The 134,271-nt window shown below is 46.5% G+C and overlaps 15 protein-coding genes, 1 non-coding gene and 2 pseudogenes across 21 annotated transcripts; 11 read left to right on the top strand and 7 right to left on the bottom strand.

The window, feature by feature from the left end:
- Positions 1–8,125: 8,125 nt before the first annotated feature.
- LOC117854171 (single-stranded DNA-binding protein WHY1, chloroplastic) lies at positions 8,126–10,917 on the bottom strand. The gene is made up of 6 exons (XM_034736473.2): positions 10,517–10,917; positions 10,323–10,415; positions 9,820–9,914; positions 9,194–9,267; positions 9,018–9,106; positions 8,126–8,476 (listed from the first exon to the last, which is right to left on the bottom strand). The coding sequence occupies exons 1-6, from the start codon at positions 10,856–10,858 to the stop codon at positions 8,363–8,365; spliced, it is 807 nt and encodes a 268-aa protein (XP_034592364.1). The 5' UTR covers positions 10,859–10,917; the 3' UTR covers positions 8,126–8,362.
- Positions 10,918–13,554: 2,637 nt separating this feature from the next.
- On the top strand, positions 13,555–15,865 carry LOC117852435 (uncharacterized). Its single transcript, XM_034734538.2, has 7 exons — positions 13,555–13,880; positions 13,987–14,069; positions 14,169–14,266; positions 14,683–14,756; positions 14,890–14,940; positions 15,053–15,347; positions 15,420–15,865. The coding sequence occupies exons 1-7, from the start codon at positions 13,555–13,557 to the stop codon at positions 15,822–15,824; spliced, it is 1,332 nt and encodes a 443-aa protein (XP_034590429.2). The 3' UTR covers positions 15,825–15,865.
- Positions 15,866–27,771: 11,906 nt separating this feature from the next.
- On the top strand, positions 27,772–29,874 carry LOC117851300 (anthocyanidin 3-O-glucoside 6''-O-acyltransferase). The gene is made up of 2 exons (XM_034733096.2): positions 27,772–28,907; positions 28,995–29,874. Exons 1-2 carry the CDS (start codon positions 28,167–28,169, stop codon positions 29,706–29,708), a joined length of 1,455 nt encoding a protein of 484 aa, XP_034588987.1. The 5' UTR covers positions 27,772–28,166; the 3' UTR covers positions 29,709–29,874.
- Positions 29,875–30,213: 339 nt separating this feature from the next.
- Positions 30,214–32,022, bottom strand: LOC117851302 (anthocyanin 5-aromatic acyltransferase). Its single transcript, XM_034733098.2, has 2 exons — positions 31,225–32,022; positions 30,214–31,083 (listed from the first exon to the last, which is right to left on the bottom strand). Exons 1-2 carry the CDS (start codon positions 31,930–31,932, stop codon positions 30,370–30,372), a joined length of 1,422 nt encoding a protein of 473 aa, XP_034588989.1. The 5' UTR covers positions 31,933–32,022; the 3' UTR covers positions 30,214–30,369.
- Positions 32,023–33,669: 1,647 nt separating this feature from the next.
- LOC117851301 (anthocyanin 5-aromatic acyltransferase) lies at positions 33,670–35,987 on the bottom strand. The gene is made up of 2 exons (XM_034733097.2): positions 35,119–35,987; positions 33,670–34,697 (listed from the first exon to the last, which is right to left on the bottom strand). The coding sequence occupies exons 1-2, from the start codon at positions 35,848–35,850 to the stop codon at positions 34,002–34,004; spliced, it is 1,428 nt and encodes a 475-aa protein (XP_034588988.1). The 5' UTR covers positions 35,851–35,987; the 3' UTR covers positions 33,670–34,001.
- Positions 35,988–39,474: 3,487 nt separating this feature from the next.
- On the top strand, positions 39,475–41,177 carry LOC117851303 (pectate lyase). Its single transcript, XM_034733099.2, has one exon. It carries the CDS (start codon positions 39,620–39,622, stop codon positions 40,937–40,939), a length of 1,320 nt encoding a protein of 439 aa, XP_034588990.1. The 5' UTR covers positions 39,475–39,619; the 3' UTR covers positions 40,940–41,177.
- Positions 41,178–45,185: 4,008 nt separating this feature from the next.
- Positions 45,186–46,756, bottom strand: LOC117854150 (pectate lyase-like; annotated as a pseudogene).
- A 1,278-nt stretch (positions 46,757–48,034) lies between these two features.
- LOC117853827 (translation factor GUF1 homolog, mitochondrial) lies at positions 48,035–53,421 on the top strand. Its single transcript, XM_034736114.2, has 12 exons — positions 48,035–48,423; positions 48,814–49,552; positions 49,732–49,888; positions 49,993–50,047; positions 50,457–50,524; positions 50,596–50,700; positions 50,800–50,871; positions 50,956–51,069; positions 51,553–51,693; positions 51,986–52,045; positions 52,675–52,951; positions 53,061–53,421. Exons 1-11 carry the CDS (start codon positions 48,112–48,114, stop codon positions 52,847–52,849), a joined length of 1,998 nt encoding a protein of 665 aa, XP_034592005.1. The 5' UTR covers positions 48,035–48,111; the 3' UTR covers positions 52,850–52,951; positions 53,061–53,421.
- Positions 53,422–53,584: 163 nt separating this feature from the next.
- Positions 53,585–53,655, bottom strand: TRNAG-GCC (transfer RNA glycine (anticodon GCC)). Its single transcript has one exon. It is a non-coding gene; the product is annotated as a tRNA-Gly (tRNA).
- Positions 53,656–53,752: 97 nt separating this feature from the next.
- On the top strand, positions 53,753–60,508 carry LOC117852365 (carboxypeptidase SOL1). Of its 4 annotated transcripts, XM_034734422.2 has the most exons (15): positions 53,754–53,935; positions 54,574–54,631; positions 54,745–54,840; positions 55,375–55,405; positions 55,487–55,543; positions 56,182–56,277; positions 56,661–56,783; positions 56,899–57,003; positions 57,094–57,140; positions 58,406–58,531; positions 58,626–58,728; positions 58,824–58,886; positions 59,438–59,521; positions 59,633–59,696; positions 60,040–60,508. In XM_034734422.2, the coding sequence occupies exons 1-15, from the start codon at positions 53,833–53,835 to the stop codon at positions 60,336–60,338; spliced, it is 1,455 nt and encodes a 484-aa protein (XP_034590313.1). In that variant the 5' UTR covers positions 53,754–53,832; the 3' UTR covers positions 60,339–60,508. The 4 variants fall into 4 exon arrangements, with proteins under 4 accessions (XP_034590312.1, XP_034590313.1, XP_034590314.1 ...); XM_034734421.2 differs by having other exon boundaries at positions 53,753–53,935; positions 59,633–60,259; XM_034734423.2 differs by lacking the exon at positions 55,375–55,405 and having other exon boundaries at positions 53,853–53,935; positions 55,506–55,543; positions 59,633–60,259.
- Positions 60,509–60,866: 358 nt separating this feature from the next.
- LOC117852366 (uncharacterized) lies at positions 60,867–64,148 on the top strand. Its single transcript, XM_034734427.2, has 7 exons — positions 60,867–61,094; positions 61,599–61,746; positions 61,850–61,903; positions 62,122–62,213; positions 62,678–62,904; positions 63,491–63,667; positions 63,773–64,148. The coding sequence occupies exons 1-7, from the start codon at positions 60,922–60,924 to the stop codon at positions 63,916–63,918; spliced, it is 1,017 nt and encodes a 338-aa protein (XP_034590318.1). The 5' UTR covers positions 60,867–60,921; the 3' UTR covers positions 63,919–64,148.
- A 3,643-nt stretch (positions 64,149–67,791) lies between these two features.
- LOC117853850 (uncharacterized) lies at positions 67,792–69,875 on the bottom strand. Its single transcript, XM_034736134.2, has 2 exons — positions 69,423–69,875; positions 67,792–68,510 (listed from the first exon to the last, which is right to left on the bottom strand). Exons 1-2 carry the CDS (start codon positions 69,757–69,759, stop codon positions 67,972–67,974), a joined length of 876 nt encoding a protein of 291 aa, XP_034592025.1. The 5' UTR covers positions 69,760–69,875; the 3' UTR covers positions 67,792–67,971.
- Positions 69,876–74,327: 4,452 nt separating this feature from the next.
- Positions 74,328–75,014, top strand: LOC140222479 (uncharacterized; annotated as a pseudogene).
- Positions 75,015–89,922: 14,908 nt separating this feature from the next.
- Positions 89,923–95,267, top strand: LOC117854063 (probable sulfate transporter 3.4). The gene is made up of 10 exons (XM_034736341.2): positions 89,923–90,545; positions 90,715–90,763; positions 90,895–91,102; positions 91,231–91,402; positions 91,537–91,602; positions 93,315–93,422; positions 93,557–93,673; positions 93,783–94,473; positions 94,564–94,640; positions 94,781–95,267. The coding sequence occupies exons 1-10, from the start codon at positions 90,132–90,134 to the stop codon at positions 94,916–94,918; spliced, it is 2,040 nt and encodes a 679-aa protein (XP_034592232.1). The 5' UTR covers positions 89,923–90,131; the 3' UTR covers positions 94,919–95,267.
- A 12,640-nt stretch (positions 95,268–107,907) lies between these two features.
- On the bottom strand, positions 107,908–117,044 carry LOC117853920 (coatomer subunit beta'-1). 2 transcript variants are annotated; one of them, XR_004640150.2, is made up of 25 exons: positions 116,867–117,044; positions 116,722–116,742; positions 116,548–116,609; positions 116,374–116,428; positions 115,440–115,476; positions 115,028–115,353; positions 114,806–114,937; positions 114,574–114,722; positions 114,280–114,348; positions 113,606–113,756; positions 113,462–113,527; positions 113,120–113,308; positions 112,023–112,163; positions 111,867–111,941; positions 111,585–111,761; positions 111,397–111,488; positions 111,198–111,314; positions 110,734–110,848; positions 110,530–110,601; positions 109,863–110,059; positions 109,685–109,778; positions 109,476–109,582; positions 109,160–109,304; positions 108,684–108,950; positions 107,908–108,390 (listed from the first exon to the last, which is right to left on the bottom strand). XR_004640150.2 is itself a non-coding variant. In XM_034736197.2 (25 exons), exons 1-24 carry the CDS (start codon positions 116,867–116,869, stop codon positions 108,810–108,812), a joined length of 2,733 nt encoding a protein of 910 aa, XP_034592088.1. In that variant the 5' UTR covers positions 116,870–117,043; the 3' UTR covers positions 107,908–108,390; positions 108,768–108,809. The 2 variants fall into 2 exon arrangements, 1 of the variants encoding a protein (XP_034592088.1); XM_034736197.2 differs by having other exon boundaries at positions 108,768–108,950; positions 116,867–117,043.
- Positions 117,045–117,841: 797 nt separating this feature from the next.
- LOC117853921 (DNA-repair protein XRCC1) lies at positions 117,842–121,814 on the top strand. The gene is given in 9 exon segments (XM_034736199.2): positions 117,842–118,058; positions 118,144–118,356; positions 118,451–118,639; positions 118,762–118,873; positions 119,925–120,004; positions 120,567–120,677; positions 120,814–120,900; positions 121,245–121,561; positions 121,563–121,814. Coding segments are annotated over 8 exon segments (1,050 nt in total). The 5' UTR covers positions 117,842–118,058; positions 118,144–118,230; the 3' UTR covers positions 121,591–121,814.
- A 1,487-nt stretch (positions 121,815–123,301) lies between these two features.
- Positions 123,302–126,775, top strand: LOC117853922 (cinnamoyl-CoA reductase 1). 2 transcript variants are annotated; one of them, XM_034736201.2, is made up of 6 exons: positions 123,302–123,552; positions 123,626–123,795; positions 124,643–124,828; positions 125,334–125,496; positions 125,858–126,054; positions 126,348–126,488. In XM_034736201.2, exons 1-5 carry the CDS (start codon positions 123,420–123,422, stop codon positions 126,049–126,051), a joined length of 846 nt encoding a protein of 281 aa, XP_034592092.1. In that variant the 5' UTR covers positions 123,302–123,419; the 3' UTR covers positions 126,052–126,054; positions 126,348–126,488. The 2 variants fall into 2 exon arrangements, with proteins under 2 accessions (XP_034592092.1, XP_034592091.1); XM_034736200.2 differs by having other exon boundaries at positions 123,309–123,552; positions 125,858–126,047; positions 126,348–126,775.
- Positions 126,776–132,174: 5,399 nt separating this feature from the next.
- On the top strand, positions 132,175–133,505 carry LOC117853941 (protein neprosin). Its single transcript, XM_072293504.1, has 2 exons — positions 132,175–132,875; positions 133,023–133,505. Exons 1-2 carry the CDS (start codon positions 132,720–132,722, stop codon positions 133,410–133,412), a joined length of 546 nt encoding a protein of 181 aa, XP_072149605.1. The 5' UTR covers positions 132,175–132,719; the 3' UTR covers positions 133,413–133,505.
- The last annotated feature ends 766 nt before the right edge of the window (positions 133,506–134,271 follow it).

Below are 134,271 nucleotides of genomic sequence, written 5' to 3'. Positions count from 1 at the left end.
TGAAGGAATATCACATTTGTTTCCAAGTCTTTGGTGTATCTATATGCTCAGAACATGCAGAACACAAAGAGTGACCAAGTATATAGCAACTTCTGCCAAAAGAAAACAAAGGGGATATTATTGATAAAATGGTATACAATCTAAGACTCATCTGAATGAAAAATTCGTGGTTCAAGAAAAGTAATGATTTGTTGCTAGCTAGATCTATCAAGGATTGGGCTTCATCTACAAAGCTTGGACTGTGACTATATATATCTCCTAGATCCAAGGTTTCCACTTCCTCAGGCACATCAATGGTCCACTTGTATGGTATTCTTTGGGAAATCAACAAAGCTATACATTAATCAATCGCAAGACCATTGACCTTAATCATAACTAATTTTATAGAAATTAAGAACACGATGCAGTGCTGTGATCCAAAGCTAGCTGTACCATTTTTCTAGAATATCGTGTGGGTTCAGCTGGGGTGGTCTTTGAGATTCTGACTGCCTCTTCTGGTGACACCATTGGTGCTCTTTTAGAGGCTAAGTCCATGGATTTCGTTCTTTTTAGATCCCAATGCTTTGAAACTTCCATTTACTATTGTCCATTTGCCTTGCATTCATGCATGGTTCTGCTAGTCTTCCATTAGTAACAGAGATTATTGCCTTGCCAATCTAAAATCCTTATGAATAGTTGACTGTATAGGCAGCTAGAAAGAGCAGTATATTTATAAATCTTTTTTGAAATCAGTACATACCCAGCTAGAAAAGGACAATCTCTAAATTAATCTTTCTTTTCTTTGCCGTTTTGGACCTTCATAACTAGCTCATATATTACCAGAGAAAATTACATATATATCTATGCTACCCATAGCTGGCGTTGGAAACTTGTACTTCTCAGCTCGTAGCTGAGGTAATCAGCTATTATGCGCAGTGCCGTTCAAGCTTTCACTTTGAATTGGTGTACAAACCGGCTGGACTTTACATATTTATGTTAGATATAGCTCAGAGCTTGAAGTTTGCAGAAATTTAAGAAGTAGGTATAAAACCGTAGTTTTAAAATCCAGTCTGATTTCAACTCAACAGTACCATCATGTTAGTTCACTTCAAGTTTGCTTTACCTTCTGTCTCGCTATTTAACTTATGACAGTATCTGTTAATTTAGCTTATCAACTAATGTGGTATTTTCTTTACGATCAGAGTATCATTTTAGCTAATAATTGTGAGTACTGTTCTTTGATCTTTCTCAAAGTCACATGCTTACGCTTATTTGACTTGGAAGAAAGAAAAGCAACTTGCTTTCTAGCTCTTATAATTTGAGTCCTGTTGAAGTTACAAGATGAGCAGTGTGATAGCCATACATGCATATGCCCTTATTCCAGTGCTCACCTGTTTCTGATCTGGATTCATGGACCAGAAGTCAACTGAAGTATAGTATTTTTTGTTAAGAGGTAAACAAATGTTGCTAAGCTGTTACGATTTGTAAGGTGTTTTGACATGTTGATTATTTAGAAGTATATGTGTTTGTACGGTACAGGTACCATGTTCTGTTGAAATGCAGGTTCATCCTTACAGTTGACTATGGCTTGCCTTTTGCGTTTGTGTATGTATTTGTTGACCTCACTGAGTATCTTTTTATAGTTTACACAATGAGGCCATGTGTTTTGGTTAATTACCTCTAGAATCCATCAACCTATACATACAAATGAAGCAATGGTGCCGCTTGCATCTGCGGATCTAGCTCTTCAATAAGAAGATAAACATATGTAAAGCAATCATGACATGCATAAATGTAGCATGAATACTAAAAAAGAAGTGCCTGGTCAGATCTAATCAGTTGTATGTATATAAGTAAAGTCGACGGCTGATATCTTGTTCAGATGCAATAATGGTTGCAACTAGAGTGCAAAAATGCACTGTTTTCCTTGGATATTTAAACTCTAAATAAAGTGAAATGAAGAGTTGGCTGCAAATTAAAATAGAGTCCAGAGGTTTGGGTAATAGCACAGTACATAACAGACAGTGGGTAGTTTGACATGCTGGAATAATCAGTGGCCACTGGATATTATGGAAATAACCTAGTTGGTGATCATGTAATTAGGAGCTAGCTTAAGTGGTTGCTAGAAATATTAGGTTTTGGTCACCAAGAGTTTTGACAGGTATATCACATAGGGTTGTTAGATCGATCACACGAGCACAACGACAAGACTGGAAGTACGTCTCTTTAGTTAATTGAAAATATTAAGGATAGAAGGAAGCATCAACTTGACGTCTGACTTGTGTCATGCTTATGTGTCATGATCCAAATGCAGTCAAGCTTAGCTGTGTCTTTGTGAATTGGTAACATTTTTGGAGTAGGAATTTGTCCTGTTGTTTTGTCTTGCTATTTTTTAACTAGAAAGCCGTAGTTCTGAGAAGAAGTCAAGTTCCACGGGTCTGTGTATGCACAAAAGAAAAAGGGATAACCTTTGCATCCTTCATATATTTCCATCAAACAAACCTATACCATATAATCTGTAGTGGTCATCATGAAGCAGCATATGAGGCTGAGCTTTTCAACGATCCCGTCAAAGCGGTGCCTAATATTGTCGCCATCCACATGGAGAGGCCACTCATTGCCATTGGTTGAAAGTTGAAACTGCACGGGAACCAATTAGAAATCCTGAAAAATCGAATTTCAAACTGGTTGCTTGAGAGAAGTGAATTCCCACGCATGTTTTTGTATTGCTCCGTCAACTTTCGTGGTCTATTCAGAATTGGGACTTGAGAGTCCTCACCTAGCTTGTGCCCACTATTATTCTCCTATATATCGGTTGAGCTTTTCCATTGAACTGTGAGCATGCAAGTGGTATCCGGGGGGGTCAAGATCACCAGTTCAGAATTTCCTATTCCTGATATTAGAATTCTTGACGATGGGATTATGGAAGTCTAAGTACGGTGCACTGTTGTATTTATGAAAGGCTTGAATTGCTGTTGAACTAGGTGCAAGTGGTGTCGCATGGTTGTAGACTTGTAGTCGCACATGACAACATTTTCAAGTTGAGAAAGTTCCCCAGTTCATTTTGCTAAGCAAATCAATATTACTGAAAATTGTCTACCTCAATTTGATAGGATTATGTTGACATATAATTGGGCCTACATGCATAGAGCCAACCTGAAAACCTTGACATGCATGAAGACAGAGCATGTCGTCTGAACTTTGAGTTCTGATTGGGCAGGGAAACCGCTGCATACTTTTCTACGGTCCGTACGCACCTCGTTGTGCCACCACTTTTTCCATGGCGTCAAACATGGGGCTCTACCTTTTTCATGTTGTGCTTCAGGTAAGGTCATACACGAGCCCTTTTCAAACATGCTCTTCTTTTGGTGTTACACAGCTTCTAGTTCAGTTGGCTGTGCATTTGTGCTCGTGATAAAGATGGTCCATTGACTTGTAGCCACAAGTGACACAATTTCATAGTAATTGGTCTGAAACATGAATGTTCTTTTTCTCTCGAATAGAAGGGTGAATGTTCTACTTTTTCAAGTTTAGATATTTCTCCAGTTGATTATGAAAACTTTCTACACCAAATCTGTAGGGCTATGTTAGCTATATGACACTATTTGGCGCTGCATAGAGCCATTTGGTTAGTCTGAAAACCTTGAGCTGCAGTAAGAGAGAGAATCTGAGTCTGATCTCTGAATTCTGATTGGGCAGCAGACCTCTTGCATACTTTCGTCAAGCTAGCTTTGGCTCTTCCGATGGCGTACTTCCGGTGAGGTCAGTACACGAGCCCTTTTCAAACATGCTCTTCTTTTGGTGTTACAACTTTTTTTGGTTCCGTTACGTTCCTGACAGAGACTATTCATTTCTATTGGCTTGGTTCTTTCAAATGCCACGTGGGCCGGTACGACTTGGTAGTCCGTAGATTGTATGTAGAATTTGGTTGGCAAAAAAAGATTACAAGTTGAATTTGAAGCTCTGGTACTGGGTTACCAGCTGGAGACTATCCAAACCTTGTATTTGACCATCTACAACGCACAAGTACACGGAAATTGTTTGTCCTAGACAGACTAGGATCTGGCGTCCGTAATCATCTCAGGACGTGGACCAAACGTGCTGGTTATACAGAACCTATCCGTTTCCATCTATTTTTTTCTTTAAAAAATTCAATGAAGCATCATTGTCAGTCATCAATCAACTTGTTGACCTTAAGAGAATTTAGTACTTTCTATTTGAGCATATTTTTCTAAAAAAGATTTGAGACTTACATCAAGGAGAGGAATGGTCAAGCTGCCTATGCTAGCATTGCAACCACGTAGTTTAGTAAGCATCAAACAAATTGGTAGCTGATGCTAGCCTCCCAGCTGCATCTGACCTCTAACTACAGCACATAGCCACACAGGGCTTCCTTCAAAAGTGGATAACATTTGCATGAATAAACTAGGTCCACCAAAATTTGGCTGGATTCACATTCCAACAGAACTCACACTCGTAGAAGAAAATGGAGAGAGCAACTGGTTGTTCAGAATACAAAACAAGACTTTAAAATCACGTACACGGTGGTCAATTGCTCTCAGTAGAGTTATCTCATCAATATTAGCAGATTAGATTGCGAACATGACCAAACAATAGTTTATACGGTCTCTGGTGTACAACAGAGGAATAGGTAAGAGGCCTTTTAGCTGCTGGTTTCTAGGTGACAGGATATCTCTCCATGTGCTTTTAAGACATGATTTTCAACGCTTTTGCCTTTGAGGTACCATTGCCTCAACAATTAACAGGACTCATCCTATGTCATCTTTTACTTAATCAGAAGCAGAGGCTCTCATTTTGTTTGCAGCTCGTAGTTTGTACAACACTGTTTACCTAGCAAGTAAATAGTCAATGATGTAAAGTCAAGAAGCTGCTTGATCCTCTTTTTTTCTAAAGCTGCTTGATCCTTGCCGCCAACTGAAACTTCTTTAAACTTGCCACATTGAATAAAAGATTTCCGGCTGCAAGTGCAGTAAAATACATCTCCACAGATGAATTTGGGAATGAAGCAAGGGAATGGAATATAAACCTTCAAGCAAGAGAAGGGCACTTTCCCCACAAACATATAGAACGATCCAATCATTCAATGTCAGAAGATGGGAAAATTTGCAGGAGAAGTGAGATCAAATTGAAAAATAAAAATATAAAGAAATGAGTATTTACATCTAAATTTAGCATCTATCCTAAATAACTTCAGAAAAAAAATGCAGCAATGCTGTTGCAGAAAAAAATCAACATCTGAAACATGTCAACTAGAACTGTTTTGCTTTCAAGAATTTTGACTTTGAGGGATTATATGTAAGGGACAAGAGGTGCATTGTCGCATTGTACTTGGAATGCTACTGCAGCATTTCATTTTCGTAATTCAACCGCGATCAAATTAAACAAACGCCAACATGCAATTGAAACTCGGGAGTAACAAGTCCAAGCTTTGAAAAATTGAATTTGTTAGCATATCATCACAGTAGTTTGCGCAGCCATATAACTTTAAAATAATGATGCAGGTCAATGCTTTCATCAAGCATTGGATCGTGCATGCCAAGAACACAAAACTTCTTTATTCCCCTTTACGACGCATTGCATAAGACCTAGAAGTAAAATTTGGTTCCTTGCAGTTAAATTATTAAAGATCAGATCTCATTGGCTCTTTAGTATTGACATGGAATATTTATATGCAGGCGATAATGACAATTGGGTGTTAAACATTTGAGGAATCGACTTATAACCATGGCAGCAAGCATAAAACAGCTAAGATCTCATTGAACCTATTTCTTGGAAGCCTCTCTATTGTTCTTCAATAATGCAAAAAAGTCAAATCATCTTCATACAGTCCATGTGCTTATCTAAAAGCCGCCATTGAAATGATAAAAAAGGAAAGGATTGTTTCATTTCAGGGATATGCACAACACTTAAATGAGTCATCCTTACTGTCCATCTACAAAGTAAAAAAGAAAAGAGAATGTAACAGGTTTCGTAGAGGGAGACGACACAAACTAAATAGAATCAGTCAGAGCACACAACAATGAAGCTAAAAATGCATGTTCACTGTTCAAGTATTGCTGGAAGGGAATCACTAAACTTAAATTTCCGCACTTTGAACTGGGAAAAGCAAACAAGAAAAATGCAAAAGAAAACCAAAGAAATGTAAATGTCCTAAATGACCTGGTCCCTTTTTCATCCTCTTATGGAGTTTCTTGTTTTTGCCTTTATCTTCAAGTTGACTCAGTAATTTTTCTCACGTGTTTACACTTATCCATAAGTTTGGGAAAGAGTGTTGGCCAAAATGGTCCAATTAATTCGTCAGTATTACCTTTCATGCTCATCTATGCAAACAAAATGTCTCTGTTTCTGAAGGATTCTGATTGCTGTCGTATTATTGTATCAGTAATGTGATGTAAATGATGAGCTCAACCAATCAAATCACAAAATCTCACCTCAGTCCAAGAAAATCACAAGTCATGCATATGGTGAACTGATTCTAAATCCCACTAAATGAAATACAAAGGCATAACTTGCAGAAAACTTAGTACACGAGGGCAGAGAAAAATAAACTTTATGTCCCTCTAACATAATTGCAAAAAAGGAAAAGATTTTCCTAGTTGACTAACTCATGGATCCTCCTTCAGACGATTTCTAAGAGTGTTTGGAACATTGAGATTAAATTTTTAGCACAATTAGCTGTCCTCACAAGTCACAAGAAAGCGCAGCGGATACAAGATGTCAATGATATTGTCATTTTCATGTCCACCCTAGGGATTACCTTTTGTCTTGGGTCAGTTTTTCCTCAACCACCCAACTCGTCCCAACACCAAGGAAAGCAAAGTACGGCATGGATGACGAAATAAGATTGCAAGTTGTGTTTTTTGAAGTCAGAGAGCCACACTCACCAACATAGGACTATTTGATTTGCCTACCTCTGGCAGGACCCTGTCAACATTGAACTCTACATGGCAATGCAAATGGACTGGAGCTTGTCCCTGCAACTGTAAGCCCTACCCCTCGCTCAAACTGCTGCTACTCAACACAGCAGAGCGGCCAAAGCGGCTGAATTTTGCTGTCTGCCCATGAGGCCATGACCATGGAATCGTCATGGCCTCGCCTCGTGGTAGCACGTACGCTACCTCGGTTCTCAAGGGAGGCCTTGGGTTCCTTCAGTACAAGACTACAAGGGAGCTGAAAGCTGAACAACCAAGAAGAAAACTCCGGAAGGAATCTTAGCAGGTGACACGACCGATCGGTGAAAAGAGAACAGCCTAATTCTACTGCACTGCGGGTGTACGTCCACACTGACGACGGTGAAATGGTCCATCTGTAAGCAAAGGAAGGGGGCACCGCCTTTGGGGAGGTGAGGAGACTGACCTGACCAACCAGATGGTCTGCGCCGGCGCGCTGCGAGATGGGGATGCGCGGCCGACGGCGGCGGGGGAGAGGACTCGGGCACTCGGCTGTCGCCTGTCGGCTGATCAAATCAGGCGGCGCTGTGGCGGTGGAAAGGAAAGTTGCAGGAGGTTTCTAGCAGGTTCTCGTCGCACTGGCCCGCTGGAAAGGATAGTATGGGCAGGATAGTATGGGCAGCCCACGGGCCACGGGATTCGATTCTCTTGTGGGCCGAGCCGAATTTAAGGCCCAGGCGTGGAAGGTAATTGATTTTTATTTTTTTGAGCACACAATTTGAAGAAAACTAGGCAAAATAGCCAGGTTTGGACCGGAAGCGCACAGCACAATTTGAAAAAGGAAAACATCCATCAAGGAACGAGGCAGTAGATTGCAGCAAACACTACATGTACAAATAACTTGAGGTGAGTATTTCAAGAATGGAAGGTCATTCCTTTTCTGGCAGTGGCAGGACAAGTCATTTCTCAGTTTGTACCACTAAGAACTGTGGGTTAGGGGCAGACTGACACGAAGCCTTCGCAGCTTTGGCGTGCTAAGCATCTCAACATCAAGGGGCCTGTTCGCTTCAGCTTATTCAGCCGGCTTATCAGCCACCAAACAATATTTTTCTCTCACAATAAATCAGCCGTTTCGGCTTTTCAGCTGGCTTATAAGCTGAAGCGAACAGGCCCAACAACGGGGTATCTGCTGCTGCGGCAGCCCCTAGTCAGAACTGAGCTTTGTTGCTCAAAAGTCAAAACAAGGCCCCCATCCCATGCGGCCATGCCATTGCCATGCCCCGTGAAACTTTTCTACATAGCTGAGAAATTCTGAATAGCTGGGGTGCTACCAAGTCCAGCTTTGCTAGAAAGGAAACAAAGCGAGTAAAACCCCAAAAGGCATTCTTCAGAGATTACCCAACCGAATTATGCACCAAATCAATCGATTCCACCCTTTGAGCTGTAGCCATCTCCCTCGTGCACATCATCGGTCACCTTCGCCACTCATACTCAGGCGTGGACTGTGGCCTGTTGTACGACCGTGAATCCTCGGGTTTGATAGAACTTGTAAATGTGCTCCAGCCCATCAGGTGTGGTATGATGTACTGCACATTTAATAATATGATTAGGTATCATTTTCATGAGTGCAACTTGTGCAAGTAGGTGTTGCATGCTACTAACACGGAAACTCAGAACATAAAAGGCAAAACGAATGCTCAGCTTATTTTTAATGTAGACCTAGACTGCTAGACACGACTTTTAAAATGACAGACCTGAAGTCATGAACATGATTTTAAAAATTGAATATCCATGGCAGAGTGGCACATCAACTTTAACCAAAAAGGTGGCAGGACTAACGGAGTATTGGACTACATGATGCAGCAGTCATACGCAATCGAATTCATGTGTTATAAGGAGTTCAGGACAATTCAACCATTACTGCATGCCAAAAACATAGTGGAGAATAGATTGACAGATCATTATAACATGATATAATATCCAGAACTGAAGTAGAATCAAGTGGAAAGTACTCAGCCAACTAGAAGTTTAGAACACATGTAATTATTCAAACTATAAAAACAAAAACTGCGAGTTATAAAGAAGCCCTGAAGGAGGATTGATCATTGAACAGGACATTCTACTTACATTGAAAGTTGATACAATGACAGCAAACTCTCCCTTAGTTATAGGGATGTAAATGCTCTCATCGACGTTGAGAAGACGATTCTGGACACCTAGCAGCAATAATGATCATCAGATCAATTTGTGAACATAGAGCCTGATGAAACCAAAATATGAACAATGAGTTGAAAACTACATACTGAGGTTGAAAAAGCGACCATTGCCATCTGGTGTTGGCTCAACCTTAAGAACCTTACGCACCTTACCTTCTTCACTGTTTTCATGAAAAGATGAAATGATAATAAGAACAAGGTTTTCTTGATGCACAGTACCAAGGTTGCACCCATATCAAAACAGTAAATAACAGAATAAAAATATGAGGAACCTAAGAATGTCAAGATGCTTAAAGTATAGATATACTATGCTATACACAATCTGATCAAGGAAAGCTGGAAGCCTCATTGAGCAACCTTTATTAGAGATGTACAATGAAACTGGGATTACATTAGCTAGCAAGATTTTTGTTGTCCTATTGTCATTCTTTTTAAGCATAAGATAGGGCAGATGGAATTCATAAGCAACAATGATAAGTCCTCAAACCATATTGGCACAGATAGTACTAAAGAAGTTTGATGCTGATACTATTGCCACTAGACAGATAACATAAGATACTAAGATATGTGTGATTGCTTGGAAAATAACAAAAATACAACAAAGTTTAAAATGATCCACATCCTGTCATCCTTTTCTTTTCTGAAAACTCTGGGTAAGGGAAGATTCAATAGCATAAGAACTCAGATAATACAATACATTGAATGAGACCAACCTCCGCCCCTTGAAAGGGTCATGAAAGAACTCGCATGAATCCGTCGGACCAAGTGTAAGCAGAGTTCCTATCTCCCACACAGATAATGAGAACACCTGTAAAGCAACGCATCAAACAATGTTCGTGTAAGCAACACTATATGTAGTCACCAGACCTATTATGAAATTTACAAAATCATACAGCACATTTTATAGTTTTATTAGAACATACAGCACATAAGCAATAGGAACCATAAAAGGTCACAAAGAAAGTGTATGATTGTTTAATAGACTAATGCAAGCTTTCATGGGTAAGCTTAGAAACCAGCAACTATCCAGGCAGCTCCAAAACTGAGCTTCTAACTTAGCTAGAAGTTGTAGATACACATACACTACAAGTACCAGAGGTCATCTCCTCACATCTAATGAAATGAGCAATACAGTAGCTTCTCAAATTGGTGACTTGGTATATACTAAAAAGAAGAAGATAACTTGAACGCAAAACCTGAACCAATTGGAGCGTACCTGCTTGCGCGTCCAGTCATACTGGCGCGTGGCCACGGCTGGCGCGAACTGCAGCAGCACGAACCCCTCCTTGGCTACCTTGTACGCTCCAGACTGCAAATTCGCACACGCACGGAATGTTCCATTAAAGCAACAGGAGTAAGAAAAAATGGCAATTGCACACAGACAGCACCAAAGATGCCCCTTCTACCTACATCGAGCGGCACGAACTGCGGCGGCCTGGGGTCGAAGGACAGCGCGGCCTTGCCCTTGTAGATGCTGTAGCTGGTGAACACCCTCCCCTCGTGCGCGCCGTTGGGCGGGCGCCCGTACCCGCCGTCCCCGCGCGGCGGCGGAGGCGGCGGCGGGGCCCGCGGGTCGAAGTAGTCCGAGTGGCGCGAGGAGGCGACGGGGCACGCGGGGAGGGCGGCCTTCCTGGAGGAGGCGAGCGGCGGGGCTAGGGAAAGGGCTTGCGGGGCCTTGGGGTGGTGGTGGACGGGCAGGAGCGGCGGGGGAGGCGAGGGGAGCGAGAGGAAGAGCGGCGCCGGCGGCGGCATATCGCCGAACGGGTTGCGGACGAGGTGACGACGGCGCGGACGGGTGGGGTGCCAACCGGCGAAGGGGTTTATCCTGTGGTGGTGGTCAGTGACCGGTGAGGCTTCGGCAAGTCGGGCTCCCGGGCCGTTACGTTATCGGCCTTGGGCCTATTCTTACATGGCCCACCCCAGTGAGTGAGCGTGGTGCCGCCATCGCACTCGCTGCATTCGGCCTGTCTGTCTGTCTGTCCATCAGCCATCTTCTCTTAAAAACTGGTTTATTTTTTTTTAGAAAAAGGTGATGAGTGACACTGTACTCTGCATGGAGTAAAAATCGGGTGCTGGACGTAGCCGAAATAACGCTCGAGTGTTGGTTAGCTTTTCCCTAAAATAAGGTGGAGTCAAGGATTCGTGCGACGCGCGCTCGGCAGGAACGAAGCCCTGCGAAGAACCCAAGGCCGCCGATGCTCTCCCCAGTTTTGTCGCCGCCCCCCTCCTTGCCTCTGCCTGCTGCCGACTTCACTGCAGGTGCAGGTCAAATTAGGATTACCAGTTGCAATTCTTCAGAGATCAGAATTCCAACCTGTGTCTGCCAGCCTGCTATACCTGGTCTTTGCATATACTCTATCCTACTGTACATAATGAGGAAGAAAGACAGATTCCAGTAGACGCCTTCAGTTTCAGGCTTTCAGCAGCGACGAAAATGGAGCTGCATATGCTAGCTAATTGTTAATAATTTGGTGTGTCTAATAAAAACTAAGGTTAGTTTGTCGTCTGTCGGATATGCGTCCCTAGGCGCTGCTAGCTCAATGTTCATTAGAAGATGGGTTACGTCCTGATTTGTCCAGCTCAAGGTGTTCCCTGAGATTTGAGTGCATGCCACAGAATACGCCAGAGATGGAGAATGTTCTTTTTCAGTCCTTTTTAACGGTTTGGGGGATGTTCATGCTAGTCTGGTGAGCACACGCATACCGTATGAGAATTGAGAAGTATGTTGCCATCGTTTTCATGTGGTCATGTTCAGCGCCTGCCGGGAGCAATTTATATTCTGAAAGAGAGAATGTCATTGTCTTTGAAATCCGGTGGGTTTGTGAAACTGGATTTTACTGAACTTTCGTACAATGGATTATCATCATGCTATGTCGGATGGCCAGGCAAAATACATCTGATCCCTAATTTGAGTTTATCTATCTTCCTAATTATTATGTTCAACGGATTTCAGTGAGGCAAAATAATGCACTGCATAACAAAAAAAATTGTAATTAATACATCTGGTGTATACAACAAAGATTGAATAATCATGAAAACTTAAGGATCTCAAATGTGTCAACAAAATTGGTGAGATGTCAAAATTAAAGCCACTCATTGTTCTACCACCGATGTGAAAAACAAAAAAAAAACTGAAATATAACCACTAGCTATCGGTTGCTTTCATAAAAAGGAAAATTAGACGAAGAACACAACTTCTCCAATCCAGAGCACACACCAATGGGCTGCAACACGCGTATAACGGGCATAGTCGTCGGTGCACACACGGGGTTTGATGTGTACAGCATGCATACGCGCTGAAAAGGGCAGGGAGATGCGGTGAAAGTTTCTGCGAAAACGTATGGTAGCAGTGCAACAAGTACAGTATTCCTTCACAAGGACAAGTAATGAGACAATATAAAGAATATACGAGTGCCTTGATCTTATCATGGTCTTGAAAGAGATGGTATATTTCTGAGTGGGCGAGGCCAATCATGCAAGTCCCTCTCTTTTACAGCTTGCGGTTCTCATCTTCAGATGTTGCTCGTCCTCAACTATGCTTGCAGAATTTTAATATGATTTACTATGTCTGGTCAAGCATTAACTATTTATGAAGGGCTTGCATATTGAATAATAATGAACTTTCTAGAACTAAATATAGTTACTATGTATGGTTAATTACTAATAGAGGCTTGCATTGCATTATAACAGTAATGACCATTATAGAACTAACCAGTTCGATTCCATTGGCACAACTAAAAAAAGAATCTAACTCTCATCCAGAATGTAGCATATGCTCTGCATTGTTAATGCTTTGGTAATTTATGCCTGGCTGGTAAATGAAAATACAGCTTCTGTTTAATATGTATGTAAATATAATTACATTATGCAGCCCTAAATAAACAACTTTACACTATGCATGCATTCAATTGAGTTTCCCCAAATCCCAATATAAGTGTTGGCTGTATCATCAAAATGAATTTACCAACACTTTTTTTGAAGAGAAATCCACAGGTCATTTATTAGTTTTCCACAAGATATATAGTGCAGGTTGTACCTGCAAGGAGGTTTTCTGGCCAATATTATATATTAGTCATGCATATCATCCAAATGGACTTACCAACAGTTCTTTAGTTTGAAGGGAAAACCATCATATGTCATTGATTATTTCTTCCACAAGAAACCACATACCATGTGTGTACTTTTGCATTATTCTAGAGATGGATTAATTTTCGCCGGCCAATAAAGCTGTGCCATGTATGCAGTGGCAACACAATGCACGGGTGTGTAAGCTGCTGTCAAGACCAGAACGGGACAAGGCGCCTGGCACCGAGAACTTCGCCGCCCTCCTGTCTTTTTCATCGCATAGATGGAAACAAGGGCGAACGCCAGCCCTGCCATCTGTTCCCTGGCTGCATATAAACGTTCACACGATCGTCGTAGTTACCTCCCTTTGGTTCCAAAGCCAAATGCCCAGCTTCGCTGCAGCTGCGAAACTAGAGCCAAATCCTTCTTGTTGTCTCATCGGCATGGAAACCTACAGCGGCCTAGTGAAGGATGAGCTCCACGGCATAGGAGGAGGGCAGGGACTGTACTGCGGTGCTACCCCGAGGGCGGCACCGGCGATGATGACCGGCGGCGCCAGAGATGGTGTTGTGAAGAGCGTGAAGAGGAGGAAGAGGGAGCCGTCGTCGGTGGTGACGGTGAGCAACGGCAAGGAGGAGGCCGCCGGTGGCGACAAGGCGGCGGGTAGCAATGCGGCCAAGAGGAGCTCAAGGTTCAGAGGCGTAAGCAGGTAAACGGCTAAACTCCCTGTGCTCATTTACACATCTGACTACAACTACACAAGCTGTAGGTTTCCATGTCGATCTGAACGTGTGTTGGAACGTTGTTGCAATCAGGCATCGTTGGACGGGCAGATTCGAAGCTCACCTATGGGACAAAGGGACGTGGAACCCTACGCAGAAGAAGAAAGGAAAGCAAGGTACGTCGTACAGGGTACCCACCCAATGAGCTAGAGCATGAACAAGCTGCCTATGTGTTTCTCACGTTGTATGTGTGTGCATGACACGATGTTGAACAGTTTACCTTGGAGCGTACAACGAGGAAGAGGCTGCAGCAAGGGCATATGATCTGGCAGCACTGAAGTACTGGGGACCTAGCACCTACACCAACTTTCCGGTATGTTTGTTGATGCAGTTTGGAGCACAAAGTTACTAGTATAATACGTGTTAGCCCTCCATGAAACACATAAGAAGAAGAGTAACTGTGTTAAAATTTTAGATAATTACCATATTGTCCTAGATCACCAATGCAAGATCTGTACTCTAACTGTTGGACTCAATGACTGGTAGACTGTTTGTTGACTGTTGTTGCGCCTGTGCGCCGTAGTGATGCAAGCGCCGTGTTGTGGTTCCCTGTCCAGCGCAGGAACTGTTGCATATCCGACAACGTCTTTTTACAGAACTTTTTTTTGCATGGTCATATGAATCATTTCATGTGCAACTGTATGCGCCACACTTGATTGAATGAATAGATCATGAAATGAAATACTTTTAAGAGCATGATGAACTTATCCTTTTTCGTATATCCGTCAGGTAGTGGACTACGAGAAAGAGCTCAAAGTGATGCAGAACGTGTCCAAGGAAGAGTACCTGGCCTCAATAAGAAGGTGAGCATACAAAACCCTACGCACCAAGAATTTTCTTTTCTGGGAAATGTTTCGTCCTTTCAGAAACCAGTGAAATGAACAAAAATCCAAGACTGAATGATCCAATTTTTTTTTGCTGACCTGTTCCAAGCAGGAAGAGCAACGGCTTCTCTCGCGGAGTTTCCAAGTACAGAGGCGTCGCACGGTACGCACGGATCGATTATGGACAGCTTGTCTGATCTAGCCGCCGATGCAACTTCTGAATTCTGATCGTTGGCATGGCTAAAAACCTAGTGATTTTGGGTCGTCGGTCGCAGGCACCACCACAACGGCAGATGGGAGGCCCGGATCGGGCGGGTGTTCGGCAACAAGTACCTGTACCTGGGCACGTACAGCACGCAGGAGGAGGCGGCGCGGGCCTACGACATCGCCGCCATCGAGTACCGCGGCATCAACGCCGTCACCAACTTCGACCTCAGCACCTACATCCGCTGGCTCAAGCCCGCCGCTGCCGCCGGCGACGACGGCGGCACCCCGACGTCCGGCGTCAAGCCAAACATACCGCCGTCGCTGTGCCTCCAGGCCGCTGGCGGCCTCCTGCAGCACCCGCACGCCGGCGCCGCGGCGGGCATGCTGCAGGTCGACGTCGACCTCTACCGCGGCCACCTCGCGGCGGCGCAGCAGGGCGCGTCCTCGTTCTCCGGCCTCGACGACGTCGGCTCCGTCTACGCCGCCGGGCCCAGCCCGACGGCCGTGTGCGGGAGGCCGTCCCCGTCCTCGTCGACCACCGCGCTCAGCCTGCTGCTGCGGTCTTCGGTGTTTCAGGAGCTCGTGGCGCGGAACGCCGGCGCCGCGCAGCAGCAGCAGCACGTGCCCGGGGACCATGGCGCGGCGGTATCGGACGTCGTCCTCGACGCCAAAGTCGAGCACGAGGAGCCTCTCGGGCGGCCGGACGAGGAGGGCGAGATCGGAGAGGAGATGTACGGCGCGGCGGGGGCGGCGGAGGAAGCGTTCGCGTGCTCCATGTACGACATCGACGACAGCTTCGCGCGCATCGAGCAATCCTTCTGGAACTGCCTGTCACAGTGACCGTCTGACGGATCTGATCAAACGGCTGATGAGATCGATCGAATAACCACCGAGCGCGCCACAAGCGTAGTGGGTTTTGCGTAATTTCGTGTGCATCATTATACGAGATCAAAGGAGGTGTGTGGCTAATGGCTATGCATGGCTACAGGAACTCGAGCTCTGTAAGAAACGGGGAGAGAGAAGCACGGATTCCTGGAGATAGCCATGGGCGGCGGTGTGTATGCACGTCGCACATAGAGTAGTTAGATGGAGTAGCATGGTAGGAGATGTGTGAAAATGAAATTGTTGTGAGGGAGTGTGGAAAATGTGGCTCCACAAGCTTTCTTGCCCTTCATTCCTCTTACATAATATTCATCAAACTGTTGAATTTTTCATCTACATATATGATTCATCTCACCGTTGATCTCAAAATAAATGATACAGATAGTTCATGTGGCCACATGCATATGTGAAGAATTCATGTTCGAGCGAGTTTTGGTCAGCGCAAGTGTTAGTGTTCCCGTAGCTACACCGGGAGTGACTCAGATGCATGAGAAACACAATTGATTGATATACACAAACATGTATGGAAATAATGTTGCTAGCTACAAACCAAGCTAAAATTCCATCTTGCGCAACATGCCATGCTTTTAGTTCCATGGTGCGTGATGGGACGAACCTAGCTTGAAAATTAAGTGAGCGTGTGCCAAAGTATACGGCTTTGTAGCTTTTCTCGAAGTGAGATTTAAATCCTTAGAAATCCAAATTTTGAGTTGGGACATGTGCCCCACTTAGCTCTATAGAATTTTGTCACGGATGGTTGCGCCCCGTCGTGCAGCTGTTCTTAATTGGTCCTTCACTAACTATGTTGGGTCAAGTGGGCTAAGGGTCTATTTGGTTGAACTGTGACTAAAAAAAAAAGCTGCCGTGAGCTATGGGCCGTGGAAAAGCAGTTGTGGAAAGCAGTTGTAGAAAAATCACAAGGCCGTTTGGTTGATGTGCTGTGGCTTTTGAATAAACTGTCGAGTGGATCCTGCATGTCATCCACAGTCCACCCCACTCAACTCTCTCCCTCGCTCTCTCACTGACGAGCGGGTCCCCTTCTTCTTCCTCCCGCTGGCCAATCCACCTCACGGCGGAGCTCTCACCCACGGCGGCAGTCACGCCCGGCGGCGGAGCCCGTGCCCACAGCAGCGCCCGCGCTCGCGGTGGTGGTTGCGCCCAACGATCGCCGCGACGAAGCTTCCTCTGCTGGCTCGCGCTCACCAGCTTCCTCTGCTGCTGCTCGAGAGCCCACACACGACGGATGCAAATAGAAAACGAAGAAGAAAAAAAAGAACGAACCGATATCTTTTATAAGTAGTGGCAGGTGGGTAATTTTTTGCCCCAAAAGTAGCTGAAAGTAGGGGGAAGGTGCTTTTAGTTTTGTACTAGAACAAAAGTAGCTTTTGATCTAAAGCATATGTGGCTTTTAGATCCTTTAGTTAGCTTTTGTCTTTTGCAAAAATAAAAGCAGATTGGAAAACCCAACCAAAAGGAGCCTAAGCCAAGCAACATGCATGCTTGCCACTTGCCAGCAACAAGATGTCCATGTTGCGCTTGCTTCGATCCTTAACTCATTCTGTTTATTAGGCATCGTTTGTTACGGTCACAATGGCTTATGTTCATAACAAGGAACTGTTTCATCAAGTGTCATTGCACCATATGTTTTTGCGGCATCACAATGCTGCTCGGCGCAGGTGACCAAGGAGCTTTTTCACACGTAGGTGGCAGTCTAGTCGTCGAATTGAGTGACATTCGTGTGCCGGTTTCTTTGTGTCTCTTTTTGTAAGGCAATGTGCATCCTAGATATGCAGAGATTAGGAGTATTTCAAGAATTTTGTATCAAGTCGACGTAACAATCTTGAAATTAAAAAGGCTCTATTTGTTTGATATTATAATCCATCTATATTACATAAGCAGAATTATGGGTCATGGGTACTATGGTAAAAGATCAACTTGGGACCACATTGGACCAAAATAATCTCAAATAAGTTAGTGTTAGGTAGCTTATTTCATATTATATATGTTAGATTGTATTTACCTGTATGTACACTAGTGGGCCTACGGGCCCTGCTACGTGTATGAGCCAGCAGGCAGCTCGCCTGTGGGCGCCGCTGGCCCTAGCGAGTCAAGGAACCCTAGCTGCCCCTGCGTGGTCCCCCAGGCCTATATATGGTTGTAGCCTGTGCTCATGTATAATCAATCTAATCTAACCTTGTCGGCAACGGCACGTTACTTCCCGTCTCTCTCACTAGCACTGCACATCTTCCTAGTCCTTTTCGTCTTAACAATGTTTTGGTTTCCCCCCACATTATTAAGAATCTTATATCTGTTCACCAGTTCACTACTGACAATAATGTTTCTGTAGAGTTTGATCCTGCTAGCTGTTCTGTGAAGGATCTTCCATCCCGGAGAGAGATCGTTCGGTGTAATAGCTCCGGACCCCTGTACCCGTTGCACCTCCCTGCTGCCACCGCTCTCCAGATCAGGCCTCCCTCCGCGTCTGTCTGGCACCGGCGTCTTGGTCACCCTGGTGCCTGGTCACCCTGGTGCCGCCATACTCTCCAGACTTGCCCAGTCATCGATTGCTGCTACTCCCTCACCAAACGCCTCCTTATGTCATGCGTGTCAGTTAGGCAAACATGTTCGCCTACCTTTTGCTATGTCCACTTCTCGAGCGTCTCATAAGTTTGACATTATACATTGTGATTTATGGATATCTCCTGTTCTTAGAATCTCTGGTTACAAGTACTATCTTGTCATCCTCGATGATTGCTCACACTACTTGTGAACTTTTCCTTTGCGTCTTAAGTCTGACACGTTCTCCACGTTGTCTAACTTTTTCGCTTTTATCTCCACCTAGTTCGACACCACCATCAAGGTTGTTTAGTGCGACAACAGTCGTGAGTTCGATAACTCTAGCACGCGCACGTTTTTCCTCTCCCATGGAGTTCACCTTCGCATGTCGTGCCCCTACACCTCCTCCCAGAACGGCCACACTGAGCGTATGATCTGCTCCATCAACAACGTCATTCGGACCCTCCTCTTCCAGGCTAGTGCCCCTCCATCCTACTGGGTTGAGGCCCTCCACACCGCCACCCACCTCCTCAACATCCTACCCACTTCGACTCTTCGGTTTTGTACACTACACCTTGCACTTTTCGGTTCCGAACCCACGTACGACCACCTTAGTCTTCGGGTCAGCATGCTACCCCAACCTATCCGCCACAGCCACACACAAGCTCGCACCTCACTCCACACTGTGTGTCTTCCTCGGCTATTCGGCGCATCACAAGGGATACCGCTGCCTTGACCTCTCTTCGAATCGTCTCATCATCTCTCGGCACGTCGTCTTCGATGAGTTTGTTCGCTTCCGTGACCTCTACACCTTCACTTACGGCGTTCGACTTCCTAGATGATTCTACTGATCCGGTGCTGACTTCTGCTAGTCTGTCACCATTTTCTCCATGTGCAGGTTCCTCCCCATCCGGCACATCGCCGGCCCCTGGCGCCGCCACGTCGGCTTCTAGCGATGCCGCGCCGGCCCCTACCGCTCCCTGGGTGCCACCTGCGCGGGCCCATGCGCTAGTTCCCCGTCCTGCGCCGGTTTTTGGCGCTGCCCTGACCGTCCCAACCCCGACCGCGCCTGGTGCCCATGGATCGTCGCTGCATTAGGGGACGCTGGACGCCGCCCCGACCCCGACCGCGCCTGGCGCCCGTGGACCATCGACGCGTTGGGGGACACTGGACACCGCCCCGACCACCCTGACCCCGACCGTGCCTGGCGCCCGTGGACTATCAACGCGTTGGGGGACACTGGACGCCACCCCGACCGCCTCGACCCCGACCGCGCCTAGCACCCGTGGACTGTCGACGCGTTGGGGGCCGTTGGACGCCGCCCCGACCCCGACCGCGCCTGGCACCCCAACCCCGATCGCGCCGAACGTCCGTGGGCTGTCGCGTGCTCCAGCACCTACTCTCGTCAACCCACCCGCCCCTCTGCCCAAGGGTGTTGTCCCGTGCCCTCTAGCGGTAAATAAGCACCCTATGCAGACTCGGTCCAAGCTCGGCCATCACTTCCTGACTCTACTTCACACCGCCGCGTTGTCGCTGGTGCCCACCTCCTTTCGGAGCGCTCTTGTTGATCCTCATTGGTGGTCAACTATGCAGGAGGAGCACGATGCTTTGCTTCGGAATCACACCTGGGACTTGATGCCTCGTCCTCCTGGAGCTAACATTATCACAGGTAAATGGGTGTTCAAACACAAATTCCATGCCGATGGTTCACTGGAAAGGTACAAGGCACGTTGGGTACTTCGGGGTTTCACACAGCGTCCTAGCATCGACTACAATGAAACTTTCAGCCTGGTTGTAAAGCCAACCACCGTTCGCACCGTCCTATCTCTGGCCCTCTCCTAACAGTGGCCAATTCATCAGTTGGATGTTAAGAATACTTTTCTGTATGGGACTTTGTCTGAAATTGTGTACTGCACTCAGCCCTCTGGTTTTGAGGATCCAGCTCGTTTAGGTTTTGTTTGCAAGCTCAACAAATCCCTCTATGGCCTTAAACAGGCTCCGCGCGCTTGGAATAGTCAGTTTGCTTCCTATTTGCTGTCACTTGGGTTTCATGAGGCCAAGTCGGATACTTTGCTATTCATCTATCGCCGGGGCACAAACATCATTTATTTACTTTTATATGTTGATGATATTGTCCTCACTGCCTCTACTCCCAGTCTTCTTCAGCGCTCTATTGTAGCTTTACAACGGGAGTTTTCTATGTCAGATCTGGGTAATCTTCATCACTTTCTCGGTGTTCATGTTTAGCGCACCGCCAGCGGTATGTTTCTGTCTCAGCATCTGTACACCCTGGACATTTTGAAGCGTGCTAATATGTCTGATTGCAAGACTTGCGCTACCCCTATTGACACCTGCGCCAAGCTATAAGCTGATGTCGGACCTCCTGTCCAGGACGCCATTGCCTATCACAGTCTCGCTGGTGCACTGCAGTACCTGACTTTCACCCGACAGGATATCGCTTATGCCATTCAGCAGATCTGTTTGCATATGCACGATCCTCGGGAGCGCCACCTGGTTGCTCTCAAGCGCATCCTGCGCTATCTTCGTGGCACTGCTACTCTGTGTCTCCATATTCGGCCGTCCTCCTCCTCCGAGCTTGTGGTCTACTCCAACGCTGATTGGGCAGGTTGTTCAGACACTCGTCGATCCACCTCCGGCTACGCGGTTTTCTTCGCGACAATCTGGTGTCTTGGTCCTCCAAACGCCAGCACACTGTTTCTTGCTCCAGTGCTGAGGCCGAGTATCATGCTGTCGCCAACTCCATCGCTGAGGCTACCTGGCTCCGTCAACTCTTGCTCGAGTTGGGCGCCCCACCATCAGCTCAGCTTGGTGTACATGGAATCTAATCCGGTCCATCACTAGCGCACCAAGCATGTGGAGATTGATCTGCACTTCATTCAGGAACGCGTGTCTCTTGGAGACGCCCGCGTCCTTCACGTACCGACGTCCTCACAGTTCGCCGACATCTTCACCAAAGGACTGCCGTCTTCAGTGTTCACTGAGTTTAGGTCCAGTCTAAACGTTCGCTGCACCGACGTTCCGACTGGGGGTGTTAGATTGTATTTACCTGTATGTACACTAGTCGGCCTACGGGCCCTGCTACGTGTATGAGCTGGCAGGTAGCCCGTCTATGGGTGCCGCCGGCTCTAGCGCCCCTACGCCTAGTCCCCCAGGCCTATATATGGTTGTAGCCTGTGCTCCTATATAATCAATCTAATATTTCCTCGCCTAAATGTCTGTTTCAATATGTGGTCCCATGATGACTTTTTACCCTGCTATCTTTAGATCATAGTCCAGTTTATATAGGGGGTGTTTGGGAGGGGGGGGGATAAACTTTAGCCCCCCACCCCCATTTTAGCCAGATTTTAGCCCCTCCATGCCAAATAGGAGGGCTAAAATGGAGGGGCTAAAGTTTAGCCCCCCATAATCCATTAGCGCCTCCAAGGGGTGCTAAAATGGACTAAAGGGGGCTAAAAGTGGTCCCCCATGACCATTTTCCACCCCTACCCCCTTTCCTCTCTCCTCTCCACGCGACACCCTTCTCCCCCGCGACACCCCCGCCGCCTCCGCGACCTTCGCCGCCTCCGGCCGGCCCCCGCTGCCTCCGCCGGCTCCACCGCCTCCGGGCAGCCCCCGCCGCCTCGGGGCAGCCTTCGCCGATCCCGCCGCCTCCAGCCGGCCCCCGAGGCCTCCGTCGGCTCCACCACCTCCGGCCAGCCCCCGCTGCCGCATCCGTCAGGCCCCGCCGCACAAGCTGCCTCCGCCTGGATCCGCTTCCGCTCCAGCTGCCCCCACGCCCTTCTCCCTCCTCTGTCGCGGCGTAGCAGTAGCAGGGCGCGAGCCCCGTCTGCACCTCGGCACGCTCGGAGCGCGAGAATTAGCAAGCACCAGGACCACCAGTGGCAGATCTCGCGCACGGTGTAGAGGAGTTGAGAAGGAAGAGGAGGGGTAAAGGAGAGAGAGAAAGCAGGGTAAATGAGTCTTTTGTCAACATATGTGCTAAATTTTAGCCTCCTTCCCAAACATCCCAAAGGGCTAAAGTTTAGCACTGCATTTGAGGGGGTTAAAATTTAGCCCAGGCTAAAATTTAGCCCCTTCTTCCCAAACAGGACCATAATCTATAAGGAAACAAACACGCAATTAAAACTTCCTTTATCAAAAAGGAAAAAAATTCTTAACATAGCACCGTTTTAATGGGTGTCTTGGATCGGTTACATGTCAGACACATTATAATGGTGTCGCACTGCCAAAACATATGGCTTTGATTCGGGTCAATTTTTAGAATTTTTTTGTTAGGGATTCAAATTTAAAATACCTAAAAAGGGGATAATATGCGACAATTTTACGGGAAGAGCCACATGAGAATGCGGCTTGTCAGAAACTGTGCCGGTGGGCTAAGCTTGCCAGCCTGCTAGGAAGGTACACGCGGGCCACCTCTTAGCGAAACAGGCCGACCGTTGGCCCATGAATGAAAACAACTGGTGGCGGCGAACTGGGAATTTTTTTTATTTTTTATTTTACAATTTTGCATAAATAAATTGTGGATCGAAAAGTTTGTAGAAATATACCTATGCTATCGTACGAAATAGCGATAGCAGGATAACGCCGTCTCAAGCGGCGGTGAGGGTAGCTACTGCCATCTTACCACTCTCCCATCCGGCGGGCTGCACACAGAAACGAGGAGGCAGTTCCATCGGCTCATTTGGTGGTAGTCTGCCCCACCTTTTGAAATGGTGGAAGCGGGAAGCTTCCGCCAAATGAGGTGGCGGTGTCTTCCCCTATAAAACCAGGCGCACGGCCGCCCCGGGCACTTGCCCCTTCATTTGCGCCTGAGAGCGAGCAAGCCTGAGCGCCAGCGAGAAGAGGAAGGGAGGGAGGGAGAGAAGAAAGAAGGGAGGGAGAAGAAGGGAAAGAAAGGAAGGGAGGGAGGAGAAGGGAAAGAAATAAAGGGAGGAAGGAGGGGAGGGTTGAAGGCCCATTCCTCGTGTCGTTAGAGATATTTTTTCTAATCCCCTAGTTTAGTTAGTTTATTTAGTTTAGTGGATAGATCTAGTAGTAGATAGATCTAGCAGTTAGTTTAGTTAGTCTAGTAGATTTGAGACATAGAAAAATGTAGGTTAGTTAGTGTAGTGGATTTGAGACATAGGAAAATGTAGCTTAGTCGGTTTAGTGGATTTAGTTAGGTATTTAGTTGACAGTAAAATTAGTTTGTTGATTTATGTAGATTAATTTTAGATGAATATTATTTGCAATGCTAGGGTTATATTATGTATAGGTATTCAGAATGTAGTTGTTTCATGGCTAGTTGGAATTATTAGATTTAGTTAGTACATTTGTTCTTCTCGCGAATATTGACCTAGGGGAAAGAAGGGGTGTAGGTACTTCAAGTGTCCCGACATTGATGATGATTTCAAAGTCAGCCTATTCGTTCGTAAACATTTTACATATGTTTTCTACATGTACCGATTCCTTGAACTAATAATAAATGAATATGCAGGCATGCACATTCATGGAATGAATCGACGCTAGACCTATAGGGGGTGCCCATTTGGCTAGTGGTGCTGGAGACCAAAACCCGATACTATGAAAGGATGGAAGCAGCTCGAGATGCGGCACGTACTGCACAGCTCGAGGAAGAACGACGCGTCCGCCAATAACAAATCCATCTGAAGGGTAAGGAGGATCAACTGCAGAGACGGCGCAAGCAGTTAGGTGCTCGAGAGGTAGCACTAAAATGGCAGGAGGAAGAATTCGAAGCTCGTCAGGCGTAGCTAGGGGTGGTAATGGATCATGACCCTCATGCATCCTTCACAATCCAACTTAGCCCTATCTATTTTTAGTTCAAAATCATATAAATTTATGGCTCGGTCCTTATTGAGCCCGATCCTTAAATTTGCTAGGCTAAATTAGAGAGCCCTTTACCACCTCTAGGCGTAGCTCCTCCAGGAAGAAGAACGACAGAATAAGGTGAAGAAGCAGGAGGCAGAATGTTCCTCCAAAATAGCGAGGAAGGGGAAACTTCCCCGGTTCACCTAGTAGAACGTTACTTGTCCTCCACCGATTTACATTACTTAAGACATTTTATCCTAGCGACGGTGCTCTTTTAAGTTTGTCATGTTGGGCGCCTCGGATGTCATTGTACTGTTGCTTGTACTGTTATAACATTTCGTCTTCATACTGTAACATTTCGTCTTCATGCAGTGAGTACTGAGTTCCACACTATTCCCGTTACAATGCTCTGCGGCCAGTACAATACTGAAATAGTGGTTTCCACTTTCACGTGAACCCTCAATGAAAAACGTACAATATAGACTGTTGACGTGAACCCTGACTGAAAAGCGTACACTATAGACTGTTGACGTGAACTCTCACTGAAAAGCCTACACTATAAACTGTTGACGTGAACCATCACTGAAAAGCCTACACTATAGATGGCAAGGACCCTCAACGCGAAGCCTTCTCAGTGGATGGAACTCCACACTTACACCTACATCCCTGCATCTGCAAAGCCTATATGTACCATTTCTCAGGATGATTGAACACGACTGGGTACTGAGCACATGGGGCGCAATGCATCTCCATCCCATCACTCCTTATATTGAACCCCCCTCTCCCATATCTCCATGCCACTGAGAACAAGTAAGACTCCCATATCTTTTCACGCCACTCAGCATGAGTAAGAGCTATGGCATCCGCAAGAGAGAGAGGTCGTGGGAGGAGGGGAAGAGGAGGGGTGCTCCTATTCCAACTATCATTTGGCCAGGTTCTTTTAGTCCAACGGAGTATGAGACACCCCTCGACGACTTCCCTCTAGACGACAAGGCTAACTACGCCCCTCCAAACTCCCTTAGGCCTTATGACGACCGCCATGATGCGTGGTCTATGTGTCACCATAGCGTGGCTTGTGTCGTCCAGCTCTATGACGGCTACGGTGATGGAAGCCACCGTTTCTTTTGATGCCCGTATGGATTGGTGAGTCAAGTTATTACTTCATTACTCTTTCTAAGCTTCTCGTGCTACAAACTAACATCACGTTCAGACTTATCTCGATGAAGGAAATTGCTGCTATGCCAAGTGGGTTGATCCACCACTTCCTGAGCCAACCCAGGAGTACATACACTACTTGAAGTGCAAGATTTTTAACCTGGAGCATAAGGTCAAGGATCTTCAATCCGAAGTTGACGCAAATCCTTGGCCGGTTGACATCGCAGGTAACTTGATTTGTACCTATCTATGATGCAAGTGTCCCTACCACCACAACAAAGATCGCCCCCGTCTCTGCTATCCTCTGGGGGTGCTAGCTACTATGAAGCTGGGCCGTCGCAGTCCTTGTAGACCCAGTTCTACTAGAAAGTAGGTATGGCTCTTTTCCTGGCTACTTCAATTACCTAAGGCATGCGGCACTTGGTTTAGGATAGCATCCGTGCCGCACATGCCACTACAATATATAATTAATTGTTCGTACTAGAGTCGTTGTAATCTCGCTGGAAACAGCTATGTATTTAATGGTCGGGAGTTAAGTTATTTTCAAATATTTGGTTCAATCACTCTACCTCTCTGAAATTACAAAGTTACATATTGCAATGAAACTACATCGGTCACTTTTAAAAATATCAGACAAAATTACACGAAAAATAACTAATAAAAAATTAAAATAGAGTTATAGTCGGTTCAAACGACTATTGCATCCAACACCCAAATAAACCTGGTTAAACCCAAATAAACCCAGCTAAACGAGGTACTTGGAGCCTGCTGCCGTTTGAAATGGCAGTAGACCAGCTAACGCCGTACGAAACGGCGGAACTAGGTTACCGCCGTCTCACATGGTGGTAGGAGGCTGCGTAGCGGTGCCACCCTACAACCGTCGTTTTAACTAGCGGTAGTGGAGCTATCGCCGTTTCAAGCGGCGGCATAGATTCATTTCTGAAAAAAATTCGATTAACTATTTATTTGTGCGTAAAATAAAAAAATCTAAAAATAAAATAAATTCGCGAACGGGCGACGACCGTGGGCCTCATCGTCTCGTTTGTCGTTTCACGCGCGAGCACCACCGGCAAATAGCCCAATACTCGCTGAAGCTGGGGAACAAAACAAGGAAGAAAATTCTGTGGAGACCAGATGCAAACCATGCTCCCTGCATACCCGGCGCTGATGTGCGCCACGTGGGCGTCCGAGGGATCCAAGGGACGCGGCTCCAGGTCACGGACTCGGCTCCAGACGCAGACGCGGCTCCAGGTCACGGACGTGGCTCGATTGGGCGAGCGTGACGAGCGAACGCCACCCCCTCGTCGGGGCCATGAACGCCACCCCCGAGTTCGTGGCGGCCTGGCTCCCTGCCGCCACGCGCGCCTCTACGGCCGATTAAGATCTTCTTCTAGAACCTCACGGGGGGAAGCGACTACGACGACGAAGACGGGGAGGCGGCCGCGCGGCAGAGGGCTCTCGAGCTGCCCTGCAACAAGCGCGCCGCCGCGGTCTGCCTCGATCTAGGCCTTCTCCGCTTCTCGCCGTCACCATGCCGCTTGCCGGCGTCTTCGCCCGGCTCACCAACCTAACCCTGGATAGCATCGGCCGGTTCCACGGGCCGTGCAGCCTCGGCGACGCCATTTCCTCACCGCGGTGCCCATGCCTGCTGCAAATGCTCGCCGTCCGCTGCGCCTGGGGCCTGGAGGATCTCACCATCCAATCTGAGTCTCTCTTGCAAATGGAGCTGAGGAAACTGCGTGGCCTGCAGCGGCTCACCGTGGTGGCGCCGGCACTGAAGGAGTTGGCTGTGGTGTACTGCATCCTTGGCGATGAGAACCAACCGGTTGCCAACATCTCAGCCTCTCAGCTGGTGCATCAGAGAATATGTACATCAGAGAATACGTACTTTAAATTTCTAAGTTAACTATCAGGATATCAGAATTATCCAAGTTATTTCTAGCAAAACTGATTTGCATGTATCAAACATACTTGCTCACATGAAAAAGCAGTGAAGTACAGCATACACAGAGCTATATCCCGATTTCAATTTTGATGTCTTCGGGTGAGCAGGCCTTACCCTTAGCAATGAGTATAGCATACTTGCTCACGAACTTCTACGCTTACCGGTAATGCGAGCCTGACATCGTTGTCGTCCTGCATCCAGAGCTCCATGGGCCCGGCGAGCTGGAGTTCGTGTGAGGCAAACTGTCGAACATGCCTTGTGCATTCAGTCGGGGAGGCGCGAGACGAAGCCGAAGATGTCGGGGAGGCGGCGGGGGTAGATGGAGAAGGCGGCGGCGGGCAAGTCCGTCTCCTGGGATCACGGTGGCGAGACGGGTGCAGATGGAGGAGGCAGCCGCTCGCGTCCGCTCGTCACGCTCGCAAAACGCACTGCCGAGCCGCATCTGCGTCTGGAGCCGCGTCCGTGACCTGGAGCCGCGTCCCTTGGATCCCTCGGACGCCCACGTGGCGCACATCAGCGTCGGATATGCAGGGAGCGTGGTTTGCATCCGGTCTCCACATAATTTTCTTCCCAAAACAAGCCAATGTCATTGTCATCATGGCTCACGAGACGCATAAAAAAACGAGATAGCATCATCCCATTCCCATATTCATCACTCCCGAGTCCTTCATCATCAATACAAATAAAATGTCGATAAGCAGTCACCTGCACCCTACAAACGTCAGCTCCGCCGTCGGCGAGCTGGCCAGCTTGCTGTTTCTTGCACTGTAGCCACCGAAGCCAAGAACCCAAAGCTCACCCACCGCCTACGCGCCATGAGTTCACCACGGCTGCGAATCCTCAGCCTCACCCACGTCCTCCCGGACCGAGACCGAGCCGCCGCTTACTCGCCGCCGCCGCCGCTACCGGACGACGGCCTCGTCGAGCTCTCATTCATGGAGGTCCTGTTCGTCGACAGGGTCATGCCGATGCGGCGCCTCTTCTTCTACGAGGGCCCCGGCGTCCCGGCCTTCCCGCGCCTTGTCCGCTCCCTGCGGTCCTCCCTCGCCGTCGCGCTGGCCCTCTTCCCTCCCCTCTCGGGGAAGCTCGCCCACCGCCCGTCCGCCGCCGCCGGCGACGTCGTCGTGGACTGCTCCCCCGCCGCGGTGTCGTCAGGCGTGAAGTTCGTGGAGGCCGAGTACGGCGGCGGCATCGAAGACATGCGCCGGGTGGCCGGCGGCGGCAGCGACGAGGGAGATAGGGAGGCGTTGACGGAGCTCGGGCCCGAGCTCGACGCGACGCGGCTGCCGGCGCCCGTGCTCGCCGTGCAGGTCACGAGGCCGGCCGTCGGGCGCGCGGCGGTGGTCGCGGTGGCCCTCCACCACGCCGTGGCGGACGGCCACTCCGCGTGGCAGTTCATGAGGGCGTGGGCAGCCCTGTCGCGGATGGAGGTGTCGCCGTCGCGGGCCGGGGCGGACCTCGCGCCGCCGGCGTTTGACCGGACGCCGCTTCGGTACCCCGAAGCCGATGAGCTTGCCCGCAAGATCCTGCGTACAGTTGCGCCGGCGCTGCCCGTGGTAATCTCTCTCCCTCACTCCCATCACACCACATTTCCCGACAATTTTTCGAAGCGAGATTGTAAATTTGAACTAACCATTGACCAGATCAGCTCGTCGTCTTCGTGCTTGCCACCAGACTGTTTGAGGAGAACCTTTCTGATCCACGCTGGTGAGATCCAATTAGTGAAGCAGCACATACGGGCACAGAGCCAGACCACCGGCGAGCAGGCGGACAAGCCTCCAAGCACCTACCTCGCCGTGTCGTCGCTGGTGTGGACATCCGTCGCTCGCGCCAAGTTCCGGGACCTCGCCGGCGGCGACGCCAACTTCCTGGTGCCCGTGGACTTCCGCCGCCGCCTGGGCTCTCCCATCGACGAGCGCTACTTCGGGGACTGCGTCGTGCCGTGCGTCGCCAGGGCCGCCGTCCGTGACCTGCTCGACGGCGGCGGTGCCGGGCTCGCCCGCGCCGCCGCGGCCATCCGCGACGCCATCCGCGTGCAGCCCGAGTGCCCGGTGCGCGCCATGGAGGCCTGGCTCGAGTCCCTGCGCACGGTTCCGAGGGTCAGGGAGAGGTTCACGTTCACTGGGTCGTCGAACAGGTTCATGGCGTACGAGACGGACTTCGGGTGGGGCGCGCCGTCTCGGGTGGAGCTCTTGTCGCTCTTCGCCATGGAGCTCGTCCTTCTGCTCGGCGCCCAGGACGGCGGCGTGCAGGTCACCGCCACGCTCCGTCCGGAGCACATGGAGGCGTTCGCATCCAACCTCGGAAGGTTCTCAGGACGAGGGGACGGCCGTCGGTTGCGGATTGGACGGCCCTAAGCTGCCTTGGGGATGGACGGTAAATGACCACCCCGGACGCTTTGGGTGTGTTTTGTTGGTCGTATCATTTGATTCATGTATGAAATGATTTTTTTATTTAGTTGGGTGAATTGTATTCAGGATGAGGCCATCCCATTTAATACATTATTCTATTAATTAGAGCGAACCACATGTTACAATCAAATTGGTTGAACCACCGTTTAATTGAACCACCGCATCCAGAATCATCTGCAACCAAATACACCCTAAATGAGATACCGTCCACCCCCGGTTGCAGTGTCCCGCGGCAAGTCCACCGCGCCGGCAAGCCGCGAGCCGGCAATCGTGGCCAGGAACAGGACACCGCTCTGGAATAAGCGCTCAGATCGCCGGCGAGGTATTCCGCCGCGGCAATGCACCACCTCTGCCTGGCCCGTTGCGCGTGCGCAATGACGCTCCGCGGTGGCCGTCCGCCATGGCGTTCCGGGCAGTTTCCAGGACGAGCGAACGGGACATGATCGAGGGCTCGAGGCAATGTGGCTACTGAATCCACATTGCAATTTGCATCGGGATTTCGTTCTTCAACATCTGCTCTGTTTCTATCGTGAAAATTAAAACAGCTGCTCTATTTCCGAGCACAATTTCTTCTTATTTTTTCTCCTATCGTTGACCACGGCCGGAATCACTCGTCGCTGCCGGAACCGGAAGCCGGGACGACGAAGTTTGCCGTGAAGGCCTCCATGACCGCCCGGTCGAGCGCCACGGACACCTGCACGCCGCCGGCCCTCGAGTCCAGCAGCGTCACGAGTTCCCCGCCGAACACGGACGCCAGCTCGACACGGCTCGGCGCGCCCCAGCCGAAGTCCGTCGCGTACGCCATGAACCGGTGCGACGAGCCCATCGCCGTGAGGGCCCCCGGCGGGATGGCGAGGTACACCGCCATGCACCGCTCGATGCCGAGCAGCGGCTCCTCGGGTTCCTCCAGGTGCTCGCGGACGGCGTCCTGGATGGCCACGGCGGCGCGCGCGAGCCCGGCGCCGCCCTCGCCGCGCAGGTCGCCCGCGCTGGCGCGCGCGAAGATCGCCAGGATGGCATTCCCGAAGAAGCCGTCACCGAGCGGGGGGCGCAGACGGCGGCGGCAGTCGGCGGAGACCATGAAGTAGGCGTCGTCGGCGTCGCGCACGGCGGGCTTGGCGCGGACGATGGACGTCCAGGCCAGGGAGGAGATGGCGACGTAGGTGCTCGGCGGTTTCGACGGTTCGACGCCGGTGGTGTTGGTTCTGATCCCTTGGTGAATGTGCTGCTTCAGAGACTGGATCTCGCCGGCAGAGAGCACGAAGGTTCTCCTGCTCTGCTGAGTGACGTCCAGTGCGGAAGGCGACGAACGTGGCCTAAGCTGCGTATTAGTTCACGCGCCCATGTATGAGAAGTGGTTCAGGTAAGAAAAAATCAGAAAGTGAACTGAGAAATTTTTACTCCTGACTCTTGCAAGTGTGTAGCTGTTGACACGATAAAAGGAAGTGACAGCAGTGCTTACCAGAGGGAGGGCTGGCGCGAAAACGCATGTCACCGTGGCGGCCAGTTCGTCGGCCTTGGGGTGCCGAACGCCGGCGCGGTCGAACGTCGGCTGCGGGAGGCCTGCGGCGGCGAGCGATCCCTCACGCGCCGCCGTTGACCACGCCTTCATGAACTGCCACACCGCGTGGCCGTCGGCCACCGCGTGCAGCATGGACACGCCGACCACCACGGCGCGACCGTGGCCGTCCTCCCCGGCGGGCCTCGTGGCCTGGACGGCGAGGAGCGGCGCGGGCAGCTGCGCGGCCTCGATCTCCGGGACAAGCTGCGCGAACGCCTCCGTGTCGTGCTCGTCCGCCCTGGCCAGGCTGCGCATCTCGTCGGCGCCGCCGGAGAACTCGGCCTCGACGAACTTGACGCCCGAGGACACGGCGGCGCGGGAGCAGTCTATGACGACGTCACCGGATGCGGGGCGGAACGCCAGCTTCCCGGCGAGGGGGAGGAAGGCAGCGAGCGTGGTGGCGAGGGAGGCTTGTAAGGAAGCGACCATGGTAGGGAACGGCGGGAGGTCCGGCCCGTCGTAGAAGAACAACCGTTGGATCGGGGTTTTGGTGATCTGTACGAGATCCAGGAATGAGAGCTTGTGCTCGCCGTGGCACGGCGGCGACGGATCGCCGGTTCGGGCGGGGTGGACATGGGTGATCTTGAGAGCTCGCACGCGTGAGCTCATGGTGGAAGCTGGAGTCAAGAACAAGGTTGGCGAGTGCTACCTCTTGCCAAAAATTGTATGGATATGGATGGGTAGCAGCCACCGAAATTGGTTACGTACGGTGATCAGCTGCTTTGGATGGAAGAAAAGAATTCGAACACGGAATTTTCGGATGCCTGAAAATGACCCAATTTACGTTTGAATAATGTTCTCCACCACAAAAATATTATTGGTCCCATCTTTGATATTGTTACTTCTACATTTCCACCCAAGCTATATCATTCACTAATTCGTCACTAATACACTATGAATAACGAAATAATCATAAATACTAATTATATAAATATAATGTTAGTAGATTTAACATGAAACCAACAATTATAATATATAATATTTTTCTATTTAAAATAAATTATTTTTAAAGATATTGTTGGTCAAAGTTTAGAAAGGTTTGAAAAATATAAATGTGGCTATATTCTGGAATTGATGCAGCATATTAACATCTGCAGTACCAAATAAATGTACTAGCAGTTACTAGATGTATTTCCTGATTTATTTGATCAAATAGATGTTGGTGCATTATTCTATAATTTGATCAAAGTTAGTGAACTTTAACTTAAAACAAAAATAACAGAACCTACATTTCAAAACAAACGGAGTATATATCATAAATATATTTTTAATAATGAATCCCATGATACTAATTTGTGTCATCAATTTATATAAACTTTTACATATCGGTAGTCACGTAAAAATATGACTTTGGACAAAAAATATTTATATTTGTAATAACAGGGAGTATTAAGGATCCATCTATATGAATCTCATTGTATTGATGTCATGGCTAGAATTTTTTATATCTTCCAAAATGGTGGACACGCTTTTTCTTGAGTGGACCTAAAGCTCCATTTTCGCGCAACACAATTTGACCCCTCCTCCCACGAAATACTACTTTGCCAGTGAGGCCGGCCCTACCTTGGTAATAGCCTCCTTTAGCAGGCTTCGCAGTGTCGGTCCCTTCAATCCTATCCTACAAACACCATGGGAAGGCGGGGGGGGGGGGGGCGATGCCCCCAATGCTCAAGGTTTGCTCCATAGATCACCCCTAATTATTTTGTTAAAAATCAAATTTGGTCTAGAAATTGACCCAATCCAATTTCATGGCTCACCCACACACAAACAAAAATCCTAAATCCTTTGGATTGAAGGAATTCCAAAAGAAAAGAACATGAGTTAGGGATCCTCCATTTTTAGCACTAGTCATGGTATTTGGAACAAAGAATTGAGCAAATCCTTTGTCTCGAAGGTTTTCACCGCATGTATGTTTTGGAGGAAATTAAACATCCACCTAAAGTCAAAAGAAAAATTTCCTGCGGTTGGACACAAGCAAACTCTTGCTTAAGCACCATGGAAATTTCACATTGTACTGAAAAAGCAAGAAAAATACTTTTATACATGCAGATACATCACCGGCGATGACTCAATTTGAAGAAACAATCTACGCTCCCATGCTCATTACTTGGATCAAGCAGTCAAACGGGACCATATGGCCCTGTTTGGGACCGCGGTGGCGGCGGCCGCCTCGCGCGGCATAACCCGCGTCATTTACGACAGAGCACCGCGAAACGCGAAACGTAGTGGACGAGCCGCGTTCGATTCCCGCGCCCGCGCGGTCGTGAGAACCGAAAACAAACAGAACCTATGCCAGTTGTTTAGAAGTGGGAAGCAAAGCTCGATAAACGAGATTGAGAAGCAAGATGCATAAACAGATTTGATTAAACGTCCACTTTCCAAATTTCTTATAAGCTTCTCGCTCCTTTGTTCCAAACACCCATTCCTACAAGATTCATGCATTTTTTCCTACCCTATTTTTCTCCACTCCAGTTAGTTCATGTTCCCGCATTTTCTCCTTTTGCCTATGTTTTGTATTTCTTTGTTACAAACATGGACCTCAGCACACTGCCAACCATGTGAAGAAAAGTGGAGAAGAGGAAGGCGTCGGGATTGTAATGAAAAAAAGACAAACGTTGGAACGCTTATTTGTCAAATACGGTGCAATCACGTAGAAAGACAGTGATACTAGCACAGAGTCATGACGAAGCCTGCAACTGCAACTGCGACAAGAAGTTGGCCTCGAAGCCGTCCATGCGGTCCCGATCGAGCGCCACGGACACCTGCACCGCGCCATCTGGCGCACCGACCACCGCCACGAACTCCTTCACAAACACCGACGCGAGCTCCACCCTCGCCGGCCTGCCCCACCCGAAGTCCGTCTCGTACGCGGCGAACCTGTCCGACGCCCCGACCTGCACGGTCCTGTCCGGCGGGAGCGCCCGATGGCGCTCTAGCCACTGCCCGGCGTCGGCCACCGGGTCCGCCAGCTGCTCCCGGACCGCCTCCCGCACCGCCGCTGCCGCGCGCGCGAGGGCCTCGCCGCCGCCGTCGCGGAGCCCGCCCACCGTGGCCCTCGCGTAGCACGCCTTGGCGCAGTTGCCGAAGAACGCGTCGGGGAGCGGCGGGCGCAGACGCGCGCGGCAGTCCGCGGCGAACATGAGGTAGGCGTCGTCGCCGGCGTGGTTGAGGGCGTTCTTGGCGCGGACGGCCGACGTCCAGACCAGGGACGCGACGGCGGCGTAGGTGCTGGTCGTAGGGGGATTCGCGGCGGACGCCGGCGCGGTGGCGGCGGCGGCGCCCTTGTTGTGCAGGGAAATGCGGTGCTTCAGCGAGCGGATCTGGCTGGCGCTGAGCAGGTAAGTTCTTCTGGCCTGGCGCTGATCCGGATCTTGCTGTGCAGGGAAATGCGGTGATGAAATGATGTGATTGCAATGCAAACTCGAAGTTTTCAAACTCGTAAGAAATGGAACTGAATTGAAAATGGAAGGCAGCCAAATTTGACGTCTTAAAAGTGAATTCAACTGAAAAATTAGTCGGGAAAATCCAGGGCACCAAAATTCTTTTTTTATGTCAGGTTGCTCTCCACCAACTTTGATCCTCGTCGTCTTCTCCCGTGCGCAGAGTCTCCGAGAACAGTGAGAGCAGACTTCACTGTGACGCTGACACTGAACTCTGTTGTCTTCACTATCTGACTTTTGTGGCCACATTGATGTGGAAAAGTTGTAATTTTCCACCGTGACAACAATCGACACTATTCGTCCGACGATTTTCAAAGTCCGACACGACGACGGCTGACACGATGAAGGCACTCACCGTCGGCAATGCCGGCGCCAAGGTGCGCAGGAACTTGCGCGCCACCTCCTCCGCTTTCGGGTGGCAGCCGTTGATCGCCGCGCGGTCGAACGTCGGCGGCACGAACCCCGTTCCGGCCGTCGAGCCGCCGCGCGCCGCGGCGGCCCACGCCCGGATGAACTCCCACACCGCCCGGCCATCGGCCACGACATGGTTCACGGACACCCCGACCACCAAGGCTCCGACCCCGCCGCCGTCGCCGCCCGAGACATCCGCGGCGGGCCTCGTGACCTGAACGGCGAGCGCGGGGGCAGGGAGAGCGCTGACCTCGAGCGCCGGCGCGAGCTGCGCGTACGCCTCGGCGTCGTGCTCCGCGGCACCGGCCATGCGGCGCACGTCGTCGGCGGTGCCGGCATACTCAGCCTCGACGAACCTGACGCCCCGGGAGACGGTACCCGGGGAGCAGTCGATGGCGACGTCCTCCCCCGACGGGGAGACCGCGACCCTGCCGGCGAGCGGGGTGAAGACAGCGAGCGTTGCGGCGAGGGAGGACCGCAGCGTGCGGACCAGGGCAGGGAAGGGAGGGAGGTCGTCGCCCTCGTAGAAGAAGAGGCGCCGGATTGGCGTCAGGGCGATGAACAAGGTGTCGAAGAGCGAGAGCTTGATGGAGTGGTCGGCGTCGTGCGGCGGCGGGTTGGGTGTTTCGGCGGGACGGACATGGGTGACGCTGAGAACGCGGACGCGGGAGCTCATGGCGGTGCGGCGGTGCCGGTGGTGATGAAGCTAGTGTGTTTGCTAGTTGGAGTGGTTCAGAGTTTCAGACAAGGTTCTGATAATCTATAATCTAGTACTGCAATTAGGTGAACTGTGGTGTTTAGGTTAGTCCATCTCAGTCAAGTGTCTGGTATTCTGGTACTGTATTAGGTGAATCCTTGTGTTCAGAAATTCAGATCATCCCAGCTTTGACAAGTGACTGGTGCTGGATTAGGTGAACTGTGGTGCTCACAATCAAGCTCAGATGGTCCAAAATGTCAGTGACACTCCAAAGGTGCCCGGTGTTTTTTTCAGTTAGAGTTAACAGACAACTAAACCAAGTAACCAACAGCAAGTGTACGTGTTCATCAACAAGTAAAGCGAGATGAATAAGATCGAAAGTACAATCACAAACGAAAGTTACAAAAGCTTGGTGATGGTAGAGTTACTCCTACCAGGACTAGTGTTATACTACCTCAAAATATACCTGAGATAATTGACACCAGATAAATGACCCGTTCCTTCCTTAGCCCTCAAAAAAAATTTCCTTTCTTATTTAACACTGACTTCAACTTTCGTTCCCAAATTGACACTCTATTCGATTTTCCATCCAACCATCGTTAAATACTCTACGAAAAGATGATTTTGCCCCTTGGACCCCACCACCCTTCTTCCTCCTCTCCTCCCTTCCTCCCTTCTCTGCTCCACACCACACGGGCCTTCTCCCTCCACGCTGGAGATCGCCGAGGGGTCATCCGAGAACATGAGGTCGAAGGCGGCGTTCGAGAATGGGAGACGGTGGGGGTCAACGCAGTGGACGAGCAGTGGGAAGTCGACGAGGTTGGTTCCGATCACGTCCGCCACTCCCGTGGACCGGAGCGCGTCGACCGCGTGGCCGGCGCCCACAGCGAGGCAGAGGACACGGGAGGGGGCAGTGAGGAAGCCAAGGCCGTGGAGTGGAGGGAAGACGGACGCTGCCAGGGTAGAGGTGCGGCGGTGCCAGCGCGAAGAGGTGCGCCGTTTAGCGAGGTGGCGGTCGGGCGGGACCACGCGGCGGGAGGCGGCATCACAAGAAGTGCGGGGAAAGGGGGCGAGGGAGAGGGTGAGCGCGAGCGAGTGCGACGCGGGAAGCAGGAGGGGGATGCGTGGTGCAGAAGGAGTACGACCCCGGGGAATCCTTCATGGGCTTCTGCGCCGCCTGCCTCCGCGAGTGCCTGGCCGGGCTCGAGGCCTCCGCCGTCGTGGCCGCCATGTCGGGCCGCAAGTCCACCTCCTCCATCCGCTCCCTCTTCTCCTGACTGTTCAACGTTGTTGTTGCCGTCGGAGGTGGCCCCTTGGGCTCCGCTAGCTCCATGCTGCCGAACCTACGCCGCTGCAAATCCTTCTCTTGCGGGCGCGGGGGTGACGCCCTGGCCGCCGCCGTCGCCGGCGAGGCATACGAGCTGCAGCGGCGGTCCAGGAAGCGGAGCGCAGGGTGGATGGCGTGGGCGGAGGACGGGCTGCATGTGAGGCGGACGGCCACACGGTGTGTCTGGGCGGAGGGAGAAGGCCCGTGCAGTGTGGAGCAGAGGAGGGAGGAGGGGAGGAGAGGAGGGAGGAGGGTGGTGGGACCTACAGGGGTAAAATCATCTTTTCGCAAGGTATTTAACGGTTCCCAGACGAAAAATCCAACAGAGTGTCGTATAAGGAATGAAAGTTGAACTCGGTGTCAAATAGAGAGCTAAAATTTTTTGAGAACCAAGGAAAGAACAGGTTATTTATGTGATATCAAATAAGAAATTATGTCCAAAACAAAAGGCTTGTTCCTCTTGGTTGTCTTGTGCAAGTCTCCACTGATTCTGCTTCTACCTAGATTTTAAGATCTCATGCTGAACGCATATGCTGAATTTCTTGATCGATCGCTTACATGCTCGTAGATCAGAAAACATCCAGGCTCATGCTGGACCGCCTGATACCCCCGAAGAATTCCCAGTCGACGGCAGGCGGAAGGTGCCCATGAACTCCATCCAACGCGAGGTGCACTCCAACACCAAAGACTCCTCGTAACCAATCGAGAACATCTCCTCGACGATGTCCGGGATCGGGAGCGAGCGTGAGGGCTCCTCCGCCGCGTCATCACGGCGGCACGCGGTGGGAGCGGTGGCGGCGGCGGCGGCCGGGCGGCGGCATACCGGGCAGCTGAGCTTCACCCGCAGCCATTGCGCCACGCACGCGGCGTGGAACCGGTGCCCGCACGGCGCGACCCGCGTCCACGCGGCGCCCGGTGCCGCACCATCCTGCAGGCAGACCGGGCAGCAGTCGTCGGCTGGTTCCTCGGCTGCCTCCAGCGCTGCGACCGCTGCCTCCGACGCAGCGGCCGGCGGCGCCTGCACGGGGAATGGGTCGTCCTCGTCCAGCTCGACGGCGTAATCTTCGGCGGTCAGGAACCTGCGAATGCGAAGACGTGGTACTCGTCGGCCGGTGAAGTCGACAACGTAATAATGCTGCGAGAACGTGCCCACAGGACCGTCCTCGCCGCCGGCGCCGGCGGGCGAGTGGAAACCGCGGTCAGTGTAGCTGCGGATCGCCCCCATCAAGAACTTCATGAAGAGGTTAGCTTGGCGGTCTGGTTCCTGGTCGAAGAAGTCGTCGTCGTCGTCTTCTTGGTCCGATTGCTCGTCGAGAGACGAATCGGCATCGTCGGACATGGAGCTGCAGTCATCTTCTTGGTCTGATGATGATTGCTCGTGGAGAGACGAATCGTCGTCATCGCCGGACATGAAGCCGTCCTCACCTTGGTCCGACTGCCCGTCCAGGTAATCGTCGTCATCATCGGACATGAAGCTGCAGTCACCCTGGTCTGGTTGCTGGTCGAGGAAGTCTCCATCGTCGTCCACGTCAAACTTCACCATTGTTGATCGAGCGAGCGAGGGCGAAGGGAAAGATTGGATGACTCTACTCGTGTTTGTGGTTGGCACATCCGTGCGTGGGGATTTATCGATGGTCGGGGATCATGGTTCGTTCGAGTCGGGGAAGGATCGGAATCCGTTTGCTGGTCGTGAAGGATGAGTCGAGTTCGGACTCGGGACTTGGATGCGTATCTTTCGGATGGCGCGAAGCCGGCAAGGGTAGCGCGTGGCTTCACGGGCCGTTGAAGTCTGGTTACTGGGCTGGACTGCATGTGAATGAGCGTCCTATCGTGTTTGGGCCCACGGTCCTTTCTCGGAAGCCTCGCGTCTCCGCCGGGCTGCGAAGCTCTCGTCGGCGATGGTGAAGATGACACAGTGCTGTCACGAGCCGGAAAAGAAGGGGTGCTGCTCGCCGTTGATTGCACGAATGTCGCCAGCTTTCCAATCACAAGAATGGCAGCAAATTCACGCTTTCCTTTTTTCGATTGGGACAGAGCTTTGACCTTGACTACCTGCCAAGATTCGACGGTTCATTTCTTCCCTAACTAATGGCAGGAGGTCACAGGACCAAACAGAACTTGTGGGTTGTGGCCGGCCTTTCTCCTCGCGCCCCAAACTCCCAAACAGAGCAGCCGCAACGACGTCCAGCCAAAGCCCAGGGGGCGTCACGCCTGCAGCCGCTATATATACCCGCAACCGGAACCACCGCCACACCGCCACCGCAACCGTGCGCACCTCAGACCCGCGCCTCGGTGCCGCACGCCGCCGTCCACCCGCTGGGGAGGGCTCAGGAACCTTCTACACCATACACATCTCCTGAGCCTTTCCCCCGCGGCGATCGAGGCGCCGGGCGGCTGCCGGGCCGGCGTCCACACACTACAATGGCGGCCCTAATAATCAGGAGCCCCCTTCTGTCCATTCTCTTCTATTACGTCCTCGCCACGGCCGTCGCGGCGGCGGCGGCGGCGGCGGCGTCGTCGAACGTCACCTCCGACGAGGAGTACTGGGCGGAGCGGGCGGAGGAGGCCCGGGCGAACAACCGCGCCGCCTACGTCAGCGACCCCATCGCCGCCATGAACCGCTTCAACACGGAGACGCTCCGGGCCACGACGCGGCGGTCGCTGCGGAGGTACCAGGGCCCGTGCGCGGCGACGAACCCCATCGACAGCTGCTGGCGGTGCCGCGCCGACTGGGCCACCGACCGGCAGCGGCTGGCGCTGTGCGCGCGCGGGTTCGGGCACAAGACCACCGGCGGCGCCGGCGGCAAGATCTACATCGTCACGGACGCGAGCGACGACGAGATGATCATCCCCCGGAAGGGCACCCTCCGGTACGGCGTGATCCAGGGCCGGCCGCTGTGGATCGTGTTCGCGCGCGACATGGTGGTGCGGCTCCGTCAGGAGCTCATCGTGAGCGACAACAAGACCATCGACGGCCGCGGCGCGCAGGTCCACATCACCGGCGCGCAGATCACGCTGCAGAGCGTGTCGCACGTGATCATCCACAACGTGCACATCCACCACTCGGCGCCGCACTCGGGGGGCATTATCCGGGACTCGAAGCGCCACTACGGGCTGCGTACCCGGAGCGACGGCGACGGCATCTCCGTGCTCTCGTCCAGCAACGTCTGGATCGACCACGTGTCCATGTACCGGTGCTCCGACGGGCTCATCGACGTCGTCAACGGGTCCACGGGGATCACCGTCTCCAACAGCCACTTCACCAAGCACGACCACGTGATGCTGTTCGGGGCCAGCAACGACAACCCGCAGGACAGGATGATGCAGGTCACCGTCGCCTTCAACCACTTCGGCAAGGGGCTCGTGCAGCGGATGCCGCGCTGCCGCTACGGATTCTTCCACGTCGTGAACAACGACTACACGCACTGGCAGATGTACGCCATCGGCGGCAACAAGAACCCCACCATCATCAGCCAGGGGAACCGGTTCATCGCCCCCGACGACCCCAACGCCAAGGAGGTGACCAAGAGGGAGTACACGCCCTACAGCGAGTACAAGGATTGGGTGTGGAAGTCGCAGGGGGACGTCATGATGAACGGGGCCTTCTTCAACGAGTCCGGCGGACAGAACGAGCGCAAGTACGACCAGCTCGACTTCATCCCGGCAAGGCACGGAAGCTACGTCGGCGAGCTCACCAAGTTCGCCGGCACGCTCAACTGCCGCGCCGGCAAGCCGTGCTAGGCCGCCATACTCTGCATTTGTGGGATCAAGGACTACACAGGAGAGAAACCAAACCATATACACATATAGGTTCTGGATGGACATGTAACTAATTATATGGCCGTTTCTGGAATTTGTGTGTGCAAAGGATGGAATGCGGTGCATGGCCTTTTATACATCGATTGGTACATTTTAGCGCTGATTTTTACACAAACTGTATGCGTGCTTGCTTGCTTTGCTTTGCTTGAATCGTCCCTGAGTACGTGCACGCATATACCCTGCTTCAGCTCCTTCATCCAAAAAACAATGGAACAGAGGATGAAGACACCTAATTTTGGATGGTTCCATCGCATCTAGGCATCTAGTGATTCATGCTCAACCAACTAGCCTTCTTCTCTGTTCAAGACAAGCTCCAACGGTGTGGCGAGGTGTTGGTGGCACCGCCATTGCCATGGATAGTGCATGGTGATGATAGCATTGGGGGCTTTGCAGCGATGGCTAGGTGAAATCGTCTTAGTGGATCTAGGTAATGGTGGAGACGGGGAAAGAGAGGACCGAGTGGGAAATGGCACTGTGGAAATAGATCGTAGAGACGAGGAAGGAGGAGGTGGCACACCGCTTCACCAGGATAGCGCATCCGTGTTGGTGGCGGCACGAGCTAGGGAGAGGATGGTAATATGAGAGAGCGCTACGCCAGGCTAATACATACAAGACATTGCAAACAAAATCCGTCTTGAATATGCTTATCGCACTTGGTTTGTAGCCAAATGTCTAAAGTCAACAACATGGTGAAAAAAAACATCAATGGTAACTCAATATTCAGATAGTGTTTTTTTAAAAGTATGTTATACATTACTACCAAATTTTCGGTTTAAAGAAACATCAGTGGTAGCCCAATATTTCAGATGGTTCCATATATTAATCGTCTCCACAACTAATCTTCCTGCTCCTCTTTCCAATAATTACATCTCAACTGATGGACCCAACATATCACTACCACAGTTCTTTCAAAAAAACATATCACTACCACAGTGTCACCTCCCTCCATCCCTCACTTTGGCAAGCTCAGGGCCTGTCCTGGTGAACCCAAATACAGCTAGCTTGGTGCACAGGCACAAGGTCCAGAGACATTTGCCAAGTAGGCAGTGCACAAGGTCCAAAGCCATTTGCCAAGTAGGCAGCAGGAAGATATTTCTTGCATTCGAACCGGTAGGCGCATGACGTACCTGGGTCCTGTTTGGATACAAACTTCTAAAGTTTAGTAGTTTAGAACCCTCAAATTGCTAGTCCTAAAGTTTAGTACAGGGCTGTTTGGATGGACTACTAATCTTTATAACTTTAGAGGGAAAATATCATTTTTACCCCCCAATTACTCCTCTAAACTACACCTGCACTGTTCACATCATTAATGCATGCGAGGGTAATAGGGGTAAGGGGGACTTCGGGACCACTTTTAGGAGAAATAGGATACATTAGTACCCCTTGGCCCTCTTAATGAAAATGGCCCTCCTAAAGTTTAGGAGTGCACTTTTAGGACCCATGTTTGGATGCACAAGTTCTAAAAGTGTCCTAAAAGTGGACTCCTAATCTTTAGGAGGGTGTATCCAAACAGGCTTCTAGTCATCCAATAGGAAACCTAGCTAGGTGTATGCTGTGTGCACCAATGCAAGATGGCAACCATCAGTCATGGGTGCCAACCAAACTAACAAATAGCAAGTAAACCGACTAGAATTTGAATTTTTCACTAATCTACGTGACTAGTTCAAGTGTCTGTTCAACTAGCTCAAAATGTTACTCAAGAACAAAAAGTGGCTAGAATATTTGCACGTATCTTGAGACAATATACAGTTTTGGAGTTAAATAATAGACTATTTGAACTACTGCATTTCTTATGAGAAGCCCAATGTTTCTAATTGAAAGATATTATATAATATGTGTTGAAAAATATCTATCGAGTACAAGGGTATGGTGGTTCCAGATATCTCGTTATGATTGAGAAAAGAGATATCATGATAATCAATGTGCCCATAAACGATGGTAATCATATATACAAGATGCACACACATCATGTCCTAGGGTTAACTCATTAGGGACCCGAACCTTTGTAAATCTCTGTGCTTCGTATGATGTACTTTCTGATTCCTATCTAAGCAAGGTCCAAGGATATTTGTCAATCAATCTAGTCATGGACACATATATTTCAATTTAATGATGATGTGAAACATTACTTAAATATGTATAATAAACATTATTACACACACCATGGAAGATGCTTTCTTTTTTCTAATCACATCCTAATTATCCAACTACTTTGTTGTGCTTCAACAAAATGATAATCAACATATATGCACATCATACATAAGTTGCAAGAAATTAGTTTAGACTCAGAGATCATTTTTTATGCAAAGTTTTGACCAAAAAATAATTATAAATTGATTGTGTCCGACGATATAGATCTGATGGTGATTGTTTCATACCGTTACATCTTTACCCAACCTATGAGTGGCATAACTAGTCTTTTGGACCTGGGTGTTCGTTATTGTGTTTTTAAGTTTAATACAATAATAATACAAATATCAACATGAAAATAATGGAAACTCATTGTACCCTTATAAATTCCAATAAGAATGAAAAATGAACATATACTCTTTTTTATCAACTATATTATACACATATTAAACTTTATATAAAATCATGGATATTGATGTGAGTACACATAAAATACCCCTATTTAAGTCTCTGCAACTTCGATCATGTTTCTTTTACATCACTACTTTAATAGATTGATTTAGTTGCTCATATGCATGCAGTCTTCATTGATAAATGAAAGCAAATCATCTTGTAATACAAGTTGAATTGTAATCTTATATATTTCTATATATTCTGTTATTGTATTCTTCAAATTTAGCTATATATTAATCATATTTTGTACGGAATTTTGAGTTTAATTTAGATAGTTTAATAATATTTAAAATAAAATGTTAGATTTTTTTGTTTTTGTTCGTTGATGTGGTTAGTTCGCTAGAAGAACATGGTGTCTTTTCTTTAAACTACAATGTTAAGAAAATAGATAAGGTGTAATACCATCCAATAGCAATTGTTTTTTTATCATTACAAAGCTAAATTTGATATGAGTGATATATAATTCTTAAATGCACATCAAAATCAAACTACCATAGATCCCCAATAATTAGGCTTGCTTACTAGTTTTTCGATATTTTGAATTCTAAATTAAGCCATATATCACGTGTATTTGGCATGGACTTTTGGTTCAATTTAGAGTGTTAGATGATCATTAAATTGAATAGTGCAATTTTTCCTCCATTTTTCCGATTAAAATGGCTAGTTTCAAATCCTCCAAATGAATGTGTTTTTAATTTCTTCAAAAACTAGTGTGGTGGTTTTTTTCAATACTACAATTAAAATTTTAAGGTGTAAGAACCCCCTAATAACATTCTCTTTTTTTTGTTATTACAAAGCTAAGCTGATGGATGGCTCAAAAATCAAACATTGAGAGCACCTAAAAGCTAAAACACTCGTGTGCATACAAAGAAGGAACCCATATATTACCTATAGCCTATATATTACCTATAGATCCCCAACAGTTAGTCCGAGTTTATTTGAATTTTCTAGGATTGCAGTCCACACTAAAAACATATCAATCATCGCTTTTCAAACAACCGCTCACATGCAACACAATCCCATGGCACATGATTTTGGTTGTGCAAAGCACTACCACGCCCGACATAACTTGTGGTGCGTCCAACTTGTGGCGTGACAAGTTATGGACATGAACAAGCATCCTCTTAGGCTCGGTTTCGATGAATTTTTAGGATTCCAGCGATAATCCCCACTAAGGGTTTGTTTGGATAGCAGTGGAATAGGAGGGGTTGAAGGGCAAATTAGTTCATTTTGGACTCTGTCCCCTTCGTTCCACTCCAATCCCTTTATATCCAAACAAGCCCTAAGAACATATCAATCGCTACTTTCCAAATAACCTCTTTTACCTCGTCACAAATCCACAATCTCATATTATGATTTCGATGGACACATGATTTTAGTTGTGCGAAGCACTGCCACACCCTCAGTATTACCACCATGAGTACCACAAAAAAGCCAAGCCGTATGTGTCACAAGGACCATGCTGGCAGCTGGCAAGCAGTGGTTGACCATTACAGATATCATCCAAACACAAGAGCTCTACTCAACCTGAACCAAAGTATCGATCGCCAACCCAATCAATCACCTACATCGTCATCCGGGCTGGCTAGCACTTCTTGACGACGCGGCAGTTGAGCGCGCCGGCGAACTTGGTTAGCGACTCGGCGTACTGGCCGCTCTTGGCCTGGATGAGGTCGAGCTTCTCGAACCGGCGCTCGTTCTGGCCGCCGGAGGGGTTGAAGAAGGCACCGTTCAGGAACAGGTCGCCCTGCGACTTCCACACCCAGTCCTTGTACTCGCTGTAGGTCGCGTGCTCTCTCTTGCCAAGAGGTTTCCATATCAGGGCAACGGCTCTTGGTGACTTCCTTGAAGTTGCCGTCGTCGCTGGCCCTGAACCGGTTGCCCTGGCTGATGACGGTTCTTGTTCCCGCCGATGGCGTACATCTGCCAGTGCGTGTAGTCGGTGTTCGCGACGTGGGAGAAGCCGTAGAGGCACCGCGGCATCCGCTGCACGAGCCCCTTGACGAAGTGGTTGAAGGCGACGGTGGCCTGCATGATCTTGTCCCGCGGGCTATCGTCGCTGCCGCCGAAGAGCATCACGCGGCCGTGCCTGGTGAAGTGGCCGTTGGAGACGGTGACGGCGGTGGATCCCCCGATGACGTCGACGAGCCCGTCGGCGCAGCCGTGCAATGGACACGTGGTCGATCAAGAGGTTGCTGGACCCGACCACGGAGACACCGTCGCCGTCGCTGGCGCCGCGGGCGCGGAAGTGGCGGCCTCGCGCCGTCCCTGATGACGGCGCCCCCGGGCGCGGCCTCGCGCCGTGGATGCGGAGGGTTGTGGAGGATGACGTTGCTCACGTGCTGCAGCGTGATCTGCGCGGCCCGGCCGTCGAGGGTCTTGTCGCTGGTGACAATGAGCTCGTTGCTGAGCTAGATGACCATCAGACCATGTCGCGCGCGAAGGTGATCCAGAGCGGGCGGTCCTCGACGACGGCGTGCCGGAGGTTGCCCCGGTTGGAGGGCGACGAGGCTGGCGGGGTCGTCGGTGGGGTCGGTGACCACGTAGAACTCGCCGGCGAGCCCGCCGTTGGCCTTGTGGCCGCCGAAGCCGATGGCGCACCTGGCCAGACGCTTCCGGTCGTCCCGGGCCCAGTCGCCGCGGCACCACCGCCAGCACTGGTCGATGGGGTCGGTGGCCGTGCACCGGCCCGGAACTTACGCGGCAGGGACGGGGACCGCACCGTCGCCGCTTCGTCCGTGCGCACGCCGCCGTCCTCGAAGCGGTCCATGACGGCGACGGGGTCGCTCATGTAGGCGGCGCGGTTGTACGCGCGCGCTACCTCGGCGCGCTCCGCCCAGTGCTCCTGGTCCCCGGTGACGTTGACCAGGTGCGCGTACGCCTCGTCGATGGCGACGTCGGTCGGCGTGGCCGCGGCGGTGGCGAGGAGGACGAAGAGGAGGATGGACACGGACACGACGGCGGAGCCCGCCATTGTGCTCCGCACTAGTGGTACGGTGCTGCTACTACCGATGGATCCTAGTAGTTAGTTAAATTGGGTCGGGGCTCGGCGGTGAGAGCCCCGGGATCGGAGGCGACGTGTGCGCCGGCTCGGCTGGTCACCGCGGGGACGGGCTCAGGTCTCGGGAAGAAGTGTTAGTCCTTCCGAAGGATGCTGAGCCCTCCCGGGTGAACGGACATGGGCGAGGTGCGGGAAAGGGGAGAGCCGGCGCGGTGAGGCGCTCGCGGTCGCTCCAGGGCGTGTTCTTATAGCGCGCGCGGGGGCGGGGGCCGGCGCGGCCGCGGAGGAGGCGGACGTGCGTCTCGCCGTGTTCCGCGGGGGCGCGCCGGGTATGGGCGAGCGAGCGTTCTTTGGCAGGGAAAGCGGCGAGACGGCCGTGGGCGGGGAGGGACAGGGGGAGGGGCTCGTTCAGCCAGCGGTTGCCGATGCGCGTGCATGGATGGACGTGGACGCTTGCATTGCAGGGCTTGGACGGGCAGAACCGGGGAGCATTTGGCCATTTGGGGAATGGCCGAATGGCTCAAGATGGCAAGCGATTGGTGATTCATTCTATCCCGTGGTGATGGAGAGGAAGGCAAATTGGCGATGGGTTGATGATCGGCACGACCTTGGCGAAGCTAGCATATTGGATTGAGAATGTGTAACGGCGCCGCACTTAACCGATGACTGTATTACCATGCCCCTCGATCTGATGCTCAGATGGCTACTATGCAGTAATGAAACTCTCGGTTCGGTATTGATCGAGAGCTGTACTCCCTCCGTTTTAAATTGTAGATCGTTTTATTTTTTTGCATAATTTTTATTATGCACCTAAATAAAGCATATGTCTAGATATATAAATATGGAACGGAAAGAGCATCAAACACTTGCGTAGTTGCTTGATTATGACCGGTGGCACATTTAAATACGTTGCCTTTATCGTGGGAAACATTTGGTAGGCCAATTCAAGTGAGGAACATGTATGGCCATCGGCAAATGCTAGCGCGCTCAACCACATTGTGCTTGCAGGATTGAGTAGGTTATGCTATATGTCACTGATCCGAAGGAAGGAAGCTCAACTTGTGAGCCAACCGAGAAAGATTGATGGTCACATTCATAATCGTAAATGACGAGCACCAGCGAGTCAAAGACAATCTTTTTACCTTCATTTTTCTTTGTTTTGGAAGCAGCTCATAATAAAGTAGATTCCTACATGTCTTGATATAGAAGAAGTGTACAAGTAAAAAAAAAAAGAAAACTCTATCCGAGCTGTACACTACAAGGACATTTTGCACCGGCCAAGCACCACACAAACGTGACAGTTTTTTACAAATCCATGGCAGATCGAATGCCTTTCGCAACCACGATGGAACTTAAAATTGCCACGTCACAGGCGCACGGACACCACCATGGTCTGGCTCTCTAGTCTCCAGTCCATAGACCGCTTCCACGCAACCCATCTTCCTCCTCCGCCAAATCCCCTCCCAGAACCCTAGCCCCCGCCGCCGGCCGCCCCCGCCCGCGTCTCGGAATGGCCGGCGCCGCCGTGCTCCGGCGATCCGCTCGCGGTATTGCGCGGCATATCGCCGCCCCCACCTCCTTGTCCCGGAACGCGCTCCAGCAGCCCGAGCGCCTCCTCTCGTCGCAGGCGTCGCCGGAGCACGGCGCGCGTGGCGCGGTGTCCGGGTCCGAGCTGGCGCTGTACCCGCCGGAGCGGGTCCGGAACTTCTCCATCATCGCCCACGTCGACCACGGAAAGTCGACGCTCGCGGACAGGCTGTTGGAGCTCACCGGCACCATCCAGAAGGGCCATGGCCAGCCCCAGTACCTCGACAAGTTGCAAGTGCGGCGCCAATTCTCCCCGTTCACTCCCCCTTTCTTAGATAACTTAGAGAAATTAGCGAAATGTTGGCCCTTTACCGTTCAATTATTGGATGGTCATTGGTGATTAGTTCAGTTAAACCACCATTTCCTTACTGTTTTCACGATTAGATTCTGGAACTGTATTGATGACTGCATTATTTTTAGAATAATTGTTACGTTTAGATTTTAATATTATATGATTCAACTACATTTAGCTAAGAATGTTTATTTCCACAACCTTAACTCCTTTTTCCCTGTACTCTGATCTGGACATTGCTTTCAGAAAATTGCTTTGACATTGTATCAGGCCTTGATGTGTAGTTTGATATTGCATGTCTTCTGTTGTAACGTCCATGTATGTGATGACCAGGTTGAGAGAGAAAGGGGAATTACAGTCAAAGCACAAACAGCAACTATGTTCTATAGGAACACTACTGCATCCCAGGACTCAGATGCACCAAGATATTTGCTTAATTTGATTGATACACCAGGCCATGTGGATTTCAGCTATGAGGTATCCAGGTCCCTTGCAGCTTGCCAGGGTGCTCTTTTAGTAGTTGATGCAGCACAAGGAGTACAAGCTCAAACAATCGCAAACTTTTACCTTGCATTTGAATCAAATTTGAGCATCATTCCTGTGATTAACAAGATTGATCAGCCGACTGCTGATCCAGATAATGTAAAGGATCAATTGAAGAGGTTATTTGATATTGATCCAAGTGAAGCCCTGCTCACTTCTGCCAAGACTGGGAAAGGCCTTGAACATGTATTACCTGCTGTAATTGAACGCATACCTTCCCCACCTGGGAAATGTGATTCACCTGTACGGATGTTGCTTCTGGATTCCTACTATGATGAGTACAAAGGAGTGATTTGCCATGTTGCTGTTGTTGATGGTGCTCTGCGTAAAGGTGATAAGATAGCATCAGCTGCAACTGGCCGTGCATATGAAGTTCTGGATGTTGGCATTATGCACCCTGAGCTTACACCTACTGGAGTGCTCTACACTGGACAAGTTGGGTATGTTATTAGTGGAATGCGTTCAACTAAAGAAGCACGCATTGGCGATACCCTTCATCAGGCAAAGAGCATTGTTGAGCCACTTCCTGGTACGGAGTCCCATTCTTGAAATTTTTTTATGTCCTCATGTATTTTCACTTTTTATTTAGTCCGATTTAGCCTGAGAAGAACATGCATGATGTATTGCAGTTCCATAGCCATGTTTCGTGTTCTCTTTCCTTAGTTTTTGGTTGCGTGCGGTGCGACATCATACAGAATAGCCTTTCAGGTTTCAAGCCTGCAAAACACATGGTCTTCTCTGGCCTCTATCCTGCTGATGGTTCTGACTTCGAAGCTCTTAGCCATGCGATTGAGAAACTAACATGTAATGATGCCAGTGTCTCTGTTACAAAAGAGTCAAGCAATGCACTTGGCATGGGATTCAGGTACCAGATTTTCTGTATGTGAACTAGTTCCCTATAGTTTCATTACAGAGTGTGGAATTTGCTGTAATCTATTGTTGATTTTCTTATGACTGTCTTCTGTACAGATGTGGCTTCCTAGGATTGCTACACATGGATGTATTCCACCAACGGCTTGAGCAAGTATAGTTTTTCCCATAATTCTGATTCATTGATTTTTTTATGTTTAGTCACATAATACGTGCTCAAGATACATAATACACCAATTGATGTTTAAAAATTAGTTTTAAAGAGCATCGTTCTTAACTAGTATGCTAGTATCTCATGGAAATTTGTAACTTTGACTCTTTGGGATGCCTTTAGAAGTATGGAATGTTTCAGCAGAAAAAAAGGTAGAGAATATCTTTCATCATCAGGTTAAGTGCATCGAATACCTGTGTCAATCCAGAAACTCTTCCGCTCATTTGAACTTATAAAGAGGAAAAATGGAATATAATGTGAAAAAGAGGAAATTATCAGATGTGATATAATGTAAATAATTTGTGTGACCTAATTGCCTTGAGATTCTGATTCTGCCACTGGGTTTATTTAGGAATATGGAGCTCAAGTCATATCGACCATACCAACCGTACCTTATATTTTTGAATACGGTGATGGAAGGTGTGCATTCACAATTGTATTTGCTATATTTGTTTTCTGCTAGAAAACTAAACTTAAGTTGTATTTCCCAGCAAGGTACAAGTTGAGAACCCTGCTGCTTTGGCTTCTAATCCTGGAAAGCGTATAACCGCCTGTTGGGAGCCCACAGTTATTGCAACAATCATTATCCCTAGTGAGTAAGATCTGCTTCCTATCACACTTGTTTTCTACTTTTTTTTTGGGATATTTGAGCATTACAAGTAGAAATTTATTATCATGCTCAATCACCTTTTCAGGTATGTTGGACCTGTCATTATGCTTTGTTCAGAAAGGAGGGGCGAGCAGCTGGAATATACATTTATTGATGCGTAAACCTTTTTCCCTCCAAATCTCTCTGTTTTATCAAGTGTTCTTCTTTTTCTTTGCTTTTCATGGCTATTTTTTTTATGCAGCCAAAGGGCTATGTTGAAGTACCGATTACCATTGAAGGAGATAATTGTGGACTTTTATAATGAGTTGAAAGGCATTACGTCTGGTTATGCTACTTTTGACTATGAAGATTCCGAGTAAGTCCCTTTGTGAATGCAGTAACAAGGCATAGTCTTGTTACACTGTTTTTCCTTTTGGAATTTGCAGATGAGAAAAATATTATGTTGTTTATTTCACTTCCTCATATGCTTTTATTATTATTATATATTTTATTTTCACTGCTTTATATTCTAAAGTTGTCAGTACAACTTTCTGATCAGTGTAACTCCTTGAGTGGACTTTCTTTTTGAAATCTAGCACATGTCTAGTGTTTACAAACAGAAAGTGCTTGTCTTATGTATACAAGGTTTTGGAAACATTCTTTTGATCAGATCTGGGATTGTTGACTTATTAAGGGCAAGCATCATTAATATCTGAAATAGTTTGCATTTTGTGAAACTTACTCGTAAAGTGGCATGCAAAAATCTGTTCAATAGTAAAATGGCTGATAGGAGGAAGAAAAAAGTACCAAAAATTTGTTTAGTTTATTTATTCATTTCCTCCCCTTTTCTCCTTGACAGATACGAACAGTCTGATCTAGTTAAGATGGACATCCTTCTTAATGGTCAACCTGTTGATGCTATGGCAACTATAGTGCATAACCAGAAGGCTCAGCGGGTTGGAAGGGAATTAGTGGAGAAGCTCAAGAAATTTATTGAAAGGTATTCATCAACCTTCTTTTTTGGACATGTGAACTGTGCCTGAGACATGAGAATATCTCTTTCTGAACACATTACTTTTAGTTCAATATATAAATTACACCAAAAAGTTGTGTAATTTGCTGGAAAGGGATTAAACACTTAACTGAGAATAAAATATTTGGCATTTTTCTCTTTGGTGGCTTTTGCAAGGCTTAGAACAGAATTTTGCTATGGGCTCATGTTGAGGGCGACATGATTTACATTTCTGTGGTCTAACATAATTTATTCCTTATTTTTGTATGTGGTAATGCAGACAAATGTTTGAGATCACCATACAAGCAGCAATTGGTTCAAAGGTTATCGCTAGGGAAACGTAAGATACTCGAAGCTGCTATTAGTTTTTTAAATCACCATTGAGGGAAATGCACTGTGGTCCTTAAACTTTTCCTGGATTCTCACCTGGTGAGAATCCAGGAAAAGTTTAAGGACCACAGTGCATTTCTCTTTACTATTTTTTACCGTTTTGATTTGATTGAAGATTATTTTTTCTATCAACACATTTTTGAAGTTATTATGTTCATTTCACTGAGTTTATAACAGCATTGCTGTTTACTTGTACAGAATATTTTAGTCATTATCTTTTAGCATTTTCTGTAAGAAAGTAATGCAAATTAATAGCAACTAACAACAGCTGGAAACACTTTCAAAAACTTTCCAAGTAAGCCTTTCTGTTGGCCTAAAAGATCTACCTGTAAAGTATATATATAAATTAACCAGCCAGCCTTGGGAAATCAGCTGCAATCTTGGCCACCAAAAACGTTCAGGTTTCAACCAGTAGGAAGCTGCCCTAGTTTTAGCAGCAATGTTCTTCTGCACAGTAAACAACTAAATATATTGTTCATTATCAGGTTAACTGTATCTGAAAAGCCATCTAGTTAGGAGGTAAATAGTTGAATATGCATTGCTGTCACATGGGTTTTGCTTATATTCCTCTCTTTCCAGCCTGTCAGCAATGAGGAAGAATGTGCTGGCCAAGTGCTATGGCGGTGACATTACTAGGAAGAAGAAGTTGCTAGAGAAGCAAAAGGAAGGCAAAAAGCGCATGAAACGAGTGGGATCTGTCGACATTCCTCAAGAAGCATTCCATGAGCTACTGAAGGTGTCCAATTCAAAATAGATGAATCCACTGACCACTGCAATTATAGTTTTTGTAGCTGTCCAAATTTAAAAGTAGCTGTGTGGTGATGACTGGCAGCCCCTTCTAGTCGTCTTCTGAAAGGTGAGATTTTATTCAACTTTGAGTCTCATGTGTCATCTCCTGTTACAGGTCCTGGCACAATTATTTCATTGAATACATAATGATGGCGCCTGCTAATTTTTTTTCCCAGGAGCACAAGTGCTGCAGCCTTGTTTTGCTGAGCTGACAGCTGAGCAGTGCGGAGGGCAAGTTCTTTCTGTGAATACATATGGCTTCTCAGCTGGTGCAGACAAATCCCGAAAGCACTGCAGTAGAGACGCAGTCGTTGTATTTGTTGATTGATGGAGAACCATCCTGGAGTGCCTGCTGAACCCATTTTTTGCTGCTGCCTTGTTCTGACATGATACGAGCATCTGCCGTATCACACTACGCTTCGTTTTGTTTAGATAATTCGAGCAGAAGAAATAGATTATACTCAAATGTTCACTGAAACAATGCCGTACATGTTAAAAGAAGTGAATTGAATAAAAATATCTCATGTTTCTGGAGAATATCGTGCCTGGTTGGCCTTTCTCTTCTCTTTGCAATTGACGCCTTGATGGGAAGGGTGGAGGATCGTTTGGCTGAACACACGAGAAACGTACAAAAGAAATGGTTCAAAATGTACGAGACCTCGAGGACTGGAAATCGTAGAGCAAAACAAAAGAAAAGATTTGCACCAGCCGGGAATCGAACCCGGGTCTGTACCGTGGCAGGGTACTATTCTACCACTAGACCACTGGTGCTTGTGTGCTTATGGCCCAGCTGGTTTTGTTCTAATTTACAACTCTTCCGTCGAAGCGGATCGTGCTCCCTCCCGGTCTCATCGGCCCGCGGTCCGTCACCAGGTCAAACCCAAAGCCCACTCGGCTCACTCCCCGAACCCCACCACACCACGTGGGCGGCGGCGTCCTCGCGCGCCCATGGCGATCTCGCGCCTCCACCCCCTCTTCGTCCTCCTCCTGCTCCGCGCCTTCGCCTCGCTTCCCATGCAGGCTGCCGCGAGAGGCAGCCACGGTCCTTCAGGTCTCTCCCTGCTCTTCCCTTCCGTGTGATGTCGGGCCGTCGGGTTTGTATGTGCATTTCATTGAGGAGCGTTTCCCGTCCGTGTGGGAGCGGTGGGATTGGTTTCAGCTGGGGATCTTCGGAGACTCCGGATCCGGTAGCTCGTTTCATTTTTGTGGGGCTTTATAGAATTTTTGCTTTGATTGAATCAATTCGTTTTGGGTACTAGAGTGTTTTCTGATTGGGGAGGAACAGTGCACACTGCACAGTGATGGCGAGCACGAATTGGAATTATAAAAAATTGCATGCTCTTGAATACGTGATGAGTGTGTTGACTGTTGAAGGCTACCGTCCATCATGTATTCAGCTTATTAAAACACTGGTATAAATGGGCGTACTTGCCATCAGATGGAATCATGAGGATTAATCTTGAAGAAGCTGGAATTTTGTAATGGATTGCTATGTTCATGTTCTATCCAATACGTATCGATACCCATGCCCTTCTCTGATCTAGTATTCTAGTCAATGTATTCTTATATTGGCTGCCTCAGCATCTATCTGTACATGTCCACACACGTTTGATATAGCTTTCTGCATATAGGTACCTATTTCTATTATCCAGTTACTGATACATATACTAATTTTTTAACCATGTACAGATGATGGAGATCGTGGGTTATTTTCACGTAACCTGCTTCAAAAAAAGCCTCATATCACGTATGTTAAAATAAGAACTTTTAACTTTGTTTTTAAGAAAGAAAACAATGTGTGTCTATAATGCTTGATATTATTGGTTGACCATGTTGTGTATGATTTTGGACTAAATTCAGAGAAGAAATGGCTCGTGGATATATGAGCAATGCTGAGCTTGAGATTGCTGTACATGCCTTTGGAAGTCGTTGTTCTAATATCTCCAGGATATACAGGTACATGATGTATAATACTTTACTTCTCTGTGACCATTATATTTAGAGCTTCTAAAACAACCACAAGACCATCAGTTCTTTTAAGCCATGTACACATGTGGGTATTCATTTATGGTATACGGTATAATACAAAGTCTTTGCCGATCATGAGAGAATCACCGATCCATATGTGGTCATATTGATGGGCAATAGCAAATGGTTACAATGAAATATGTAGATTTCAAAAGAAAATTAATCATGAAATGCCACTTCTGAACATAAGTTGTTCATAAGATTCCTGTATAATTCTGTCTTTGTTTATACTATTAAGTTGTTACATGCTCAGATTTTTTTAGCATTATCTAAATAATAAAATATTTGATTTGAATCTTTTCTGTTTATTTGTTATACTACTCTGATATTGTCTTTATCTCAGTTTTTATTGCATTTTTTTCTTTCTTCCTTTACTTTCCTCCCTCCAGTATTCTCATATGTTAAAATTTACTTACCTATTATTTCTTCTCTCTTTGAGGGATAACACAAACCTGTTATCAGCATTGGAAAGAGTGTGAATGATTTTCCATTGGTACGTAACTTCAATTGCAGTACATTTCATATGCCTTGCTTAGTGCCAAATTTATGTACTTGGTAACTGTGCTGATTGTAGTGGGTGATTGAAATATCAGACAAGCCAAGGCAAAAAGAAGCTGAACCAGCATTCAAGGTTTGTGGTACCATTTTCTTAATGACTCTTAACTGGGGCTGTTCTTTTTCAAAATTTGGAGAATGCAACTAAAATTTTGGTTGGAAGTTTTCTGTAATGAATGATCATCTCATCTTATTATTTTATTCATCTAGCCCTTGTGATCTAAAAGGATTCTGTGCCAGAATCATATTCACACATGTGGGATGTGTTCAATGACGATGCGATTCCTTTTTTTCAATCTTAAATTCGATTTCTCTGATCCCATATCCTTGCTTTCCTTCTTCATTCGTTATTAATTTATGGGGGACTAACTCTTTCCCCTATATCTTGAGACCATAAAGTAAGCTATTAGTATGCTCAAACTTAGCACACATTTTTCTGTAGCAGTGAACATTTAATCATTTAATGTCACATTGTCAAATACTCAGCTCACTCTCCTATACTAGGTCCATACTTAAACACATGGTTTTCCTGTGACAAATTGCCATGTTAACAATTATTCTGCTGGCTTGCTCTGTTGCTTGAGTTAGTTATTTCATACTTCTGTTCTTATTCAACTATCAATTGATGATGAATTGACGGGGGTTCTTAATTCTAATCCCAGTGTTAAAGGCACCATGAATTTATCTGTGATGTAATTTGTGCTGCTCATGCAGTTCATTGGAAATGTTCATGGTGATGAGCCGGTTGGAAGAGAGGTTCTTATGCATCTTGCGAATTGGCTGTGTGATAACTATCTGAAGGATCCATTGGTAATCAAACATTCATCTGTCGCTACTTGCTCTTTGGTCACGGTGCAGTTTACCAATGGCCCGCCCCTTGTGGTTTAGATTTTTTATGGCTACCTTTAGTATTTTTTGAGTTGTTCAGATGATATCATAATTTTGAACGGAAGCTATCATGTATAAAGGGGTTGAAAATATAATAATTCATGAAATATTATTTGAAATATGAAGTTTGAAATTAAATTAAATTAAATTCTAAAGCATGCTTTTTTTTACTTATTTGCCAATATATTGTTCAACATTAAGATACCATGTTCAATGTAACTGTGCTGTTTGGCACATGTATTTTCTCTAATCTATGAAAACTGCTGCCAGTATGGTAAACTCAACATGTGAACTAATTTCTGTAGGCAACTCTAATTGTGGAGAATATGCACCTTCATATACTTCCAACAATGAACCCAGATGGATTTGCTCTTAGATGGCGTGGTAATGCAAATGATATTGATCTCAACCGAGATTTTCCTGACCAAGTGAGTATTCCTTTACGTTGCACCTCTTTTCCTTATGGAAGCTTCTACTGCCCCTTTTGTCCTTTATTTATTTATTTTTTGTAGCCATTCAATTGACACTAACTGAAATTGACAGTTCTTCTCCGCTAACAACGATATCAACTCTAGACAACCTGAAACTAGAGCCATTATGAACTGGGTAAAGCAAGAACACTTCACAGCTTCTGCTAGTTTGCATGGGGTAACTATTCTCTCCTACCCACAGTTATCTGCTATTACTTATCTTGTTGAAATGAGGTTCTATATTATCATCTTATTTGAATTTTTTTAGGGTGCTCTTGTTGCCAATTATCCATGGGATGGAACTAGAGATACAGGGTGATTCCTTCTTCTACCTAAATTCACTTTCAAGTATCTCAACTAATAGTGTTGCTAGTGTGGTAGTGTATGGTTCAGAGGATGTACAATGGATTCTTGTGGTTGCAAATGGTTTATTTAAAGTTTTGATTGCATATAGGTGCTTTAATCTGTTATAATGTGATGTTGCAGCTAGTGGTTTATGTTTTCTTAATTCTTTATAGGACAAACTCCATTTTACTACCCCAAACAAGTCACTTTGTCGGTCTGTCCTCTTGACCTCATGACCAAAATTTTGACACTCCCCCAAACTATTTTAAACTGGGTCCATTCACCCCCTTATACATATTTATATTTTGTTTATCCACATTCAAATTGAGTTTTAAGTTCAAACTTTATCAGATGTACATCGGAAAAAAAACAGTTATGGAATTTTTCATGTTCTTTTTCGTGTATTTTCACCTTTTTTGGGGCAAAATGTATTTTCATATATTGATGGTTAAATTAGCATCAGTGGCTTCCAACCTATGAATAATCACAAAAAGATCTGATATACTTTTGTAACATCAGGTTTGTTGGTGGTTGTCACCCACAAAGCTTGAACCTAAAACATAATGTGTGTGAGGAGAAACAAAAAAAAAATCATTTGGTGGTGAATTAGACTAATAATAATTTGGGTTAGTAAAACGAGTTGAAATTGGACAAGATCAGAATTTTGTACAATGGTCAAGGTAAGGACCGTCAAGTGTCAAGGCAGATTAGCTGCATGGATGACTTAGTCTTATGAGCAGCTGATTAACACATTGCCATCTATGAATGATGCTCTCTCTCTCTCTCTCTCTCTGTGTGTGTGTGTGTGTGTGTGTGTGTGTGTGTGTGTGTGTGTGTCACTCAGCGGCGGAGCTTAGATGGGATTATAGAGGGGGCCAATTTAACATGGCCAAAGAAAAGAGGAGGCCAGATTAGTATTTTATTTGTAATTGAATGGTGAAATGAAATATTTCTTTGATGATTTCTCTAGTGTGTGTGTGTGTTGGGGGGTGGGGGGGAGGGGGGGTGGAGTGCATAAAGCTCACTTTGGACCTCAAGAACCACCACTGTTCTCACTACCAATTGGATGTTCTCTCCCTCTCAAAATATCCAGTGATGTGATGATACACCTATTTCCTCAATGCTATGTGTGGTTTCTTTCTTTGCTGCTTTTCACCTCTGCTCTTTAAGGCCACAATTTTACTTGCTTGATTTCACAGTTTAGCATTCTCAACAAAGATTTTACTTTCTCACAGCAAACATTATTACGGATGTCCTGATGATAAGACATTCCGGCACATGGCATCAGTGTATAGTCAGTCCCACTACAACATGTCCTTGAGCAAAGAATTTGAAGGAGGGATAACAAATGGAGCCTTCTGGTAAACAAACAGTAGCATTTTGTTCATACTGCATATGAGACTTTCTGTGTATGTCTGGGCTTTGCATCAATCAACATCCTTGTTTGTGATTCAGGTATCCAATATATGGTGGAATGCAAGACTGGAATTATATACATGGAGGCTGCTTTGAGTTAACTCTGGAGATTAGTGACACAAAATGGCCAAAAGCAGCTGAGGTACCTTTGCATCGAGTTCTCTACGGTTCTGCTTCTGTTTTGCAGATCTTTATTTTTTTTTTTGTTCTGTTGCTTATTCTATTGTTTTGCTACAGCTTCCTGTCATCTGGGAACACAATAGAATGAGTATGCTTAATCTTCTTGCAAGCTTAATAAAGGTAATCAATTGTCTCCTTATGCACTACAAAGGGTGACTTTTGCACTGATTGAAATGAAATGGTGTTAGTTGTTTAGTGAGTTGAGGCACATAACTGCTCATGTTTATACCAGTGTTTTCATGTACTAACTGCTTCATAGTAATGTATGCACCAAGCCAGTTACTGCCTATAATTGAAAATGTCGGGCACAATATTTTTCCAGAAAGGAAGCTGTTTCAGGGTGGGGCATTTTGGCTAGTTGGTCTGAGTTCTGAACAAGATCAATCAGTGTTTATCATAATTCGTGTTCACTGTCACCACAATGGCATGCACACTAGGAAGCTTATCCTTTTTCCTTTACAACAAATGTTCATGGCTTGCAATGGATTACTGTACCCAAAGAGCTCGACTGCCTATTTAGTCAGGATTTGTGGGATATGCTTCCTCTTATGTGGTAGAGAACAGAGTTTATCAAACAATACTACAGTTATTCCGATTCCCATTGTTTGTATCATTGTATGCATTGTGGCTTGGTTCATCAGTCTGTTCTGTCATATTAACTCTAGTTTTAGTCAGGAGTTCATGGAAGGATATTTGCAGCAGATACTGGCAGGCCTATACCTGGCTCAGTGATGATAAAGGGCATCGATTCCAAGGTTAGTTTGTTTTGGTAGCATTAGTTCAGTTATGTTAGAATAGACGAATTGATAAATATGGAGTTCTTGTTATATGTTTCCAGGAGTTCCCTAACTTTTTCTTTCTTTTAGGTAAGAGCAAGCAGAGCTTTTGGAGATTACCACCGAATTATTGTGCCTGGTAAGAAATACGAAGGTACGTCACTTTTTCCTCAGAATTTATGTATATGGTTATATCACCTGCAATTGCAAAAGCAATTGGGAATCCTCAGACTGGCATGTCTCTTGACATGGTTTTCTGAAATTTTCTTCGACTTGTATGCCTATCAATCAGAGGTAAATCAATTTGTGCTTGGCAGGAACCAGCCAAGTTTTACCACCTATACGAAACAACATATTCCCCAACTTTTTCCATGTTTAGCTACTAAGATCAAGTTGACCATCCATTGTATATATAGACTGACAAAACCTGTAGTCCGAAAAGCAAAACGGTCGCTTTCTCTATCCAACTGTGTGACATTTGTTCATGCTTCTTGCAGTTATGGCATCCATGGAAGGCTTCCGATCAAAGTCCACGCACATTGTGCTGGAGCAGGAAGCTGTCAGCCTTGATTTCATCCTGGACCCAGACGGAGTTGATGGGCAGATGAAGCTGCTCCGTAGTGACTACGACTGCCGCTGCGACAATGACAAGATGTTCCATGTTCGAGAAGCTCACCTCTGGCTGTATCTTCTTGTAGTGTGCGGTATCCTGGCCCTCTATTTGGTCTTCAAGAGAAAAGCGGCATCAAGGTTGCTGGCATTCAGATACTCACCCAGACGGCCTGTTGCTGTATAAGAGGAGTTTTACACCCTAGGACAGTTTTGTAACTTAGAGAATCTCACCAAAATGGTCTGTTGTATAAGCTGAATGATGTGTAAGTTTTGCATCGATGGAAAATTTTGTACTGTGAGAATATCACAAATCTCAAGGCATATCGTGTGGTAGATGAAGTTATTTTGAAGTTATTCTAATCTCGTACACACAAAGATTTGCAATTATTCATCTAGGCGCTCAAATGTGCTTCTCACCCTTGTGAAAAAAAAACGCTTCTCAAGTCATGCTCGGTGGTCTAATGGACGCTTTAGTTTGTTTGTTGGATTGAAGTGTTCAAGCTGACAAGCAGCATCTACAAGATGTCTGCGGCAAACGAGCCTATTCGAGTCGGGCTCGAGGCTTGGCTTGAGAACGAGCTCGAGCCCCGGTCAGATCTCAGGCTCGGATCGAGCTCGGCTCGAGCTGCAATCGTTCACGAGCTCGAGCCTTGAGGTTGCAGGCTCCGCTAGAGCTCGGCTGCTGAGTATCGAGTCGCGGGCCCACCTCATCATCTTCTCCTCCCGCGTGCCCCCACTTCCTGGAGCGACGGTTGCTTACTCCAACCATGGCCGCCTCCGCCGCCGTGGTGCCGGCTCTCTCCTCGCCACCGTCCCTGTCTCCTCTGCTCCCCTCGCGCCCGAGAGCCCTTCGCATCAACACTCCCCTCTCACTCTCCGCAAAGCCGCGCGCCCGCGCCACCGCCGCCGCCGCCGCCGGTTCCGACTCCTCCAACTTCGGGTACGAACACCTTCACGTTCTCCATGCATGATGTTTGACGTGATTTGTTGGGTCAGGTCGACGGGGTGGGGTTGAGGTGTTCGATGAAATGCTTCTATATTTCTCTTTGTTTTCCTCAAGCACTAGATCGTTAGACGACAATTGCGCAATTGAAAGATTGGGTCTCGCCCCTACCGACTCATGATTTGGTAGGAGGCATACGGACAACACAGAGGAAGCTAGCAATCTTAGCTGTGTAGCCTAGAAAGGGCAGTTTTTTCTATGACGATTGACGACTGTTGTAGTGTTGTGTGACATAAATAGAAATTTTCGCGCTATACATATCCATGGTAGAGGTCCTCAAGTGCGGAATTGTGGTTGGATTCTTTGTAATTGGCAGCTTGCCTATCAGTTTCATCATATCTGCAGCCAATTTTGTAGTACTTCCTTTTGATGCTGAAGACCTGAAGTAATTCTGGATTACCTTTTCTAAAGCATGCATCTCATGCCTCTTCCATTTGTCAGGAATCAAACATCACTGTTGCCGCCGTTCAGCTTTACGCTTGATGAAGGTTCTTCTAGGTCGAAAAGGCCATACAGATGGCAACGTGTACTGCTTAAAGTAAGTGGGGAAGCTCTTGCTGGAGATCGCACCGAAAACATCGACCCAAAGGTGAGTCTTCTTTCGGTGGAGCTGGAACATCTTTCAATCTAAGCGGTAAACAATTAATATGCGCAGGTCATGTTATTTAATTTAACTGTGTGCTGTGTTGCAGATTACAATGGCAATTGCAAGAGAGGTTGCTTCTGTCACCAAGCTAGGTGTAGAGGTGTGCCCTCTCTACTGTCTTTCATTTATTTCTTAATTGTATATACTTGTTTCAAGATTTAGAATTAGTGAAATAAAATGCACATAATTATACTTGATAGTAGGCATTAATTTAATGGTTAGATTCCGTTGCCTTGGAAGCGAGTGCCTTGTATTATCTCGTCTTCTCTAGTATAAGTGTATAACTATATTATGCGTATTAAAAATGTTCACTTGCAGGTTGCTATTGTTGTTGGTGGGGGCAATATCTTCCGTGGGGCCTCTTGGGCTGGATGTAGTGGGCTTGATCGCTCATCAGCGGATTACATCGGGTAATATGTCCAATGCTTGATGTATTTTCGTTCGCTCATCCTATGCTCGGCTTTTATGTGGCATTTTAAAATAAGTTGAAATACGATAAAGTGTGATGTAGTTAAAGCAGGTAATGAAATGAAACCTAAGCCCAATATCAGACCCATTTTGGTAGTTGCATGCATTGTACGTCATTTATTTTAATTTCTTAGCAGTTCAACATTTGTGATATACAAACCACATTTAAATTTGCTGGCGTATTCCATCAAAATAGTTTACTGAGTGGAAATATGAACAATTCTTTTAAGAAACTTGCAATTTTATCGAAGTTGAAGATCACCTGTAATGTTTTATTTGTTCTCTGTCCATAATATTTGTGTCTCTGCTGCTCATTTTGAAAGACATTTATTGTGACAAGCAATAGTATGATTTCTTAACATAAAAAATTGTTCAACACTACATCTGATCATGTTTCCTAATTCAGCATGCTGGCCACTGTGATGAATGCTATATTTCTTCAAGCAACAATGGAGAGCATTGGAATACCTACCCGTGTCCAAACTGCCTTCCGTATGTCAGAGGTTGCAGAACCATATATACGCAGAAGAGCTGTCAGGCATTTAGAGAAAGGAAGGGTTGTTATATTTGCTGCCGGGACAGGGAACCCATTCTTTACAACTGATACAGCTGCTGCTCTCCGTTGTGCAGAAAGTGAGTTCATCTTGTATTCTTCATCAAACGAACTGCATTTGCTAAAAATAATCTAGAGAAATATGCTTGCAGATATGTGTATTTGTTTCATTCCTAAATAAGTTCTTGCTTTACTGTCAAGCTGTAGTCAGTTGCAGGTAAGTTGACTCAGAAGGACTCTCGCAACAGCAGTTACCTACTTACCTCTCTTCTCTTAGTTTATATAATGATGAACATCCAGTTGCAGATTGAGTTAAAAATGAAAACAGTGGATGTAACTGTTAGGTTAAGCAATAGTTATGCACCTATTTAAGCCGGTTTTCTGCCACAAGCTGGGACTTGTACAAAACTTGTGTTAGAGTGTATTTTCATTAACTCGTACATATTTACATAAGTAATCTCGAACGCCGCAGGAGAGTTGCGTGTCACATATTTACATAAGTAATCATGAATCACAAGGTCTAGTTTGCCTGTAGAAACATGCTATTAGTGTGAGCTTAAACTTACCTTTCCTAGACTGGCTTTTTAGATGGACAGCATTGTTTCATTCAGTAAAAATTGTTTAACCTAACAGACTGACATATTCTTCCTGCTATTATGCAAACAGTTAATGCAGAGGTAGTGCTTAAAGCAACAAATGTTGATGGTGTGTACGATGCAGACCCCAGGCATAACCCAAATGCTCACCTTCTTGAGACAGTGAGCTATCATGAAGTGACTACAAGAGATCTCTCGGTAATGGACATGACTGCCATCACACTATGCCAAGAAAACAACATTCCTGGTAAGGATGCTATCATTTTTTTATACTATTTTAGATCCCAGCCTCCACTTTGTGCTGCATTTTATTTCCTATTTAAAATTTTTAATCTGGCAAGTCATTTTGCAGTTGTCGTGTTTAACTTGCAAAAGCCAGGAAACATTGCAAAGGCTATTGTTGGTGAGAAGGTTGGTACCTTTATTGGTTGCACAAGAAATCAGGAACAAAACGGCAATGCAATGGGTGAAGAAAGAAGATTGGTTAACGAGGTGTGAGCTGAACAGCTGCATGAGCTGGGGCTCTCCTTCTTTTCTTATTTAGTTTACGTGTAGGAGGTTTTAGGGAGCTAGTGCTGGATATTAGGCTAGATTAGCTACAAAAATTATGATAGTTGTAACCTTGGAAGAAGACACTCGAATAAAAATTTCACGGTCAAGTGCTGCTATCCTATGTACAATAGACTTAATGAGATCACATAATAAAACTAAATCTGATGAGGATTGCATGTGGCTGCACGTGAAGAACCATTTCACAGCTCCTAGTACCGGTGAGTGGCTCAGTGTGGCATTCTTTCTCAAACTAGTAGAAACATTCAAGTTTATATAATTGCTGGTACTAATCATAATGGCCAATTCTGAGACTGTCCGGTAAGTGTCATGCTGCTGCTATTTGGCATCTCCTGATATCTCTGCCTTTTGGGAGCAATTATGCATGCATTCTTGTAATCTGCTCGTATCGCTTTCCCTCGTTGCGTGCGTGTTATTTCATTTGGGTGAAAAATATTTTCTTAGACACTAATGCTTTATAGTATAGATGAATTTTGACGATTTTTTGCTCGGTATACTTCTAGAGTCATAGCTGTTGTTTGTTAAATCTGGTACGCTGTGCAGCTACAGCATGAAAACGGGATTTTTGTCCCAAAATTCGGTTGAGTTCTCTGCAGATTTGCATTGAATTCCTTCTGGGATGAAAACTAATGGATCCCCGATGCTGCATGTGAAATGCAAACGGAAGAAGTTGGAATCCAACCAAAACTGAACAGGTTTTGTGATGGTGAGTGAGCTGGACGAGGCATGGGCCAGTCCTTACAACGAACTGGGCTGTAACCCTTCACGGCCCGGCCCAATAATACGTTTCACAGTCTCTCTGTTCCTTCCACCAGCCCTCGCCACCCGCTGCGCGTGCTCGTCCTCGGTGATGTAAACCTTGCCGGGGAAATAGGGATGGCAACGGGGCGGATTGGAGCCGGCGGGTGAAGCTTCCACTGATTCCCCACCCCTGAAACCCGAACAATAAACCCACCCCAAACCCGAAACACCAATTGGGTGGAAATGCTGCCCCGACCCAAAAACTCGTGGGTGCCCGAAACCTAGCGGATCCCCGACACCCGTGGGCGAGGGGTGCGGCCGGCGCGCGCGGCCGAGGGGGCGGTGGATGGGCGGCGCGGGGAGGGTGCGGCGGATGGGCGGAGAGGAAGGGGGCGGTGCGGGGAGGGGGCGGCGGCGAATGGGCCACGGCGGACGGGTGGAGAGGGAGGGGCGGCCGTCGGATGGGCTGCGAGCGGAGAGAGGAACCGAGGGAGAGGGTGGGGGCGACGCGGGGTTGGAGACGAGAGAGATAGGGAGGTTCCGGTTTATATATTTAGGGTTTCTTACGTGGGTTAGGTTGCATTTTCATTGAGCTAGGAACAAACTTCGGACCCCCAATGGGCACCCGCGGGGGAAAGTCAAAACCCGTCCCGCCCTGCCCCATTTCAGGTCCCCGGACCCGCGGGTGCAAAAATAAACCCACCCTCACCCCTGTCGGGTCCAAAACCCACGGCTTTCGGGTGTAAACCCGCCCGACTGCCCTCCCTGCTCGACGGTGAGGGGAGTCTAATGGGCCGTCAGTGGCAGATGCAGCTCGGTGGAAGTAAATGGGGATTGGGAAATGGGTAGGGTGGCCCGAATTGGTTTTATGGGCTTGCATCAGATCTTCCGTGGGCTTTGAGCATCGAATTGGGTCTCGAACCGACTTAACTTACCGAAAGAGCCACAGATGGTGGCTTGGTCACTCTGGTGTTTTTTAAAATTAGCCATCTCACAATTTTGAAAAGCTCTAAAGAATTTATTTTTAAGATTATAGTAATTAAAAATATGTAAACACTGTACCCTGCTGCTCCACACGCATACACGTATGCACGTCTTCTACACACGCGTGAAATTTGCTCCAGGTACGATTTCTCCTGTACCAATTTTGCTCTATCGATACAGCCGCTCTAGTGGCATTACTCCTCTCGATTTTGATCTACTGCCCTAGCTCCTCTCCCAATCCCAATATATTATCGCACATCCAAATGCTTATCTTCCCTTCTACTCCATCCATTACAAGTTACTATTCGTTTTGATTTTTCTAATCTAGACATAGGTATATCCAAGTGACGGTATCTTTGGTGCTTGCATGGAAACAAATAAATCAAAGAAAATAGTACCATCTACCATCGGATGTTCCGATGACCCCCTAGAGAAAACGTTGAAGCAAGCATCAGAGTAATTGGTACGCTACGGAGAAAATCAGGCAAAGTCAACCATCGGATGTTCCGATGGTCACTTTTCTAGTAGCGTCGGACGAATTCTAAGGGATAGGCTTGAAAGACAAACAAAATACAATAGCACCGGATGATCCGATGGTATGTAAAAAAATAGCGTCGGACAAAGCATATTTTCTGTGATCCCTGACAGAAGGTTTTGGCCAGAATATCTTCAGCACCGGATGTTCCGATGGCCCCCCAGAGAAAGTGTCGGAGCAAGCATCGGAGTAATTGGTACGCTACGGAGAAAACCAGGCAAAGTCAACCATCGGATGTTCCGATGGTCACTTTTCTAGTAGCGTCGGATGAATTCTGAGGGACAGGCTTGGAAGACAAAGAAAATACAATAGCACCGGATGATCCGATGGTATGCACAAAAGCAGCGTCGGACAAAATATGTTTTCTTTGATCCTTGACAGAAGATTTTGGCTAGAATGTCTTCATCACTAGATGATCCGATGGCATCATCGGAGGAAGTGTCGGAGCAATTACGTCAGGGGATCCAATGGCTATGTGACGTGGCCAGTGGCACCGAATGATCCGATGAGGGCATCGGATAAAGCGTCGGATGAATTTCTGGAGAATTTGGATGTTACGATGCAGACTAAAAAATATACCATCAGAACATCCGATGGTATAATTTTTCACTAGCCGTTGGAGCAACGGCTCTTTGAGCCCTTGGGGCTATTTATACCCCCACCACTCACCCATTTGGAGTTGCTGGAGTGTCTAGAGATGCATTGAAGATTAAGACTCATCAAGAACACATACAAGCCACCAAAAATGCTTAAGTGATCCATCAAAGACTTAGCACAAGTTTAGGAGAGTGATTAGTCCTGTATCATAGATTTTATTTGTGTATGGTTATGGCCAACAGCTTCTGTTGCTGTTCCAGGTGCACGATTGGAACCCTGAAAGTCTATTATCGATTCATCATCTCCTTACTGAACCTGAATGTTTGAATTGATGCATCTCCACATGGAACCTGAATGTTTGCACGATTGGAACCTGAATGTTTGAATTGATGCATCTCCACGTGGCACGAAACTGTGATCAATTGGCGGATGGGTTCCATTTGTGATGTAACTGGACAAGTTTTCAGCTGCCAAGTTCGCCAGTCTTGCTGTCTGATCCGAACCAACGGCAACCATCACTTCTAATTAGGCATCATGATACTGGTTACAGGGGCTTGCCTGTTTCATCTTGTGTTGAGTTCATACGTAGAAAGTTTTAGCAAATTTCTGATGAAATCTGTCAAAAACTATCCAAAACAAAGAATAATCCGCTCAACAACTGAATGTTATTATTTGCATGTTTTTTATGCGTTCCCTCAACAACTGAATGCGCTAAGACATCCGATTACTACTGGTCCCAAATGCAAACTTCAGTATTTGGAAGCACACATATAGCATAACTCGTATTGGCAAACCAAAAGTTATCTTCATCCTATCCTAACCAAACGAAACTAGAGTGAAAGCAATGCATTCGGGCACCGTCATGTGAACACCAATTCCTTGCCCATCCTCAAACCTTTTTCTGACTGCACCGAGCACCAAACAAAATGAATAAAGACAGCAGAGACAGCAGAACAAAACAGCAGCGAGTGTAATTATCCGCGTCCAACCAAAATTAACACTTAACAGCAGGTTTTTACGACACAGCATATGCGCATGACACAAGTGCTATTCCAAACAACATACCAATGTAGCACTTCTTTGCGAAAATATGCAACTCTAGTAAGTAGGTAGCAGCGAACAAACTAGTTGGGCCTTGGCGTCGCCCACTCAACGCGGAGGATAAGGTTATCATAACCATAACCATTGAGCTTGCTGATCGCCTTCTCCGCGTCCTCTCTGTGAACAAAGTTGACGAAGCCGAACCCCCTGCTTGACCCAGTCTTCTGGTCCACCGCGACATAGACACGGCTGACAGGGCCGAACGCGCGGAACAGCTCGAGGAGGTCGGGCTCACGGGTGTCCTCTGAGAGGTTGGTGACACGGACTGAGTTCTCATCGTTCCTACGGCGCATCGAATCTCCACCACTCCTATCAGCGCCACCTCTCAAGGTAGGGGGAACATATGCTCCCTTCGCAGGACCGCCTGCAGCAGGAGGGCCATCGGACGTCGGAGGCCTGTCCGAGAAACTTTCAGTCGGTGGCGCAAGGTCCTTGTAGGGACACTTTGAGGTCCAGTGGTCGCCCTTCTTGCCACAGGTTCTGCAAACCATGAGAACAGCACCTCCCTTGCTTGCCACAGCCAGTGGGTCACCAGATGCAGCTGGTTCATCAGCTTTGCTCCCTACAAATGAGTGGGCAGTTAGCAAATATGCAAGCACAAGGCATGAAGATAATAAGATTACCAAAGTTTAATACAGGCGAGTTTAGAGGCCCCATAACCCACAAAAAAAAAGATGATGAATACATTAAGCAGAGCATTTACAATGGCTAACTGACAGGTCTGTAACCGTAAGATGTACACTATTTAGCTGAAAAATGCTTTGGCAGATTGATAGACAAATGTAACTTAACTATGCCTGAATTTGTGAATGCTGGAAAGAGAAATAGTAAGCACATCAAGAAGAAATGGTGTGTTATTTTTGCGGCATGTGAGCATTCAGGAGCTCATGTAAGTTGTAACATAACAAATAATTCTTCATACTGAGATAACTTGCAGTCAGTGGTACAACTGCATCAAATGGAGATCGCAATCAATGAAATATGGAATGCAATTCGAGTCTTTGATATGAAACAAAAATAGATCTGCCAAAATTTTATTGAATGGCTGCTAATTGTAGCTCAGTTAAAACAACAGCAGGAATCACCAGTATGACGAAGATGATCAGCCAGAATGAAATGGTAATTTTAAGTGCTCCGTGACACAATTATCGCATCACTCAAGAGGCGATTGGAATGGGATGAATAGAACCATGACGAAATTTGTTGCTCCTACAAGGCCTAATTAGAAATGTTCAACACCGCGAACCCTGTCTATCTAGAATAGACGAACATGTACACAAAGCCATCCAACGGCCCCCAATTTCACAGCAACTGCATCTATCTGCAATTACAGAACTAAGAAATGAATCGAAATATTCGAGATACCGATCGCGCCTAGTTGCTAGCAATAGAAAGAACAGGTGACGAACAAAAACATGATGCAACAGATCAGAAATGGAGGCGGCGGATCGAGGAGTGGAGGGGGGATCCATACCAGGGGCGCGGGGGCGCTCGAGGAGGATCTCCTCGGTGGAGACCATGGTGAGCCTGGAGCCGGCGTCCTCCTTGAGGGCGTCGCCGAACTTGGGCCACTGGCGGCGCTCGATGGCGCTGCGGGAGAGGCGGGCCTTGGCGAGCTTGCGGACGCGGGTGGTGGTGGTGACCTTGACCTTGTTGCCGTCGTCGTCGAAGCGGTACTCGATGACCTTCTTGAAGCCGTTCTCGTCGGGCCCGACGACGACGCGGGGAGGGAGGAGGAAGTCGAGGTCGCCGCCGTCGTCCTCCTCGAGCTCCCCCCACCGGATCTTCTGCTGCGCCGCCGCCGCCGCCATGGTGCGTGCGCTAGGGTTTCGGGAGGCGCGGGGAGGGTGCGGCGGACGGGCGGAGAGGAAGGGGGCGGTGCGGGGAGGGGGCGGGGGACGGGCGGAGAGGGAGGGGCCGGCGGACGGCCGCAGAGGGAGGGGGCGGGGGCGGACGGGCCGCGGGCGGAGAGAGGAACCGAGGGAGAGGGCGGGGGCGGCGCGGGGTGGAGACGGGAGAGACGGGGAGGTTCCGGTTTATATATTTAGGTTTCTTACGTGGGTTGGGCTGCATTTCCAGTGGGCTAGAAATAAACTTCGGACCCCAATGGGCACCCGCGGGGGAAAGTTAAAACCCGCCCCACCCCACCCTATTTCGGGTCCCCGAGCCCGCAGACCTGCAGGTGCAAAAATAAATCCGCCCCCGCTCCTGCCGGGTCCAAAACCCACAGGTTTCAGTTGCAAACCCGCCCGACTGCCATCCCTGCAGGGAAAGTCATCGAATCTCCGATCCGGCACCCTGCTTCTCCTCGATGGCCGTCTACCTGTCCTTTGAAAACTCTCTCTAGGCAGCTGCACAGCCAGCCACGAGCACGCGGCCGCCGCAGGTCTCTACGAGTCGGTTTCCCCCTTCCCCGTGTTCCTGTCAGTCTCCCGAGTCCTAGCCCCTACTCCCTTCTCCTTCCTTAGAACATTCTGTCTCCTTCTGAGTTCATCTAATTAATTTGGTGTGGGTTTGATTGACATAGGACGACAATTCTCGTTGCTCCGGTATTTTTCTGAAAAAAGAAAGAAAGTTTAAATCGGTTGATATCAAATCCTGATATTAGGCGTAGTATACCACTGCTGGGTATCCAGGTCATTACTTGTTAAATCCCTGTCTGTAACATAGAAATTTCGATGGGATTCTAATTCTTCAAGAAAAAGGTAGAAATCCTCTAAGGATCTTGCAAAATTCCAGTGCCCCAAATACATCACAAACATGGGAAAAGAACGCCAATTCTTTTATAATACTGCCGTAAACTTTAAACTTGCCCTTCTGCTACTGATTTGTCAATATAATCCCCCTTTTATGTCAAATAAAACGAGAATACCTAGGAAGAAGTAGCTATATAGAAAAAAAGCCCAAAATTCGAGTAAACAAGATCCTAAGTCTGTACACCAGCACCTCCTATGTCACAATTTTATTTAATCATGCACCCTAAGTTTTAACAGAAGACTAAAATCCTGTTTGTTTCAGCTTCTCGGGTTAGCTTTCTGACTTTTGGTAGCCAGGAGCTGGAAAGCTAAAACAAACAGTCCAACTGCTAGACTGGCTTTCGGAAAGCTGGAAAGCTAGCTTCTTAGGAAATTGTAACGTTCGTAAAATCTACTAACTCAAATCACCCACTAAAAATTTATTTTCAAAAATCTTTTAACCGTTGAGCTCCCCAAAATCTTTTCCTTCCCGGCGACCCCGCCGTCCCGACACCTAACGCCGACAGTCATCTTTTTCTCCCTCCGCAAATTTCGCCGCGTGCCCGTCAAAATCTGTCACGCGTGCCCGACTGCTTTCCGCACTTTTCACCGACCCTCCCTCTCTTTTCTTTTCTTTTTCCCATTCTCCTTTTCCCCTTTCTCTTTTTCTTCTTTTTCTCTTCTCCTTCTTCCTTCTTCCTCCTTTTCCCTCCTTTCTTTCTGGCGCACGCCCCTGCGCCCGCATCTCCTGGCGCCGCTCGCCCAGGCCACCCCGCACCCGGCCCCGCGCGCCCGCTGGCCCGCCCGGCCCCACGTCGCTCGCCTGGTCGCCCCCTGCTGTACACCACCAGGCCCCTGTGCGCTGTCGTCCCGCACCGCGCGCCGGCCGCTGCACGCCGCCCCTTCCCCGGCGCGCCTCCCCATGCCGGTCGTCGCCCTTGTGCTCCTCGTTGATCGAGCCGGCCCCGCCATGCCCTCCACGCGGAGCTCCGCTCCGGCATGCCACCGGTCGAGATTCCCGGCCACCATTGAAGGCCCGCCGGCCATCGAGCCCCCGCCGGCTATAAAAGGGGAAGAGCCCCCGCCGCTCCTCCACACCACCAACGCCGCCCTCCCAGCTTGCTGCCCCCTGCTCCACCACCCCTGCGCGCCGCCACCAGGAACGCCGCTACCGCCTCCCTGTCCACCGCCGGCACCCCCTCTCCCATCACCATCCGCCCAAGGTGAGGGCCAAAATGGGTCCCCCCACACCCTCCCCCGCCGTCCGGCCTCACTGCCGGCGAGCTAGGCCGGCTGGCCCGCCGCCGGCCATCCCCCCCCCCTCCCACACACACACACCTCCTGTACCGAGTCAAAGAAAAAGAAGGGAAAACTTCCATTCAATTTCGATCTAACCCCCTACTTCTTCCTATTCACGGAATAACCCTCCCACCTCTCTCAAACTCTTTTCACAGATCAGCCCTCCCACTTCCCAAAAATTATTACAAATAGGCCCCTGGTTCTCACAGTTTAGTCCTAAACCTCATTTTAAGCCCCTAATACACGGTTATCTCATCATTTCATGCGCCAAACTTCCTCCAATTAATCCCAAATTCGACCACGGCATCCTCCAACATACTTCCGCCGAATCATCTCCAAATTTCATGAAAATATTCATCCCTTCTATTTTCCGTTCGCGTTCTCTGTTCGAAGCTCAACGGGTAAAACTTTAATTTTCTTTTATTCATTGTGTGCTCGATTGTGTGTGCCGTAGATCGCGGAGTACCCGAGGAGGAGCACAAGGAAGAGTTTGACCGTGAGCTCAAGCCCGAGGACTAGCACCGCGAGCAGGAACTCCCGGAAGGTTTTGAGGACGGCAAGTCCAATCTCGCCCTTTGATGCATATTTATCCTAAATTTTCAAACACAACCTATTGGCCTGTTGTATCAATCGTATATTGTTTTACTGCTGAAACATGGTTGGATAGCCACCCCTTGATGGTTATGATTATTCCTTGCTTGTCCTATAATTATCGCTAAATATGATTTGCTTTGTTTGGATGATAATTACTGCTGGAATGCTTAGGACCTTGTTACTCAATTCAACCATGACTACAATGTGTTTTGTTAAAGAATAAAGATGTGAGTGTTTTAAAAAGGGAAAATAGGTTTTCGGAAATGAAGGAAAAACATGCTTAGATGAGATGGATGGGTGTTTCTTGTGTGAAATGCCAATAAGTTGGGCTCGTACCTTTGTGGTTGAGCAAGGTTGGGAGATATCCATCTTGTTACAAATTAAGGACCGAGTTGATGTGTCATCTTACCTAACCCAACCATCGTGCAACCACTCGACCGTTGTATGCGGCAACGGCTTAGCAGGAATCCCACTAGCTAGTCTGCTAGTCATTAGAAGAGCTGGTGAGCAGCGGGAGACCATAGAAAAGGAGTAAGATCTTTGTGAATTAGGTCCCGGTTAAGACCTCGTTGGTAGGTCGTTAACCCCTTGGTTGCTTCCGTGTTGACTACTTAGTCTTAGCTAAGGTGGGTAATGGTTTTGTTAGGATCTGCACCGGCACTAAGGTGATCGTGTTGCGGTACCTACTTGTGGGAAAAGTGTACAACCTCTGCAAAATTAAAACCTATCCGGGTAGCCGTGTCCACGGCATTGGACGAGTTGCGGCTTGGTCACATAACTAGTAATTCGAAATGGATGATTTTTATGGCGTGTGCTGTATTTTGGAAGTGTCCGGCAGTTGTGCCGTGAGCTACTGCGGACGGGGAGTCCGGTAGTATTAAAACTTGGATCCTTTGTGTAGGATCAACCCCACTTAATGATTCGGTTACTAAAAGAAATGCTTTGCGAAAACTCTTTTAAAAATGAACCCTTGCATGTGTTGAAAATCTAGCTTTATTGCAAATAAACCTTAACCTTATCCTTGATATATCCTGTGCATATTCTTGATTATTTTCCCCTTCATGGTTGGGGTTGGACTTGTTGAGTACTTTTGTACCCACCCTTGTTTTGTTACTTCAGAGGAAGACCCGGACTTCGTCGCCGAGGATTTCGAGTAGGAGGTCGTTTCCGCACCCAACGCTGCCTGTGGTGTTGGCCTTTGCAGAATGCTTCCGCTGTCGCTTAGTTCCAATTGCAGCCCGGAGTCCGACTGGACTGCAACTTGGATCTGTATCGTTGTTGGTTTAGTTATCCTTTGGATGTAGCTTGCCCGCCTGCTCCTTCGGGAGTTGTACGGTTTTTTAACCATCTGTTGAATAAATGTGTTATCAGCCTCCTAGGACTGATATTTGTATCACATTTAGTCTCTACTTATATGGGGACGCTTCAAAAATGAACTAAAAGCTAGAAAGCTGGTTAAGAGGAGTTTTTCCTGGCTTTTGGTGTGTTGAGAAGATAAAAATTTATTACAAAAGCCAATAGCAAAAGGTCAGCAACCAAAAAGCCAACTTTCCAACCAAAAATCCAAAAGCAGAAGCTCAAACAAACTGGGCCTAAGTGTAGCTGCAATTGCCTTGCCTAATTGTGTGTGTTGCTTAACTATTACCAGACCAGTAACACAAAAATGGTTACGTTTGCTGTTTACTGTTAACATTTGTTAAATCTCTAAAATCTGAATCCTATGTCACCTCCTTTTAGGCATGCATTCTTGAATGATGACAACCGCACGATCTTCACCTTGGCCAGACATTCAACCAGAACTTCTGGGCCTTGTCCTCAGGAGGCTCCCCTCCCTAGCTGATCATGTTCGACTCCGAGCATTATGCCGGCCATGGCGCTACAATGCTCGAGTTGAGCCCCTGCCCCCCACCACCTACATGGGTGGGCCTCCTTGATGGAACCTTTCTTAGCATTGCAGATGGTGAGATTCATCACATGCCTTTACTGGATGATGCTTCTTGCCATGGTTCCATGGACAACTGGCTCTTCTTCGTGCACAATGATGGTGGGTGCACATTGATGAATCCTTTCTCCAAGGCTGCGTTACAGCTTCCTAACCTGACCACTACTTGGCATCATGAGATGAAGTATGCCTACACTAGAGATTCACTCTTTTATAAGTTGTGGTGCCCTCATCAGTGAGCTTGACACCAGATTCCCTTGTTGTGGGGCTGATCACGGATATCATTTTTCTTGGTACAATTTGCATTTGCCAGCCCCCACTTGCCACTGACACAGTTAGCAACAAAGATATTAAGAACATTGTTGATGTTGCATTCTTTGATGGAAAGCTGTATGTTCTCAACTTACACACACATCTATATGTCATGGAGATTAACAAAGGTCACAAAGGTTAGCCATAAATATCAGCCATCAGATGTATACTTGACTCCAGTTGAGCATGTGTTGTGTGCGCGTACTCATTCATTTGACATCTTTGAGGTGGCAGACCTTACCAACAGATTCATGCCGGAAGTGCCAACAGATTCATGCCGGAAGTGGAGAAGTGTCAGTACCTTGGGAGGCCAAGCACTCTTTGTTGGCGAATGCTCCGAGTCCCTCCCTGCTGCTGAATGTGGGGTTCAGGAGGATTGTGTCTACCTCATTTCTCACTATGATGAGTCAACTCCCACTGTAAATCCTCTCCATGATTCTGGTGTGTTCAATATGAGAAATGGGACGATCACCCTGTTGTTGCCAGAGACCGTGGTGGTGCAGACACAAGGAGTCAGACCGAGTTGTTGAACATGGTTTTTCCCAACTGAATCTATGTAATATGCTGTCCGTTGAAATATGCTTTAATTTGTTATTTCGGATTTCTCATAAATATAATTCTGAATTGGAGGCTGCCTCTTTGTGTTTTGCTGATTAGTTGTCAAATGCTACTACATATATGCCTCAAAGACAAGTATGATCCGCATGGGATCTACATATATATAGTTTAATAGGCAAGTGTTGCTTTACATCAGGTTTCATCTTTTATCTGAGTATATGCTTTGTTTTTCATTCACATGTTACATGTAAACTCAGTAACTCTTGAAATCAAAATGTTTTATCCTTAATGTTTTCTTTGGCAATTTCAATCTGTTGATTGTCATGCTTAGAACCACTTTATTTATGGTTCGTGGCTTATTATCTGTGATGTGTGCCATATTATTTCCCCAGTACTATGGTGAGATTGATTATCAGAGCTGAGCAGTTATGAGAAGGTTTGGAACCTGTTTCAGCCTTTGTAGTCATAGTGGCAAGGACTTATGGATTGAAGGAGAAATTGAGATTTTGTGGAAGAAAACTCAGTTACTCATCATCGCCATCAGTAGCTAGCACTTTGGTTCTCTCCAAGCTCCATACATACTACTTGCACCCTTTATTGGTGAACAACTTTGCACGAGCTGATATCTTTGCCATTTTCAGAGGTGTTGTGTCATAACCTGTGGCAGAGATGGGTCTCTTTCAGGTCTGGTGTAGATGCCATTAACCTCACCTCGGAGGCAAAATTCGCAGGGGTGCCTTCTAAAACACCAGAATTGCATAAAAGCATCCTTGTGATTGTCCTCCTACACTTTTAACTTCTTTAGTACTTGATTTCTCATCCACACATGCTACCAGAGACATCGCTGCTAGTGACGGAAATTCCTGATCATTGGTGATGGAACAATGGATGCAACTTTCACCGGTAGACTTGGATGTACTAGCTGTTGTAGAACCGATTGGAAATCTCTATGAGAACCTTGAAGAAGTCTTGAAGAGGAGGAAACCGAACTATTGAAGAAGTCCCAACCGGACCAGCCGCCAGACACGGAAGGCAAATAAGAGAAAGGACTCCTAGTCCTAGCTGGGTGAGTACATGGGCTCCGCTTTTATATATATCGAAGGAATGGTGTTGTATTAGTCTAGACCAACATGAAGCCCACAAGGTCTGACAAGCGCCACGCATCCTCGGCACTTTAACCATCGCCGGAGAAGATCGAGCCACCGGGGGCACCAATTCCGGGCACCCTGATCCTACTCGGCGCCTTCTACCTGCGCGCAATTTGCACGATGAAGAGGCAGGCACGATCTTCGTCCTGGCCAAACCTCCAGCCAGAACTCTTGGGACTTGTCCTCCTGCGGCTTCCCTCCCTAATCGACCGTGTTCGACTTTGGGCAGTGTGCCGATCATGGCGCTCCAACGCTCGGCTGCAGCGCTGCCCCCTCCGCTACCGTGGCTCTCCCTCCTCGACGGGACCTCCCTAAGCATCCCCGACAGGAAACTCATCAAAATGCCGGCGCCAGATGGTGCCTTCTACTGCGGTTCCGTTGATAGCTCGTTGTTCTTTGTGCATGGTGATGGCAGGTGCTCACTGGTGAACCCTTTCTCCAAGGCCACACTGGACCTTCCCAAGGTAAGCGTCAAGTGGTTCGATGCAAGCCCCATGTTTGGTTCTAGTTTCCATAAGATGGTGGTTTCCTCGCCCCTAGAACCGGAATCATCGCTGTTGCCATGATCTTGGTCAATGGTGGGATAGTTCGTATGTGCCAGCCACCAACAATTGCATCCAGCTTGTCCATAGGGACGGGGCACCTATCTTGGTTCAACATGCTTGCTGATATCGCCTTCTTCAATGGAAAGATGTATGGTCTTGGTAGTGGCAAGCACACGGACACGCAACTCTCATTATTAGAGATGAATTATGGCCTTGATGGTAAACTAAAGATATCAGGCGTCGAATGCATAACTAGAGACCTAGTAAAAGAGCTGTCTTTCCCAACACCTATTCCGGTGGGAAGTCATACTTGATCCAGAACTATCTAGTTGAATGTTGTGGTAGACTATTGATGGTGACGCGATGGATTGAGTCCGATGTGAGAACCGCCACATTTGAAGTCTGTGAGGCAGATTTGAGCACAAAACCAGGCTGATGGAGATGTCTCTCTAACTTGGGTGGCCAGCAAGCGCTCTTTGTTGGGAAGCATTGCTCCAAGTTGCTCCCTGCTGGAGGGTGCACTGGGATTCAAGAGGACTGTATATACTTCATGTGCGACTAACGTCACCATCCTGTTGATCCTCTTCATGATTCTGATGCGTACAACATGAGGAATGGGATCATCACACCCCCGTTGTCAGAGGGCGTAGCTGTGCCGCAGCATCGTGGTGGTCTGTGGCGTCCAACTTGGTTGTTCCCCGCTGATGATGCGATGTAATCAAACCCAGCTTAGTTATCCGTAGTGTTCCTCCATAGCATTTGTTATCTGCATGCAGTACTGTTATTATGCTAACTGTTCTTTCTACCAGGTTTATTTTGAATATGTTTATTTACTTGAGGTGATGCTGTATCAAAAGGGGAATTTCGTATGTTTTGACAAAATACGTTGAGATTTTTTTTTCATCAGCTACAAGAAATGAATAATGCACGTATGTTTTGACGTCCGCAATCTAATCGGTCAAGCAAATCAATCTTCACAGAGAAAGGGGGCCGATTGGCCGAAATGGGCCGCATGTCACAGCCAGTGCCAACGAAGTCCCGGCCCGGCCCGATACGGAGGTCCACACATCGATCGGCTGTGCTCTCCTCGCCATCTTGCTTAGAGCCCATTCTCCATTGGGCCGAGCGCGATATTGTTTATGAAAAAGCTTTGGCAGGCCATGATGAGCGCGATGTCCGTCTGGTCGATCTGTAAGCCTACCTGCACCGTCATCTCGTTCCCCTTTCACTCCCTCTGCTCTGTACTAGGTCGTCGTATATATTCCCCAGCTAGCTCTCCAGCCAGCTGACAGGATCGAGCCTGCCCAGTTCTCCCCGGCCGGCGGCAACAGAAAAGAAAGAGAAGACCGGGTCGTCACTGGCCACAACACTAGTCCCATCGTCATGGGCCCTGGCTGACAGACGCAGCAATATGCTCGCTGATCGTCATCACAACCTCGCAAGGAATAATGAAAGCTGTTGGCAGCGACAAGTGACACACTCGCATGCAGTAGTCGCATTACACCGCACCCTGCAGCAAAATATCTCTGCATATCCAGCAGCTTGCAATCCCGTTCCGAGAAGAGGGTCCCTTCTGTCCTAAGTCAAACCATGTTATGTTGATTAAATTTATATAAAAATATATTAATACTTTTGATGTCCAATAAATTTCATTAGATTTGTTATGAAATATATTTTCATAGCATACCTATTTAGTGTTATAAATATTGACTCTTTATTGTAAACTTGATCAAATTTAAAATAGTTTAACTTAGGATAAGCCTAAAGGACACTCTTTGCGGGACGTGAGTAATAAGCAGAGGGAGGCAGAGTCACGAGTGAGGGAGAACTGTGTATGCATATCTATTTGTTATGAAAATAGTTTTTCTATGCATATCGACCTCTTTGATATGAAGCACGACTGAGGGAGAACTGTGTAGCTTGCAGGCAGCTAGGCTAGGCTGTAGCCTGTAGGCAAGTGCTTTGCCCATCGAGGAGGCAGAGGCACGTCACAAAAGGTGCAACCCATACGGCCATACCCTGGAATGTTTAACTAGATGATCAGTACGTCAAACAGTCAGATGCTAATCGTAATCGAGCACTAGCGCGGAGAGCTGATCCATGGAGTGACGTTGTCATGCAACGATGATAGTAGTCTGTCTCGTAAGAGGAACCGACCAGTGGCGTAGCTAAGGGGGACTGGCAGGGGACATGGCCCCCTCTAATGTTTGTGCAAACATGCAAATATATACTAATTACTGTATACAGGGTGTTTGGTTCTTTAGAACCTCCTAAAATTTCTGACACATCGAATGTTTAGATACTAATTAGGAGTATTAAATGTAGACTAATTATAAAACCAATTGCACAAATGGAGATTAATTTGCGAGACGAATTTATTAAACCTAATTAGTACATGATTTGACAATATGGTGCTACAGTAAATATGTGTTAATGATGGATAATTAGGCTTAATAGATTCGTCTCGTGAATTAGCCTCCATCTGTGTAATTTATTTTATAATTAGCTCATGTTTAGTCCTAATTAACATCCGAATATTCGATGTGACATGAATTTTAGTCCGAACTAAAGAACCAAACACCCCCTAAGTAGGTAAGCGCACAAAACAGTGATTGATTGAATAAATATTGGTTATTTCTTTGTTTGTGCACTTGATAAAAACATGTAGTCTGTTAAGTTAAATTTAAACTGAAATCAGGCACTCATATACTACATGTAATCTATTAAGTATTGTTTATGGGCCTCTCTATAAAAAATCCTGGCTACGCCACTGGAACCGACTAATGGCCAATCCTGGCTACGCCACTGGAACCGACTAACGGCCATTAGCGTCGTTACCAGTTACCAACACCCTACCACCTTACCATGCATACCAGAGCTTTGGCTATCGCTTCTGATGATTCTTCTTCTTCTTATTACCTCCAAGTCGTAGCCTTTTTTTTATCAGCTTGGCACTAACGCAATGCTGCCAGCAGTCAAAACAAGCTACCTAGTTGTAGCAGGTCGATCATGAGGTTGATGAGTGGAGGACGGTTCGTGGCGAGACCAAGCAAAGGGCAACAAAGCGCAAAGGAACGGGATCGGAAAGGATGTCGAAACGGACGGGAAAGCGGAGGGGTCAATCGGAGAGACGATGAGACCGGCATGATGCCGTGTCGGGGATTATGCCCTGGAATATCCGCTCGGCGTCTAGCTTGGTCGCCGCAGGCAGGAGATCATCCAAGACAGAGAGGAGAGCCCCAGCGGCGACGGCGATGCATGCCGACGCCATTGATGATGCCTTTGTCGACAGGCTGATTCAGCATGCCCTGCTTGCTATAGCTGCTGCAGAATGGTGATGGTACGTAACGTACATGTGCGATGTAACTACGCACTGTGTTTTTGCATGGTCCGCATCACATGTAACAGGATGGCTACTCGTCTCGCCGTCAGATCTGTCTCACTGTGCAGTGTCGGGGCCGGCCAATTGGAGAAGAGGATATATGCTCTGTTCCGTTCGTAACCAAAAGCGCAAGAGTTGCGTATATAGTTGCCTATATAGATGCTGCGCTTGCATTTCTGGTAAAAATCTCCATCTTGTAAACTGAAATGGGTGCATTAATTGTTTGCACGTACATTTCGAAAGGTACCTTTGTTTTTTTCACTGGAAAATGGAGCCTCGCCAACCAGCTGAAGGAAACCGGCCGGAGCCTGTAGGAAGGGGCCCGAAGCCGCCGAGATGCCACGCCCTCGACCGCCCGCGTCCCTGGTGTGCTCTCTTCACGCGGCCCGGCAGCCCCCGGCCCCCCCGCGCACTCGCCTCGCCTCGCCTCGCCTGCCGTCACCCTCCCTCGCTCGGGCTCCGGCGCTCCGCCCGCGCGTCGGCCGCCTGCTGCGGCGGCTCGGTGCTCCATCACGTACGCCGCGCACTACCCACTCGTGGTCGTAGTAGCATTTCCCGCATGTAACCCACGGGGTCCTGGACCGGTCGTCGGCTCGTCGCCCACCCCCGCCGCCGCCTCTCGCACGCGCAAACGCCCAGGATCGGATCTGACATCGGGGTCGGAGCCGGAGCTGCCGTTGACTCTATCATCCGCCGAGGCCGACAATCCTCATTCCTCCCGCGTCCGGCCGCCGAAAAGCGAAAAGGCGACCCGGCCGGCCGGCCTAGTGGAAGGCGGCCACTGACGACGACGGCAACCCCGCTGGGCCGCGGCAGGCATTGCGTGCCACTGCCACTGGTGATTAGCCGGCGCCCCGGCACCTCCGTGGAGCCACATGACAGAGGCACGGCGGAACTAGCAAAGAGGCGCGCGCGCGTTCTGGTTGGGTTGGGTAGTTCCATCCGCCGTGTCACCCGCCGGGCGGGGGCCCAGCTAGCTCGCTTTCACCTGCCTGCACTAGAAATTAGGCCGCGCTGCCGCTGCCACCGCCACCCTCCCTCGCCGCCGCTGCTTTATTTCCGTCCGCCCTGCTGGCGACGTGCACAGTGAACGGCCGGCGCCCACCAAGCACGCTGCTCGCTCCTGCACTGCACGTCTGCTCACCGCACCGACGTGTCGGGGGATCGGGAAACGCCTGTGCGCCACAGCCTTTTTCGCCAGAGCTTCGAGCCTGGCCGCAGGCCGCCGATCGGGCAGGAGATCTTGCCTTGCGTACGGTCTCTGGCTTTCTGCCAGGGAATGATGGCCGGTGCGCATGGGTACCAAATTTTTTTTCATTTTGTCCCTCCCAGAAAATGTTTTTTTACGTACTAAATGATTGAGCATTTCATCAGGGATGCAAGTAAGAAAAAAAAATCTGCTTTTCTTCTTTTCTAGTCACTGCCATTTTGCATGTGGGGTTGGGTTGAGGTCTTGAGGACATCAAAACATTGGAATCCAACTCCTGTGGAGATCTACATCTTGCTTGCGTTGCATTGGCTCAGCTCGATGGTCGTTGCACTATGACCACCATCACCTATAACTGCCGGACGAAAACTTGAAATCATGACAGACCTCTGCCTTTTTTATTTTTGTTCACGGCGCATATGTTCTCACTCAACGAGAGCCATCCAGCTGGTAGGCTAATAATGATTATACACATGTATGAGTGCTCCGATTTTTTTGATTGGTGAGTGAAAGTGTGAAAACCTAAGCTGGAGAAGAGGATCTACCAAGAATATTCCACCCACGGCAAAGTACCTCCCTTCTCCACTATGCATAGCAGTCCGATAAAGGCAAGCTTTGTACAATCCATGTTTAAAGCACACAAAGCATAAGGTCAATGCAAGACGAAACCTTTCTTTACACAAACATGGAGGAGAAACTTTGCAGTTCCACGCGAATGATTGTTTGGTGGAGTGGATCCTTTTGGTACCGTTCGTTTGACTCGACATGACGATCGAACTGCTTAGAACCAATGCGAATGCTATGGAGCGCTTTAACAAGGCGCTAGGTCTCTTTCACTAACAAATCAGTGGAGTTATGAAATTGGCGGAAGGAGCCAGAGATATTCCATGGAGCGTACCATCACTAATTCTTACTTTTGGTCACGCAAGATATAGAAAGAAGTATTTTTTATTAAGTTGCATGCATCAACCAATTCAACCCAAAAACTTAAGTTGATGGGGAGAGGTGGGCAATTCACTTATACTCCAACATTTTTGAAGAGCCAACAGGTGGCGCAACCACATTGATAACAATAATATAATTGGATCAAACGTTTTTAAAAAAAATTACTCACGTTTACTATAGTATTATGAAAAAAGTACTCACGTTTTTAAATAGCAACATTTATTATTATGGAAAAAATAAAGCAAAGTACCACTGTATGGCATTCCGGCATTGCACCTGAACATTACTCCCTCCGAGGCACAAATGAGCGACGTTTCTAGTTTTTTTTTTCTAAAAAAAGAACGGCGCTACTAGCGCCCGGACGTACGATGGAAAATTTTCCGACGCTTCGACGAAACATTAAAAATTAACTAGTGCAACATCAACGGTCACAGTTTTCAACATAAAAAATAATGTGTGAAAATGACTACATTGTTCAACTATAGGATAGAAAAATCCCGCCATAGCATGAACACTATCTTTCATGCAATATTCACTATGAAACATGCAGAAACAATAGTTGCAACATATGTTGGAGCGTTCAATTTTTTGTTTAAATTCCGGACGTATGTTCTATAGCATTGCCGAAAAAAGAATAGTCCCTGGCTTCTGCAACCGCGCACAATCGTGTTTTTTTTTACCACATTCTTAATAAGCTGATCACAACATATTACTAGAAAAGTAATGTTTTTAGCTAGGCCACATAAGTTTCCATGTACTCTCGTTTTAACGATAGATCCATAGTCTATTGTGAAATCTAGTCAGTAGAGCATCCCTGTTGGCCAAGATTACCAATCTTCGACAAGCATCACCGAGATAATAAGGAAGTTTGAATTTAAGAAAAAAATATTTTAGATCAAGACTAAAATATTATCCCAGCTTCTACAAGGTACACAACGGCTACTCTTTAGCTGCAAGTACCACAGCACCAAATGGAGACTCTCCTCCAAAAGCAAAATTAAGGCTAGATTTTTCTGGCGCACTAGCTCGAGGGAACAAATTCAGCACATCGTTTGCCAATGATGTATCAGTACTAGTACTAGTATAAGAGTTGTCCCCTTCTTTCAAAACGACGGAGCTTTACGTGATGCTTAGGTTAGATGCCGGCGATGGGCTGTTGCGAGGACCACGGAACATGAGCTTAGAGAAAGGGAGCGACCAAGCCAGCGGAGAATAGAATTTGCAGAGGCATGTACGCCTCCACGACTGGCCGAATCCAACGCGGGCGGGAACTGTCGAGCAAAGGCCGCTCGCTGGCGTCGATCGCCTACCACTCGCCGCTTCCCCACGAAAAAGAAGCGCCGGATTTGGTCGGAACAGTAAAGGAGATTCCCCATTCGGCGGCCATTGGTCGCCGCCGGTGGCTGCCCCTCTCTCTCTTCTCTCTTTTCTTTTCTACGCATGCTAGCTGCTGTCACATCGAATGGTGGTCTGCTTTGGTCGCCCATGTGTCAACGCGTTTGGCCTCTCCTTTTTCTACCGGTACCTAGCTCCAAGATCGATCTTTTTCCTCTCCCAGCATATATCTGTCCCATGCACATCCGAAGTCAAGGGCAGCCATGGACGATGTTGATGGATCCATCGATCTCGCAGAGTTGCTCCTGCCTAACTTATTCAGTTACATACTCCTCATCAGATGATGAGTTCTTTTAAATTTGGTACAAGTAACACTTCCGATGATGATCGATTAGTTGCTGTTACTTGTTTGTAACGAAAGGAATAGTATGCTGCTGAGTGCTGGCTATAATGCGTTGTGGTGCGCTCGATCGGTCAGAGAATTATCATAAGGAAGAAGAAAAGATGAGCACAGAGCACGTGCTGTCTACGTGGATGAAGACCCGTGATGGATGGACACCGTCGTCTTGTGTGCATTTGTTCTGTGGGGGATCACTGTCCTCGTAGCTTGGCGGTTTAGCCTGGCAATGCATGAGAGAAGAACCGTATTCTCCAAAGAAAATGATACATCACCCGTGACACTTGATACTTAAGCTCGATCAGCATCGATCTACGCACGATTCTCTCGTACATCTCACATTCCTCTTAATCTGGCACAGCTAGTATAGCGAATCAACAATATTCGGACGCAAATGAGTTGAATGGTGAGGTTGTTTTGAGAAAAACTGGAGCTAGCAGCTCATGCATCACGAGTACGCCGATACTGGTCACTCCAACGCATGCCACGGTCGACGAATCCGCCTGAAATCCTGAACGATGATCAGATCACGGCCGATCACTCACTGCACCCAAAGTGTTGTGCGTCTGAGTGGCGCCAATCATTTGAGCTAGCTCAGTGTGCAGTGGCCAAATCTCCTAACCTACTGAAAAGCACACGACCACGAGGGCCCAACAGGTCAGGCGAGCTATCTGCAGCTGCGTCCATCACAATTCACAAAGCTAGCTAGCGCTGTCGTTGACCTCGCTCGTCCGTAGTGGCCGGGAAGATAACCGCACCAGAACTCCAGTTTCAACGACGACATTTTTCCATCTTGATTGGAGCAAAAGGAAGGGATCGATTGATGGAACGGTACGTTGACATGCAGAGAGTAGTCGAGAACGAGCTAATGTTTGTGCATGTGTCGTGGCTGACGAGGGATGGAGAGATGTGGGCTGGTCCAGGGGCAGGTTGAGAATTGAAAGGGTGGTTCAGAGCCTGCTAGGGAGGGTGAAAAGGAAGACCTGCAACCACCACCAGTGGTGCACCGTGATCCTGCATTTCATCTGTAAATTTTAGTACTTCTGTGTAGGCATAAATTTGTGGTACCTATTGCAACTTTGCAGAGACCGTAAAAAAAGTTTTTTCACAAATTTAACAAGTTGGAAATTTAAACAAAACGAACTTGCAATGTTCAATTCCTTTCCCCAGCTAGATTAGTGATCGATGGGCTGCCAAACCGTGAACTAAAAGTACCCTGGTACTCCAACATATAGTACTACTATTTAAGCTGTGGCTTTTGACTCCTATCCGCATGCATTTAGCCGCAAATCCATGCGCTTTAAACCTCTTTATCGCATCTAATCCAAACTCTTCTTGGTGCTGCAAGTCGTTGTCTTTGCACGCGCGCTAATTCGATCAGTCTCGCGTTTCTTCTGTGCACACCTGCTAGTTGTTCTTCTCTTTCCACGCCTAGTACAGCTGATACACCAAACATACAACCCACTTACTCCAACTGTACCAAACCATGCATACTCTGTAATCTCGCGTGTTATCATGTAGTAGTGCCATGCCAGAAGTCCGAGAAAGCAAAAGGTTGCATACTAAAAAAATAAAAATAAAAATAAAAGAAGATGTGAACTTCATTTCTCAACGTTTACTTACCTTTAGCAAAGTGAGACAAAAGGGGTACACGTTATGCATAAATCTATTATTCAATTTTTCTACAAATCGGCTAGAGTTCTAAATCACCGAACACCCAGAGTTAGTTGATCTGAAACCCAGACGTGCCAGATTTGGATAGAATTTGCAACTTTCAATATATGTTTGGTGTGCTACACTGCTACTTCAGCAAGGGATTGGGATGATGATGGTGACACTGTCAGGCACTACTGGACACTGGACAGCAAGCACGTGAGTCATGACAATTTAGGGTTCATTAGTAGAGAACTCACCTTTCATGCACTCCTTTTTGTCTCAGTTTAAAGTTGGTTCGGGACAAAAGGTTCACGAACCGGGACTAAAGCTCGGTCACTGGTGGTGGCCTCACCAACCGGGATCTTTTATCCCGGTTGCAAAGGCTAGTGGAAAAAAAAGGTCCTGAGAGGTCTTTTATCCCGGTTTGAAACATCAATCGGGATAAAAGACCCCCTACCAACCGGGATAAAAGGGTCCCCCAAGATGGCTAAAAAAAGACTAAATCCCTCTAACCCTTTTATCCCGGTTTGTAATACCAATCGGGATAAACGGGTCCCCCACGAGTTAATACAAAAGGATTGCATCCCCTATATAGTCAGATGTGCTATGTAGGTGGGATGGCAAGGAAGCTACGTGCGAGGTTTTAGGCTGCGCCTGGTGTGGCGACCCTTTTTATTATCAACCGGGATAAAAGGGGGTCTTTAGTCCCGGTTGAGTGACCCGGGACAAAAGGCCCCCCTTTTGTTTCGATTGGTTTATCCCGAATGAATTTTCGGGAGATTTGCTCCCTACCAACCGGAACTAAAGGTGAGTTTTCTACCAGTGTTTTTAGGGAATGTAGATTAGTGTAGAACGAGGAATGTTTAGCGACCTAAACACACATCCTGCAAACTAATACCTGAGATACAATCACACATCCGCTGACATCAACCATGCATACAAAGAAAAGATACATGCATATGCATTTTTCCTACACCAAAGGAACATATGTCATATGTGGCTATCGACCTCATTCTGGGTAACTCGACAACTCCTTTTTCCTACACCAAAGGAAGGCGAAGATAACGTCTGTTGCACACCTCTTGAGCCCCAAATTGAGAGGCCAACAAGCTGTCCAGAACGTGACAGATGTACAAGACGAATTTCAGCAAAGGAGCAGACGGATAATGCCTAGTACTACTCTACTAGCATTTGCTAGTTTTGGTGCTCCACTCTCTATCTATTTTGAGGGTGTGCATTTGCTGGCCGACAGTTTCATGTCGCCAAATTGGCCTCTAATATCACATCCTCATCACAATTAGGGCCGGCGATAGGCGCTATACGCCTATATATGTATTCATTTCGCATGGTCATCGTCCTCATCCCACTAGTCGATCGTCTTTCCTTGAATTCAAAATGTTCCTCAACGTTTGCAAGAAAATTTAGGACAATAGGCACGTAGGTCACCTTTGGAAGGAAGGTATAGGCTATTGACTCCAGGGATGGGCAATTGCAAGTTCCACTCAATGTGGTATGTGAGTGATAGACTTGCCTTGTCATTGAAATATAGCGGTTGGTATCATGGCTTCTTGGTGCTCCTGTCACAACTGACGGCTCAGAAGGTACTAGCTCAAGATCTCTCAAAATGTGAATGTAATATTGCACCGAACAGTTACTATTCTTCCTTTCGTTTTGAGTCGTCTAAGGATAAGATTATGGGCCGCATTACAATGCTATATGCTGTGATGCGCCGTGGGACCTAGCTAGCAAGTTACAGTCACCTTCGTCATCCTGATTTCCTGATATATACTAGTACCAGATCTCTAACAGTAATTCTACTAGTCAATTTACATGCACAAACATTTATCTTTGCTCGATTATAAGTCTAAATAATCTCCCCTGATTAAGTGGCAAAAGGGGTGACTAGGATAGTTTATATAGCATTTGTTAGGACGTCGTATAAGCAAAACGATGCTGTAGCGGTACAATGTAGTTTCTATATGTAGTGTCTACGTGACGTGTGAAAACTATCCAATAGTGTGTATGTGTTTGAATTTAGCCGATAGATTATCAAGCTCTATTAAATGATAAGATCAATCTGCAAATAATTTTAGAACCCAGTTCTCTATTCTCATTTATTATTTAGATTTGGAGAATGGATACCATCATTTTGCTTTTTTCTTTAATAACACACCCTTTCCGAAAGTAATCATGGATGGGTCAAGCATGGTCTGCTCCAAACATCACTCCTAACTCCTAAGACTACACATGTTATGTTACTTGCCTCACCACACATGTGAGCCTACCACCAGTGACACGTGGCGCGGACATGCCGTCCGGAATCATTCCCCAATACTATCACTAATCAAAGCTGAGCTCATAATTAAGCATGGTCACCGGATGGATATACACAACCGTTAAACTTGGGCACCCCACTGAGCATGAGCACAAAGTGATCCAGAGAACTTACCCCACCAATTGCGGGCAACCATTCCAGCATCCATCATCCAAGGTCCAAAAGGTACCCACCTTCCACCAGGAGTTTCTTCTTTTCTTTTTTACTAGAGTGGTGCATCTGCTGCTTCTTTTTAACTTGGGGCGGCACTAGATTTGAGACAGATTCACTGCTAGAGCAGAGTGATGCTTTTCATATTGTACTACCATGTAGATTCTATTACAGGAAATAAAAAGAAGCTGACAAGCAGCCAGCAGAAATAATTCTGACAAAGGTGAGACTAATAAGAATATCAGCAATGTTTTTACTTTTGCAATGCTGTCGAAACTGACAAGATTATTAGGTAATTTAGCACTAAGTGACCCCTGATTTTATAGATGTGTATACAGAAGGAGCCGAACTAGGACTAAGTGTACCAAAAGTGGACAACATGCATGTAGAAAGCTATACTGTTGGTGGGTACCAAATAAAGTTTTTTTTCACCCCAAAAGTATACGTGTGTAACTAGGAATATTATGGTTAGATTCCATAGTCCGCAAAATCAAGGATTTTACGCCATTATGATAGTTAAAAACCTAGGAATTTAGAGATCACTCATCTTAAAAACTAAATAAGAATTACCCTTAAGAAAAAGAGAAGAAAAGGCAATCATGTTAAGAGAAGATTGTAGATATTAGGATTTAATTTTCTGCTGCTCATTCGTTTTGCTATGTTTGTCCGTAGCCTCAAGAGATATTTGAAAATGCTTGTCGATAGAAAAGCTAGAACATATTTATTGAAATGTATCCACTATATTTTCCTAATTAATGCTTTAGAATAGGAAAATGATAACATATCATTTCATTTAAGGGTCATTTCGATCCGCTCAGATTGTGGGATCCAGCTTTTAGAACTCTATCTAATCCAAACATGTATTTTTTTTTTGTTGTCCAGCTTTTATAATCCCACAAGCTATCTACCCTCTGTCTGCGCATTGAGGTTTCTAGAAGCTCTAGATGATGGAAACATGCCAGGTGTTGGTTCGACCTTTACAATTGCACGAGCTATAAGCTTTCAAGCTCGGGGTGGATCCAAACACAACCTTAAGAAGGATGTTAATGGTCATTCCTCATTGATATCTTCTGGATTTAATAGTTCCCTTATAAATGCCATGGCAGCTGCTTTACAACCAAACATAAGTCAAACATGGTAAAACTGATCGAGGGAGTATCTAAAAGGAATATTGAGGGTAGATACCCAGGAAGAACTAAGAGGCAACACGGATTTAGCTCTAATCCGAAGAGTATTAGGTCCGGTGTGCCTCTAAGATGACCCTGCAAGACGAGTTTACGAGAGCTCGCGGGCCAGTAATAGGCGCACCCAAATTAAGCACCACCACAGTATCTTCTTCATCGAGTCGCGTCGTCGTCCAAACCAAAGCTCCGCGTGGCGCGTGCCTTCTCCCGCCTCCCGCTCCCTCCCTATAAAAGGCTCCTCCTCCCTCCTCCGCAGGAATCCATCCAGCAAGCCAACAAGGCAACAAACACCTCCCTCCTCTTCACTCCCCCCCCCCCTGCAGCCCACGCCGTTGTAGGCAGCGAGGGGCGCAACAGGCCAAGCCGACAAGGCCGCGTCGGTCGCCGCCGCTGCCGGCGATCGATTCACCGACCGCGCGACCAGCAGGCAGGAATTAATCGATAGCACCAGCCACCAGCATGGTGGTGAACAACAAGGTGGACAGCCTGTCGTACGACGTCGAGGCGCCGCCCCCCCAGGGCGCTTCCGCCGGTTCCGCCGCGGCGGCTGCGCCACCGCCGGCGCCGGCCCATCACCATGCGCATGCGCCCGCGGCGCCCGTGATGCGTGAGGGCACGGCGGTGATGGAGCTGCACAAGGTGTCGCTGCCGGAGCGCCGGTCGACGGTGAAGGCGCTGCGGCAGCGCCTCGCCGAGGTGCTCTTCCCCGACGACCCCCTGCATCAGTTCAAGAACCAGTCGTCGGCGCGGCGGCTGGTGCTGGCGCTCCAGTACTTCTTCCCCATCTTCCAGTGGGGGTCCGCGTACAGCCCCCGCCTCCTCCGCTCCGACCTCATCGCCGGCCTCACCATTGCCAGCCTCGCCATCCCGCAGGCACGTGCCTCTCTGCCCCCGTTCCCTCCCTCCCCTGCTTCCTCCTCCTCCATCGCCTTCATTCAATTCCTAGCTACTTTTGGCACGGTTGTTTATGGCACTGCCCAAAATATAGCCGGGCGGCGCGCGGCGCGCAATAACTAACACCGTTCATGTCCTCGCCGTGCAGGGAATCAGCTACGCCAAGCTCGCCAACCTTCCCCCAATCATTGGCCTATGTGAGTTCTCTTCTTCTTCCTCGTGCAAATCGATCAAGAATTTAATTATTAGCTGATCGGTAATGTTTGGCCGATGATTGATTGCTAATAATCTTGTTGGCTCGCCGGCCGGCGTTCGTGATTGCGAGCAGATTCCAGCTTCGTGCCGCCGCTGATCTACTCGCTGCTGGGGAGCTCGCGTGACCTGGCCGTCGGGCCGGTGTCCATCGCGTCGCTGGTGATGGGCTCCATGCTCCGGGAGGCCGTCTCGCCGGACGACCAGCCCATCCTCTACCTGCAGCTCGCCTTCACCGCCACCTTCTTCGCCGGCGTCTTCCAGGCGTCCCTCGGCTTCCTCAGGTACGCGGCGGCACCACCGCCGCCGGGGATCGGATAACATTCCCAATCCATCTATCCATTCTCCACTGTTCCATCGGTTTCAATCCGCAGGCCAGAGCTATAGCTTACGGATGACGCATCCATTGCAGGCTGGGCTTCATCGTGGACTTCTTGTCCAAGGCGACGCTGACCGGGTTCATGGGCGGCGCAGCCATCATCGTGTCGCTGCAGCAGCTCAAGGGCCTGCTCGGCATCGTCCACTTCACCTCCCACATGGGCTTCATCGACGTCATGCGCTCCGTCTTCAAGCGCCACGACGAGGTACGACCTCGGCATGCGCGGTTGCCGGTTGCCGATCCATCCAGCACCAACGACAAAGCCCAGAGCTTTAATTCTCTCATGTATTAAGCCAGCTACGCTACAAATCTAACGCTGTCATGGTGATGATGATGCAGTGGGAATGGCAGACGATCGTCATGGGCACCGCCTTCCTCGCCATCCTCCTCCTCACACGCCAAATCGTAAGTTCATCTGCTTGGTTATATTCCTTCACCTTTCTTCTTTACCAAATTACCATCATCATTCATCTAATAAGAAAAAAGTAAAATCATTAAGCTTAAGCAATTACTATTAGTAGAAAAGAGTTACAGATGCCACTAGCTAGGCGCCAAAATAGTAAGAGAGAAACAAACAAAGGTAGAGTAACAACGGCCGCACGTACAGAAGGTGACGTCGACCGTTTGCACAAGTGGTTTGGCATTTCTCCAGCGACACAGACCGTTGCAAGACCCGGGTAGAATCAGAAGAATGGATGCATATGCATCTCATCTCTTTTCACTTTTCTGTAAATCACCAGTCGGCGAAATTCTTTACAATTATTTGACCATGGTTATGGGCAGGTGTAGCTTAGCTTAGCTTCTAGGAAAGATGGGGTTGGGAAAAGGGAGGGTGGTGATTCAAGCTTGGGAGTTCATGGAGGGGCCCAAAGGGTGCCTGCCACTAACAAGGAATTTGACTCCACTGAATGGTTTAAACAAAAAGGCAGATAACTCATGGGGGAGAGATTAAGCTACCTCCTGCTTGTTGGGACCTTATAATGTTAAGATATTTTCCCCAAAAAAAGGTATACCATTCACTTGATTTAGTTCATGGAAATATAATGTATTGATGGAGCAATACATAGAGGTAGGAAAAGAAATGTTCTAACTAAATGAAGATCTTTTGAACTGTTTTACTTGCCCAAGGTAAATATAGTACTATGTTTTAGAGTTACTCGAGTCAACTAAGCAGTTGGTATGCAAAGAAAAGTCCAGTCCTTCCCCAGGCCTAATCTTCCATGTTATCTAACTAATGGACTGAACACATGGTGCCAAAAAGTGTGTCCTCTTTGAGGCTGTGCTTTTATAAATTGGGATTGGGAATAATTTAAATCAATCATTTTCTTCATCTTTCTTTTGAACTTTGAAGAAAAGGACTATTATAGCTGATGGCACACATATTCTGAAGCAACACTTGTTTGAATAGTTCTAGTCTGGTATGAAATTACAAACACCAATAATCATGTGTATAGAATGTTTAGAATTCATGACTAAACCACATGCATCAAATAAAATAAGGCGTGTGTGTGGCTTTAGAATCTATTCTGATAAAGCAGGTGTCCAATGGAACCTTTCCCTTCCCCCTTTTGGGGAGAATGCATCTGATTTGGCCTCTGCCGGCTGATGTGTCACCTCTGCTGGATGAGCAAGTTGGCCATGGCCATCTGTGCATGAGATTTCACCATTTCCGAACTCCAATATCTCCAGAAAACGATTGACAAGCACCGCCTTGAGACTGTAAACGACGCGCCATTAGGTGGACAAGTGGCTTTAATTTCATCAGTCTTTTGCTCTGGTGGGGCAAATAACTTTGTAGAGGATTTGATTAGGAATGACGCTGTTCCTAGTCACTTGGTATGATTAAAGCGTCAGTATGAGAATTCCACTTTCCTGGGGCCATGCCAGAGAAATCTTCAAAAGACGATGGTGCACCAGGGGCTCAAAAATCAACTGCTTTTAGCATTAAAATGTAAAAAAAACAATACTCGAAAATTCAGCTAAATTTTAATTTCTTCTGTAAATATATCTACTAGTAATTTACAGTAAAAATATTATGTTCCTCGATGTAATTATTCAAGCAATAACAGGCGGATTGACTTATCAAGTGCTAACTTTGTTCGCTGTTCTTTTTTCAGAGTGCGAGGAATCCAAAACTTTTCTGGATATCAGCAGGTGCTCCCCTGGCCTCAGTGATCATCTCCACCATCCTCTCCTTCATCTGGAAATCCCATAGCATCAGCGTTGTAAGTATCTTCAGTACAGCCTGTCTGAACCAGCAGCAGCTTGCCACATTCAGATCTTAAACAGTTGTCACTATTCAAATTCATCTGTGAGTAACTCTTTTTTTTTTGTTGTTGTTGTTGTTTTGCAAACACAGATTGGTATCCTCCCCAGGGGAGTGAACCCTCCTTCAGCTAACATGCTCACCTTCAACGGCTCCTACGTGGCGCTGACGATCAAGACAGGGATCATGACAGGCATCTTGTCCCTAACTGTAAGAAGAACCATGCATGCAAATGTGTTTTTAATAAACTTAGTAAATTTCAATGAGTCTGCAGTGCTGTGAGTTCAATCTGAGCATCCAAACATTTGATGCAATGCAGGAAGGGATTGCAGTAGGCAGGACGTTCGCATCCATCAACAACTACCAGGTGGACGGCAACAAGGAGATGATGGCGATCGGGATCATGAACATGGCCGGCTCCTGCGCGTCCTGCTACGTGACGACGGGCTCCTTCTCGCGGTCGGCGGTGAATTACAGCGCCGGGTGCAAGACTGCGGTGTCGAACATCGTGATGGCGGCGGCGGTGCTGGTGACGCTGCTGTTCCTGATGCCTCTGTTCCACTACACCCCCAACGTGATCCTGTCGGCGATCATCATCACGGCGGTGGTCGGTCTCATCGACGTCCGCGGCGCCGCCAAGCTGTGGAAGGTGGACAAGCTGGACTTCCTGGCCTGCATGGCGGCGTTCCTCGGCGTGCTCCTCGTGTCCGTCCAGATGGGGCTCGCCATCGCCGTCGGCATCTCGCTGTTCAAGATCCTGCTCCAGGTGACCAGGCCCAACATGGTGGTGAAGGGCCTCGTCCCCGGGACGCAGACCTACCGCAGCGTGGTGCAGTACAGGGAGGCCGTGCGCGTGCCGGCGTTCCTCGTCGTCGGCGTCGAGTCGGCGATCTACTTCACCAACTCCATGTACCTCGTCGAGAGGGTCATGAGGTACCTCCGCGACGAGGAGGAGATGGCTCTCAAGTCCAACCAGAGCTCCATCCGATGCGTCGTCCTCGACATGAGCGGTGAGTGCCATTATATCATTGATCGGCGAAAGAATTCTTGTCAAGGATTAATCAGCTGATCAGAGACGAATCATCACATTGTTGTTGCAGCCGTCGCGGCGATCGACACGAGCGGTCTGGACGCGCTGTCGGAGCTGAAGAAAATCCTCGACAAAAGAAACATCGAGGTAGGGAACACACACATACAACAGCTGATCGATGTTGCTGCAAGCCTTCAACTTCATCTGCCAAGCTGCCCATCAATGTATTGCCAAACGTGTCAGCATGTAACTAACATGAGCTTTGTTTGTGTTCATGAATCTTGCAGCTGGTTCTTGCCAACCCAGTCGGCTCCGTTGCGGAGAGGATGTTCAACTCAGCGGTGGGCGAGACGTTCGGGTCGGACCGCCTGTTCTTCAGCGTAGCGGAGGCGGTGGCGGCGGGGGCGTGCAAAGCGCAGCCCTGACCGGAGGAGGCGCCGGGGCGGTAGGCCAGCAGCAGGTGCCCCAATGCCATAGACGCATGCATGGGGCACTCGCGGGTCCTCTGACCAGCAGAAGCAGTAGAGCAAGGTGCTTCTCGGAGGAGGCTAAAATAGTTGTGTTTCTTGTGTTGGATAATTTGGATAATTAGGGGGAGACTGATGAGACCGATAGGGGCAGGAATAACGTGACGCCGACATGCTGATGTTATGGCCTCTTCCCATCGAAGGGAAGAGTTTTTGAAGGATGTAACCCGCAGAATGTGTAGCTGTTGCTGTAGTTGTTGCTCTCAAGTAATGGAAAAAAAAAAGGAATGGTTCTGTTCTGTAGCAATTCAGGCCTTTCTCACTAGAAGAATCCTATGATATCAGGTATAGTGTAGGACATGAATTTTTCTCATTTTACATGGTCTATCTGCACCGTCCATCTTGAAATCAATGGTGAGATAAATCATGGGTGGGTGAGAGAATCATTGGTAGGTGATAAATTCAACGGTTGGAAGCGCAGGCGGTATATATAGTGTATATGACAAGGAGTGGGAAGAGGGAAGTGCAGGAGGCACAGGGATTTGGCTGGGAGACAAAATGATGGGGGTTAATTTGGGTGAGATTGTCAGGATCTGCTTTTTTTTTGAAAAGCTTATTCTGCTTATTCAGTTAATTTTTGGTTTCTGCGTGTTGATAATCTGCTGCAGAATACTACTGTTTGCTAATCTGTGAGAAAGGCAGGATAAGCTGTGCCAAACCAGGCCATGTCTAGTACTAGCAAGGAGTAGGGGAAGATGTCACTGGACCACTAGAGTTTGATTCTCACAAGTCACACCACTATATATGACATGTGAGACCTACCAACAGCATAGTTCTGTTATGTTGTTTGCTTGGCAAAAACTTGAAGACATAAGACTCAAAGCAAAATTGGTTACAATGCCAAAACCTCACGTTAATTACCAGTAAAATAAGTGTTTCCATAAATACTGAAATAAAATCAAGTCACGATTCTCGTCTCACCTTTGTAAGAACTTCCTGTCTCTTGTCAGTCTCTTTCCTAAATTCGAATCCGCATTGTAAAATAGTGACAACTCTTCTAGATTCTGTCTGAGAATCCACTCTGTCCCAGTTTCGAAAGAAACCCAAGATGCAGATTCATCACTCATCAAGCAAAAGAACACCTGGTGGAAGGTGAATATCTTTCCCCCCTGAGTGATGGATGGATCTTGGAATCCATAATTCATGGTTGCACGCAATTGGCGGGGGTATGTATGTTCCCTGGATCACTTTGTACTTGGTGAATAAATGGTCAAATTTGATCATGAAAAATGCTAAGAAATGAACATGGATCAGTATAATAAGCTCACTTCAATTTGTGTATATCCGGTGAGCATGGTTATCATGAAACAAACTTTGATTAGTATAAGCGCAGGGTGTGCCATGTGTGCACTGGCGGGCCCACACATGGACCTCAAGGCAAGGAATATGTGTAGATATATGATGTCTGAATGGAGCGTGCCATATCCAGAGTTGCTTTGAGGAAGGGCTTTGCTACTCAGCAATGCAAATAAAACTATGAAAGGCATTCATTCACCAAATCAGAATAATATAATGGGATATGGATGCTAAACATGGTGGGTGATCAAGTCATTCACAGAGAGCATGATAGTTTGCTAAAAGAAGTAAACTTTGACAACAAGAGAAACCCGAAGGAATTTCTTTTGTTTAGACATACCAATGTTCCAACTTTCTACTTTTGAGCATGCCCATTATCGATTGGAAAAACAAAATTCATCAAATTACTCAACCTTTTAACTAACTAGCTAGATTCCGCCACACATCATATAGCATAAGAAATTAAAGCAAAAATGCTAACTTATCCTTAAGCTCAGGATGCCATGGAAAAAGCTAGGGGAATGCAAATACAAATGGGGCACTGAAACAAAATAAGGAGAGCCATTATTGCGTGCAATAATAATCAATGCACATTATTGACACATGTTAAGTTAGTAGTTTCTGAGCCGTCAGTTGTGACAGGAGCACAAATAAAGAAAACAAAGCCATGATACCAGCAGCTATATTTCAATGATGATAAAGGCCTAGTCTATCACTTACAGCAATTAAAGTGGAACTTGCATGCATCTATATCCATGGAGTCCATAGCCTATAGCTTTATTTCCAAAGGTAACCAATTTTCTTGCAAATCTTGAGGAACATTTTGAATATAGCAGAGAAGAATGGCCCCTAGTGGATCACCATGTGAATGCAATATTTATAGCGCCTATCGCCGGCCCTAATTGTGGTGAGGATGTGATATTAGAGGCCAATTGGGCAACATGAAACTGTCGGCCAGCAAATGCACCCTCAAATAGATAGAAGAGTGGAGCACCAAAACTGGTAAATAACTAGTAAGCGATGTCCATGTGTTTCTTTTCTGAAATTTGCCATGTGGACCTGTCACGTGTTTTGTCTTCCAGCCAGCTTGGGTTCTCGATTTGGGGCTCTGTTGGTGTGCAGAAAATGTTCTTTCCCTTGGTGTAGGAAAAGGTAGATGTTGAGTTACCTAGAATGGCCATATGTGTTCATCAGGCCAATACTTCCCAACTAAACCAATGCAAACTATGTGCCAGAAGGCAAATCATCTGTATCTTTGTGCCAAAAGTGTCATTTGTTGGGGGGCGATATCCATAGTACTCCTATCCGTTTACATCACTGTCCATGGCAGAAAAGCCAAGAGCGCTGTACAAACTCTAGCGACCCTGGAAGCCGTGCTCGGGCTCACCATGCATGGTGAGTACTGCTGTTCACCCTTTTACCCCTCCTGAACCACCCACTTTCCAAATCTCTCTTTCGTTCTTCAACGTCTCAACACGGGCAGACCACGTTACAGCATGCGCAGAGAAGTCATTCTTACACTGCTCTACCATTCTCCTGCCAAGCATGTGACGACCTTCCTACTGAGCACTGAATAATGCTAATCGCTCCAAGGAACTGATGAACGTGATGTATGACAGTCAGTATGCATGTGTGGGAATCGTATATGGATTATTGTTTACGCAGATTGATGCTTAACCACGAAGTGTCACGGGTGATGCATCGTTTTCGCGGAGATCGAGCACGGTTCCCGTACGTACGTGTCAGGCCGGTCCAGGACGACAGCCACCCGGCAGAATGCGTGCGTCCATCTGGCATGCATAATCCCTGAATCAGCATGAACAGAAGAGCAGAAGAGTGTGTGTGCAATAAAAAATGGCTGTGTTAGGCATGCATGAACAGAAGAGCAGTGATCGATCATCTCCGTCCATGGCCGGCCGGCCGGCCGGCCTGGGAGAAAAAAAGGGTGTTGGGAAAAGGAGAGGCCCAACGCGTTGAGTGAGCCATTCGAGAGCTCCATATTCCCGTTGGATTGGACGTGGTGACGAAGAGAAGACAGATCGAGGAGGAGAGGCGAATCTCCTTTACTGCTGCTCCAATAGTTTGATCATGAAACGCTTTTCTTTTTGGGGAAGCGGCGAGTGGTAGGCGACGCGGGCGGCCTTGATCGATTCGGCCTCTCTGTCCGTCCTCGGCAGCATCTATCCAAGTTCCAAGCATATCATAATACTTAATTCATAAATAAAGCAGCTCCTAATTATACTATTTATTATCATTGGCGGTGCTGCTCTGAATTGGCTCCTTTAATTTCGAAGCATGCTCCTTTAATTGCATGGTGGAGAGTCATGAGCCTTGAATGGCCTCCTGATTAACCTGGTGAAGAATAGTATTATTAACAAAACTAGATGGACTTGAATTTAATTTGTGATTAAAGGAAGTTAAGTTACTATGGTTTCTTCGAGACTCGCCAAGTGAGTGATCAGTCTTATGAAGAATTCATGTAGAAACCCAGTTCCACTAACCATCAGCAATTGCATGCTGTTTATATGGTCAGAGGAACTAGCTAACCAATTGGTTCATTTGTTCTACTCTGTCTTTGGTCACCAAAAAGAACTATTCTCTCTGTTCCAAATTATAAGTTGTTTTAGCTTTTTTTTATATTTATAGACTTTATTGTGCACTTAGATATATCATATGTCTAGATGCATAAAACGACCTATAATTTGAGATGGAGTGAGTAGTTGATTAGAATTGTTGTTGGTCATCGATCAGCAGTTCAATTCGAGTTAAAACAGTGTGTGAGCGTATATTTGGGTCCAGCAATAACAAATCAAGTGCTCGGAACTGCAAAGTACTAGTCCTCCACCACGTGTAGCATATTGTTATTGATCTGGAAAAAAGAAAAGAGTGAGAAAATGATCATCTCATCTACTCCTAGTACTAGCGTTTGACCTCGCTTTGTCCATTAATCGTGGGCTTGCCTCCATTGGCTAGCAGTACGTACGTAGTGCACCGGACGGCATATTCGTGGTAGATTCTCTGTGCGTTTCACGTACCCACCGATGGATACCTCAAAAGTTTGAGCTTTAGACGGGTCCACCCTAGGGTGCCCCTTGCACCACCATGTCTAGGTCACTAAGCCACTAATGACATCTTTTTAGATTAAGCGCATTGTGGCATCTTTTTAGATTAAGCACATTGTGACATCTTAAAGTGTGTCATATTCTTTTCTACTCCCTCAGTTCCAAATTGTAAGTTGTTTTGGTATTTTTCTAGATATAATTTAGATCTAGATGCATAATAATATCTATAAATCTAGAAAAGCTAAAACGACCTACAATTTGGAGCGGAGGGAGTACATCAATAGATTGGGTATTTGTGTTGGACTTGCCTTTCATTTCTAGAATGACATTATCTGCTCCCCTGCTCCGATCCAAAGCATAACAAACTTGAAACTCCTCTCATTTTCATTATATACGTGCACACAGATCCTAATTCTTAAAAGAAGAAAAAGAAATTCAGTCGGCGACTTGTTTTGACATGTAGCTAGTGTGTACGTACTCCAATGATGCTAGCATCCTACGCCACCCATAGTCTGACTAGTAGCACCCTACCACATAGTCTGACATTGCTACTTTGGCACTTTGGCGCACAAACGTACAGGTTTGACTTGTTAAGGTTGCCAGCGAGCAGGAACTATGCGCTATACCTGCTATACTTGCACTAGAGCCATGAAAGGCTACGCAACAGGAGTTGCTGCCTGGATCACCAGGTAGTCCCATTCTTACACCCAGAACGACAAGATCTTGGCAACGGCACTCACACACGGTCACCCTCATGCATGCTTTGAGGAGGCATGGTGAAGTAGGAAAAGGGGTTGCTCTCGGTCCATCGATCGGTTGGAAGATGCATGATGGCGAAGACGATAAGAACAAATGCCCTCCGCATATATCATCAGTTCCGATCCTGGGTCTATTGAAGCTCGATCTACTCGAAAGCTGCTATCATGCCAAGCAAAGTAGTTTAGCTAAAATTTCACCACACATGGGTATGTCACCCTTTTCCATTGCCATTCTTGTTATGGAATAGAACCTCTCATGGAAGTCAAGAATCCTTTTAAGGCACTGGCCTCAATCTTTTCTACGGAGTATGGTGGTGGACGAAAACGAAAACGCACTTGCTGGTGTGCCTGCAGGTGGATGGTTGCCAAGCATTGACCCAATTGATGATTTTCCTTTTGTTGCTAGGAAAAAAAATTGATTGCTTTCAGGTTTATTTCACCAGAATGCACATTGCTGGTACATCAGATATTCAGATCCGATGCCAAAGTCAAAGGGGCAATAACCACTTCTACTTTGTAGCATGATAGATGTACTCTGAACATTTATTTCAACCTCTAAGACGAACACAAGTTTGAGGCTTCCGCATGTTCTGTGATCTCAACTCTGCAAGAACGGAGTCACGTAGCAGAGGCTTTTACGGCCATAGGCAAGGCACGGCAAGTGACACCAGCAGCAATCTCAAAATAATTCAGAACCACCTCTAGATAAGACCAAATAGAACGCCACATGATCAACCTGGCAAATAAGGATAAGAACAGCTAGCGCGTTCGATCGGGATGTTGCGCGTGGCTTCGTCAGTGACACGCACAGCAACCTGTCGTGTCTTCCTGACAGGGCGCCGAGTGAGTGACCGGCCGGCTGGCATCTCTTTCACACAAGGTGCTACGCCACGGCTCCCGAACAGCATTTCTCTACCGTTTGCCTTGCGAATTTGCGATATCATTATCATACGAGAAAGGGGGCATAAGATGATACGCGTGGTCTCTCGCTATCCAACCCTGCGGTGCCGTCGTTTCCACGAAAACCTCATTGTCACCATACCCAGAGGATTTTGGCTTTCGCCATCGCCAAGCCATATGATGCTTCTCACCACCTATGCTCACCTTGGTTTCCTCAGGAATCACATTGCTTTCAAATCAAAACTTTCAAGATTCTTTCCTCGCAGATGCAGAGTGGTGTTCGCTTTGTTTTCCTCAGGAATCACGTTGCTTTCATATCATACCCAAACTTTCTTTCAGGGTCATTTTGTTCCGATCCCAAGTCGGCTTGCACGGATTCAGAGCCATCATCCATTCTGTGGAAATGGGCCGTGTCATCGTCGGACATGAGGGCACCGTGAGAGTAGAAAGGAGAGGTTGGGTTGACAGGAAGGAGAGGCTGGAGATGATCAAACTCTAGTGCCATCCACATATGTCTGAGTCAACGGAAGCTCTCCTTCAAAACCAGCCATCATGTAAACTGGAGGGTCAGTAGCTCAAAATTCACCTCACGCTCCTTCCCAATGTCGTTCTTGTCATGGAAACGAAGAATCCTTTGAGGTAGTTAGTGACATCCCCTTTTCTATGGTGATGGTGGGCTGGTGGCTCAAAACGCATTCCCTTAATGACCTCGGTCCCTGCAGGAGATGTGTTGTTTCCAAGCATGTTGAGCAACAAGTTTTACCTTCCGGTTTATTTCGTCAGAACGCACTTTGCCGGTAGATCTGATCGGACGCTCCCCAGTCAAAGGGGCAATAGTTCTACTTTTGTGGCACTACAAATGATCCCTGAATCTCTCCTACTTTCTGTGAACACAACTTTCAGCATGCATGTTCTACGGTCTGAACTCTGCAGGTACTCAGTCATGTAGCAGGGATGTTAGTGCTACATATTGCCCCATTCAGTATCAGAATAACTTTCGAAGATCACGGATGAAAACCATCAACAGATATAAGTTCAGTGGGATAGTGCTCCAGAGTATATTCTGAGTTGTCGAAACAGAATACAAAGTTTATTGATCCTGTATAAACAGGGTGCATACAAAGTTTATAAGGAACATCTTGTCCTTATCAGCAGATGCACAGGCTAAAACACGAAGATGCCTTGGCACGGCAACATAGGGACCAGGTGAAGTCCGGAGTCCGGTACCTCTTCTGCTAACCAGATGGAGACTTCCAACGGCGAACCCGAGTGAACATAGCACAACCTGCCACCTAGCTCGCACAAGGAATCGTTGATGCTTAGCACACCCCTGCACGGTGAACGTCTCATCCCGCAAGCTATATCGAAGGATAACATCCGAGCAGACCTCATCATCGGCATGGTCGTCATCCACAGATGTGACGGCGCTCCAGTAGAAGAATCCTGGCAAACAAATCGGAGTCCTGGACTTGATGGGGTGAGGAGGGTCCATGGTTTCCTTCCATTTCCAAGCCTCTTTGCCACAGCCAAGAGTCAAGGTCTCATGGCCAACGCTGCAGTGTGTGATTGTGCCACCTCCTCCTGTTTGAGTCACAAAATACAAGCGCAACAAGGGCCTGGCCACCTTGTACGTGCCACTCCAAGGGTCGAAGCTCCCAATTATCGGCTGGGATACTAGCTGTGTTCATGTCCTTTGTCGATTTAAACATGTACGCAAGCGAGACCAGAGAAACGATCTCGCCGACTCGTGCAGAGAGAGTCCAACCCTAAACCCGATTCCCCACTTCTGATCTCCGGAAAGGAGGCAGGGCTCAGCAAAGGAGGCAGCTTGCTGAGGAGGAAAGCCAACTCAGGAAACAACTCAAATGTAAGGTCCTGGGACTTTCATCGCTGGAAAGGATCATGGTCAGACAGCAATCTAGGTTGATCCACCTTCGTGAAGGGGATGCAAATACAAAACTTTTTCACATGCAGTGTGGATACAGAGCTAAAATGAAGTTTATTGCAAGGCTAGAGCACGAAGGTGGGGTGGCAATCACACAGGAGGAGAAAGAAGGGGTCATGTTCAGCCACTTCTCTGCTATTATGGGCACTGCCATGCAAAGGAATGAGACAGTGAACCTGTCTGTTCTTGGTGTCTGTTCTTGGTTTTCAATAGAGAAATCTGAGCCATTTGGAGTTTCCTTTCACTGAGGATGAAATTTGGAATACTATCAAAGATCTACCAAATGAAAAAGCGTCTGGCCCAGGTTTCATTGCGGAGTTCTACAAATCTGCTTGGTCAATCATCAAACCAGATGTGATAGCTGCATTTGACGCATTCTACAGGAACACAGTTGCACAGCTGCATAAGCTCACCGGCGCATTAATCACTTTGTTGCCCAAAAAGCAGGATGCCAAAATGCCAGGGGATTATAGGCCTATAAGCCTCGTACACAGTTTTGGAAAGTTACTGGCAAAGCTACTCTCAAACAGACTTGCACCTGAGCTCAGTTTATGTTAACCAGAGTGCCTTCATTAAACATAGATCTATTCATGACAACTTTTAATTTGTCGAGCAAGCTGCAAGAATATTGCATAGGAAAAAGAAGCCCACTTTGCTGATTAAATTGGATATCTCAAAAGCCTTTGATAGTGTATGTTGGCCTTTCCTCCTGCAGCTGTTACAAGTCATGGGTTTTGGATTAAGATGGAGGAATTGGATAGCAGCATTGACATCATCAGGCACCACAAGAGTTCTGCTCAACGGTACACCAGGCCCTGTGATTCATAACGCTAGAGGCTTAAGGCAGGGGATCCTTTATCCCCAATGCTCTTCATCCTCACAATGGAAGTTCTACACCGGCTGTTGAGGAAAGCAGTGCGGGAAGGTGTCCTCAAACCACCGGCAGATACTACAATACACCACCAATGCTTCATTTATACCGATGATGTAATATTATTTGCTGCACCTGATGTCCAGGACATCACAACAATCAGAAAAATTCTTAGCTTCTTCGGGAACACATCAGGCCTACACACTAATTTGCAGAAGAGCCTGGTAGCTCCTATAGCTTGCAATGCAGATCAGGTTGAGAACATCCAGGGTATCTTGCCAGCTCAGATTTCTGATTTCCCTATCCAGTACCTTGGATTGCCTCTATCAGTCACCAGGCTCAAGAAATCTCATTTTCAGTCTCTGATTGACAAAGTCTCGGCACGCATACCGGCTTGGAAGGCCCCCTTGATGAATAAGGCAGGCATGCTTACTACTGTAAAGGTTGTCATGAGTTCCATTTGTGTGCACACATTCATATCTTTAAAGGTGCCGGATTGGGTTATTCACGAAATCGATAAAAGACGTCGAGGGTTTTTTTGGGCCGGTAGCAGCAAAGCGCATGGAGGGAAATGTCTAGTTTCCTGGCCTTCAGCATGCAAACCACTTGAATTTGGTGGGCTGGGCATCCCAAATCTACGCATTGCCTCCTTCTCCTTGAGGTTGAGATGGCTTTGGTTGCAGAAGACGAACATGGACAGGCCATGGAGTCATATGCAGCTTGATTTTGCCCAGGACCAGATGCTACAAAATCTCTTCCAAGCTTGCATCGAGGTACAATTGGGGGATGGGAACCGGGCGTTGTTTTGGACTGACAAATGTCTTGATCAATCATCGCCTTGCATCATTGCTCCTGAGCTATGCAAACTAATTCAGTTGAGAATCAAGAAGAGGAGGACAGTGGCTCAAGTGCTGAACCAGAAACAGTGGATACATGATATTGTCGGACGGCTCACGGTACTAGCTCTAACTGAGTATGTCACTATCTGGCATGTTTTACAAGGGGTGCAGCTTCAGGCTGGAAGGGAGGACCGTCAAATGGAAATGGAACATTTCTGGCGAATATTCAGAGAAGTCGGCGTACCAATTTTTCTTCAAAACAGCTGTCACATTTGCTGCAGCAAAGCCAATTTGGAAATCATGGGCTCCTCTCAAAGTCAAGTTTTTTATATGGTTGGCCATCAAGAACAGGTTGTGGATGGCGGCAAGGAGACAAAGAATAGGACTGCAGGATCAGGCCGATTGTGCCCTTTGCGATCAAGCATTGGAAACGGCGAAGCACCTGTTCTCCAGATGCTCCTACACGTTGCAGGTGTGGGATGAAGTCAGCGCTTCAATCAACATTCAAAACACTGCACCGTTACAGCATCAGTCACTGCTGGATTGGTGGCTAAAAAAAAGAGCTGGTTGCACTGCAAACAAGCGCCAAGGCCTTGATTCAGCTTTCATGCTAATCTCCTGGAACCTTTGGAAGGAGAGAAGTGATAGAGTTTTCAATCGTTCCCAGGCCAAGAATGTCGCTGCACTAGTCCAACAGATCACAGCAGAAGGTGAGAGGTGGTGCGCGGTAGGTGCCAAGCATCTAGTAGCTCTGGGCTGCCCAGGGAACCCAGGGACACCAAACATGGCGCTGTTGTTCTCGGCACACGCTTAGAACTCTATAGCTGGGTTTGCACCTATTGGTTGTAAAGGTTTTATGTATTAGCAAGTTTCGTAACTAGAACTGTGTGCGTGCGCTCCGAAGACCTGCGTTGTATGACTATTTCCTTATAAAAAAGACGCGCAGCTGTCTTGCATATTCAGAAAAAAAAACTTCTAATCTCCGACACGGCATCGTGCATCGTCGTCGTCGTCCTTTCCGCCGGTCCGGAGGTTTCTTCCTAGCTGCCTTCCTTTGTGGCTTTGCCTTTGCTTTGGTCTCGTGTCACCATTAGTTTTCCACGAGCCATCCACTCGACGTCTATGTCTCAGCAGACATTGTGAGATCTAAAAGTGCCATGCATATTGTTTTATAGATCGTGCTAGAGCTACGATCATTTCGCTTCAAGAATGAGATATTATCTGCTTCCAATCCCAACCACATGCATTGCAATTTCACAAATTCTAATAAATCTCAAAGGATCATGTGGACATGATCAAGTGATTGGAGTGGTCCAAATCTTTAGTCCCACATTGCTAATGGAGGAGAATGATGGCTAATATAAATATGGAAGCTGTCTCCACTCCTCCACGCTATGTATGGGGGGAGGGAAGGAAAGCTCCACACGTGTGCGAAGTGCGCGGGCATGTGACACTTGCGTTATTGTTTTTTTGTTACTTGGCCTTTAAGAGTGTACCGAAAATACATCTAATCGAGCTAGTGTTTTTGCCTCTTCTCGTTGTTGCGCCGCCATTGTAGTCTACTCCATCTTGAGTGCCGGCGTGCATCGGCGAACGATAGACTAGGTCTCCGGAACCTCTTGCTCTTGTGATCCTGCATCGGAAGAGGGCGAATAAGGTTTTTGGGAAGCGCTCCGCGTGACTATTCAAGGTCTTCACCACGGCTCGTCCTCCGTCCAAGTCTGGCGTTGTGGCGTACCATCGTCTTCGACATCATCTACTACGCTCCGTTTGCAACACCATCGTCATTCTGTCAACACCGCTTGTCATCACAGCTGCACCCGCTAAATACGTACATCGTGATTCGGTCTGTTATTTCAGCATTTTTCTAAGATCATGAAGTTATGCTTGTTGTTAACTAGTATGTTAGAGAATTGCATGCTAGATTTTATTCTGGTTATGATAAATTTAGTTCGGAAATTAATCATGCAGAACCCTACAAATTTAATTATACCTACTTACAGATTCCTAATTCCTAGATAACCAAATTTAATTGGCGACTTGTCTTTACATGTAGTGTACGTACTCCATTGATGCTACTAGTAGCTTTATTTTTTTCTCTCAAAATAACCCAACGCGTCAGGAAGGTGCATTTAGTTGCCGACGAGCAGGGACCATACACTCATGCTATCCTTGTACTAGTACGACAAGGGTATACAAGAAGATACACGTGGGGTCTCGCTATCCAACCCTGTGCCTGCCGTTTTCGTTTCGAGGAAACCTCGTTGTCACCAACACGGCAAAAAAGGATTTTGGCTTTCGACTGTTCCCATGCTTTTCGTCAGGGATCACATTGCTTTCAAATCATAACTTTCTTCCAGGGTCGTTTTGTTCGTATCTCAAGTTGGCTTGATCAGAGTAGAAAGGAGAGGTTGGGTTGACAGTATGGCCATGGGAGTAGAAAGGAGAGGTTGGGCTGACAGGAAGGAGAAGGTTGATGATGATCGGGCGCTATTAGTCTCAAGTGCCATACACGTATGACAGTTCCTGAGTCAAATGAAGCTCTTCTTCAAAAGCATCCATCATGTAAACTGGAGGGTCAGTGCTCAGTACCTTAAAATTCACCTCACATGGATAAGTCACTCCTTTCCAATGTCGTCGTTGTTCTTGTTGTGGAAACTCTCATGGAAACGAAGAATCCTTTCGAGGTAGTGACATCCTCTTTTCTTTGGTGATTGTGGGCTGGTGGCTCAAAATGCATTTCGTTTGACACAGGTCTCCAAGCATGCTGACCAATAAGTTTTACCTTTCCGTTTATTTCGTCAGAATGCACCTTGCCTGTGGATCAGATCGGATGCTCCATTGCTCCCCAGTCAAAGGGGCCATAGCTAGATCTACTTTTGTGGCACTACAAATGATCCGAATCTCTCGTACCTTCTGCGAACGACTTTCAGCATGTTCTACGGTCTCAACTCTGCAGGTACTCAGTCACCTAGCAGGGAAGTTAGTGCTGCATGTTGCCCCAACCAGTACCAGAATAACTTTCGAAGATCATGGTTGAAAACCATCGACATGTACTGCTCCAGAGCATATTCTTAGCTGTCAATATTTGGAACAACCCATGCACTTGGTGTTAAGAGTGAAGTGCACTTCTGAGTCCAACCTTATAAAACAGAACATTATTACCTTCGAAACCTTGCAAGAACCTGCACTGGTAAACAAGCAAAACAGAATCCGAAGCTAAACCCCCAAGGGAATCATACATGGGCAAGCTTTCAGCCCGCAATCATATACTACATGTAACCTTATCGAATAACATCAAATTACATTGAATGGCTAGCAAAAACTGTGATCTCCTAGAAGAAGGCATGGCTATGGTAACCTGGCATATACTACATATCTCTATAAGAATTATTCAAACCGCTATTCATTACAACTGGTTCTCCCACCCGATCTAATGATTTCAGGGCATGGAAATTGGGTGTGTTAATGTTGCAAGAAGAATTGCCTATGCTGTTGCCAGGAGAAGCGTTGCCAGGATGGTCAGATTGACATCAGGTATCTAGCATGCTTCCATTTGTCAAGTTTGGTCCACAAGCAAAACGTAGCTCAGATGGCACTAGCATCAACAGTTTCCAGTGCTTCTGAATTGGCTGGCACCCTCAGAAAGAATATGTGCACCCAATGAGCTGTGCGTCCCTCTGCCCCTGTTCATGTTCACTGCAAGAAGAAAAACAAGAACTAATTACTGATGGCAAAAAAAAAGTCCATTCTGGAATCAATAATAAAGTATCTAAAAGTGTGTTATGTCTTTAGGCATTTGCTCGTAGGCATTCTCAAATTCTAAGGTCCCAATGACATTATATTCTGCAAAACTAATCAGGTTTTTTGCAGTAAGCAGGAGTTAAAGGAGCACAAATATTAAAAAGGTCAAAAAAAAGGAGAGGTGAGTTGACAAGATGGTAATATATAATTGCATTTTAACATCCTAATCAAATGCCAAAGGTGCTTACTGAGATAATTGGGTTTGTTATCTGAAATTTGGGCTACACTGGGTTTAACTGTTCTAGAACTCGGAGGCAAAGCTAGTGAATCACCATAGACAAAACTTGGGTTTTCACATTTGCGAAACTATTCTTTTAGGCTGACGCAGCTCCTTCATTATTTGTACTCGGCTGGTCCTCATCCTCATTTCCATTTACAAGAGATGTCTCTTCATGTTCATCAGCATCAACTGGGACAGCTTCATCTGTGTTCTCCATTTCATTCTCTTCCAATGCCTGAGAACAATGATATTAATTTTTTGCAAAAAATTAACAAACATGGTATAACAGTCATCAACAAGGTTAAATAATGAGACAACAGTATATCAATCAAGACCTGAGGAAAACTCGCTGATGTGAAAATGGATCGGCATAATAGTACAAGTATTTTTAACACCATAGCACATAGTTGAGAGTTGATAATAAGCCAAATTCACATGCTATACCTCTTGATCAGGCTCTCCGTTTTCCTCAGCTGGGTCTACAGATTCATCATCCTCAATTATCTGCATCCTTTTGAAAGCCTCCACAAGAGTAGTATCTGACTTCTCAGCATGGTTCAAGTACTCATCAGCAGGAGGATAGTGGCCCCTGCACATAAAGCCTTAGTATTGCAAAAAGTTTGCTTAATAAAAAACTATGAGTTAGCACAGATGTTATGATATATTTGTGACATTACTCTGGAACAAATATGAGCAACTGCTATGATTCTATGATAATTATAAGCAAATACTTTAGAACAGTTTGTGTGATAATTATTACCTTTGAGATGCAACATTTTTTTCTACAGTTAGCGCAACCTGCCAATCGTCAAATAAATTTGGATACTCAGAAGGATCTGCCAGAGACTCTGCAGCTTTAGGATTAACCTGCATACAAGGAACAGATAAACGGAGTTAAGATAATATCATTCTTTTAATGGCATCATGCTTTTCAGAACTGAGACTGAGAACAGAAGATTAAGAAATTACTTTACAGAGGTCATTTCTCCAAATTGCTACTATCTCTGAGACTTTGCTAGGAAGATATGAACGCGCCATTAACGCAGCTTCAGGTATACGATTGCTGTAGAATACACAAGATAATGTAAATTTAGCACTCTGAAAGGAAGCACGCCACAAGGATTTAATCAGAGCCAACAAGATGTACCTGTCTATGAGCAACTGTATGCAATCTTCCAATTTACCAAGCATAAAAAGGCAGAGGAAAGCAACATTGTTTTTTCCATGTTCTTTTGATAAAGAAGCAAGCTTTTCGATTCCTTCAGCATCTCCGAGAGATGAGTATAATAACAACAAGCCACTTAAATCCTTCGCTTGAAGAAGGCATTCTTCCGCCATCTCTAGCTGTAATGGCAAAGTCACACCAGTAAGCATGCATGAGCTAATACAGATGGAATATGTTGATATAGGTTATTTCTCAATTGACATAAAATGTTGCAATTAGGGATGCAAGTTTTCATTTATGTAGGTCAACCCAACCAAAAAACATTCAATTAAATTAATCCAGGTTTCAATTAAAAGGAATGGGATGCAAATGAACTGAGGCTGCGATCCAGAAACTCCCCATTGGGTGACTTGCATCCCTAGTTGCAATATTGGCCATTACCTATTCCCAACTTACCTAGAGAGATTTGGCAAGAAAATTATGTTTTGTCTAGTTTTGAAAAGACAAAAAAATCCAATCCAAAACCATTAGATCACATCTCACACTACAGGAGTGGTATTCTATCAAGAAAATTTATTCCCTAGCAATAGTTATTTACAAGTTGCAGTACCAACACCATTGCATAAGGTTTAGCCGTTTAGGAGCCTACCTTGCCTGTAGACATGGCGAGTTCGCCCAACTGCTTCCATTTAGATTCACTTTGTGCTTCTGTGGCGATAGCCTGTACAGTAAATAACCACGATTTTTTACCATGTATGTTACTTAGATTGAAATCTTGCAGCAACAAAGCATATAATACCTCAAAATATACTCTACAACATTAAGAGGAAAAAAGAGACAATCTGTTCAGTACCTTTGCAACATCTAATTTTCCAAGCTGCACAGCTAGATCAAACTTGTAGTCAGCATCAGTGGCTATCTCAAGAGCCTCTTCCAACATACCTCTAGACTCCAAGAAATGAGCGACACTGCCACATGAGGGGGAAACCAGAACTGGAGATCAGACAATAAAGTGGGACAAAAAACACAACCGATGATGAAAGCTAAGTTTATTTATTCAGTAGTCTGACACTTTCATTAGTCAGTTAATTATGAAGATACACCATAAAGTCGACATGTAGTTTTTACAACTTGACTATATGTACGTACCCCAAAAGGAGTCTATTTAGATGTGACAATACATATATCAGTTTAGCATGTATGACAATTTTAAAATAGAACAAGTGTCTAAACTCTAAAGCAAAGATAAATTAGGAAAACAAAAAAGAATAGAAACAAATTAATTAATCATTTTGGCACAAAATAATAACCACAAACCTATTATATTGTGCCTTTGGTATGGATGGTAAAATTTCATTTGCACGTTCCAAATCCCCGCGCATCACAAGGGTCTTGTACTCAATCAAACTGAGAAGTAATGTGTACCCAATGACACTGCAACAAGTATATAGTTAGTCACAGAAATCAACAACAGATGCTACAGAGTAAAGGAAGTAATATTTTCAAACAAACGTACTTAAACTCCTTGTCAATTAGATAAACTCGACTTTGGTTCGCAAGATATCCCAACAGATACATCGGGCGATCCAAGTGATACATTGTGGTGACCTGTAAATGTAAAGCTTATAACTATGTAAACAAATGAAGTTACGACACATAATGTGCCCATATAGAGAAAACAACAGAAGAATACACTATCTTTACCTCTCCACCAACACAATAATTTAGGCGCCAAGATGAATTGTTATATATGAAGCAGTCTCCAACCCAAATCCCAGTTCGCACTCTCTCATTGACCTCATGAAGCAGCTCAAAAGCATCTTCGACACCTTCTTCATCCACAGGCTTTCCACCTTCTAGATAAGAAGCAACAACATCTCTCTGCAGAGCACAAATCAACAATTATTGTGTCATCATCCCCATCCATCGCAAAATGGAGAACTGGAGAAGGAAGCAAAACAATAATTTAAGGATACAATATCTTACATTGTACTTGAGGATGTAGAATGACGTATCACTTGCTATTGCAACTAGGTCACCGCTATCAGCCCAGTAAAGGTTCTACAAGTGCATAGTATAGAAAGGTTAATAGTAAACTCATACATTTGAAATTCCCACCAAAGAAAATAATAATTGACCCACCTTAACAGTGACATCAATTCGACGTATTAGTCTGCAATCAGCCCAGTCATAAAAGCAAATGAAGTCACTAGAACACATTGCCAACAATACCCCACCAAAAATACGCTCCGCTGAAAATGAAGGGCGGATACTTTTCTTCTCCTGAAAATCAGATAATTCAAGTCAGGACACAATGAAAATGCCATAAAGACATTTTTTTTTGGAAAACCCACAAGAAAAGGCACCTCGATCACATAGCAATGTTACCTTCACTTCTACAATGTCTAGGGCAGCTGAATGGCTTATGAATGTGGACGGACAAGGTGCAATACATGGAGCATAAATAGGCCCAAACCCCTAAGCAATATATCTAATCCTATCTCCAGCCCTAACCCTAATGGATCTGGGCGAATAGGCACAGTTGGCCCAGCCGACTGTCCATGACAGTGCAATAGGACTAAAGGAGTGTAAATAATAGATCTTGAATAAAATGCAAGCCTTAGTTTAAGAAATCATGGGCAAACAAACTAAGCGCACAAATCAAATAGCATGTGTAGAGTTTCTCTTTGGTCGATAAGAATTCCGGTGGCTAAGTTCCGAGAAATTGATTCGCTCGAGAACGAAGAGTGTGCCGACTGAAAGATATTATTTTAAGCACGAAAAGGAGCCCAAGTTATGCTATTGAAAATTCGTTCCTCTAGCAGTTCCGGTTTGACCATTCCGTTCCCTTTTTCAAACTCCACTTCTTTTCATATAGCAATCCCTAATCAAAGAGAGAACAATATCCATTTCAAAACATTTCTAACGGATTCCTTGGTTCGGACCGACGAAGTAATGGCACTCGATTATTATCAACCCGAGTGCAATCTTTTTCTGTCGGTAAGGATTGCACCAGAGCACCTTCTACTTCTAATAGGCCTACTAAATTAACTCCAGACTCCAGAGTAAAGAAACCTTAGTTGATTAATGGAAGGAAAGAATACTAGAAGAGTCAGGTGCATAGGTGCAGGGTGCATATTTGCAGATGCCAAAACAGTAGGGCTGAGGTAATTATGGAAGAAATGAGACACTTGCATCTGAGAAAGCAATTCATTATAGAAGTTCAGTAGACCACCTACCTGAAATGATTTATTGAAAATTTTTATTCTTGATGTGCTTTCCCTGATTGCGTATTCTCCATCTGATGACCAAACAAATTCCAATGCAGATCCAAATGATCTATTCCTCCAAGCCAATGCAGTATAAATTATGTATTCGCCATCTCCACATACGACAACGAATCGGCCATTAGGGTTATGCTTCAAGCTCTGACCAAACCAAAAGATTAATCAAAATTAGATTAAAGGAAAATGATCACTGCCAAATAAAAAGGAAAACAAGTTCAACCATTTAACCACACTATAAATCTATAGTAGTAACAAATTTTAAGTGCAAAAGAGCATAGTAGCATCCGAAAGTACCTGCGGGTATAGATCACAGCTTCCTAACTCCTTTAAAGCCAGGGGTAATCTTTCTCCATCTGTGATCTGATTTGCAGAAGAAAATAATCAGTCAGCAAGTGCATTTTCAGTTATTTCATTCTATAATGAAAGAGACCAACTTACCTCAAAGCCTGCACCAACAGTCTTAATATTTACAGTTTGTATTTCATTATGTTTCGCCCAAATGATTTTCCCACTGGTATCCATACTCGCTACAGGTACTTCACGGCCCATTTTTATCATAATAGTTCCCTCATCATATCCAATCACCATCCTAGACGATAGCCAAACAGTATACTTTTCAAAATCAGAAAATACATAGTAGCACAAAATTGGGGAAAAAATAGAGAATGCATATAAATAGGATCTCCTAGCTATCCAAATATATGAAGAATGTGAATGACTTTCTGGCATCAACATTGCAAGAAAGATAAAAAGCGAACAGGATAGAAGACATGAAATTATAGCAACTGCCATCAGTCAACATATTGGGTTTTGATGAAGTGTGGAACAGATATGGTAATGCAATCAACCATACCACGTTGCCTGTGAAGGTCTCAGCCAACTTTAATGATACTCTCTCGAAATCAAACATAACGTAATTGATAAAGAGTATTTCGAGTTCATTTACAAGAAGCACTACACAACTATTACATATCCACCATTAAGAAACACGTTGTGTATGACACTTCTAATCAAAAGTACAAAGTACTATATTAATAGTTAGCATCCATTACTCCATTATAACTGACGGCACTATTGGAGAAACAGTAGAATGCAAATGATCCTACACTTACCTTCTTGATCCCTTCATGTATCCAACAGCCCAAACTCTCTCAAGGCCATAGTTTAGTGTGTTCTCAAGTCTACAAAAAAATTAATGAAATAAGAACAAGAACATCTCACATTGACAAAATTCTACGAGTAACACAAGTAGTGTTCAGACTTATTAATCAGTATAACATGTTTTCCAGATTATCACAGAGGCATAAATAATTTAACAAACAGACAACATTTGTGATTTCAGTAAGCAAAACAAATAGTACTTCAGTTTTAGTTAAATTAACTGCAACCATAGAGATAAAAGCAACCTATAAGTCGTCGAATGCCATATACGAACTGTGCCATCTTCTGATCCAGTAATGATTATAGGAAGTTCAGGATGGAAACAGACAGCAGAGATGTTATGTGTATGCCCTTCAAGTGTCTGAACACAGCTCTTTGTTTGGTAGTCCCACACCTAGTTTGCCATAAAATGTAGCGCCTTAGGACCACATAGAACAACCAAACATTCAAAATATACAGTGGGGTACAAAAACATACTTTTGCAGTGGAGTCATCAGAACCAGTGATCAAATAGGGCCTGTCGCCACCAGTGAAGTAGTCAACACAATTAACACCCTTTTGATGTCCATCAAGTGTAAAGTTTGGATCTGGAGAACCCAAACTCCATATCTGTCATTTCATATATGAAAGTATGAATGAATCAGATCACACCATGAGTCATTCACAACTAGCATGATGCTGCATATCAGATTTACATACCTTTGTAGTGCGGTCAAGAGATGCGCTTGCAAAGGTGTTGGTATCCTTTGGATTGAAAGTAACCTGCATCACATAATGTGAATGTCCCTCGAAGATTTGAGTGCACATCCACCCTTTATCCCAGTCCCACAGTTTTATCAACATGTCATCAGATGATGACAGAACATATGGTAGAGTTGGATGGACAGCAACACATCTGATGTAATCAGTATGAGCCTCAAAAACTTTAACTTTGTCCATGGTATTGTAGTTGTAGACACGAATGAACATGTCATCTGCACCAGCTACAACCCATTGTTTCCTTGAAACAAATTTGGCCGACCGCACTGAAAATAAGTTTAAATATACACTAGCATCATGTCCAGCCACCATGTAAGCTCTGCTTTCATGTGAACATAAGCGTTCTGCATACCTGGCAGTTCCGAAACTTCAAATGATTTCACCATAGCCTGTAAAGATACACACAAACAAACATATTAAGGAATAAAATTCTGAGGAGACAACTCTTATTTTGTGAGAGAACAATACATAAATATCTGCTATAAGTAAAATGCTAAAATTGTAATAGTAAATCGTATAAATTATTTCCATTCGTGACAAATACATATAACTCATATAGTTGTATCCTACTTTCCCAGTAACAAGATAATATTTCATAAGGCGTACTCATAATTTTATAAAATCATTTTGATTTCTTACTGTACCTAAAGGTAAATCTACCGCTTTGTACTGAAGCATATAGACCTCGCAAGACTGCAGGTGCATATACATGCTGTCCAAGTAGTTCAAGAATGCAGACTCAGACATATATTGGTTCGGATTCACATTCACATAATTACGATGGTGATATTGGTGACAGCTATGAAACAGAAACATGTCATATTATAGAACAATGTAAAATGTCATTAGGTCAATAAATCATAATGCAATCAGGTCACAGAAACATAGACTGGACTAAAAAAGGAGAATGAATGTAATTTGATGGGCCACTGAGCAGCAGATGGAGTTAAACTACCTACAGGAACCCAGGAACAAGTATTTATTGTTTCAAACCATATAGACAGCCTCCAGGTTGCATAACTGGACAATATGTAATGAGAGCAACAAATAAGCAACTTAGGTGATCATCAAATTCTTAAAGCTCATAACTGAATCCAAGACATGCAAAATTCTACTGAACCAAAGATTACAATTTCATAGATCATTGCAGTAGCAAAAATGTCTGGAACAAGGCTCCAGCATTGAGAGTATGAGGCCCAGCTTTATGTTTGGTTTGTGTCTTTACTTGCTGGCATCAGTATGAATTCAAGCACACAGCGGTTATGAAACTCAGCTCGAGGCCTTACCTGTGCCTGATAATCCCAGATGCAGACACTCCCCGAGTAGAGGCTCGACAGAATCCTGCACAATGCAAAACCTCATAAAATTAGCAACAAGTAGAAGTAAATTAACACTGTAAGCACAAACAGCAGAAATGGCTGAAAATCAGTGAACGGCCCCAAATCGGAACCGAAACTTACCATGGCTCCGTGGGGTGAAGATCCACCGACTTGACCCTCTCGGACCGTTGCGCGAACTTCCGCTAATCAGCACCAGAAAACAAAATGAAACCGAAATCAGCGCAAAATCAAAGCGACACGAACAATACACCGGCGACGTGGGGGCCGAGATCCAGTGAGGTCCGGCAGGCGCACCTTGATCTCCAACCTGAGCGGCTGCAGAAAACACAGGCAGGAAACAACATTGGTCAGATCTCTGCGCATACGTCGCGAGCTGGGCTCGAGGAAAACCGGCGAATGGATTGGAGATTCGGGAGCGGGCGGGGTCAGATCCGCGTACCATGGTGGCGACGGCGAGGACGGCGCCGGGTCGAGCCGAGTGACTGGGCTAAACCCTAGAGATCCCCAGCGCCGACGGGGTGGTAGGGCGCGGCGAGGAGGGAGCGAATCCGATCGCGAGCTTCGGAGGCGCGGAGCGAGGAGCGAGCGAGGGGTGGAAAAAGGCACTGACAGATGAGGGAGGTTTTGTGTGTAATTTAATTAGTTTTGATTCAAAATAGCACCTGGAAATCTTTGTGTTCCCCAAGTGGAAATTTTGGTCAATATTTGGAGTATTATACGCTAATATAAACATTGTCATTTAAAAAAAGTTTTGTATCACTATCACGTCACACTATAGGTTACAATAAGACCATTTAGGATTTATTCCAGTGTAATCTGATTTATTTTTATTTTTACAAAATTCAGTAATTCATGTATAAGTACACACAACCTACTATCAAGGGAGGCTCCACTGGAAATGGTTACATCATCTACTACCGATACCAAAAATACAATTAGCCGAAAATATGAGTTGAACCAGAAACTTAAAGTAGGGGTAAATTTTACGATAAGAAACCTATTAGTTTGGAGCTATCTTTTTTTTATTCCTTTCATTCTTCTCTCCGTTTCAACCTCGAGTATGTGCACCTCAAGCTTAAGTAAAATATTTAAGTGCCTTGTTACGTGACTTTATGTAAATTTTGAGGCAGGTTCATCCTCTAAAATCAACTCATCATAACACTATCATTTTTTTCAAATAAAAACATGTTCTTCAAACGAGCTGAAAATTTAATTTTGGTTTATCCAAAGCAATAATATTTTAGTGATGTTTATACGAATGTTTTATTATTTTTGATCTGAAAAACATTTCGTCATTTTCCGTATATAGAATTATACGAAGTTATTAATGCTTTCATTTTTTTAAGGACAATTAATGCTTTCATTTGGAGCCATCACGGCCAGACTTGGGCCAAAATCAGGTTCAGCCCAGCCCGGCACCGGCCCAACGCTAAACCTCCAACTCTCCAAGCACCTCCTTGCTCTTCGTCGCCGTCTGTCCAGCGCCCGCTCCCACGCCGCCGTGTCCGCCTCCGGACGAAAGCACGGCAGCCACCCTGGTAGTCAAGTTGCAGTCCTCCCCTTTCCTATCCGCTGTACTGGATTGGTGTGGGGTGGCGATTCATCCGGCCTTGGGTCGATTCCTTTAGCTGGTAAGGAACCCTAATTGCTCGAATTCAGTTTGTTAATAGCCATTAATTATTTGTTAATTCCTTGTTGCATTGGTGGTGCGTTCAGCGAGCATAAAGATCCGTCGGTCTCAGTTGACACCGTAGGGCTTTAAATTGAAACCGAAGAGTGGGTGCAGTTCGTTTTTCCAATAAAATGTCCAAGAGAAGCCTCCCTTCTTGGATGGGTTCTTCTAAAGATGGAGAGGACGATTCAAGCAAGAAGAAACATGCAGGCACCTCCCAGAAGGCTCAGAAGGGGTCTGATTTCTCCAAACTTCTGGTACCTAGCAATTGGCCACTGCTACATTTCAGATGTATACAGTATACTGTTCTGTATGTGTGTATACCTGTGGTGATTCCGAGTATCTGGGTAGGACGGGGTCGTCTTTGTGCTGTCAGGGTTTGTGAATCCGGAGAGGGGCATGCTGCGGTCACAAGCATTGGATATGGGGGCAGAGTATCGGCCCGATTGGACATCGGATTGCACCCTTCTTGTTTGTGCATTTGCTAACACCCCCAAGTTCCGACAAGTTCAGGCGGATAATGGAACCATTATCTCAAAGGTTTGTTCTCAGTTATTGTCTTTCTTGTGAATTTCTTGCCAGCTCCTTCAAGCAACAATTCTTTTCCCATAAACTTTCAGAACTACAAAGTAATTGTTTCTGGTCTTCTTGCCTTCTCTCAGGATTGGATCTGTGAATCCCACAAGCAAAGAAAACTTGTGGACATTGAACCTTACCTTATGCATGCTGGAAAGCCATGGCGAAAAAATAAGGAGCCAGTTGAATCTGATCAAGGTAAGAGATACTTTCATCAGAAATAGGTATCACAGGCAATGGATCCTATACTGCCTTTTAGCGTTTACTCAGATGCACATCATTTTTGGGTGCTGTCCTGCATGTCCATGAATTTTGTCTGATATACATACTCAGTATCTAGATTAACCCCAAAAGTTTGATAGTTGCATATTTCTATGGAGGTCGTGATCATGTCAGCACATCAATAATTTGTAACTTATTAGGTATTTAGGTGGCCCAAAAAGATGTTCGTTGTGTACCTATATGTTTCTATCATCTAGTTCTCAATGAACATTACTAGGTGTATAACTGTTGCGCCAATAATGTTCTGCCCAGCGAATTAAGCTTACTCTTGTCATATTTGATCAGCGTTTATGTTCCTAATGTGTTTCCCATTTGCTCAGTAAGTATTTCCAGATATTAATTTAACCATCCTTCATATTTCTCCTGCATTTCAAAGGATGGTATTTTTGGAAACTCCATTTTAAAATCAACCATATATAGCTTCAACTTCAACTTCACATTTGTCATGCAATTGCAGTAATTCAGGGGTGCTCATTTAGTCATAGGCATACATGCCAGAACCAGACGTGTATGTACACCTTTTAAATGGACAAATATGCTTTTTTGGCTTTTTCTCAAGTTAACAGTTCACTAAAGCCGTCGTAAGAATTTGTAATTTTGGCATCCTCAAAGAAGCACCACATAAGATCCTGTAAGGTTTGTGGTCTGCTGTTGCAGTTTTACTAACCTGTGGCGCGGCTGTTTTTTTAGTTGAGGTGTGGGTGGGTGTGGGTGTGGGGTTTCTGTACTCGGGGAGGGTCTTTCCAGACTCGTGTAATCTTTTTCTACCTTAATGAAATGACGCACAGCTCTCCTGCGTAGTTCGAGAAAAAAAAAAGAAGCACCACATGATGCTCATTAATGATTTGTTAAAGATGAATCAGCCTTGCAGATTTGAGTGCTTATCATTTTTCCTTGTGTAAATTCGAATGGAATCAATCAACTAAAATGTATTTATTTGTAAATTGTTTTGGTCCTGCTGATTTAGATCAGAAAGAGATGCATAAAGAGCATAAAAAACAAGTTCGGCAGTCTCACGTCAAGCCATCCACCTCTGCTACCTCAAAGGTTTGTTTATTTATGAAATATACCTCAAAGGTTTGTTTATTTATGAAATATCATTTCTGAATTTTACCTAGTAACTACTGTAGCTGGCTAGTTGAATATGATATCAGCATATTGGTAAAATACTTCCAGGCAACCTGAATACTTCACTTATCTGATGGCTTCAGCTGCTCCTCTAGCTATTTAATGTCTATGTAAAGTATTCCGTTTTGCTAAGGAACATCAGTATGTATGAAACAAATTTATGTGTTTGTTAAGCGTTGAATCCACCAAATATCAAAGAGAATAATGACAGTTATGGAGCTGTATCTTTTTAATTAATAAGTAGTTCATTGTTTGTTAGGACAGGAAATCCAGTTAAATCTTTTTTCTTGCCAAAGCTCATTGATTTTTCTCAGTGTTACTTGTTTCCTTGTGAAATGCCATAAATCAGAGAACTTTGAGTTCCTGTGAACGTATTATCTTGTTTACTCTTTTGATAAATAGCTTTGATGATTCTGCTGCATGTTTTGGTCAAAAAAACATCACACTAGTTTCTGGGGGTTTTTTTACCCTTTTTCTACAGGCAGGACATTCAGACTCTGGAAACAAACACTTCTCTCCCTCAAAAATAAAACAATGGGCAATGGATGATTTGACGCAGACTGTGTCATGGTTGGAGAGCCAAGAAGAGAAGGTGGGTGTGCCTAGTGAAAAAACTGCATCTATTTATGTTGTACATCTTTGTCTGCTTGCCCAAGGTTTCTTTCAACAGATAAATCTAAAGCTTGTTTTGCTGACTGACTTGTCTATCTCTTGCTTCTTCCTGATAGCCAGAGCCAAGTGAACTGAAGGCAATAGCTGCTGAAGGGGTTATTACTTGTCTGCAAGATGCCATAGAATCCCTCGAGCAAGGCAATGTAAGCACTGCAATATCTCCTTTTTCATCTATGAAGTGCATGCATTTGCATTGATTATCTACTACTGATCATCAAATATTGTGCTATGTATGACTGATTTATATTGGAATGCATGTAGAGTGAGGCACTGGTCTTAAGTACTTATCTTGAAAGATCAAAATAGAAATACTTGCCTATGCTCTAGGTGGCCAATCATGATCTGGGTTAATTGTCACTGTGATTATACTTCCATTGAGATCCTGAATAGCTTGACTGAATAGTCAAATCCAGCAGAGGAATATCTTCTCCATGTTAGTTTGTTATTTTTCTTACCGAAGGAGTGACCATGATAAACCTGTTTTCAGGACATCAAAGGAGTGGCGGAGCAGTGGAGCTTCGTCCCCCATGTTGTCAACGAACTGCTGAAACTGGATGGAAGCGGAAAAGATGCATCATTGCCTAAAGAACAACTCTCGCAATTAGCAATCAAATGTAAGAAGATTTATCAGGCCGAGTTCGCGCGCATGGACAGCGACAACAAGAAGGGGAAGAAGCGTCAAAGCAGCTCGCCGGTAACAGAGCACCGCAGGAAGACAAAATCGAGTGATGATCATTACGACAGTGATGACACGATAGAAATGACAGAGGAAGAGATTGATCTCGCCTGCAGACAGCTCCCTGGGCTATGCGGATGATACTGAGCTAGGTTAGTTGAGGTGCGTCCTTCCTCTGAACTCTGAACAGGAGAGGAAGGATGCTGGATGGCCGTCTCCATTCTTTTCCTGCTGCCACCCAAATAAACTGTGGGAATTCGGTAGTTAGACACATTGACGAGTTCAGGGCTGTAATGTGGACTTTGCTCGTATGCAAGAACCGTCTGTGTGCGTTCATGCAAATGTAATGCACCTTTCAAATTATGCTAGTCGCTCGATCCAGGCTGTGGGCTTAGTTAGTATTAGGTTCAAAAGTCATCACTTCAATGTTGGGTTGATAAGCACCCAGCCTTGTGAGGTTATTGGGTTAAGTTTGGGCTGGTGGTATCCGGTTGCTTGGGATAATCAAACATGATCCACTCTACACGTCAGCGCTGCCCACAAGTCAACAGGCGGAGTGCTGGTTGGATGCCAAGTATCCGGGCTCTAACACAGGCCCCACCTACCAGTGGAAGCTAAACCGTAACATGAACACCTGCCCAGCCTTGAACCGGCGGCGCTTGGTGGCATGGGCAAAGGTTCCCTGATTAACTTAACCTGATGGATAATTTGCTGGTGCAAGCCATTCAGATTCAGCCCAAGAAAAAACGATGCTTCTCCTGCCCAAGTCATCCGAGGTCCAGCCGTAACAATTACGTCGGATTATTTTTTATTTGGCGCATCATTGAACTGAACTGGGTAAGCAGATTTGGCGGTGTAGTTACCGTGGCTAGTTAGGATACCCAGTGATAAGCCCCCATAGCTCGATACCAAATAATTCTATCTTCTTCGTGCGTTAGCTGCACATCAGCGATAAGCCCCCATAGCTCCACATACTCAGCGATACCAAATAATTCTATCTTTCGAGCTTACCTCTGATCTGGTCCTATATATATGCTTCAAATAATGAATTATCCCCCCTTCGAGGTCTTGTCTGGATAGAGATTATTCCTTTTCAATCTATATGGATTGAGATGGAGTGGAAGAAAAAACTAGTTTATTTTGCACTCTAATAATCCATGTTTATTGGACGAGAATAAGTTTATCAAAGAATCCCTGAGATTGAGATAATGACAACGAGACACAATTTTTTTTAACAAGGATCAGCCTTCCAGCACCTATATCCTCCGAGAAATGGCAATGACTACAAGCTCTAAGCTCTCCTCCCCAGTGATCAGCAGCTGCCCTGGTATATAGTATCACCATAGCCTCCACCGCCACCCAAACTTGCCACCAAATTATCTCATGGTTGGAACGGTGGTGCCCTCATATTTACGAGCCCTCATGATATAAAGTACGAATTAAACTTTATATGTAACCACAGATTATATCAAGTCCTAACTAACTACTTAAACTCTCTATTGGTAAACTTCTACCTCTGTCTACAAATATAAATATTTCTAAATTTGTTCTAGGTCAAATTGTTTTAGCTCTGACCATCAATAATGATAAAAATTAGATTAATAACAAAAAAACGATGATATTAGGTTCATCGTGAAACCAACTATCATAGTACCATTACTTTTGCATTGTGAACATTTATGATTTTTTGCTATTGATGGTCAGAGCTATAAAAGTTTAACTTAGTAGGATAAACATCGAAATATTTGGAGGGTACACATGTTCAACACCTATTCTAACAAGTCTCCGTTTTTTTTTCCCCTCATCAGTCCCATAAGGCACGGCGCTGAGGACGAGATTGGGAAAAATTCCCAGGAAAGAAGACCGGATAGAAACTTTTCACTACCGCCAAAAAATGCCGGCCAATCGCTCCGTGGTTGACCGACCACAACCGCAAAAGAGAGCTGCGCTGAGTTGAGCCGAGCAGGGGGGGAAGCAGGCGAGCGCATGGAGGAGACGGCGGCGGCGGCGAGGAGCACGGTGTGCGTGACCGGTGCCGGCGGCTTCCTCGCGTCGTGGCTCGTGAAGCTCCTCCTGTCCAGCGGCCGCTACGCCGTCCGCGGCACGGCGCGCGATCCTGGTATATCCACCATACCTTGCTCGATCCGATTCCTTGCTTGCTCCCAGCAGACTGAGCAACCAGAAGTCTGTAGGTGATGGCAAGAACGCTCACCTCATGCCGCTGGAAAACGCTGGGGAGAGGCTGCAGCTGTTGAAGGCTGACATGCTGGACTACGGCAGCGTCGCCTCCGCAGTCGCCGGCTGTGAGGGTGTTTTCCATGTCGCCAGCCCTGTCCCATACGGCCAGCCCTCCAATCCTGAGGTGATTATTACAATTTACAAGCACATGGTTTAGTTCGTAGTCATGCTACAGTGCGGCTGTGTAAGGGTGGGGGGTAGGGTTGGGGTTTTTCTCGACTTCCGTGAGAAGATCCCCCCCCTATCCCCCCCCCCTCCCCGCCCCCGCCCCCCCCCCCCCCCCCCCCCCCCCCAAGGTGGAATACCGAGACGCAGTTGAACAAGGTGATCCAAGGTGATACAGTAAAGTGAATGGATAGAAGCTCTGTGATTTTTTCTCTTTATTTTCATGTTTCTTGATGTACTTCTTGAACTCTTTGGTTTTCTTTCTCACCATGGAGTACTAATCATTAGGGGCCTGCCCCTCCAGTACGATGTATTTGGTATATAGAACTGATAGCGACTGCCTAACTGCAAGTAATAACTTTGCAGCTGCAAGGTTTACTTGACCATTGAATTTTCTCGATGAACCAGTTTTCAGTTTAATGAATCGGGGAAACTTTTATAATCCCCCAATCTAGCAACAATGATTCTTAGGATATTAGGTGAGCTCATTGTCTGCCTCAATACACATGTATAGCATTGTGGCCATTCTTTTAAGGTTGCCATATTTTTGCTACTTAGTTTATAGCAGGATTCATACTTTATAAGCTGTTTTCTTTTCTTTTACAACCCGCATCTGAGTATCTGACATCATGTGTCATATCTTTATGGAGAATCATATATCATTTTTGTAATTGAGTACAAGATAGCTAGTCAATTTTTTAAAAAACAAGAGCTGATCAATTGTTACAACTGAGAAACAAACAGTAGTTGGGATATTCTATTCACATGGCCATTGGTGCCTTTCAACAATAATAAATATTTTACAGGCAGACGTAATAGCTCCTGCTGTTACTGGCACATTGAACGTATTAAAAGCTTGCTATGAGGCAAAAGTTAAGAGAGTTGTGTTAGTCTCTTCAGTTGCTGCTGTGTTCAATAATCCTAAGTGGCCCAAGGGCAAGGCCTTTGATGAAGACAGTTGGTCAGATGAAGATTATTGCAGAAAGAATGAGGTACTCCATACTGAATCCTTCAAGTAAAGTAGTCATGTTCTTCTGTGAAGTGTTATTGTAACGAAGCATGCTTTATCTTCTTATCTCATCACCCATGGAATACACTTTACAGGGGCATTCTAGCCAACTTATTGATATTAGTATATTATTACACAACCATACCCTCATTGTTTTTACTGCATGGCTAGGCACCCCTTGCTGATCTAGATTCAAATGCAGGTTTTTGACATGCTGATGTTTGGTGCTTTGTCTTGATTCATAGGCAATTTTTGCTTATGCGTTCTATCATTAATCTTTTCATGTTGGTTCTTTCTTCCATGAAAATGAAGCTTTTTTTAAGATAATGAAAATGAAGCTCTATTACAAACGCTTGGTTTAAAGCACCTTTTTTAATAGTTTAATGTTCTTCCATCAACCATACAGACTATGTTTGGTCATATTTTATAATTCACAGGATAATCTGGATTCCATGAAAATAAATCATCTGATTTTTTTTGTCTTGCAGGAATGGTATTTGCTTTCTAAAATATTGTCAGAGCGTGAGGCTTCTGCTTATGCAGCAAAAACTGGGCTGGACATGGTAACCATTTGCCCATCATTGGTAATCGGGCCATTGATGCAATCTACATTAAATACAAGTGTTAAAATCTTCCTCGATTATATCAAAGGTGAGAGTATTTAATTAGTTAATTGCTGGTCTCTTCATTGACATAAGTTTATACGAAGAAAACAATATTAGAGTTGTCATTTTCTCTCTTATTTGAAATGTAAAGCAGAGTATTGACTTTCCTCTAAGCACAAAAGTCGTTTATGTAAAGAATTCCAAGTTTTATTAGCCTCTTAGACCCTGACTAAGCAAAATGGACAACTTGAACAGTCTATAGGAGTATAAAAGCATATTAGCGTGTGACTCTGCTACTTGTTTCATTATAAAGCAGTAAATTAAGCATCTTAATCAGAAGTCTGATTAAAGCTCAAGCTGCTTTACTCACTGTATTAGTGGAGGATTTAAACACTGTTCTTCTGCAGGGGATCACGAGACCATTGAAAATAGACTTAGAAATCTAGTGGATGTCCGTGATGTTGCTGATGCTCTTCTTTTGGCTTATGAAAATTCAAAGGCATCTGGACGATATATCTGCAGTTCAACCCCAATAAGGGTCCGTGATATTATGGACATACTAAGGACTATGCATCCAACATCCCGTTGGCCCAAAAGGTAATGGGTAAGCCCCTTCCTGACGAAGCAATTCTCTTCTGCCTCTGCATGTGTGATTACTGATTTTGTTCTCTGCATCCTAAAATACAAAGTGTTCAAATGTGCTCCATTACTCCTCTTTCTTTTAAAAAACAATCCGAAAATTAAAGGTGTGAGGTTTTCTATAATGTTAAATTTCGGCACTTTCTGCACTGTCTAGTGAATAGTTTGCAGCTTTAGACTTTGAGATTTTGACAATGTTTTGCCAGACCCTGAAACTTAATCCCCAGGCTCTCCCTCCTCTCTTTCAATGGTTTGCAGCTTTGTGGAAGTGCAAGACGACTTCACATATGACACGGACAAGATTCAGAAGCTAGGGTGTGCCTTCAGGCCCATGGAGGAAACCATCCGGGACAGCATCATTTGCTACATGGATCTTGGCATCCTGAAGTGAGCCTCCGGCTGCTAGCTGCTTGCACTTGCCACCTAGTATTCGTTTCCAACACGGTAAAGCAGAATACGCTTGTGTGGAACCAGCGAGAGAATGGTGAGAGAAACAGAACTGGAGCAACATATATAGTTCTTGTTTCGTTTTACGTTCCCTTTTTTTTTTTTACCATGGCTGTGCTTGGGAGTTGGAACAGATTAAATCGTATTGTATGACCCTCTGAGTGATAAGTAATTTCAGAATTGAACTGCCAATTCAGAATTTTCTGAAAATGAACGAAAGATCTGTAGTGCTTACTGAATGATATGGGCGTCGTGATCAGGCATTGTTCTTCAATAGCAGTAACAAAGCTCATTCTCCTTCCCTACTCAAACTTTCTTAAATCCTGTATACTACAACTGCATATATCAATGAAATTGTTCAGGTCTCGTTTCAAAAAAAAAAAGAAATTGTTCAGGTCGGCACCCAGCCAGCCGTGTTACTGGTCAAAAAGAGGCTTATTCTTTATTTTTTTAAAAGATATAGTAGTAACAAAACTGGAGTTCTGTGCTCACAAGCTCGGCATCTGAAGACTCTGCGAATCTGCAGGGTACTGAAATGAGCGTTGTTCTACTGGTACTGAAATGATCTAAAAAATTAATTTCTGAAAAGTCTTTTAAAATGCTCTCATCAACAGTTCACATATAATTTTGCTGACAAGCAGAGCATGCATACTTGGCTTACAGGAATATTCAATCGAGACAAACACACACGAGAGCAGCCGGGCCCAGAATCCAACACACGCCGGATCTAACCGCGGCTCCAAATTATTTAACGCATGACAAGATGAGATGCACTCGTACTGGGCATCTAGCTTTCTTTTATATTACTCCAGTTACCATCGTGCTGTAAGGATTTTTTTTTTCGAGAATTGCGTACCTTTTCATTTAAGAAGAGAAATGACTAACAACGCGGACTTTTCCGGGCGCATACACACACAGATGTTTTACATGTTGTGATGCTACATTATGAAAACAAAAACAAAAAACAATTAAGACTAATCCCAGTGGAAGTTTCATAGAGGTTTCATGCACATTAAATACGGTGACACATCAGCATATGTGATGACATAGCATGGTAGTTATGAAGTGAGAGAGGGAAGAAGTTTCATCAGGATGAAACTGTGTATACACTGTTTCCAAGACTATGAAACCTATTGAAACTTGCATTGGGGGCTATAGAGTTTCATTTCATCTAACCATATCCAATCACATGCCTCACAATTAAATGTCATGGACATCCTATGAAATCGTGAAATGAAACTGTGCACTGGGACTCCCTGTTTCATTCATGAAAATACACCTCATGGGATGATGTAGCATCCTTAGAAACATTGCAATGAAACTTTGCACTGGGACTAGCCTAAGAAATGAGCACAGACACAATCAGGGAGCTAAAGTGCTCGCGCTCCTTCGACTGCAGCCGGCCATCCTAGACTGTCATCAGTGTAGCACCAGCTTCTTTCCGGAGCTGTGCTTGCCGAGCGATGGCCGTGGCGATCTGAGCAGCCGATTGTGGTGTCGATCGTCCAAGAACTTTGTCATTCCGCTCCCGCCAAATGGTCCAAGAGATCAACACGATCGAGGCATTGGCGTCAGCCACAATGGATCGGAGATGACCTCTACGACTCCGCATCTCCAAGCACGCGCACATTCCAAACTAGGCAGCCTGCTGAGCCACCATTGTAAGCTCGTCGTCGGAGAGCAGCCTCGCCGCCGGGAAGATGTCGCGCAGGGCGGCGAAATGCTGAGGTAACCAGGGAGAGACCACCCAGCAGCAGTGTGTAGAGCCCAAACCCGAAGCTGTGCCGCCGGTGAGGCCAGTGACCCGTGACCGCCACCGAGGCGGCCATGATCCCAACGACCCGAGGACAGCCTCGTGCGTGCCCGGAGAGCACGCCGCCGGCGACCTTGTTCCGCGAGGCTTGTAGGATGTCCCAAACCTTGTTATATATGGTCTGAAACATGTGTATACACTGAGTGTGACATCCTGGCCCAAGGCTTAATAAGATTGATAGAATACTCATACCAACAAGTTGCAACTTCTTTTCCGGAAGCTCATCCTCAAAGAACTCCGGGGTTAAGCGTGCTTGGTCCAGAGCAATTTCGGGATGGGCGACCGATCGGGAAGTTCTCCCGGGTGCGCACGAGTGAGGACAAAGTACGCAGAAAAGAGTTGTGTTGGTCTGTGAGGGAATTCTTGATATCCTAGAGAGCTGCCAGGTGTAAGCGGGCCTAGCCCCGGGGGGCGGGATGCCACAGTTGGTATTAGAGCCGACTCTCGCGGTTTCACGGGCGCGTGCGGTTGCAGTTGCGCAGGCATGGTGTGCATGGCTGGTGTGGGTCCAGAGTGGTCACACGGCGTTCCTGGCTTGGGGTTGACCGACGAGGGCGTCGGTCTTCTAAGGGGGTGAGTATGTGACATCCTGGCCCAAGGCTTAATAAGATTGATAGAATACTCATACCAACAAGTTGCAACTTCTTTTCCAGAAGCTCATCCTCAAAGAACTCCGGGGTTAAGCGTGCTTGGCCCAGAGCAATTTCGGGATGGGCGACCGACCAGGAAGTTCTCCCGGGTGCGCACGAGTGAGGACAAAGTACGCAGAAAAGACTTGTGTTGGTCCGTGAGGGAATTCTTGATATCCTAGAGAGCTGCCAGGTGTAAGCGGGCCTGGCCCCGGGGGGTGGGATGCCACACTGAGCTCATTAGAAGAAAGAAGATTTGGAAAATGGTGGTGTTAATCCGGGGTTTAAAGTTCAAACTCTGATTACGGCCGGTAAGATTTGATTTTTTTTAAACATTGGCAGGAGCTCTGCCTATTCATTTAAGAGGAGAAGAAGTTTAAAGTTTAACATTACAAGAATATTACATAAAAGAAAGAACGCTCATTCTCATACACAAACAAAAGCTAACTGAAGGCATTAGGATCCAATAGGATCTTCTCGGATGAAAGGTGTGCCACAAGCTGTTCTTCTTAGGAGGATGTCGTTCTGAATGAGATGAACAAGCTGAACAGCTATCATGGAATTGCTGTCGAAAATTCGTCGATTCCTTTCTTTCCATATGTTCCACGTAGTGTACATGATTACTGCTGCCACCGATCGACAATGCTTCCCTTTTAGAGGCTTCAAAATTGAATCCCATCACTCCTGAATGTCCCCATCATTTGCTGCCGTGAAATCAGGAGGCCACCCCATCCAGTTTGACATCAGAAACCAAACTTGTTTAGCATAAAAGCATTGTAAGCATATATGAGTAGCATTTTTAGGCTTCTGATCACAGAGCACACATGTTTCAGAACAAGGCCAACTTCTGGCTAGAAGATTGTCAGCAGTCAGGAGTTTCGATTGAAGCAAAAGTCAGGCAAAGAATTTCAACTTCCCTTCAGCACAAGCTCGCCATATGTTATCTCCCTGAACCACTGAGACAGTACCTTGCAACTGAGCTAGATAAGCTGATTTGGCAGTGTACTGACCGTTTGCTGTCCATTTCCACGAGATTGAATCACCTTGATCAGAAAGCTGGACATTTTGCACCAGGTCCCATAAAACAACAAATTCAGACATCTCTTGGACAGTGGTCATACGCCATAAGCCTCTAGTCCAATTGTGATTAGTTAACTCTTCTTGAACTGTTCTCTGTTTCCTCCAAGCTAGCTTGTATAGATTTGGAGCAAAGTCCATAGGGGCCTTTCCTGCCAGCCAGCTACTTTGCCAGAATTTAGCTTTAGTTCCATTTCCAACACATACTATAGTGCTAACCCTGAACAACTGCCTGTCAATTTTGTCACATGGAATAGCAGTTCCAACCCGAGCGCTAGTACAAAACCAAAAGTGTCCGATCATAAAACAAAAGGGGGTGAACCAAACTGCCCTTTGAGGAAAATGAAACAAGAGGGATTATGGTTCTCTTACTTGATGAGTGACCGGTAGCAGCACGTCGCCGGCCATGTCCGGCTCGCCTCCGAACGGCGTCTTCTTCTGATGCTCGTTTCGCGGCAGGTACCCAAACTGGTTGGATCCATCTCGCTCAGGTGTTCGCCTAAGGTGTTGCCTGGATTACCAATGGCTCAAGGGGATTGTTTAAATAGAGCTGGGCTCAATGGCTCAGTCGCCTATCAGTCGGCCAGGACGGGGTGAATGGAGCGGGAGCGCCCTGTCGGCCATGCAGGGCGTAGAAGGCGAGGGGGCGGGGCGCGGAGCGGCGGATGTGGAGCGGGAGACGTGGGAGGGATGCGGGGCGGCACTCGATAGTCGAGGGATTGGACTGTGACGAGGATGCAGTAGGGGGTGGTGACGTGGTGTTGCCCGTCTCGCCATCATGCATGGCTCCCATGACTGCGTGGCGCCCAGCGCGGGGAGCTTCCCGCGGAAGGAGCCCGGAAAGCGCCGATCGTCCCCAGGGGCAGGGCACCGGCGTTCGTCCGGCTCCGGCAGAGTCTCCTCCCGGCCATCGCAACGCTCGTCGCATCTTCGGCCGCCGCCGGAGCCGAAGATCTATACGACGGCTGCAAGTCCGGCGATCTGCTTCGGCTTCTACGTCGTGTTAGTCGTGGCCATTCATTTCGGTTGTCAGGATTTGGCCGTAAAATTTAATGGCCATTGAACATCCATGAGTCTAGCTGTAACATTTAATGTCCAATGAGTCTAGCTGTAACATTTAAATGGGCCATCTTGACCCATGGTCAAATGTCAAATGGACGTATCGAAGAGAAGATGAGTTCAAGTCCAAGCGTGTTCGTCTGGCCAGGTGGAGAGGATGAACCCAGACACGATACTGTACCTCGTTCATCGGATAGTTTGCCAACTACGGTAGGAATATTACAACGGATAAGAATCGGGGTGATCTGGATGATAATGAGATTCCTTTTACGTTCCTCCTGACAAGTGTATATATACACACATGTATAATGTGCTGGTATATACAATCATCTCCTCCTCCTCGCGAGTTGCGACCATCTTCTTCTCTCTCTTGTGACCCGACCAGATAGATCGAATAGCGATTCATGGCGCCAGCAGCAAGAGTGGCGCCTGCCCTCGGAGCCATCACCCTGCTGCTCGTAGCGGCAGCTGGAGCTTGCGCGTTGGCCGTCAATAAAACCATCGAGGTACGCACGTTTATCTCTCAGCGCTCAATAGTCAATAGTCATGTCTCTGGTCGACTGACGATGGAGTTGACTCTGTGTCGTTGTCGCGTGCATGCGAGCAGAGTGACGACGGCGACGTGATTGACTGCGTCGACGTCTACCAGCAGCCGGCGTTCAAGCATGTTCTGCCGGGGACCGAAGTACTTCGGGTCTCGATCGATCTCAAATTCTCAATCGTCGATTCGTTTCCCTCGAAAAGATCCCCTAATCTTTTGCTGATTTGGAGTGCTGGCGATGATCTCTCTTTGTCTCTGCATGGGCAGCCGGAGCCGGAGCGGAGCATGAGAGCGATGGCAGCGGCCGCCTCTCTCTCGGATCACACGCAGGAGCGGCAGCCGACGTGGCGGAAACACGGGAGCTGCCCGCCGGGGACCGTCGCTATCCGCAGGGACTCGCCCCACGCCAGGCCGGAGGTCGCGCGCCGGGCCTCGCCGTTCCGGCGCCCCGCCGGCGCCGGCTCGTCGTCCATGCAGCCGCAGCTCCCCGAACTGTACATGGACAATATGAAGGGCAAAGTGGAGGTATAGATGCATTGTTTTCTTCTGTCGTACGTATTTACAAAGTCTTGACACGTACTACGTCGTCTATGCATGGTACGGTTTTGGTAGGTGGCCGCCGCGTACGCCTGCAACCAGGCGTACCTTGGGGCCCGGGCGACCGTGCCGTACTGGAAGGTTGACGTCCATCCCGACGAGCTCTCCATGAACTATCTTTTGGTTGGGCACACGCTGGACAATCGTTTCAGGCCGTTTCCAGGGGGCCAACCGCCCCCAGTTCTTAACAATCAGATTGCCGTTGGCCTCGTGGTACGTTGCTTCGTAGTGTACATTAACCTCTGTACATACACACGCACACACTAATGCATGTGGCGGTCGTCGCAGGCTTGGCCTGCGCTCTACGGTGACTCCCTATCAAGATTGTTCGTATACTACAGTGTAAGTGTGTTCATCCATCAGTTTAGATGTGATCGGTTGCACATGTACGTATCCCATATGCATTACGCGCATAAGAGAATGAACCCTGCATTGAGAGATGTCGTTGCACGTATACATGTTACTGCATGCAGAACGACGGTGGAGTGAACAATAACTGCTTCAACCTGGACTGTGCAGGATTCCATCTTTACCCAAGCTCGTACGCTCTTGGGAGTTCGGTCAGCAACGCCGACTCCCAGGTCGGAGGCGAGAGGTACGGCGTGCCGGTCGGCATACACAGAGTACGTGACCTCCATCCACTTTCCAATATTATTCGAATTATGAGAGATTTTCAAAAAGAAATTTGAATTATGAAATGGACGAACGAGAGGAGAGAAAGCATGCAGCTAGTAAGTGATACCCACCGATGCATGGATTGATTGCCGCAGGACCCGACCGGGGAGATTTGGGTGGTGACGGTGTCGGACCACCCGATCGGCTACTACCCGGAGACGGTGTTCGACACGACCTTCCCGGAGGCCTTCTACGTGGAGATGGGCGGGCGGGTGCTGGACACCCGGCCCGGCGGCAACCACACGTCGACGCCCATGGGGAACGGGATCCCGTCGTGCGCGGGCTCCCGCTTCGCGGCCACCATCATGGACTACCACGCGGTGGGCTACACCGGGGTGCTCGTCAACGACAAGGCCGACCGGACCGTCACCACCACGCCCAGCTGCTACGGCGCCAAACCCCTGGGCCCCGACCCAACCAGGGCTAATGGGTACAACGTTGCGTATGGGGGCCCAGGAGGGATCTACTGCGACAAACCTGAGTAGTGTGAGTGAGTGTGTGAGTGAGCAGCGAGGTTGGTTGGCGGCTGAGGATAAATACGATCATCTTTTGCTAGGAATAATACTACTAATTGGCCACTTTTTTGCTACTAATTGGCGACTTTGCATGATTAGGTCAAAACCCTCCCTAAGCATATTTGCGTTCCTCTTTGCATTTGGTGACTAGGAATTGCCACTGCTAATTGAATGGAAAAGGAAGCTGATCGACAAAGGAGATGGACTTATTTGCTACTAATCCAATGGAAAAGGAAACTGACAAAAGAGAGCTGGGACTTGGACTTCTTATTGGTCCGGGATTCGATCCGGCAGCCCCACACCGCAACCAGCAGCATTAGTTAGTTAGGAGAAATTTTGATATTAGACACTAAATTCGCAAGCCTCACGCGATATAACCATCAATTCGCAAGCCTTTCAAAATATAACCCTTGGCACGTGAATTCTTTCAATCTTGGGATTTCGACCCTTTTTCATGATTTCGGGATTTTTTTTTCCTTTTCCTTTTCCAAGCCAACTGAACGGACATCTTTGCTCCTGACCTCCCTTTATAGACCGATAGGATCTGGATGGAGCCATTATCCCGTTGCTTTCTCTCGGTCGCTGAAGACAGAAGCGCTACCGCTCGCTAGGGTTCCGGCTGCCGGAGTGCACCGGCAGATTCGGATGCTCGGAACTGCCTGACCGGAAAAGTCGCAAAAGGATGGTACTTGGACCTGGCTCCGAATTGGGCACCTAAAAGTTTTTTTTTTTGCAAAATTGGGCACCTAAAGTTGGTGCCGTGTGTGTGTGTGTGTGTGTGTGACACATGTTGCGCCAACAAACGATCTGCTGTGCTGGTGACCGGCCT

Source organism: Setaria viridis, chromosome 4 (genome assembly GCF_005286985.2).
Source record: "Setaria viridis chromosome 4, Setaria_viridis_v4.0, whole genome shotgun sequence".
Taxonomy (NCBI): Eukaryota; Viridiplantae; Streptophyta; class Magnoliopsida; order Poales; family Poaceae; genus Setaria; species Setaria viridis.
This window is presented reverse-complemented; position numbering and strand designations above follow the sequence as displayed.

Excerpts from the sequence above, each read along its gene's own strand:
- LOC117854171 (XM_034736473.2), bottom strand. The coding sequence starts at position 10,858 with ATGCCGCCGCCGGCGCCGCTCTTCCTCTCGCTCCCCTCGCCTCCCCCG. Across the intron at positions 10,416-10,516 it reads CGCAGTTCGTGCCGCTCGAT|TCTGGAGCGTACAAGGTAGC; the intron begins GTAGGTAGAAGG and ends GCGAATTTGCAG. Across the intron at positions 9,915-10,322 it reads ATGACTGGACGCGCAAGCAG|GTGTTCTCATTATCTGTGTG; the intron begins GTACGCTCCAAT and ends GTTGCTTTACAG.
- LOC117852435 (XM_034734538.2), top strand. The coding sequence starts at position 13,555 with ATGCCCAGCTTCGCTGCAGCTGCGAAACTAGAGCCAAATCCTTCTTGT. Across the intron at positions 14,757-14,889 it reads TACCTGGCCTCAATAAGAAG|GAAGAGCAACGGCTTCTCTC; the intron begins GTGAGCATACAA and ends TGTTCCAAGCAG. Across the intron at positions 15,348-15,419 it reads GCCTCCTGCAGCACCCGCAC|GGCGCGTCCTCGTTCTCCGG; the intron begins GCCGGCGCCGCG and ends GCGGCGCAGCAG.
- LOC117851300 (XM_034733096.2), top strand. The coding sequence starts at position 28,167 with ATGAGTTCACCACGGCTGCGAATCCTCAGCCTCACCCACGTCCTCCCG. Across the intron at positions 28,908-28,994 it reads TTGCGCCGGCGCTGCCCGTG|ATCAGCTCGTCGTCTTCGTG; the intron begins GTAATCTCTCTC and ends ACCATTGACCAG.
- LOC117851302 (XM_034733098.2), bottom strand. The coding sequence starts at position 31,932 with ATGAGCTCACGCGTGCGAGCTCTCAAGATCACCCATGTCCACCCCGCC. Across the intron at positions 31,084-31,224 it reads TCGCGCCAGCCCTCCCTCTG|CTTAGGCCACGTTCGTCGCC; the intron begins GTAAGCACTGCT and ends ACTAATACGCAG.
- LOC117851301 (XM_034733097.2), bottom strand. The coding sequence starts at position 35,850 with ATGAGCTCCCGCGTCCGCGTTCTCAGCGTCACCCATGTCCGTCCCGCC. Across the intron at positions 34,698-35,118 it reads TGGCGCCGGCATTGCCGACG|CAAGATCCGGATCAGCGCCA; the intron begins GTGAGTGCCTTC and ends TTCCCTGCACAG.
- LOC117851303 (XM_034733099.2), top strand. The coding sequence starts at position 39,620 with ATGGCGGCCCTAATAATCAGGAGCCCCCTTCTGTCCATTCTCTTCTAT.
- LOC117853827 (XM_034736114.2), top strand. The coding sequence starts at position 48,112 with ATGGCCGGCGCCGCCGTGCTCCGGCGATCCGCTCGCGGTATTGCGCGG. Across the intron at positions 50,048-50,456 it reads TCCACCAACGGCTTGAGCAA|GAATATGGAGCTCAAGTCAT; the intron begins GTATAGTTTTTC and ends GGGTTTATTTAG. Across the intron at positions 51,694-51,985 it reads CTCAAGAAATTTATTGAAAG|ACAAATGTTTGAGATCACCA; the intron begins GTATTCATCAAC and ends GTGGTAATGCAG.
- LOC117852365 (XM_034734421.2), top strand. The coding sequence starts at position 53,833 with ATGGCGATCTCGCGCCTCCACCCCCTCTTCGTCCTCCTCCTGCTCCGC. Across the intron at positions 55,544-56,181 it reads AAGCTGAACCAGCATTCAAG|TTCATTGGAAATGTTCATGG; the intron begins GTTTGTGGTACC and ends CTGCTCATGCAG. Across the intron at positions 58,887-59,437 it reads TTCTTGCAAGCTTAATAAAG|TCAGGAGTTCATGGAAGGAT; the intron begins GTAATCAATTGT and ends CTCTAGTTTTAG.
- LOC117852366 (XM_034734427.2), top strand. The coding sequence starts at position 60,922 with ATGGCCGCCTCCGCCGCCGTGGTGCCGGCTCTCTCCTCGCCACCGTCC. Across the intron at positions 61,747-61,849 it reads CCGAAAACATCGACCCAAAG|ATTACAATGGCAATTGCAAG; the intron begins GTGAGTCTTCTT and ends GCTGTGTTGCAG. Across the intron at positions 62,214-62,677 it reads TCATCAGCGGATTACATCGG|CATGCTGGCCACTGTGATGA; the intron begins GTAATATGTCCA and ends TTCCTAATTCAG.
- LOC117853850 (XM_034736134.2), bottom strand. The coding sequence starts at position 69,759 with ATGGCGGCGGCGGCGGCGCAGCAGAAGATCCGGTGGGGGGAGCTCGAG. Across the intron at positions 68,511-69,422 it reads CGAGCGCCCCCGCGCCCCTG|GGAGCAAAGCTGATGAACCA; the intron begins GTATGGATCCCC and ends ACTCATTTGTAG.
- LOC117854063 (XM_034736341.2), top strand. The coding sequence starts at position 90,132 with ATGGTGGTGAACAACAAGGTGGACAGCCTGTCGTACGACGTCGAGGCG. Across the intron at positions 90,764-90,894 it reads TCCCCCAATCATTGGCCTAT|ATTCCAGCTTCGTGCCGCCG; the intron begins GTGAGTTCTCTT and ends GATTGCGAGCAG. Across the intron at positions 93,423-93,556 it reads AATCCCATAGCATCAGCGTT|ATTGGTATCCTCCCCAGGGG; the intron begins GTAAGTATCTTC and ends TTGCAAACACAG.
- LOC117853920 (XM_034736197.2), bottom strand. Across the intron at positions 116,429-116,547 it reads CTTCACCCCACGGAGCCATG|GATTCTGTCGAGCCTCTACT; the intron begins GTAAGTTTCGGT and ends TGCATTGTGCAG. Across the intron at positions 111,489-111,584 it reads ATTATTGTGTTGGTGGAGAG|GTCACCACAATGTATCACTT; the intron begins GTAAAGATAGTG and ends TTACATTTACAG.
- LOC117853922 (XM_034736200.2), top strand. The coding sequence starts at position 123,420 with ATGGAGGAGACGGCGGCGGCGGCGAGGAGCACGGTGTGCGTGACCGGT. Across the intron at positions 123,796-124,642 it reads GCCAGCCCTCCAATCCTGAG|GCAGACGTAATAGCTCCTGC; the intron begins GTGATTATTACA and ends AATATTTTACAG. Across the intron at positions 125,497-125,857 it reads CTTCCTCGATTATATCAAAG|GGGATCACGAGACCATTGAA; the intron begins GTGAGAGTATTT and ends GTTCTTCTGCAG.
- LOC117853941 (XM_072293504.1), top strand. The coding sequence starts at position 132,720 with ATGCAGAACGACGGTGGAGTGAACAATAACTGCTTCAACCTGGACTGT. Across the intron at positions 132,876-133,022 it reads TGCCGGTCGGCATACACAGA|GACCCGACCGGGGAGATTTG; the intron begins GTACGTGACCTC and ends TGATTGCCGCAG.